This window comes from Aythya fuligula, chromosome 2 (assembly GCF_009819795.1).
Source record: "Aythya fuligula isolate bAytFul2 chromosome 2, bAytFul2.pri, whole genome shotgun sequence".
NCBI lineage: Eukaryota > Metazoa > Chordata > Aves > Anseriformes > Anatidae > Aythya > Aythya fuligula.
Genome location: NC_045560.1, coordinates 92,413,452 through 92,557,630, shown reverse-complemented (window position 1 = coordinate 92,557,630; position 144,179 = coordinate 92,413,452). Strand labels below are relative to the sequence as shown.

The following is a 144,179-nucleotide window of genomic DNA, read 5'->3' as shown; positions in this document are numbered from 1 at the left end:
CATTCCACAACCTGACTTATCGCTGCCATCCGTGCCTTGCACAGTGCCATGAAAGGTTTGGCGTGCACAGAGGTGGCTGAGGATTTTCAGAAATAACTTTCCTTAAGAACTGCATCAAGACTTTTGCTGGAAGGCAAAAGATCGGCTGATCGATTAACATCGGGATGGCAGCTGAGCAAGGGAAGCATCTTCCAAACTTCCAAATATTGCCTGTATACAGAACTACAACTCCTCTGCTCTCCGGTTAGGAGTTTCTGTCACCTGCTTAGGAAGCAGAAGCAGTAAAATGGGATTTAGAGGATCCAGCTGAAGCATCAGTGCCAGTCAGAGGAAACCATCAATTTACGGGCTTTGAAGAGAGTTTGACCGGTTTTCCAAGGAACACGTCCTAGTGCTGCATATGTATGTATCTAAATATCTCTACAGCTGGCTTGTATCAGAACTAGAGTGGCCATCAGGACTAGGGAAGCGGTTGTCCCTCTGTGCTTGGCTCTGGTGAGGCCGCACCTCGAGCACTGTGTTCAGCGAAGACCTCGAGGTGCTGGAGCGTGTGCGGAGAAGGGCTCTGAAGCTTGTTAAGGGTTTAGAGAACAAGTCTGGTGAGGAGCGGCTGAGGGAGCTGGGGTTGTTCAGCCTGGAGAAAAGGAGGCTCAGGGGAGACCTTCCTGTGCTCTACAGTAAGCTTAAAGAGAGGTGGGGATCGTTCTCTTCTCCCAAGCCCCAAGTGACAAGACAAGAGCAAAAAACCCTTAAGTTACACCAGGGGAGGTTTAGGTTGGTTATTACGAAAAATTTCTTCACCGAAAGAGTTGCTCTGGTGGCTTTACGTGGCAAGGTTTTGGTAGCAGGGGGCCATAGGGGTGGCCTCCGTGAGCAGAGCCCAGCAGCTGCCCCATGTTAGGTAAGGGCTCCACTGCTGGCCAGAGCCGAGCCAAGCAACTCTGTCGTTTGTTCCTCTGTGAGAGCGTAATTAAGAAAGGAGAAAAAAAGAACCAAAAAAAGCTGCTTCACAGGGAGAAAGAGAGGAGAAGCAGCCCTGCAGCCGCCCAAGGTGAGTGCAGCAGGAGGGCAGGAGGTGCTCCAGGCAGGCAGCAGCAGTTCCCCTGCGGCCTGTTGTTATGTATGGAGTGGTAATTTGTGTCGAGAAAATGGTTGATATTAATAAAGAAGGGGGAGATTTGGGAATGTGGCCATGGGGGTGGGTCGGAAAGCCCCGTGGTTGAGATAACATTCGACTCTTAACGCTGAGGCCATCAGGAATATAAAAGAGTTTAGAGGGAAGAAAGAAGGGTGATTCAGGAGACTCCATGCAGTCTCCGGTTGGTTTCTTGTTCTCCAGCCCTTAAGGCATGGACGTTTCTGGGTGTTTGCTGTTGTTGTTATATTCAAAGTTGTTTGACCAATGAAAAGTTGTTTTGAAAAGAACTGCTGTGGAGAGAAGGGTATAAGAGGGGAGCCTGCCCTCAAGACAAGAAAACAAAAGAAAGGCAAGACGATGTGTTGAAGTTATGTCATCAACAAAGAAGCAGAAAGAAGGAATGAAAAGGAACAGGCTAGCAGAACGGAGACCAGGACGAGAACAGGCACATTGATCGCCTCGTGACGATAGCTTCGGGCAGACTCAGCAAACCGCTCAGAAAAGCTCGTCCAGAAAGTCACTGGAAATGGGCGCACGGGAGCTGGAGAGAAGCTCGAGCTGAGAGAAGTGTAGCCGTGCACACAACTGCCCTTCGCTGCTAAGCAGCTGCGCATTATGGGGAATCATATAGAAGTCTAAATATTACAAAATTCAGATTGAGTTGAGACTTCATTTATAACCCTGTGGAGAGGCCCCTGGTGGAGCAGGCTGTCCCCCTGCAGCCCATGGGTGCCCCATGGAGCAGATGTCCACGCTGCAGCCCCCCCGTGGGTGGAGGAGCCCCCGGTGGAGCAGGTGGATGTGGCCTGGAGGAGGCTGCGGCCCGTGGAGAGGAGCTCCCGCAGGAGCAGAGGCTCTGGGGGGAGCTGCCGCCCAGCCACGGGGGACCCGTGCTGGAGCAGTTTGCTCTTGGGGGATGGATGGATGGATGGATGGACCCTGTGGGACGGAGCCGTGTGGGAGCAGTGCTTGAGGAGCTGCTGCCTGTGGGCAGCCCGTGTGGGATCAGCTGGGGAAGGACGGCATCCCGTGGGAGGGACCCCACGGGGAGCAGGGGCAGGGAGGGACCGTGAAGGAACGGCAGAGAGCAAGCATCAGTCAGGGACTGACCGCAGCCCCCATTCCCCCATTTCCCTGTGCTGCTAAGGGGGAGGAGGTGGAAGAGGGCAGATGGGGAGAAGGCGTTTTTGCTTTCTTTCCTTTGTTTCTCACTTGTCTAGTTTGTTGGTGGTAGGCAATAACTCTCCCTACGCTGAGTCTGCTTTGCCCGTCACGATAATTGTTGAGCGATCTCCCCGTCCTTATCTCAGCCCTTGAGCCCTTTGCACCGTATTTTCTCCCCCTTTCCCTTTGAGGAGGGGGAGTGAGAGAGCGGCCGTGGTGGAACTCGGCTGCCCACCCAATTCAGACCACCGCACTTGCAAAGGACTGGAAAAGTTTTCCGAAGAAACAAGATGTTTAACAAGGAAATGCATAGTTTCCTTCTTCAGGCTTCCTGGAGAATTGGGGTTCTTTCATATTGCCAGCTCGGAGGAAGAGAATTGTTGATGTCCCCTTCTTTTTTCTTACATGGAAATCAAAGGTGAACTGCTCTCCAAGTACGGGCAACGTATCGGAATCAAGCTCTTGTTGTCTGTAATCCTTTCTCAAGGAACAGATTTATCCCACACCTTCCACAGACGTAGGGGAGCAGAGAATAATTTGGGAACTACTCTAATTAAAGTCAGTGTGGGCATAGTGGTACTTCTCTAGCTGTTGCTGAGACATACGCATTAGCTACAGGGAGTGTTGTGCCGTCATTGCGAGGCGCCTGCGGTGACGACTTCAGAAACAGACCTGAATTTTGTCACCACAGCACTTTGGGAACAGCTGCCTCTGTGCACGTTTAGCTGGGAGGGACAGAGAAGGGTGCTGGATGTGACGAAAGCACGTGAGGATTTGTGGATCTCCCCTTGAGGTGCACAGAGAGGGCCCATGCCCTTCTGTAAGTGTTTTGATGCTTGGCTGAGGAAAAAAGTGTGTTTTTTGTTTTGTTAAGCATAAACAAGAGGCTTAGGAGTACCCCTGTCACGTTCAAATTCAGGACAGCAATGGACTTCATCACATGGGCTGGCCTGTCGAGTAGTGTCTCAGGATTTGGTGTATGAAGATGCACTCCATCTGCTTTCAGGCTAGCACTTGCAGTAGGCAAGCTGCCTGACCTTAACATTTTTCCTTTCATTTTTCACATGAGTTTTGCTTGTTCCCCACAATTCATCCCTTCTCCGTCTAGGAAAAAAATAAAAAAAAAAATAAAAAAAAATAAAAGGATTTCCTTTCCATTAATTCCATGTTCTTAACTTGACAACTTTGGTTCTTGACTTGGAAGGCAAATATCTGGGCAGACTGCAAGATGTATGCTCGCAGCGTGGGACAGCTCTTGTAAAGGTGATTCAGGGTAGTTTCTGGAAAACAAGACATCAGATCTCCAAAGCAGCTTTCTTTGTGCTAATGTAGGAAGGGCGAGTAAGAGTAAAGGTGAGAGCCCAGCTACCGTAAGAAGCAGCAAGTGTGAAGGAAACTTCCTTCTGGCTGATACAGCTCCATATCTAGTTGTCAAGTATGAAGAGAGCAGTTCTAAGTTTCTTGGGGAGAGGTAGAAAAGAAGAGACTGTGAGACTGGAAAAAGAAAAAGTGGGATTAGCTATTTCAGGAAATCATAGGAAGTGGAACTAGGGATTGGAAGAGTGCTTTAAGCCAAGACAGAAACGTATCAAACCTAAAACCTAGGAGTTGGATGAACCAAGAAACGAACACATTTTGATTATGGAGTTGTGTCCAGTGTTATCTTGGGAAACATGGTTTCCACCTAAAATGTATCTGGTGCTTGAAGTTTTCCTAAGGCCCTTCTCTGTGTATTCCCTACTGTTTGGTAAGCGCTGAGGTCACACTGCAGACAGCAGCACGTCCTCTCCCCACCACTTAGCTGTCTGTCTTCACAACATGTCTAGCAACAGAATGGCTTGGACACAACTGCGCCTATGACCGAGTTCATTCAAGCTGGTGGACAGCATAAGCTCGAAGTCCTGCTTCTGTTCGTAACAGGCTGGTACAGTAACATGTCACATTCGATGACTTTGCAGCATAGATGTCAGGAGTGCAGCTTGGGATCACCTCCTTCTACTTGGAGTTCAGTTTGAAGGGATGAGCAAGTAATTTGTCCTGGGTTGACGGAAATCTGTTTCAAGGCTCTTTTCTAACACTCTTACAGACACTTCTGTGTCCATCGGCCTGTCCTGCCAGCTCTGGTGTGAGTGTGAAGCTGTGGCAAGAGGGGTTTCCCATTCCTGTTTGACCTGGTGGACACCAGCTTTCCTAGGAAATTGCTGATGTTGCTGAGGAGGCAGCAGTACCAAAGGCCTTGTTGGTGAAGGTACAACAAGCTGGGGAGGCTTTGGCATTTCTGCACAACGCTGCTCCCTGACTGTCACTCCAGACTCAGATTCGGAAAGAAGCAAAGCAAGCTAGAGGAAAACTGGATGTCCAGGTAATTCTCGTTTATTTATTGTTTCGTTCTTCACTTGGAAGAAAATCTAAGTCTTTAAACCGTTTGTTTGAAAGCACAGCTTTATGGAAATGCTTCTGGGTGTGCTCCTTCACCTTGTTTGGAACCTGCTTCACCTCGCTTCAGCTAGAGGACACCTACGCTCAAATGTATGCTTCCCATGAGAAAGCGGTGTGCTTTCGGTATCCTTTTCGGTGATGGTTGCAGGTGAGGTTGACAAGAGTTGTCAGTACGATTCTTCGTTTCCTTTGCAGTATCCAAAAGTCCGTATCGCAGCGGATCTTCTCCTCTGATCCGAAAAGCTTCACAGGCCAAAAGAGAATTGAGATGAAGAAGGCAATAGAGAATGCAGACCAATACTTCCAATTGCCACCCGTAAGTTTTGTGAAGGAATCGGGTGCAGTTCTGTAGTGGTAGAAAGTTAATACAATCATGATCGTGCACTTGAAGGCAAGCAATGCTCTAAAAACGAAGAATGCAAGGCCCTGGTTAAGGACAATCTTCAGGCTGCTTCTCGATCAGCAAGAATCTTATTTGCTTCTTCCACACCCTCATCTCCACTTGCTTAGAAGTTGTGAAGGTCGGAAGCGCACTCCGTGTTTTTCATCCCCTCTGTGTATCTTTTCCCTGACAGCAACTTCTGTCTTGGCTCTTCACATCCAGCCAGAGCAGTTTCTTTGCCTGCGGAACCTGCAGGCTGTCCTCGCGTGTGTACCCGTGCTGGACTGAGGGTAATGCTTGTAACGCACACAGATGCTGTATTCACTGTGACTTTGAGAAAAGAGAGCAAGAAGCTAACCTGCGCAGCAGTTTCTTAGGTTTCTGTATATCTATCTATCTATCTCTCTGCGTATATATTTCATTACTTATTTACTTCTTTAAAGATCCTTTAAATAGAATAGATACTTTAAGAAAGCTTACTTGTTCTTCTCCTTTACTTGTTTGTAACGTTTACTTTTCTAACCAATCCTTAATGTTACAGCCTTGGATTTATTTAGTTCTCAGTTCTTAGAAGTTCTCCAAGCACATCAGTGATTTCTATATTTCTCAATCTTTCCATCTGCATTGAGACCTCTTATCTTACTTTAGGTATGAGGTGAAGAAGAACACTGCAACCAGCTGAAGCCGTGTCGGACACATGCTTCTGTTCTGCTAGGAAGTAATCCAGAGTGATTCCACGGTGTACTTTAGACAGATTTCCTCTGGTCCTCTGGACTCAGCATCCCTAAGGGATATTTCAAAGCTCTCTGAAGGCCCTGTCAGTATCTGTGACACCGCAGTCTCCATTAGGAAGGGGTAAATATTCCTTGCCCTTGTGGAAAGGAACTACTCAGTTAGCTGTTTCTAACCCCAATCTCTTTGTTGTCTTCTATTGACAGACAGCAGCCGGCTAGCCAAGCTAACCCATTGAAAATGGAAGTAGTGGGACTACTTCCAAACCCTGCTGCCGCTTCTAAGCAGGACTGCGCTGTAGGTGGGGACCCAGCAAGAGGACACGTCCAGGCCAGGCTGGAACTGAAAGGCACCTGTCTGAGCCACAGAACCAAGTCAGCGATTCCCACTTGGAGACTGTTGCTCGACCAGTGACACAGCAGCTGGAGCGCTTCTGGTTGCTGCCGCTGGGTTCCCGTGAATCAGCCAGGGATAGGAGCTATGAGAACGACTGAAGCGATCTGAAGTTACCTGAAAGAAAGAAAGAAGAGAGGAGAAAAGAAGACAAGAGGGGAGGGGAGGGAATAAAAGGAAAAGAGGGAAGGGGAGGGAAGGGGAGGGGAGGGGACGGGGATGGGATTGGAAGGGGTTTGGAGGGGATTGGAGGGGATGGGATTGGAGGGGTTTGGAGGGGATTGGAGGGGATGGGATTGGAGGGGATTGGAGGGGATTGGAGTGGGGGGGAGGGACAGGGAGGGACAGGGAGGGCAGGGGAGGGCAGGGGAGGGCAGGGGAAGATAGTGTAGGGGAGCGTAGGATAGGGTAGTGTAGCGTAGTGTAGCATAGTAGAGGGGAGTGTAGGAGAGTATAGGGTAGTGTAGGGGAGCAGAGTTTAGGGGAGCGTAGGGTAGGATAGGGGAGGGGAGTGTAGGAGAGTATAGGGTAGTGTAGGGGAGCAGAGTTTAGGGGAGCGTAGGGTAGGATAGGGGAGGGGAGGGGAGGTGATCGTAGGGGAGGGGAGCATAGGATAATGTAGGGTAGTGTAGCGAAGGGAATGTAGCGAAGGGGAGTGTAGGGGAGGGGAGTATAGGGGTGTGTAGGGTAGTATAGTGGAGGGGAGTGTAGCAGAGTGTAGGGACAGGGAGCATAGGGGAGGGGAGGGGAGGGCATAGAGGGGAGGGAAGGGAGGGGAGGGCATAGAGGGGCGGGGAGGGAGAAGAGGGGAGGGGAGGGGAGGGGAGGAAAAAGAGGGGATGGGAGGGGTGGGGAGTGCTACCATAAATAAAATTGCCAAATACATGACATTTTGGATCTGGAGCCAAATATTTGCGTTGCTGAAGGGATGCAAGACACGGACTCCTGATGGCTCTTGAACAGGAGGCGTTTATTGCCCTTTTTCACTCCTACATGTCCTCTCCCCGTAGCCCCACGTGCTGTCCACGCGCCCGAATCTATCCCACAGTTGGTCAGAGACCCTCAGGCACGCGCCTGGAGCCAGCCAGCAATTGCCCACTGCCCAAAGGTCCTCTTTAACACTGTAGCCAATTCTTGATCTCAGCCTTGCTCAAGTTTGTGTTTCTCCCGCTTGTTTCCTCATTCTCTCTAACTCAGGCACCTGCGAAACAGCGCCAAGCCACCTGCAAATTCCTTCCCCACACGTTGCCATTCATTCCACAACCTGACTTATCGCTGCCATCCGTGCCTTGCACAGTGCCATGAAAGGTTTGGCGTGCACAGAGGTGGCTGAGGATTTTCAGAAATAACTTTCCTTAAGAACTGCATCAAGACTTTTGCTGGAAGGCAAAAGATCGGCTGATTGATTAACATCGGGATGGCAGCTGAGCAAGGGAAGCATCTTCCAAACTTCCAAATATTGCCTGTATACAGAACTACAACTCCTCTGCTCTCCAGTTAGGAGTTTCTGTCACCTGCTTAGGAAGCAGAAGCAGTAAAATGGGATTTAGAGGATCCAGCTGAAGCATCAGTGCCAGTCAGAGGAAACCATCAATTTACGGGCTTTGAAGAGAGTTTGACCGGTTTTCCAAGGAACACGTCCTAGTGCTGCATATGTATGTATCTAAATATCTCTACAGCTGGCTTGTATCAGAACTAGAGTGGCCATCAGGACTAGGGAAGCGCTTGTCCCTCTGTGCTTGGCTCTGGTGAGGCCGCACCTCGAGCACTGTGTTCAGCGAAGACCTCGAGGTGCTGGAGCGTGTGCGGAGAAGGGCTCTGAAGCTTGTTAAGGGTTTAGAGAACAAGTCTGGTGAGGAGCGGCTGAGGGAGCTGGGGTTGTTCAGCCTGGAGAAAAGGAGGCTCAGGGGAGACCTTCCTGTGCTCTACAGTAAGCTTAAAGAGAGGTGGGGATCGTTCTCTTCTCCCAAGCCCCAAGTGACAAGACAAGAGCAAAAAACCCTTAAGTTACACCAGGGGAGGTTTAGGTTGGTTATTACGAAAAATTTCTTCACCGAAAGAGTTGCTCTGGTGGCTTTACGTGGCAAGGTTTTGGTAGCAGGGGGCCATAGGGGTGGCCTCCGTGAGCAGAGCCCAGCAGCTGCCCCATGTTAGGTAAGGGCTCCACTGCTGGCCAGAGCCGAGCCAAGCAACTCTGTCGTTTGTTCCTCTGTGAGAGCGTAATTAAGAAAGGAGAAAAAAAGAACCAAAAAAAGCTGCTTCACAGGGAGAAAGAGAGGAGAAGCAGCCCTGCAGCCGCCCAAGGTGAGTGCAGCAGGAGGGCAGGAGGTGCTCCAGGCAGGCAGCAGCAGTTCCCCTGCGGCCTGTTGTTATGTATGGAGTGGTAATTTGTGTCGAGAAAATGGTTGATATTAATAAAGAAGGGGGAGATTTGGGAATGTGGCCATGGGGGTGGGTCGGAAAGCCCCGTGGTTGAGATAACATTCGACTCTTAACGCTGAGGCCATCAGGAATATAAAAGAGTTTAGAGGGAAGAAAGAAGGGTGATTCAGGAGACTCCATGCAGTCTCCGGTTGGTTTCTTGTTCTCCAGCCCTTAAGGCATGGACGTTTCTGGGTGTTTGCTGTTGTTGTTATATTCAAAGTTGTTTGACCAATGAAAAGTTGTTTTGAAAAGAACTGCTGTGGAGAGAAGGGTATAAGAGGGGAGCCTGCCCTCAAGACAAGAAAACAAAAGAAAGGCAAGACGATGTGTTGAAGTTATGTCATCAACAAAGAAGCAGAAAGAAGGAATGAAAAGGAACAGGCTAGCAGAACGGAGACCAGGACGAGAACAGGCACATTGATCGCCTCGTGACGATAGCTTCGGGCAGACTCAGCAAACCGCTCAGAGAAGCTCGTCCAGAAAGTCACTGGAAATGGGCGCACGGGAGCTGGAGAGAAGCTCGAGCTGAGAGAAGTGTAGCCGTGCACACAACTGCCCTTCGCTGCTAAGCAGCTGCGCATTATGGGGAATCATATAGAAGTCTAAATATTACAAAATTCAGATTGAGTTGAGACTTCATTTATAACCCTGTGGAGAGGCCCCTGGTGGAGCAGGCTGTCCCCCTGCAGCCCATGGGTGCCCCATGGAGCAGATGTCCACGCTGCAGCCCCCCCGTGGGTGGAGAAGCCCCCGGTGGAGCAGGTGGATGTGGCCTGGAGGAGGCTGCGGCCCATGGAGAGGAGCTCCCGCAGGAGCAGAGGCTCTGGGGGGAGCTGCCACCCAGCCACGGGGGACCCGTGCTGGAGCAGTTTGCTCTTGGGGGATGGATGGATGGATGGATGGACCCTGTGGGACGGAGCCGTGTGGGAGCAGTGCTTGAGGAGCTGCTGCCTGTGGGCAGCCCGTGTGGGATCAGCTGGGGAAGGACGGCATCCCGTGGGAGGGACCCCACGGGGAGCAGGGGCAGGGAGGGACCGTGAAGGAGCGGCAGAGAGCAAGCATCAGTCAGGGACTGACCGCAGCCCCCATTCCCCCATTTCCCTGTGCTGCTAAGGGGGAGGAGGTGGAAGAGGGCAGATGGGGAGAAGGCGTTTTTGCTTTCTTTCCTTTGTTTCTCACTTGTCTAGTTTGTTGGTGGTAGGCAATAACTCTCCCTACGCTGAGTCTGCTTTGCCCGTCACGATAATTGTTGAGCGATCTCCCCGTCCTTATCTCAGCCCTTGAGCCCTTTGCACCGTATTTTCTCCCCCTTTCCCTTTGAGGAGGGGGAGTGAGAGAGCGGCCGTGGTGGAACTCGGCTGCCCACCCAATTCAGACCACCGCACTTGCAAAGGACTGGAAAAGTTTTCCGAAGAAACAAGATGTTTAACAAGGAAATGCATAGTTTCCTTCTTCAGGCTTCCTGGAGAATTGGGGTTCTTTCATATTGCCAGCTCGGAGGAAGAGAATTGTTGATGTCCCCTTCTTTTTTCTTACATGGAAATCAAAGGTGAACTGCTCTCCAAGTACGGGCAACGTATCGGAATCAAGCTCTTGTTGTCTGTAATCCTTTCTCAAGGAACAGATTTATCCCACACCTTCCACAGACGTAGGGGAGCAGAGAATAATTTGGGAACTACTCTAATTAAAGTCAGTGTGGGCATAGTGGTACTTCTCTAGCTGTTGCTGAGACATACGCATTAGCTACAGGGAGTGTTGTGCCGTCATTGCGAGGCGCCTGCGGTGACGACTTCAGAAACAGACCTGAATTTTGTCACCACAGCACTTTGGGAACAGCTGCCTCTGTGCACGTTTAGCTGGGAGGGACAGAGAAGGGTGCTGGATGTGACGAAAGCACGTGAGGATTTGTGGATCTCCCCTTGAGGTGCACAGAGAGGGCCCATGCCCTTCTGTAAGTGTTTTGATGCTTGGCTGAGGAAAAAAGTGTGTTTTTTGTTTTGTTAAGCATAAACAAGAGGCTTAGGAGTACCCCTGTCACGTTCAAATTCAGGACAGCAATGGACTTCATCACATGGGCTGGCCTGTCGAGTAGTGTCTCAGGATTTGGTGTATGAAGATGCACTCCATCTGCTTTCAGGCTAGCACTTGCAGTAGGCAAGCTGCCTGACCTTAACATTTTTCCTTTCATTTTTCACATGAGTTTTGCTTGTTCCCCACAATTCATCCCTTCTCCGTCTAGGAAAAAAATAAAAAAAAAAAAATAAAAACAAATAAAAGGATTTCCTTTCCATTAATTCCATGTTCTTAACTTGACAACTTTGGTTCTTGACTTGGAAGGCAAATATCTGGGCAGACTGCAAGATGTATGCTCGCAGCGTGGGACAGCTCTTGTAAAGGTGATTCAGGGTAGTTTCTGGAAAACAAGACATCAGATCTCCAAAGCAGCTTTCTTTGTGCTAATGTAGGAAGGGCGAGTAAGAGTAAAGGTGAGAGCCCAGCTACCGTAAGAAGCAGCAAGTGTGAAGGAAACTTCCTTCTGGCTGATACAGCTCCATATCTAGTTGTCAAGTATGAAGAGAGCAGTTCTAAGTTTCTTGGGGAGAGGTAGAAAAGAAGAGACTGTGAGACTGGAAAAAGAAAAAGTGGGATTAGCTATTTCAGGAAATCATAGGAAGTGGAACTAGGGATTGGAAGAGTGCTTTAAGCCAAGACAGAAACGTATCAAACCTAAAACCTAGGAGTTGGATGAACCAAGAAACGAACACATTTTGATTATGGAGTTGTGTCCAGTGTTATCTTGGGAAACATGGTTTCCACCTAAAATGTATCTGGTGCTTGAAGTTTTCCTAAGGCCCTTCTCTGTGTATTCCCTACTGTTTGGTAAGCGCTGAGGTCACACTGCAGACAGCAGCACGTCCTCTCCCCACCACTTAGCTGTCTGTCTTCACAACATGTCTAGCAACAGAATGGCTTGGACACAACTGCGCCTATGACCGAGTTCATTCAAGCTGGTGGACAGCATAAGCTCGAAGTCCTGCTTCTGTTCGTAACAGGCTGGTACAGTAACATGTCACATTCGATGACTTTGCAGCATAGATGTCAGGAGTGCAGCTTGGGATCACCTCCTTCTACTTGGAGTTCAGTTTGAAGGGATGAGCAAGTAATTTGTCCTGGGTTGACGGAAATCTGTTTCAAGGCTGTTTTCTAACACTCTTACAGACACTTCTGTGTCCATCGGCCTGTCCTGCCAGCTCTGGTGTGAGTGTGAAGCTGTGGCAAGAGGGGTTTCCCATTCCTGTTTGACCTGGTGGACACCAGCTTTCCTAGGAAATTGCTGATGTTGCTGAGGAGGCAGCAGTACCAAAGGCCTTGTTGGTGAAGGTACAACAAGCTGGGGAGGCTTTGGCATTTCTGCACAACGCTGCTCCCTGACTGTCACTCCAGACTCAGATTCGGAAAGAAGCAAAGCAAGCTAGAGGAAAACTGGATGTCCAGGTAATTCTCGTTTATTTATTGTTTCGTTCTTCACTTGGAAGAAAATCTAAGTCTTTAAACCGTTTGTTTGAAAGCACAGCTTTATGGAAATGCTTCTGGGTGTGCTCCTTCACCTTGTTTGGAACCTGCTTCACCTCGCTTCAGCTAGAGGACACCTACGCTCAAATGTATGCTTCCCATGAGAAAGCGGTGTGCTTTCGGTATCCTTTTCGGTGATGGTTGCAGGTGAGGTTGACAAGAGTTGTCAGTACGATTCTTCGTTTCCTTTGCAGTATCCAAAAGTCCGTATCGCAGCGGATCTTCTCCTCTGATCCGAAAAGCTTCACAGGCCAAAAGAGAATTGAGATGAAGAAGGCAATAGAGAATGCAGACCAATACTTCCAATTGCCACCCGTAAGTTTTGTGAAGGAATCGGGTGCAGTTCTGTAGTGGTAGAAAGTTAATACAATCATGATCGTGCACTTGAAGGCAAGCAATGCTCTAAAAACGAAGAATGCAAGGCCCTGGTTAAGGACAATCTTCAGGCTGCTTCTCGATCAGCAAGAATCTTATTTGCTTCTTCCACACCCTCATCTCCACTTGCTTAGAAGTTGTGAAGGTCGGAAGCGCACTCCGTGTTTTTCATCCCCTCTGTGTATCTTTTCCCTGACAGCAACTTCTGTCTTGGCTCTTCACATCCAGCCAGAGCAGTTTCTTTGCCTGCGGAACCTGCAGGCTGTCCTCGCGTGTGTACCCGTGCTGGACTGAGGGTAATGCTTGTAACGCACACAGATGCTGTATTCACTGTGACTTTGAGAAAAGAGAGCAAGAAGCTAACCTGCGCAGCAGTTTCTTAGGTTTCTGTATATCTATCTATCTATCTCTCTGCGTATATATTTCATTACTTATTTACTTCTTTAAAGATCCTTTAAATAGAATAGATACTTTAAGAAAGCTTACTTGTTCTTCTCCTTTACTTGTTTGTAACGTTTACTTTTCTAACCAATCCTTAATGTTACAGCCTTGGATTTATTTAGTTCTCAGTTCTTAGAAGTTCTCCAAGCACATCAGTGATTTCTATATTTCTCAATCTTTCCATCTGCATTGAGACCTCTTATCTTACTTTAGGTATGAGGTGAAGAAGAACACTGCAACCAGCTGAAGCCGTATCGGACACATGCTTCTGTTCTGCTAGGAAGTAATCCAGAGTGATTCCACGGTGTACTTTAGACAGATTTCCTCTGGTCCTCTGGACTCAGCATCCCTAAGGGATATTTCAAAGCTCTCTGAAGGCCCTGTCAGTATCTGTGACACCGCAGTCTCCATTAGGAAGGGGTAAATATTCCTTGCCCTTGTGGAAAGGAACTACTCAGTTAGCTGTTTCTAACCCCAATCTCTTTGTTGTCTTCTATTGACAGACAGCAGCCGGCTAGCCAAGCTAACCCATTGAAAATGGAAGTAGTGGGACTACTTCCAAACCCTGCTGCCGCTTCTAAGCAGGACTGCGCTGTAGGTGGGGACCCAGCAAGAGGACACGTCCAGGCCAGGCTGGAACTGAAAGGCACCTGTCTGAGCCACAGAACCAAGTCAGCGATTCCCACTTGGAGACTGTTGCTCGACCAGTGACACAGCAGCTGGAGCGCTTCTGGTTGCTGCCGCTGGGTTCCCGTGAATCAGCCAGGGATAGGAGCTATGAGAACGACTGAAGCGATCTGAAGTTACCTGAAAGAAAGAAAGAAGAGAGGAGAAAAGAAGACAAGAGGGGAGGGGAGGGAATAAAAGGAAAAGAGGGAAGGGGAGGGAAGGGGAGGGGAGGGGAGGGGATGGGATTGGAAGGGGTTTGGAGGGGATTGGAGGGGATGGGATTGGAGGGGTTTGGAGGGGATTGGAGGGGATGGGATTGGAGGGGATTGGAGGGGATTGGAGTGGGGGGGAGGGACAGGGAGGGACAGGGAGGGCAGGGGAGAGCAGGGGAGGGCAGGGGAAGATAGTGTAGGGGAGCGTAGGATAGGGTAGTGTAGCGTAGTGTAGCATAGTAGAGGGGAGTGTAGGAGAGTATAGGGTAGTGTAGGGGAGCAGAGTTTAGGGGAGCGTAGGGTAGGATAGGGGAGGGGAGTGTAGGAGAGTATAGGGTAGTGTAGGGGAGCAGAGTTTAGGGGAGCGTAGGGTAGGATAGGGGAGGGGAGGGGAGGTGATCGTAGGGGAGGGGAGCATAGGATAATGTAGGGTAGTGTAGCGAAGGGAATGTAGCGAAGGGGAGTGTAGGGGAGGGGAGTATAGGGGTGTGTAGGGTAGTATAGTGGAGGGGAGTGTAGCAGAGTGTAGGGACAGGGAGCATAGGGGAGGGGAGGGGAGGGAAAAGAGGGGAGGGAAAAGAGGGGAGGGGAGGGAAAAGAGGGGAGGGGAGGGGAGGAAAAAGAGGGGATGGGAGGGGTGGGGAGTGCTACCATAAATAAAATTGCCAAATACATGACATTTTGGATCTGGAGCCAAATATTTGCGTTGCTGAAGGGATGCAAGACACGGACTCCTGATGGCTCTTGAACAGGAGGCGTTTATTGCCCTTTTTCACTCCTACATGTCCTCTCCCCGTAGCCCCACGTGCTGTCCACGCGCCCGAATCTATCCCACAGTTGGTCAGAGACCCTCAGGCACGCGCCTGGAGCCAGCCAGCAATTGCCCACTGCCCAAAGGTCCTCTTTAACACTGTAGCCAATTCTTGATCTCAGCCTTGCTCAAGTTTGTGTTTCTCCCGCTTGTTTCCTCATTCTCTCTAACTCAGGCACCTGCGAAACAGCGCCAAGCCACCTGCAAATTCCTTCCCCACACGTTGCCATTCATTCCACAACCTGACTTATCGCTGCCATCCGTGCCTTGCACAGTGCCATGAAAGGTTTGGCGTGCACAGAGGTGGCTGAGGATTTTCAGAAATAACTTTCCTTAAGAACTGCATCAAGACTTTTGCTGGAAGGCAAAAGATCGGCTGATCGATTAACATCGGGATGGCAGCTGAGCAAGGGAAGCATCTTCCAAACTTCCAAATATTGCCTGTATACAGAACTACAACTCCTCTGCTCTCCGGTTAGGAGTTTCTGTCACCTGCTTAGGAAGCAGAAGCAGTAAAATGGGATTTAGAGGATCCAGCTGAAGCATCAGTGCCAGTCAGAGGAAACCATCAATTTACGGGCTTTGAAGAGAGTTTGACCGGTTTTCCAAGGAACACGTCCTAGTGCTGCATATGTATGTATCTAAATATCTCTACAGCTGGCTTGTATCAGAACTAGAGTGGCCATCAGGACTAGGGAAGCGGTTGTCCCTCTGTGCTCGGCTCTGGTGAGGCCGCACCTCGAGCACTGTGTTCAGCGAAGACCTCGAGGTGCTGGAGCGTGTGCGGAGAAGGGCTCTGAAGCTTGTTAAGGGTTTAGAGAACAGGTCTGGTGAGGAGCGGCTGAGGGAGCTGGGGTTGTTCAGCCTGGAGAAAAGGAGGCTCAGGGGAGACCTTCCTGTGCTCTACAGTAAGCTTAAAGAGAGGTGGGGATCGTTCTCTTCTCCCAAGCCCCAAGTGACAAGACAAGAGCAAAAAACCCTTAAGTTACACCAGGGGAGGTTTAGGTTGGTTATTACGAAAAATTTCTTCACCGAAAGAGTTGCTCTGGTGGCTTTACGTGGCAAGGTTTTGGTAGCAGGGGGCCATAGGGGTGGCCTCCGTGAGCAGAGCCCAGCAGCTGCCCCATGTTAGGTAAGGGCTCCACTGCTGGCCAGAGCCGAGCCAAGCAACTCTGTCGTTTGTTCCTCTGTGAGAGCGTAATTAAGAAAGGAGAAAAAAAGAACCAAAAAAAGCTGCTTCACAGGGAGAAAGAGAGGAGAAGCAGCCCTGCAGCCGCCCAAGGTGAGTGCAGCAGGAGGGCAGGAGGTGCTCCAGGCAGGCAGCAGCAGTTCCCCTGCGGCCTGTTGTTATGTATGGAGTGGTAATTTGTGTCGAGAAAATGGTTGATATTAATAAAGAAGGGGGAGATTTGGGAATGTGGCCATGGGGGTGGGTCGGAAAGCCCCGTGGTTGAGATAACATTCGACTCTTAACGCTGAGGCCATCAGGAATATAAAAGAGTTTAGAGGGAAGAAAGAAGGGTGATTCAGGAGACTCCATGCAGTCTCCGGTTGGTTTCTTGTTCTCCAGCCCTTAAGGCATGGACGTTTCTGGGTGTTTGCTGTTGTTGTTATATTCAAAGTTGTTTGACCAATGAAAAGTTGTTTTGAAAAGAACTGCTGTGGAGAGAAGGGTATAAGAGGGGAGCCTGCCCTCAAGACAAGAAAACAAAAGAAAGGCAAGACGATGTGTTGAAGTTATGTCATCAACAAAGAAGCAGAAAGAAGGAATGAAAAGGAACAGGCTAGCAGAACGGAGACCAGGACGAGAACAGGCACATTGATCGCCTCGTGACGATAGCTTCGGGCAGACTCAGCAAACCGCTCAGAGAAGCTCGTCCAGAAAGTCACTGGAAATGGGCGCACGGGAGCTGGAGAGAAGCTCGAGCTGAGAGAAGTGTAGCCGTGCACACAACTGCCCTTCGCTGCTAAGCAGCTGCGCATTATGGGGAATCATATAGAAGTCTAAATATTACAAAATTCAGATTGAGTTGAGACTTCATTTATAACCCTGTGGAGAGGCCCCTGGTGGAGCAGGCTGTCCCCCTGCAGCCCATGGGTGCCCCATGGAGCAGATGTCCACGCTGCAGCCCCCCCGTGGGTGGAGGAGCCCCCGGTGGAGCAGGTGGATGTGGCCTGGAGGAGGCTGCGGCCCGTGGAGAGGAGCTCCCGCAGGAGCAGAGGCTCTGGGGGGAGCTGCCACCCAGCCACGGGGGACCCGTGCTGGAGCAGTTTGCTCTTGGGGGATGGATGGATGGATGGATGGACCCTGTGGGATGGAGCCGTGTGGGAGCAGTGCTTGAGGAGCTGCTGCCTGTGGGCAGCCCGTGTGGGATCAGCTGGGGAAGGACGGCATCCCGTGGGAGGGACCCCACGGGGAGCAGGGGCAGGGAGGGACCGTGAAGGAGCGGCAGAGAGCAAGCATCAGTCAGGGACTGACCGCAGCCCCCATTCCCCCATTTCCCTGTGCTGCTAAGGGGGAGGAGGTGGAAGAGGGCAGATGGGGAGAAGGCGTTTTTGCTTTCTTTCCTTTGTTTCTCACTTGTCTAGTTTGTTGGTGGTAGGCAATAACTCTTCCTATCTCCCTACGCTGAGTCTGCTTTGCCCGTCACGATAACTGTAGAGCGATCTCCCCGTCCTTATCTCAGCCCTTGAGCCCTTTGCACCGTATTTTCTCCCCCTTTCCCTTTGAGGAGAGGGGACTGAGAGAACAGTTGTCGTAGAGTTTGGCTGCACAGCTGGGTAAAACCACCAAATACCATATCATGATTATCCCCATGGAAAATCTGAATTTTCTCACCCCCAAGCACCATGTGTCTATAAGCTTTTATCCCACAAAACCATACAACATAGAGGCAGTTAAACATACAGCCAAGGAATGCCCTCACAGAAAATTAATACACACACCTTTAGAGCAAAAACACCTCAGCATCATTTTCTTGGCCTTGTGGTCTGTTTACATGTGCGCCCTCCTGCTGCTAGCTCCAAAATTTCAGCTTACCACAGAAGCTGAGACCACTCGGCTCTGTGGTTATATGGCTATATATCAGTATATAAAGCTATAAGAGGAAGGGTTAACAGGGCAGCTTGCACAAAGTGCGGAGAGATACTCCAGTGAACCATGTCTCACAGAGGAAGGGATCCCAAGTCCAGCTGGGTGCAGAGAAGGAGTGTTAACACAATGCCTGAAGCTCGAAAAGATGGCAAGCCATGAAAACCAGAGGTTTTTACTGGGGTCAGCAGACAACTAAAATGTTCAAATGTTAAAAGTGTGCAAGTTACTATCTAAGTATTTTGGCTGAGACTTCTACTTGTGAGTGCTCCATAAGCTTAACAGAGACAGAATGATCAATGATCTAAAAGAGAAAATAAAAGGAGTGCTCACATCACACTCAGGTACAATTATCTTCCCTAAGTTTCCCGTTTAACACAGACATAAAGTTCTGCAGGTTGCTGGAGGTGAAGACTTCTCTTCATGTTTGATAGTACAGTTATCTCTTTGGAGCTAACATGTGAAACAGTCGTGCTTTCTGTATAATTTGTATTAACATATATATTAAGCTACATATTAACTGAGATCTCTTCTGGTTTTGTTCTCTGACTGTCTACAGTGGTCAGGTATCAACTTGCAGGAAAAATGGCTTGTGTCACTCATTAATAGCTTTGCCAGTTTTATTTCAGAATAAGTTGGAAGATTTTGACACCAGCAGGTTACAAGAGCAGCCTCAGCTACAATAGCTCCTGTTGAAAGCAGTGAAAAGGAAACCTCTCTCATCAGTTTCGGTAACAGCTGGGTATTTCTTTATACAAAACAGTGAAATTGTTTGTATGAATGAGAGCTGCCAAAGCCCTGAGGCATGAGCCCACTGCCTTTGCTCCTGCTGCACCCAGTGCAGTACACAGCTCTCAGCTCTCCTTCTACAGTAATCAGGTTTTGTCACCGTGAATGAGGGTGAGTACAGCTGGCAAAGCCACAGAAACGTCCTTAAAGAGGAACACATGTTCAGCTCTGCATTTGGATCCTGTGACTAAACCATTCATAGGAGCACTGACTGAAAAATAGGAAATGCCAAAACTTCTATTCCAAAGAACACACCATTGCTGAGATATCATTATTGCCACCATATTGTGGCTGCCACTTCCACTCCCACAGAGCGTTTCTGTGAATGCTTTGAGTGTCTTGAGTTTGGAAGTAGCCAGAGTGCATGTGACACACACTAGTCTTCTACATGTCCCCATGAAACCGGATACACCTGAAAAAAATATGGAAATAATCTCAAGATTGCTTCGAGGAGCAATAAAAGGCCACAGAAGTTCAAATTACTGTACTTTTTGTCACAATATAATTCCCTAGTAAAGAGCCTGCACCCTCATCTGATCTGTCAAGAAGTGAGAAGGAGACAGCCTCATGGTCACGTTGCCAACATCATCCCCTAACACATGGGCAGGTGCCCAACGCTTGCAGCCACTGCTCTGAAATGTTCTAAATTGAGTGCAGTGGCAAACTGAATGATGTAAAGGGCAAGGGAAGGTGACAATTTTGGCAATGTAAAGTAATGACCTTGGTGTACACATCATGTCTGTTGGTGCCAAGAGGCCTGTGGCCCTTTCTATGGGAGAGAAACACATGCCATATCTCTCAACACATCTGCTACTCCAGGAGGATGATGAAGCTTTTGAGAAAAAAACAACTGCTGCACTCAGAAATGGACAGAGGATGCAAAGGACTTCATTACACATAAGAAAAGAAAGAAAGAGAGAAAGAGAGAAAGAAAGGAAGAAAACACTATAATACATAATACATGTTTCCAAAAAGGAGGCCATACATAAGGCAAGCAATTACCAATGAGGGGATTTCCAGAATAGGGAAAATAGATAAAGCAGAAGCAGCCCAGACTTGGGCAATTCCCTAGATTGTAGCAGCCACAATATTTTACAGTTCCCTGTTTCTGCACAAGTGTTTGTGGGTGGCTGTGTCTAAGCTCTTGTAAGAGAAATTACTCAGATTGAAGAAACATATCTGTTAATGATTACAGTGATAAACTTTATTCTCCATTCTTCGGTTAAGCACTGGTTTAGAAATCACAACTTGAGAAGCTCTGACTATAAATGTGAATTGCTGTGTACTCACAGCTGTCAGTACTTCTCTTCTGTACAGTTGTCTCGTTTTTCCTTTTGATGCGAATGAATTTGACCTGGTCTTTGCTAAGATTTTCACATGACCTTTCCATTTTTTTAAACCAATAACTAGTTCAGGCTTGGTATAATGTGTGGTGGCCATCTTTGACTATACAAAGTCCTTAAAGAACCAGAAATACAATTGTTTGGCCTGCTTTAGCCTCTGCTTATGCTCACCTCTTGAGGTGGATTTGTTCCCTGTGAGCCATACATTCATGTGGATGTAAGATTTCTGAAAGAAAGCATTATTCAACACACTGTAGCCACTATCAGTCCTGAGCTGGTGTTTAAAGTTAAATAAATCAAGCTACAAACAGCTCTGCACACCCTGTTTTCTACTTCAGGCAGCCGCCTGCAGGGATTGTCGTTGGGTGCCATCCAGGCACAGGGGCAGAAATAATGTTTTGAGGTGATTTTCCTTGTGTCTAAAAATTAATTGGAGGAAAAATAGTGAACAGGTGTTTAACAAAAATAGATCAACCCATGAATCCTTTAAGAATGAACATTTAAAATCACTCATTGTGTCAGATCCATTCAGGGCCACCCACAGGCTGAAGGTCAGCTTTCTCAGATCCGTGGCTGTGACAATGAGCACAAAAGAATTGGACCCAACGCCATGCTGTGACGCAATTTTTTTCTAGAGTGCCTCCACATCCCAAATAAAATTGCTGGAAGTGTTCTTATGATGATATTTAACCCTCAATATCCCAAAATTATGACCACTTATATCTCTGAATATCATTGAATGGAGTACAAGTCAGTCACTAGAACTGAGCGATGGGCACACATGCTGGCAACACCTACAGCTCATTTCCTTTGCAAGCCAGGTTAGCACCCCTTTTTGGTGCAAACACTGAGCAGCATTCATCAAGTAAAATCGGAACCTAACTGCTGACTAATTCAAATAAAAATTGATTTTGAAACTTTTACTCGGGTAGAGCTAACACTTTTGTACAGTAGATGAGGCAGTGGACCTAAGGAAAAAAATGTGTAATTGTAAACTGTGTCATAAATTATTGCCTTAGGTTCTCAAATTCAACCTGCATTTAAATACAAATAAATAAATCTTCTACATTTAAACATTTAAATTTAAGCATTTCTTGACATACTTAAGGTGAATCATTCCCAGATTTTCCACTATACATTGTTTGCACCATCTGTAGCAGCCAGTTTGTGTTCAGGTGAGAGCCATGAGGCAAAAAGGGTGCCTTTCCATTGCCTCATAACATTTCCTTTACCTTTACTGAGATACAAACAGTTAAAAGTCACCATATCCTCCAGTCACATTTTTGCTGTTCTGGTAATTTTGGCATTATCAGGCAATGGTGGCTGAATACCAAACATTTCCAAGGGAGAATCTATGTCAGTGTGAGCATCATGGAGCGATCTTTATTTACAGTTACAGTTGTACCACTCCAGAAGAATTGGTAAATTTGACTCTCTCTCCACAAGTGGCTAGTTTTCAGGTGTTACCAATTTTCATCGTGCTGCGGGGGATGGTTTTTGAAATCCAAAGTCCTTTCGCAGTTCTAATGACTCCGAAGTTATCATTAACAAAATTCCAAGAGCAAATTTCAGAAAGTAAATGCTTAATATATAATATAACAACAACAACAAAAAATCTGCATTCTTACATATACTCAGTGCCAAAATACAAGACAATAATGTAAAATGAAAGATTTGACAGGCAGGGCCTTGCCAGGTTAAGAAAAGCTGAAAAGTATCCAATGTTTGCAAGCATCAGTTTGCTCAGCTGTCACAACTACCATCGTGTTTCACTGGACTGTTACGAACGTATTCCCATCAGAAGCACTACTTCAATAAACAAATAACAAAAAAATGCTCTTTATTGACATAAAAACCTGCCTGTAGAATTGGTGCTGAATTCTCAAAGCTGCACATAAAATCTGTGTGATGGGTTTATGGTGATATTTCACCCTGCTGGGTGAATGCAGTAGGATGACAACTCTTGGCAGTTAGGCTTGCACCAAGCTCCAAGCTTGCTTTTGAGTTAGTTTGCTTGCCAAAACTGGAACATCTTGCTTAAAATGTCCTTCATCACCACTGGCTGGCAAGACCTTCCTTCCCAGAAAACAGTGGGTGTCCTTGCCTGCAGGCTGTGGTGTGAGGTGACAAGAAATCAAGTTCAAGCACTGATATTTTCCACTGAAATTACATGATTATCCTCACTGACATTGTTTTTCCCTGAGTGGGCATCTGAGCATCTGAAACTCAGAAGACAGCACTGCCAGATTAGGTCTTTCTATTTTCAGTTTAAGAAACAGGCAGGCACTTGGCTTTTCTTTCTTCCCAGGTGCAAACCCCTTCCTTCACAGATTTTCATCTGCTAGCCCTACCCAGAGGCACAGATCCAGTGGTGGGACTGAAGCAGAGGGAGCCCTGACGTGGACCTGCTCCACATTTCAGTGGGGTCAGCCAATCCAAAGATATGCACTGCCTCTCTCCAGCTTTTAAAGCAGGATGGACTGGAACTCAGCCTAAAATATTGCTGCAAAGTAGCTTGTCAGGTAGAGAAAGTTTGCTAAGAAAATGACACAAATTGTTAAATGCAAGTCTTTAAGAAGTGCTCTGGTTCCTGGCATCCATGTAGGGCAGGTCAGTCCCTCAGGGCTATTGCTGGCTGCACCCTGCCCCTCTCTCCCCCTGCACAGGCTCAGTGCCCTGGGGCAGCAGCAGCGTCCCCTCCCTGCAGAGGATTCCTGTCCAACAGCACCTGCATACCAAACACAGCCTGCCCTGAACTGCCCCACACTGCAGCCTCCCAAGCCAAACCAGCAATGCTTTCCTCACCTCTCAGCAACATCTACCTTTAGTTGGCATTTTATAAACAAGATCCATCTTCTCTGCACCACAGATTCAATGTTTCCACCCTGCAACTTCCTCCTTCAGCAGCAGTGAATGGCCAAGGTGCAGGAGGAGGCCAAGGACCTGGCAGAGATGGCCAGCCTGCACAGGCTTTGCTCAGCTCCTGAATAAGCACATCTCCACGTGGCTACTCAGTGCCACGTACATTCTTCTCCAACCAGCTCAAAAAGTCACTGGGTTTTGAACCAAGCACTGCACCACAATGCTCTCTCACTCGAAGCCATGCACAGCACTAGGTTCTTTCATCTATCAGATCACTTATCTGTAGGTATCTCCTGCTCAGCTTCCAATTTCTTCCTTGGTGTAACATTTAGATAAGCTTTTCCACTCATCCCGATTGCTGTTAAAAGGTTACATCTTTAGCTCATATCAGCCCTGCTGACTGCTTGCCATCTGATTTAACATAGCCAGTGACATGAGGGCTTTAAATCCTCAGTGTGTCTGCAGCCTGTAACACAGCATTTAAGCTGACACAATAATAAGGTACTAGTGGTGAATTATCCCAGAGACAAATAAAACTCACAAACTATGTGTGACTAAGTGCAAATCCTCCTGAACAACTCCCCTGTCATATACTTTACAGGTCAGAAGTGCAAGAGAGCTGAAATGAAAGCTAAACAACAGCAAATTGGGCACTTCCAAACTTGTGCACACCAAGCCAAAACTCTTCTTATTATCATGTCGGCATGCAAATTTATCGATTTAACCTGACATCCTGCAATTTTTCTGGGGAAAAATCATCTAGGAAAGCTTGATTTTGTACCACTTCCTATCTCTGCCAAGTCTGTATGGAATTTGTTTGGACAAATGGCCAAATTTCATGATGTGAGCAGTGCAAAATTCCTCAGCATATATCTATACTTTATCTGCATGGTTTTGTAGCCTCACAAGGACAAAAGCAATGCTCTGCCATTTGGTCTATGCTGGCAGGCAGAGGTGTGTTTGTGTGCAGTGGCACCTGGCTGCCCATCTGGGCTGCCTGGGAAGGGAGTGCCTCACACTCCCTGGTCCTGATGAGCTAAAACCTGAGCCATGATGCAGCGAGTTGCTACATGGAAGTGTCCTTGCAAAGATTTGGGGTTGTCAGGTACAGGAGGCAGTGTGAGCTGGATGAATGGAAAGAAAGGTTCTTCTCCTGTAAGCGTGAATTAAGAGTAGACAAAGGAGAATATGTACCAGCACCAGGTTCCAATCTTGCACCAGAGGCATTGCACACTCCAAGCGTCCCCCTAAATCCTTCTGGATATGATGGCAGGAAAGGAAGGTCGATAAGGCATCCCATAAGACAGCTCCTCCTTTACATCCTTGTTTCGTCCTTTAGGGGCCAAGAGGACCAAAATATACCATGCTCCTCCAAGTCTTAGTAGGGAGCACTGACCCCAGTCCTGTGAGATTATGGAGCATGAACTGTTTCTTCCTGCACTTGACATCCATTCCACAGATGGCAGGTGGCAGAAATGTTGGAACATGTTTATGAGGGTGTATGGAGTCTGTCAAAGTGAGGTGCAAGTGATTAAAGTGAGGTGATGTGCTGGAGGACCATTCCCAAAACCTTCCTGCATCTGTGCTTTTGAATTGCCCAAAGAAGCTGTGGATGCCCCACCCCAGAGGTGCTCAAGGCCAGGCTGGATGGCTTGGCCAGGCTTGGCCAACCTGATCTAGTGGGTGGCATCCCTACCTATGGCAGGGGGGTTAGAGTTAGGTGATCTTTAAGGTCCCTTCCAACCCAAGTCATTCTGTGATTCTGTGATTTCTGTAGGGTGTGGTGACTTCAGTGAATTGTTCTTTCAAGAATGCCTGGGTGCCATCAGACGGCCCAACGTGGTTCACTACAGATGAGAATGCTACTGCTCTAGGATGTATACAGCACGAGCCATGAAGGAGGCAGAGCCGTGGAGCAAAACAAGAGGCAAAAGATGCCAATATAAGGAGCAGTTTTCTGCCTGGGGAACAGCAGCATGTCACCTCTCATAAGGCACAGTTAGTGGGATCACAGCTTTACTGACAAAACTGAGTTGTGGGTCAGTATCACAAAAAAAGACGTAACGAGTAAAACAGGTGACATTGGTAAAAAAACACCCTCGTCTATATGAACAGATTTCTGCTCTCTTGCTCACCCACAAGTGTACAGAGCCTGTTTTATTTGAAAACACGAGACAGTTTAAGAATAAGGCTCTACCTGACACACCTTGTCTTCTCTTTAAGGGTACAAAGGATCACGTGTAGCTTTCAAATAGAAGTCCTTCCTGGGATTGGGAAAGAGTGGATCACCAGTCACTCATGAAGCAGTTATTTCTTGGTCTGAATAATTAACCTTGCCAAAGTAAAATGGGTTTCATAAGAAAGAAAGAAAGAAAGAAAGAAAGAAAGAAAGAAAGAAAGAAAGAAAGAAAGAAAGAAAGAAAGAAAGAAAGAAAGAAAGAAAGAAAGAAAGAAAGAAAGAAAGAAAGAAAGAAAGAAAGAAAGAAAGAAGGAAGGAAGGAAGGAAGGAAGGAAGGAAGGAAGGAAGGAAGGAAGGAAGGAAGGAAGGAAGGAAGGAAAGAAAGAAAGAAAGAAAGAAAGAAAGAAAGAAAGAAAGAAAGAAAGAAAGAAAGAAAGAAAGAAAGAAAGAAAGAAAGAAAGAAAGAAAGAAAGAAAGAAAGAGAGAAAGAAAGGAAGGAAAGGAAGGAAGGAAGGAAGGAAGGAAGGAAGGAAGGAAGGAAGGAAGGAAGGAAGGAAGGAAGGAAGGAAGGAAGGAAGGAAGGAAGGAAAACATAGAGCAAAGAGGTGGTGTATACAGTGCTGTAAAAGGAGGCAGGGAATGCATGTATCTGAAAAGGATTTGGAAAGTGACCTAACAGAAATGTCATTGTCCTAGAAAAAGTGGACGTGATGCAAAATGTATTTGGGTAAATGTTGTTTCTTCTGTGAAACATCAATATTTTTAACAATAATACTATCAATAGGGAATATCATATTCACATCACTGTTTTAGATAATCATGTCATCGGGGTTTTTTGTTGTTTTTTTTTTGGAGGGTTTTGGTGTTTGTTTTTGTTGGTGGGTTTTGTCTACTGTTAAGTAGGAGAGGCTGAACTGGAAACTTATTCAGTGGCTGAAAGTCCATTAAGCTACACAGAAACCCCAAGCTGGAATTTTGTAATAAGTTTTTCCAAAAAGTTTGAAATAAAGGTCTTTGATAAGACTCTGGGCATATGTAGGAGTGCATTTTCAAACAGTTGTTTCCGGAAAGTTGGCTGGAGATCTGGGAGGCTCGGTTACAGACACATAACAGCTATTCATGTTGTTAATGCAGAGAATATTGTAGATTCATGAGGAAGCCCTGGAGCAAAACAGTTAATAATATCGTGTAAACATTTTCCATACAGAGGTCACATATGACTGACACACAGCACTACCGATTTGATAAAACACTTTTGTAGACTAAAACAACATAAGCCAGGCTGTCACTCATTTGAGCCTTACCCTCAAGGCTTATTTAAGATATAGAAATGAAAACGAAGTGTGTTTTAGCGATACTCTCTCCTGTTTCTCTTCTGCTGCTGCTGGAAGGACCGGTAGGAGTTCGGTACATGTTAGAGGAAATTGTGGTACCTATTGGTGAATGACACTGCTATTTGTACTCTGTGCCCTACATGACCCAATCAATTCTCTGTTGTAATAAACACCATTGCCTGACTAAAGAATTTAACCTGAGAAATACTGAACCTAAAACAAATGTCATTTGACCTAGATTGGATTTTTTGTTTGTTTGTTCATTAAAATTGTTCATAAGGTTCCATTTCCTGAGGCAAGCCCAGGGCAATAGAAAGCAAATATAAGAACCAAAACATAATCCTTGACAATTTTATATTGAAACATCTGTGCTCATTTACTGCCTTATATCTTAATTATCCTGCTGTACTCAAATATTAGAATTAACAATTCCAACTAGATATATTCAGAAATATCAAACCTTGTGGAGAAATAAAACCCAAACCACCTTGCCTTCTATGCATATCTCTCTTTTACTTATTTTATATTAATAGCTCTACCCCCACCCAGAATTTAGAAATGATGGATTTGCTCCTGAACTCAGAGGTTGGATTGTTGTGACAGCAAGCTATTCATGTCTCCTCACATCCTTTTTGTTAAAAAAGCTTTAAGACCTGTTACTAGAGGGAAATAACTAAGAAGTGTTATTGCAGGTAGTCTGGATTGAGAGTTTCCTCACTGTTTCTGTTGCTATCTGTTTCTTAGGATGTTTTTGCTCATTCAACCTTACACTTAAGGTGAGCACAAAATGTTACTGAGCTTGAGCTAGCCAAACACTAAAATTAATGTATTTGTTTCAGTCCTTTCTCCTGTAAATATCTAGAAAGGTTCAGGAATATTCCCCTTGATATCAGCTTGCAGAGCAGTTGTCTAACCTGCCTCAGTGATGGAAGCCACAGAGATGGCTGACCAATATGTGAGCAAAATAAATATCTTGCCACCTACTCCAGCAGCCTGAGGGACCATAAGACCCTAACCCAGACCTGAATACTTTCTAGGAGGCTAGAAGAATACCAACACCTTCCCATTGATAAGGAACTATATCATGAAAACTATCAGAAAGTTACGTTTGCAGCTGGGCAGTGCATGGAACCATACTTTTCTGGGCTTAATTTTGGAGTAACAACAGTTGTTCCAGGAACCCAAGAGGGATGGGAAAGCCCTTTCCACACTGACACCACTAAGAAGGGAGCAATGCTGCTGCCAGAAAAAGACTGGCTTTATAAGAATGTTACCAGTTGAATCAACTCCCTCTCCAGATGAACCTTCAGCAGCATATTTGTCATCCCCTGCCAGTGAAAAGTCCACTGTGGGATTGAAACAAATAGACCAAATCTATGATAATTACTGAAAATATTAGACTTCATTACAGCAGATGAGTTTGTCTTTGCATCACAACTGACATCCATAATGATTTTGCTGTTTTACTGAAAACATCTGGAGAAAGTGTCATTGCACCATCTATCAGGAGGCTCTTTATTCCAGAGACAGTGTTTTACTGTATGTTTTAATTTGTGCTGCCTTATATTCTGTTGCATTAAACCCTGATGGCTTTCATAATTTATTATTTAATGAAATAGAAGAGCAAAGAGCAAGAGGCATTCACTGTATGGCTCACTGGTTCTCAGAGAGGAACACACACACACACACACCAAAAAAAATATATATATGTGTTTCATACAACTTCTCTTTACAGATATACTCTTGTCTCTCACCACACATATTGGTATTCTGGTAGCCCTGATGGACTAATGACATACATGTAAGCAGGTCAAGATTTGTAATCACCCCTTACTAGACTGACTCATATTTGGGAAAAAAGAAAAAATGAGGATTTGGGGCACAGAGTCTCTTCTTGTGTACACAAAACCTTGCCTTCATTTTCCACCACATGATAATGCTGGAGATAGACATTATGAAAAACACAGCAATGAAGTTTCTACAATTTGAGCTCTTTGGAGTCAGTATTTGAAGAGTCTCAGGCAGAAAAGAACAAGGTCTTTACTGCCAACCTCATTGCTATTACAAGCACTGTGATTGACTCTGTATTGTTTGCTCGTTTTGATCTTGGGGTAAATCAAAATGAGTGGCATGAGTCCCCTTTCAGATAAAAACTTGACATCACTCTGAAGAGTTGTCACCAAAGTGGATTAGCCTTCACTTCAATCTTTGGCATGCATGATCAAATTATATTTGTTGTACACATAGCTGTGCAATTTTGACTAGGGATTTTTGTATAAAAAGGTAGAATCCCGTGGTCATGAATTTTCTGTCTTGGTGACTCACTCCCTCTAGGGTCAACAAAGCTGACTTTGGGGACTGATGACCTTATGACAAAGAAGATACTGAGATTTTCTTAGACTGTCATCACAACACATTAATTCCATCCAATTTCATTCTGCATTGAATATAGTTATATTTTTATTAGCATTAGTATTTCAGCATAGCTATAAAAACAAGCTTTGCTTCTGAAGATTTCTGTTTTGCAATGCACAGCATCTTAAATACAAGATTGCTACAGAAATCATTACGCACATAAGGTGGGTTGTAAAATGGCTAAATGATGGTTGCCCAAACAAACATAATTATTAATGAGGACTCGTTGATAAGAAGGGTTTTCCTAATAATGACTCTTGGGAATCAGCTGAAAACATTACTGTATATTTCCATGTCAACTCTGAAAGAAAATACAAGAGGCTTATGCCCATGCAGGGAAGCCAAAGAGTGTTTGGCAAAGAGTCAAGCAGTAGTGAAAAGGAGTGGCCTTTTATACAGAGGGCACCATTACTGAATCATGGGCAAGGAGGAAAGGTTTGTATACAAAGTGAAAATACTTTTGCTGTCTCTGAGGAAAAGTTAAAAAAAGATTGAGTGCAAGAGGAAAAGGAGAGAGTGTGAAAAGTGAAAGGATGCTTTCAGTCTTAAAGCCTTACTGCTTTTTCAGTCTTAAGGCCTGATACTTCTGAAAATCAGTAACATTTTCCTCACCAGTGGGCTCAAATCTCAAAGAAGAATATTTGGATGAAGAAGGTAGGGATTTTTTCTGTTTTGTAGTAAGAAATTAGGAAGTCTCATGAAGAGGGCGGAGCACTAACAGGATGGCAAAACAGCAAACTCAAGCACAGAGATCTTCTCTTCAAAATAATAATAAACATTTTTAATACTTAACTTATATACTTTACTTACTTGCATACTGTGCTTATAAAACAATGATTTTAAATGTTATCAATATATGTAATTATACTATACAAAGTTGTGTTAACTAAAATAGATTCTTTCTAAAAGTGAAAAAAATGAAGAACATAACTTGTAATTTTTTCAAGGTTGAGTCATGGGGTTTTTTTAGCCAACTTTCATAAGATTTTGAAAAAAAAAAAAAAAAAAAAGTTGGCTTTCACTCATACAAAGAATGAAGTCCTACTACAACAGTTCTCCAGAAAATAATAATAATAATAATAATAATAATAATAATCTTGTTAAACAAATAGAATTAACTGATAGTCTAAGGCAGTAATAAAAATAAATACAATGTCATTTTTTGCTTGTTGTTGTTCATCAGAGAATATCTCCAGTTCACACCAAGTCATTTGGAATCAGGGAACAGGACTCTGAGGAGCAATCAAAGTCTAGTATGCTTCACTAATAGAGTTTAGGAACCAGTAATTAATAGCATGCAAGTCATATTACACTGCTGCAGTGAAATAGGATTAAGCAGAATGAAGGAAGTCATCTCATTACTTTGAGAAAATTTCCCATTTCTTGTAATACTGATATAAATCTGCAGTAACTTTGATTGCTTGAATATAGCCACTCAAGTTGGACAATAGTAGAGAACAAAGATAGGCCATTGGCCTTTATCAAAATTCTCATCTCCTGGACATCAATCCCTATGCTTATTTTCAAAACTACTAACATCAAAAAAAGCAATCATTGCCTGTATATAATAGTGCTAAACCAAGAAGCTTATGTGTATGTGATTATTTCATATCCTTCTTTGTAATGTATAAATGAAAGCTACAATCCACAGAAAGACTTCTAGGCACCTATTTATAGTTATTACACTTCCTCCAATGTTAGACAACTATTTATTTCTGAGAAAATACAAGGTCCATATTCAGTAGAAATATGTTTGCTAACAGACCAGATGGAACAGAACAAACATTTAATTATGTCATTGTGCAACTCCAAGAGGATCAGCTAAACTGTAATTTGTCATGTTATTCTGGTTTTGAATAGTTCACGGTAAACTGTCTGATTATATAAATTGATGTTGGCTTTCACAATAAAAGCATTTTTGCTTTGTAGTAGTAAAGCACAAAAAAGGATTTTCTCTCTAGAATTTGGGCTGTGGGGGAGCAAGTTTTCTATGGAAACACTACTGCTTCCCAAAAAACATCAGTTTACGAAATACCCCAGATGACTACTCTGAGCTAGGGTTTTTTGCAAAAAGGCTAAGGTATTTCCATGTGCTTTCATATGTCCAAAAGACATTCAAGAGTTATCCTAGGAATTATTTTTTATAGGAGACTGAAACAGAAATGATAGATCTGTTTGCTAAGGAACATATAATCTATAATTGATTTTACTCCCCTAAATTTGAATAATTCTTTCCTTTATCTAAAATGCTTGAGCACATTCACATCTGTGGTCAATTTTGGCACAAAACTACACCACAGCTTCTCTCCAAAAAGAAGCTGCTTTCTGCCCACATTACTTACTGTCTTCTCATCATTCTTACAATATTAACTCAGTACCACAATTAATTTCCAACACTTAGGTTATAGGCTTTAGTATTTTTGATTGATTGTTAGGTCATCCTGCTCAAAAGTGCCACACAAAAATAAAATTGGATAGGTAAATAAATACAGGATAAATAAATGTGATGTATTTAAGCAAATATGCCGGTGGAAAATGTGTTCAGTTATCAAGATTCATTAGGCCTTTTGAAGTCTATAATCATGGATGATGTAAAAACAAAGTTTGCTTTAAAGAAGAGTGTAATTTAGATTAAATATACTAGTTTTCTGGAATTGTTGTAACACTGTTAAAATAACTACTGATCTAACAAAGCTGCCCATTCAGCACTTGTAAGCCTTGACTTCACTTTAATGCAGAACCAATTTTTATGAAAGGAAATCTCCTTGTTATTTTGTGTTCTCCCCTTGAGTCCTCAGCCTGGATCCTATCCAAAAAAAGAAGATGCGTGAAGGTCATTTGTGGGAAGAAGAATGATATTACAGTGTTTCCTGTACCCTTGCTCCTTTTTCCTGTGTTTGCAGATTCCAGTTATTCTGTATATGTCTATAGAAGGTGTTCTGGTGTTACACTATCAAAACAATGTCAAATTAAGATAAGTCAATCAAAAATCATCTCTGTCCTGAAGTTTTTATTAAAATATTTTATGTCTTGACCATATTACTCAGTGCAGAGCTCTGAACACAATGTTGATAAGACATAAAACCCATCTCCTCCATTTAAAAGCTGGTAAATCACAAAGCCACGCAGTTGCAAGGCACAAAACACTCGTGTTGAAGCTGTCCTTTGCTGTAACACCACGATTGGCATCAACCTATCTAGAGAATCAGGAGGAGAAACAGCTCCTGATTTCATCACCAGCCATGCCAGAGTCAAGTTTAAAACAGTGCTGTCAGAGAGCTGCACTGTAGTCGGGATCATGAAGAACTTGAACCCAACATCTCTGTAACTTAGAGTAAAACACAGAAAATTATCTTTCCTGTACAAGTATAAAAATGTGAAAGGTAATTAGAAGGTGTTGGAAAAGGATAACCAAAAAAAGACAAATGCTTATAGGTGTTAGGAGAACTCTCCAACAGCATAGTGTCTCCTGAGGAGTGGGTGCATGTTGCTGAGAGCCGAGGCGAGGCCTATGCCCACACTGTGTCTGTGGCCTGTCCCAGGGAGCAGACCCTGGTCCCCAGCCAGGTGACATGGACAGGCTCACCCGGGACAGTGCTCTGCCCCGGCACCCTGGGAACAGGCCACTCTCACACACTGCCCATCAGCTGGCCCAAAACCTGGTTCAGCACTTGCTCCAAAGCACACACAAGTAAGCAAGCAGGCAGGCAGGTCCACTCTCTTGTGACCATGGTACCATGAGCCCCATAAAAGCCCCACACCCCTAAATGTCCATGCAGAAAATGTATCTTCTCTTCCCATTTCATTTCCTTTGTCCTTCATTCCCAGGAAAGCACTATCAAAAACTGATCTCTGGTTCCAGTCACAATCATGACAACAGGCCTGCCTAGGAAGGCTTCAGTGTGTCTGTGAAGGAAAGATCCCCAGTCACATCTGCCCCCATAAGGTCTAAGTGTCCTCAGGTCAGCACTACATGTGGGAAGCAGCCAGCAAAAACTCCTGCACTCTCTGCTTGTGCCACAAAGAACAGTGTGGGGTGACTGCGTAAGCTCCATGACCTCTCTGGCCACAGATTTCGTGGTGTCCACACCTGTCTCCTGAGTGTAAACCACAGACAAAACTGGTGTGGGGGGAAAGGAATATTTTGCGAGCAGCTTGCTATAGGTTTAGCTACTAATATTTTTTTTTTCCTAACTTGTAAGAAGCACAAAGACTGTCAGAGAGCAGTGAGTGCAATATGGGTAGGAGGTGCAGGTACAGAGCACATGGTACTACAGGGCCTTACAGAAGAGGGAAGACTTGTTGGTGCTGACAAAAATCAGGTAGCTCCATTGTCTTGAAGAACAAATCTCACATTGTAGTGTGAACAGAAAACATTTCAGAAGAAGCTTATTCAACGAGCAGTAAAAGATATTAAAAAAATCACAAGATCTATCTTTCCTCTTTAATAAGAAATGCAATGAAATTATTACACTGCCATTTGCAGTGCATAATAAGGAGATAGTTCAAAGGTTCAACAACTTATTCAAAATCTGTAGAAAATGCCTCTGAGAAAGAAGTAGTGAGACTTAAAGACCTCAGCCTCTTTAACTTATCAAAGAAAAGACTGAGGAGAAAAGATTACAGAGTTCAATTATCTCCATGAGGGAAAAACACTAATACAGGGATTAAGCCATTTTAAAACTGGCAGCTAAAAGTGCAACAAGAACTAAAGGCTGAAAATCTAAAACGTGACATCTTCACGTTACTAAATAGGCAGAATATTTTAATGGGCAGGGTAGTTTACCTCTGAAACATGGCAATAGAAGAAGTAGCATATTATGCATCTTTCCTGGTCTTCAAATTAACTATCCTACACTAAAACATGAGGGAACTATGGTTTCTTAATGAAGCAATTATAGAGAAAATGTTAACAGATACAAAACAGACCTCTTCTTGTAATCTCAGTCTGGGAAATGAACAGACTACTTCAGGTGAAAATCAAATATGCATAAACACAGAGCCAGCTGGAAGCTGGCTCCTTAAAGGAGAAAATTTGTAAGGCTGTAGACAAATTAAAGGTGTTAACCTTAATTATAAGTAGTAGTATGAGGTCATTCTTTGCAAATAACCTTTGGGTTTTAGTGGTCTTTTGTACAGAAGCTGAGGCAGAAATGATTTCCACAGCCTAGAGTATTCATATTCAGCAAAACTACTGACAGCATCTAGTCATTGCTGAAGTGACCACTTTCAAATATGCGCAAAATGACTGCAGTTTCATATCAGTATTCATATATAATCCTAATGGTCTTGATTAAAATTTCAAAAGAAAAATAAGATTTTAGATTCAAAAAAAATATTCTTCATGAAAACAGTAACCTTTTCAAAATGTGATATAAGATAGTATAGAGTATTGTTTAAAATAGAAAAAATCTGAAATATTATGCAATTAAAGGGATTGAGCAGATTTCTTTTTTTTTTTTTTTTTTTTTTTTTTTTTTTTTATAGTGGAAATATATCAGGTTTTGAGAGCTTGCAAATTTTTGAAAACTTTTTTTTCTAATTTTTTCATCAGTGTAGTACCCAGCGTAAATCGCACCATAGCTTTAAACTATAAAAATCAGAGAAAAGTCTGTACCCAAGCCAGACATACCCACATGCATATAGTAATATGCACTCATACACATGGATCAGATGCAAGTAACAGAGTTTGACTTCATGTTTGCAAATTGTATTTTTTTCTTTTTTCTTTTTTTCTCTAAAATTCAAGTGTTGTAATGTAAGCCTTATTAGATTTTCTACTTATTATTAACCTGGAGGCCCTTCAGCCTCCTCCCTGCTCTCTTTCTTATTCGTTTTTATACTTCTAACCCGATGCAATCTGCCTGCAGGGGCAAATACAGTTATCTCCTTCTAAATTAAAATTGTAACTCATTTGGTACAGTTTACACAAGGCCTCAGCTTTGACACATGCAATTACTATGAACATAGAAGGAACATGATTGCTGAGAGCCACCAGAAATGGAGTTTAATCAGAAAACATGGACTTGTTCCAACAGATTTATAATTTCACCACTTGCTATTCTTTTATGTTCCTGAGCGTTCGGATAATTAGAAACACTGTTGTGTTTTTTTCTTCCCAAGAGGCCAGGGAAAGCAAAATTTCTCCTTTTACATTAACAAGATAAAATTATAATACAAACAATCCATAACTTTTTTGTTGAAATGACAAATTCATACAACATAAATTTTAGTACTTACAAAATGTTACAAATAATTTGGTCTGTAGTATTTGTATGTACCTCACAACATAGACTTGTGTGAATTAATTACCCATTCAAGCGGATGGCCTAGTCTGACAGCTTTTCCTCACATAAGAACCTCTAGGCAGCTCACCTAGCCAGTCTTAGAAGGCAGCTTTTTTAAGATAGTCTTTAAAAATGTGAGGTTCACTTATTTTACCACTGGTGTGGAATGATCTTCCTGGGCAAGGGATCAGATTGCAGGTCTGGGAAAAAATAAAAAAATAAAAATTGAGATGTTAAGGAGCCAGATCCATAGCCCTGCCTGATCTGTATGCCTCAAGCTCCTCTCTCAAAAGGCTATTTCAAATATGTTTGATGAATTTCAGCAAAAGATGGAGCTGAATGAACAAAGAGACACTACTCGCTGTAGTTAGGAAAGGAAGATTTAGACTTCAGCTATGTGACACCTTGCATCATCATGCATTCTTCTAAAGGTACCGGTGCTCATGACTTGATTACTGTTACAAATGAAACCATCTGAGCACTAAACATAACTTAATAGACACATGCAACATTGCAAGGTTTTACAGTCTCTTTACCGTGGTCTGAATGCATTCTTTTAACTTATATTTTAATATCAAGTTTTCCAGGCTGGTAGACAGGCCTCTGGGAGGTAAGAGTGAGGGTAAAGAAAATGCACAGTTTAGGATGTGCTCTGTAGTACAAACATGGGCCTGAAGCTCTGGCTGCCTTTTCAAGAGGCCACCTGCTTTCTATTTCTCCTTGTGTTAGCTATTAACTTTGCTGCCACAGGCACAATTCATACGTACAAGGTCGGGGGCTCGGACAGGAGCAGCTGCTTTTTCAAGTGGTTCGCCTCAGTTCCCAAGGCAGTCAACTCAGCTGCGATAGCATATGTGACCTGGATACACGAATTCACCAAAAGATGATTTTTCCTGTCCCTGACACAGTCTTTTCTGCTGTATACTTAACACTGGTGCAAATCTATAAACCTGGAAGGAAACAAATTGTAAGATAAAGTCATGGAAAGAAAAAAAAAAAAAAAGAAAAAAAAAAAAAAAAAAAAAAAAAAAGGATTACCTAAACCCTAAACATTGCTGCTGAAGTTGCATATCTCCAGCAAACTACTTGATCTAGAAGTTTCTCTGTGTTATTAAAAACATAACTTTGGTAATGGTAGAAGACATCAAATTTATAAAGAGATGGTAAAATGGACCAAACAAGCAAACTGGTACCATCATGTCTGTGTAAATCAGGAATGGCTGAGTCCAGATCCAAGACAGATTTATCTTATTTGGCCCCAGGAAGGAGATGAGCTTTGATGTTGGGCAAGTGCTCATCTGCTTTTTTCTTAATCCTGTTTGGTTTCCTCTCGGCCCATTCTACGAAACCTCAGCCCAGGGATCCCTGCACCACGTCTCTGGGACTGCAAATGCAGGACATGCAACACAAAGAAGCCTGCTGTTTGTTATTACAGGTGCTGCTTCCAAATTTATTACAATTGCTGCTTCCATTGCAATTGCTGTAGGCTGTTCCCTGTCTTTTTCAGCACAAGAAGCAAAAGCCATCAAACAAATTCAGTATAAATCAAGTTCAAAATAAACAAAAGGAAATAGCTCATCACATAGCAGTTCTAGGGCTACAAAACTCCTCACCCCAGAGGCTGCAGCTGCAAAATTCCAGTGGGGCTCAAGTGGAAGCTGTAAAAGTTCTTAAAACTTCCCCTGAATGTTATAAAAGGGATCACAGCAGGCTTGAGAAATACCCGCAGGTGGGGAAGTCCCCAAAGGGGACTATTTTATACATGTGCCTTTGTTGTTCCCAAGCCATTTGCTTTGGGATATTGTTGAAGGCAACATAGTGGATTTGATGACCTGTGCCACCCCTGCCACTCCTCTGTTTTTAAGACTGATAAATCCCACCAGTCTCCGGTCATCAGCACCTGGGACTTTTCCAAGCTCAGGGCTGCAGCTAAACTGCTGAGTAGAAGATCCAACATTAGAACTATCCCCCAAAGATATGCCTAATTCCTTTTTTAACCTGTTTCTGATCTCCACATCATCTTGTGAGAGTATAACAATGAATGTTACTTTAAACATACCACTTGGCACAGTCATTGGGAGCTCTCTACTTGCCATGTTATGAGAGAACAGTAACAAAAAGTGTAGGAGATATCATATTCTTTCCCATGCACTCATATAGTTCTTTTTCCAGCTTCAAGCAGTTCATTTACTTATTTATATTTATCTACAACTCAGTGCAAAATTGTTCTTACAAAATGTTAGAAAATACATATGTTAGGAAGAATCTTGGAGAGTTCAACATGAAATTCTTCTACAGATAATGTAAGCATAGGGATTTAAAGAATAAACATTTATTCCTATAGATGATTTGCAATTCCTATTATGGTCTTCTCTTGTGCTGAGTTTTCACTAAATATAGACTCTCAACATTTATATGAGACGCTTCTGCACCCCTCTGTCTTGGTTCAGGCACTCACAGGCACATAAATTTAACCTAAGGGAGTGGGTTAGGACACTGAGCACTGTGATATGAAGGTGAAAACACCAAACATCAAGTGTAGTTGTGGAGAATCCACAGCACTTAAAAAGAAAGAGTTATAAAAAGGGATAAGCTGTATTTTTACAATGGTCAGGAAAAATGATAGTAACGGTGGCTAGATAAAAATGAGGATGGACTAAAAACACTTTAAAATTCAATTCATTTCTATTGCTACACTTAAACTATTTTAATTCTCTTGTGTTTGCAAGCAGGGATAAGAGCAAGGGTTTAGAGTGCCGTAAAAATCTGCTGCCCTCTGAAAACATGAATTATTTGCTGGGCCAGCCTAGGCTGCCACTAGATGGTGCTGCCAGCCTTAGAAAGCCATAACTGGATTGATGTGTGCTGTCTAAGGGGAGGAAGGAGTTGTTCCACGAACTGGTGAACCAACACATGTGGTAGCTTCTTGCACATCTCAGCCACCTTCCCAGGTTCCCAGGCTGCAAGAATTTCGCTGTTTCCTCACGTCTCCTGAGAACTCACAAGTATAAAATTTTACAGTTTAATTCTCTTTTTGCAACATCTCTCCCCAGTAGCTCTCGCCCCCTGCCTGTGTCCCTAGCTATGAGCTGGCGCTGTGTCTTGGCCATGCTGTGTGTGTCCACCAGCCTCTGCTGACAGGCACAGGCCCTCTGAGCCCATGCTCCAGCCTTCCCATGGCAGGGTCTGGCCTTGCTGTCCCATCCTTTCATTCAGCTCCAGAATTTCAAAGAGCCTGTATGATGCTGCCAGGATGTCTTCTGCCGTGCCAAAGCAGCTTCATGAAGAGACACCTTCTCTCAGAAAGCCTCTTTATGGTTTATATACATGTATATTCCACAGTTCACTTATCTGATCTTGTTAATTCTTGCTGCTGTGCTTTTTACCACCTCCACTGATGCTTACCATCTTCATTTTCACTAGGTAAACAAAAACAAAACAAAACAAGCAAACAAAACACTTTTCCCAAGCAATCGTCTACACAGATGTTCACTTTTGAAATTCCATTGGCAGACACTGTAGTGAAGACTAAATCCAAAAGAAGGCATTAGTGTCTGACTTTTTGGCTAACACCTGCTGACAGCTTCCTATGCACTCCCTTCCACCTCAGTAGGGGAGCAGCATTTTCACCAGTCAGCCTGTTACCAGAAACTTACTTCAGACAGATGTTGAAACACTGAAGACATTTCAGAGGCGAGCTACAAAGGTGGTTGAAGATAGGAGAGAGTGTCTCCCTGTGAGACATTCAGAGTCCAACTCTGTCCAGTTAAAAACTGCTTAAGCACCATTGAGGCTCAAGTCTGGAAAAGAAAGGAAGAATTAACAGAAGACCAAAAGATGCAGACACAGCATGCCCAACATGCTATCTGTGTACAACTGAATGTGTTCACGTGCGTCTGGGGACACCTCATGCAGTTCCTGGGGACACTGCACTGGCTGGGCTGATGCAGAGCAAGTAGGCATTGTAAGCAAACCCGGCACACACCGAAAGCACCAGGCTTACAGTGGGTTACATACAGACCATGCACATGTGCCACAATCTGATGAGGTTTTTCAGATACACAGAAAGAAGCCTGGTCAGAGGTGCTCAACTCAGGTTGTACAGTTATCTGAAGGGCAGATGGAAAAGACCTGTGAGGTGGAAGAACCTAAAACTCAGCAGACATTTTTATATATCTATAATGGGGAGAGACTTTTTAATTAGGCAGATGATAGGACAAGGGGGAATGGTTTTACACTAGAAGAGGGGAGATTTAGATTAGATGTTAGGAGCACATTCTTCTCTCAGAGGGTGGTGAGGCTCTGGCACAGGTTGCCCAGAGAAGCTGTGGATCCCTGGAAGTGCTCAAGGCCAGGCTGGATGGGTCTTTGGGCAACATGATCTAGTGGGAGGTGTCCCTGCCCATGGCAGGGGGTTGGAACTGGGTGGTCCCTTCCAACCCAAAACATTCTGTGATTCTATGATACAGAGTCATGAAAGCAAGAAAGCAAGAAAGCAAGAAAGCAAGCAAGAAAGAAAGCAAGAAAGCAAGAAAACAAGAAAGCAAGAAAGCAAGAAAGCAAGAAAGCAAGGAAGCAAGAAAGCAAGCAAGAAAGAAAGAAAGAAAGAAAGAGGTTTTTTTGCAAGAACTGAAGAACTGTCTCTCTGGCTCCAGCTATCACTGGTTGGTGAAACAGAACAGAACAATACCTGACTGTACCACCAAATGTCTGCCTTAAGCCTGCAGCTACGGTTCACTAAAGCGAGATTTCTCTTCAGGGTGTAAGACTTTCCTCTGACATCCAAAAGGTGAGCATTTACAATTGCTGTAACCACCTCACTGTCAATAAACCAACTGTTACAGCAGTAGCATGCACTGCCATTGCACTGCCATGTTGCAATATGTCCAGAAATACCACATACCCATGTAGGATTCATGTACCCAACATACTGAGTTTATTCACAGAAAAAAAATACTTCTCTTGTTTGCCAGAGTCACAGTGAAGTCCGTAGTTACAGTAAGATTGGCTTATCACTCTTAATAGGGAAAGGCAGCTTGTTTTCTGCTTCTCTAGGTTGCAAATCCCTTTAATAATTACTTTGCTGGAAGAGAGGAATGGCTGAACTTGGCCCTAGGAATTTGCACTGACAGACAAATGAAGAAATCTGAGGCTGAGGCTGACAGATCCATTTAGCCTATTCTGAGCGGGCAAGATGTGTAGAAGAAAGGAACAGAGAGAGCTGCTAGAAGCTTGAACTGCAAAAGATGTCTCTTTATGAAATCCTGCAGCTGATGGGGTAGCCCACTTTGCCCTACCTGTTCAGGGTCTGACTCCATGCTACAGATTTCATGCCTGTGCACCTAGATAAACAGTGCCCTTAAAGGAAAGCATTATGGACACTGAATGCTCCGAATAACACCCCAGATTAATACAGCTTTACCACCTCACCTAGAGTTATGGTCTTCACTGACAAGTATTTCATCCCCCGTCCCATATCCCAGTGCTACCTCGTAGAGCACCCCAGGAAGGGACATGTGCTCAGAGTGGTCCTGATGGCCTCTCGAGTACAGTGTATGCATGTGTGTACATGAATATATATGAATTATAATTATATATTCTATTTATATATGTATGATGCAGTTGCAAAGATTCTGTTTAAGTGGGAGGCTATCAAGCTGTATTTCTTGTAACCTGGAGAACAAGACAATCACTAGGAATTCAGCATTCCTCCCAGGGGAGAGGGCTAAGCCAACAGCTCCATGCATGCTGTGGCTTCTGTCATGGCTCATTTTTGGAAAAGCAGTCTAGAAAATTCTCTTCATCATATCACATAGCAAGAGGCAGCAGATCAGTGGCAGTAAAGAGGAAAAGTTACAGGAATAAAGTTTTCCAGTGCTTGCTGAAGAATCCCAAGAAGCAGTTAAAAATGAGGGGGAAAAAATCTTTTCAATGATCTGAAGAATTGGATGTGCTCTGAGAAAGCTCCTTTTAAATCATTGTCATTTCCTGATTCACAAACACTTCATGTGACAACAGCAGGCTCACTGATAATACTGTTACAGAACCTGAGATTTTTAGGGCAGTTGAGCCCTTCCATACATTTCAGCTTGGCTAGTGTCATATTTTGCTTCTTTCTGATGCTGACTTTGACCATTCCCAGAGTCTCTGGCAGCTGGCAGACCTCCTCTGCAGTTCATTAGTTTAACTTCCTGGCCAAAGAGGTAAAGTCCACAACTTCCGCAGCATTCAAGCAAAAAAACACCTGATTGTCCAGGCTGATCTCTATAACTTGTGCTCCAAATCTCAGAAAGTAACTATTGCATTAATTTCTACTTCATTTTGAAGGACCTCTATCTTTTTAGTAAAATTCTAGTGAGAGGGATGTAAGCATCTGAAAGGAGGTCTTTGAATGTTTAATTATTTCACTTTCACTAGTCCTTCCTCAGATTACCTCTTCTCCAATTGAATTTGAAGCTGGATGTTTTTAGCTTCTTGTAGCTATTGAATCTTGTTACAGTATTGTCTTCTGCCAGGTTAGAGTTATCTGATACTAGAAATCTCCCCAGGTATATTTAACTACAGATCCTACAAAGTACATCAGGCTCCAAATTTCTCACCAGATGCATTTTACCAGACCATGGAATATTCTTTTGTGTTCTGTCTGAAACCTCACTTATAGGTCAGTGTCATTAATGAAGGGAGGATGTGGTACTCTGGCAGCAATCTCACTCCTGCAACAAGCAAAGGACTGCCAGGGCAGACAGGCACTCGAGCCGAACAGGAGAGCCATGTAATTGCATGATTACCACTTGAGTGGGAGCCTGAACATTGTGCTGGGAGGATGCTAGTGCTGGGCTGATGATCCCTTTGCCCTCTTAATAAATTCATCACCTCTGAATAACTGTTTCCCTTCTCTCTGCCTCGCTGTGATGCGAGCCAAAGAACTACGGCGCTTTAATTAAAGGGTACAGACAGGGCAAATTCATTGAGGGCAAATTCACTGCAACCGCCACGCAGGCATGCAACACCCACAGCTTCCTGAGCACAGCGTGTGAGTAGCTCTGTATTGACAGCTATGTGCAGGGACAATAATCTCTGCTGCTCCTATAGCCATGGAAAATCCTGCACTGGCTGGCCTGTGATTACTGATGGCTATAGGGTTGTGCAAAGTCACACAGCCGAGCTCAAACCTCGTGTAAAACACTGTGTTTAACGGGGGCTGCTCAGTTGACCAAGGAATCTGGATGATTATTCTTCTCTGACACTGAGTAGATTTTCTAGGACCTATCCATCCTGGCCAAAGCTTTGGGAAAACAGCCTGGTCTGGCCAGCAGCAGCACGCTATGAGGCTGGAGTCACTGGCAGGGAGCTCCTGCTAAGTAGTAACTGGGTACCTACTGCCATCTTTTCCCACCTTACATAACTGACGTTAAAAAAAAAAAATAATAATAATAATAATTAACATTTACCTTCTGGCAAAAGCCAATGAAAGCGTTAAAATCTGAGTACAAGAACAGTATAGAAAAAGACTCTGCAATTTATAACTGAACCATTCAAAATGATTATTGCTTCTTGACAGGTTTATAAGCTTTCACATTAAATTATTGTACTCAGTTTCACCATCCTCATTGTTTGTCGTCATGGTTTATTTCTGTAAAACATCTGAGTTTAAACATTACTAACAGAAAACGTTCTGTTGAAAGAATTGCCTTTTTATTGGTTGGGCGAATTTAAGCTAAGCTGTAGAAAAGTTGGGTTTGGCCATATTAATTAACCACTCCACTCTCCAGTGCCTAGAAATAATTCAGAGCATGAATAAGAACAGCTAAACGATACTCAGCTCAGCCAAGAGCCTATCTAAATTTAACTACTGTATCATGTTAATGAGAGATATAATGCCCTGCGTCCACAAACAGATGGTGTTAGCCCACATTAATAAACTCACTGGAGAACTTAATATGCTTAGATTTAGATGGGTTATTCCATGGGATGACGCAGCTGATGACGCATCCTGAAGCAACATCTTTGTATCTGGCAGTTCTTTATCGTCTTACTCTGTGCTACAGGCAACGCCGTCTGCTCTCCCTGTGCCCTGTCTCGCCTCTGGGTTATCCTGGCCGGCGGATACAGAGGTGCAGCCCTTTGTGGGTCTTATTTGTGGAGGCCAAGCACAAGTGGGATAAAACACTTGCTGTTGCACAACCATACTTTGTATTTGTGTTGCTTGATCCCTGGATTTCACTGACCCCAGGGAAGACTTGTGCATCCATCTGTATTTGGAGAACAGTCAGTGTATCCCTGTTCTCTCTATATACACATACATATATATATGTTCTCTTTATATATACATACACATATACACTACTCTCTCTATCCCTATTTTCCTCTCTCTCTGACTTACTTATTTGCTTTTCCTCCCTGTTCTCCCAGCAGCATGGGGCTGGGCACACAGGTAAGGGAGACGTGGCTGCACGTTCCTGCCTTGCCCTGTCTCATCTGAGGGCTGCAGCTGCCGTGGAGCTGGCGTGGTCAGGGGCATGAGCTGGGCAGAAAGCCACTGGCGCTGCTGTGAGTCCCATATGGTCTCTTTTTCACTACAGGCTGTGATTTTGCCTCTCCTAAAATCTGCCTCCCAAGGCAACAGATTGGGTCTGGACATTCTTGCCCAGGGATCTTTTGGCAGCTTATCCTGATTGCACTTCCAAAAGCATAAAATGTTTGTATGTTATGTTTTGCATATTTAACCACTGCTACTGGCTTACAGTAAATAAATATTTGCAACATATTAAATAACAGGCTTTACTACCTCAGAAAAAGTAACTGAAGCATTTCATATGATTGCAAAGTGGTATTGGATTTGATTGGATCGTGGCAATAATTTCACCAGGGCAGCTTCTAGTGATTTCATTTATATGAATTTGATGCACCTTACCAGCAATGCCCTTAATTATTTCTCTCGCTATTTTGTTATATGAATAATGCACAGAGCTTCCTAAATTAAATCTTTTGGATACTGCTTCACTCATCTCTTAAAAAATGTTAACTCAGTGCTCTGTAAGTAAAGGTTATTTGATACAAAAGTATGTATTTACCTTTGCAAATGCATACAGGAAATTAGAAATGAGAAATCGTAGGAAGCAGGTGGAAAAGAACATGTGCAAAGTAAAAGTTAGATGTGTTGGAACTCAGAAGGTATTTTCATAAGATATTGTAATATTTGCAGAAAGATACAAGTGTGAAGTCTGCAAAAAGCTTAAGATGTTCTTATCTAGTTTATATAATGTGATCAGGAAGATGGAAAATATTGACTCGGTGCTTAGTATTCCGACTTGCAGAAATTACCATGACAGTATTACAGAGCTTTAGCCGCTGTGTGGTTGGGCATGGGTTTTAAATACGGACAGAGAAAAATTGCTTCTTTCAAGCGTAAGTAAAGAATTTGATGAGCAGGCATACTCTGCTTGCTAATGACATACATACCAGAAAAGTCACAGAAAATAATTTCAGGATTTCATTTCCTACCTTGTAAGATTATCTTATGTTAGGGACAGAGCCTGTTTCATTCCCTCAGGATTGTTCTTTTCTGTTAGGACTAGAAACAAAGAGTCCTTTCAGCTGAGACATTCAGAGAAAGAAGAGGAAGGTGTATGAAGATGAGAAAGCAATGAACACAGAGGTAGAGGGCTATCAGCATAGCACAGCACTGAAAATATGCTGCTTTAATTTGTACCTAGTACACTTTATCTGTGCCCTACTTTCATCTTCATATACCTTGGTTGTGTGGCCATCTATAAGGATGTGGTTTCTGCAGTAAGAACTGAGCCTAGATCTGAACCATCTCTAAGAGCCAATGTGTTTAAAGGTCAGTGAGATACTGCCAGAGCCACTATGGTCTCTTCTTCCTCGGTTTTAGTTTGAGAGCAACAGGGGGGAATAAAATACACAAGACTTGAGATGCTCTTAAGTAATTCTGGCATTTCCTATTCAGGCCTTCACAATGCCTTCACCCCTGGGTGGCCTAATCACCCTGCAGCAGCAATATCATAGCACTTACACATCGTTCTCCTGTTCTTTTCACTCCCAAACAAAACTCCTGAAGTTTTATTGACTTAACCTTTTACTGAATACTGATGTTTCTGCCCTTCTGTATGAACAGTGTATTGAGGACCAGGCTAAAAACACGATGCAAAATGGCAATGCAAGACGATTGAGTATGAGGCAGATCTCAGATTCCAGAGCAATTTGCTTTAGTCTTGGACTGTCTTTTGAAAAAGTCAAGCAAGGCTCCAGTTGCCCCAAATTTCTTGCCATTAACTGGTGAAAGATAGAAGCAGCACACAGTGTTCCTTAGGCTCAGGTACCTTCCTAACACTGTGTGTCTCTTGTGGCATCCAGGGGGAGAATTTAGCACCTGGCACAGGCTCTGCAGCATCTAATGTGCCTGTTCTTGCTCTCAGAGACCATCATCAGTGTTGACAAGTTTGATCTCTGTTCATAGAATCACAGAATGTTTTGTGTTGGAAGGGACCCTAAAGATCATCCAGTTCCACCCCCTGACATGGGCAGGCACACCTCCCACCAGACCAGGCTGCCCAAAGCCCCATCCAGCCTGGCCTTGAACACGTCCAGGGATGGGGCATCCACAGCTTCTCTGGGCAGCCTGTGCCAGGGCCTCACCACCCTTTGAGAGAAGAATTTCTTCCTTATATCTAATCTACAACTTATATATATATACACTATATAGATATACAATATATATACGTGTATTATACATACACATATAAAATATCTAATCTAATTCTCCCCTCTTTTAGTTTAAAGCCATTACCCCTTGTCCTATCCCTACACTCCCTGACACAGAGTCCCTCCCTAGCTTTCCCACAGGCCCCCTTTAGGTACTGGAAGGCTGCTGCTGTAAGGTCTCCCCGGAGCCTTCTCTTCTCCAGGCTGAACAACCCCACCTCCCTCAGCCTGTCTTCATAGGAGAGGTCCTACAGCCTTCTAATCATCTTCATGGCCCTCCTCTGGATTCATTCTCATACGTCCCTGTCCTTCCTGTGCTGGGGGCCCCAGAGCTGGACACAGGGCTCCAGGTGGGGTCTCACAAGAGCAGAGCAGAGGGGGAGAATCACCTCCCTCGCCCTGATGGCCATGCTGCTTTTGATGCAGCCCAGGATATGGCTGGCTTTCTGGGCTGCAAATATTTTTGCAGTTGCTGAAGCCAAGGCCATGTGGGAATTATAACACTGGAAATCTTGAGATGGAGAGCACATATTTAAGCAAGTGAATAATTATTTCTTGAAAACGCTAAATTGCACTTACTAATAAATACTGAATGAGATCTCATCGTTGTTTTTTGTTTGTTTTTGTTTTGTTTTCTGTCACAAGTACCTCTAATTTCTTCAGGCTAACACATCCAAGATAACACAGCACCATCAAAACAAGAAACTGCTGTTCTTCCCACAAACCTGCCATTAGCTCCAGTCGTTCTTTTCCTGATTCAAGAAACTCAAATGGATTCTACTTTGCTATCTACACGTCAGAAGGAAAATATGAGCACATTTCATTAGAGTATCTGTATTACTGCTAGTAATTCAACATGAATATATTTGATATTTCTCTTCACAGAGTACATTTGTTTTCCAATTTTTTTTTTTAAGTCTGTCTTTTGGCTTGAACTCTGAATAGATTTGCAACAGGAATCATGAGGGAAAAATAAGAAAAATTAAAAGAAAAAACAAATAGAACTTTAAATCAACTGTTGATTTTTAAAAAAAAAAAAAAAAAAGAAAGAAAAAGAAAGAGAGAAAGAGAGAAAGAGAGAAAGAGAGGAAAGAAAGAAAGAAAGAAAGAAAGAAAGAAAGAAAGAAAGAAAGAAAGAAAGAAAGAAAGAAAGAAAGAAAGAAAGAAAGAAAGAAAGAAAGAAAGAAAGAAAGAAAGAAAGAAAGAAAGAAAGAAAGAAAGAAAGAAAGAAAGAAAGAAAGAAAGAAAGAAAAACACAGTTATTTCAAGGGCAGAGGCGTGTCTGAATTGTGCTGGAATAGGTATCAGCTGATTCTACCAAATGGCCATCAAGGTCAAGGACCATCTTAAAAATCAAAGCAAGGACTTTTTCTAGGCATGAAAGAATATTACTATTTTGAAGATTAGTGCTGTGGTCAACTTATTTGCTCTTTTATGAACATTTATTTGATTTGTTTTAGAGAAAGCCACTTCAGCTGTTAAATACTGAATATTCTTTTTCCTACTTCAGGGTTCACAGAAGCATATTTCATAATTGATATTTGTATGCTTTTTATATGAGTCATCTTATTTGTACAGCTCCCTATAAATCATCTGAATGAATGACAGAAAGGACCAATTAGAGCTTTTGTGTGCTGGGGTAGAATGGCACTTATATGTTTGTGCAGTCTCATTTCAATAGTTTCAGGTTCCACAGTTTCCCTGAGGAGATTATTTGAGAGCTTACCGCAACATATTCTCATGGTAGTCAGCTTCAACATTTCCTTTTCCAATTGTATCATAATACACTTACATGCAACATAATGTATTACACATTTTCTTCTCCTGTGAAGCAAGGTAGATTCCATAAATCCTGCAATAAATTCGTCAACCCTTCCTATGCCCTTGTAAGTGGTTATTAGATGAGCTATATAGCATATGTGAGCCTTGACAGCAACACCATAGTTTTGTGATTTGCACAAAAAGTAGCAATCTCACCCCAATACTACTGCCGTACTTCATTCAATCTCCTAATTAATTCACAAAAATTTGGACTATGGAATAACTAAATACTTAATCCCACTTCAGCAACCCAGTACATGCACTGATAAAATACTGCTCTTTCTAAATGCACGGTTGCACAGTCTTAACCCCCTTTTCTCAGGGTCATATAATAACAACCCAGGAGCAAGTTTCATCATGCGTCTCTGAAAGGATCCAGGTAAGCTTTCCAGCTTGCTGCACAGAAAGTAGTGTCATATAAGCGTGCTTTTTATTCTGTCCTGCCAGTCCCTTCACTGCCCCAGTTTACCATACGCCAAACTGCTTGCAGAGTCCTAGCCTGCCTTTCCCATTCAAGCTGTGCCACAAGATTTCCCCTACACCAGGATTCATTCTCGTTTTTACGGATACCATTGAAGGGGACTACAGAGATGGGAACACACATTCCCAGAAACTTGAGAAAGCGAGGCTGGACATTTTAAGTTATCTGTCTTAAGTTGTACTGATCACAGCAGAATTTTAAGAAAAACAAATGACATCCAAAATCCTGGTAACTCCATAACACCTCAGGTATGTTCATATTGTACCCAAAACCACCCAGAAGATGGCTTCCATTTTTGGAATCTGACTGTAAAAAACTAATACAACACACTTGGTAGAACTGGGGAAACCTGCTTGCATCTCATATCTCATTTTCCCTGTTTTCCTGCTCCAACACCCTCATTTCTTCCTGTCTTCCATGCCTGCTGGACTGGGAATGAGCGCATGTGCCAGAGTCCTCTGACAGGCTGTGCACTGTGCAGCCAGTGGCCACCACCTTCTGCCTGCTGGCCTCGCTTAACTCTTCAAGAACTCTGCTATCTGTCATGGAAACTAGCCCCTATGAACTAATCACCGGCTTAGTCATAGGAGAGAGAGCAAAGGAGAGGGCAGCCAAATTTTCCAGAACACAGCTAAAATACTTTAGAGAGCTGAGGGTTGGAAGGGATCATTGGATCATGTACTCTGGCCTTTATGTCATGGGCCATTAAGCCACATTGCCAGTCCCAAACCTAACTGCATAGCTTGCGTATGATTAAAACTGTTAAATTTGACTGAGATTTCCTCAGTTCCCAACCACTGATACTTCTTACATGTTTTTCTAGTACTTAAAAAGCTTTAGCTCGTGGTACTTGTTCCATGTGAAGGTATTTAAACACTGCAGTAACTCTTAAAAGATCTGTTTGATAAATTAAATTGATATAGCTTTCTAAATGTATTGTTGTAAGATATTTCTTCCAGCCCTCTAACATTTTTTTCAGGTCTTTTCTGCACCAGCTGATCTTTAATGTGAAAACTACACACCTTGCTCTAGCGTCAGTCTCACTGATACACAGAGTGGTTGACTTCCGATACACAAATCTTGTTGGTACACCCAACAACAGTACAGGCTCTCATTCCAGAAGCATCTTATATGGTTTGGAAATATATATGGAGTGGGCTGTAAAAGCCTGTTTGAAACTGTTAATTTTACCAGTCAGTCCACATGATTTTGCAGTTACTCTCAGCGTAGCTTACCAGGTTACCATTTAGCATGTCCACAGATTTTATTAACAGTGAGCTTATTTCGGATCTTTGGTAAAAATCTTGAGACTCTGGACCTGCAGAACCTAGGAAACTCCACTATCATGAAGATTAACCTTTGATGCCTTTTCTGATCTTTCAAAAGTCAAAAACTATTTGTGTACCACCTAGTTAATTGATACTGTAGCTGTAGCGTTAACTGTTAGAAGTATACATGGTATTAACCATTGGATTCAGGGACCATTTTGCAGTTCTAAGCCTAATGATTAGGAACTGTAGAGGCAATGCTTTATTGTAGTCGCTTTTATCAGCTTACCTTTAAATCTCACTGAACAAGGCCACCAGAATTGCCTTATAAGACCTGTGAGATGATCGATACTAGTATCTGCACGTACTTCTTTATCAAACGGCTTATGTACCTTTTGCACTGCTTGGCCTGTGGCTGGCGTCAATTTAAGCAGCCCAGGATTGTGCCGGCCACTCGGCTAGGCTTCCTGAGATCTGGCAGAACACCAGCGCTTATTTAATAATCAAGAACTTCCTTTATATCCAAAGATTTATTAGGACCCAACCTTAGCTACTTCCTTCCAACTCCTTCACGATCCCGGGCTGCAAATTAGCAAGACTCCTTGGTTTATAAAATAAATAAATAAAGAAGTCTAGGTTTGCTTGGAACAAAGGCCCCCCAAGAGATCTGAAAACACCTCCTCGCATTTTGCAGCGTGTGGGAGACATTCACCCAGCTCAGTGGTCTCGGGGGGAGGGGGTTCACTTTATCCTTTTTATTATTTTTAATTCTTTCTTCAGCTGCAGTGAGCTGGGTTTCTCCCGCAGCCTGCCTGTGACCAAAACCCATGGGCAATGAGGGGGGGGAGTCTCTCGTGGGAAGCCTTAACATCGCCCCCCACCCCCAACCGGGCGCCTGAACCACGAAGGGGCTCTCCCAGGACCCCCATGTGGGGTTGAACAGCCCCAGGGGGCGGGTGGTCTCGGGCGGAGCGTCGCCATGAGGCGAGCGCACCCCCCCCGCCCCTCCACCCGGCCCCCCCGCCATCCTCCCAACCGACGCGGAAACCGGCGCCGAGCCCAGCGGCCGGAGCCGGCGCGCAGGGCGCATGCGCACGGTCGGCGGGGAGGGCGGGGGCCGGCGCCTGCTGCTGGGGGAGCGAGCGGCCCCCGGCACCGCCACCACCACCGGCACCGGCACCGGCAGCGCCCGCTCCCCTCCGCTCCGTCCCCGCTCAGGGCCGTGGCCGCAGCCCGGCCCCGCCATGAAGCTGAGCAGCCGCGGCCGGGGATGCTGCGTGGCCGGCAGCCGGGAGCGCGGGCCGCCGCCGCGGAGCCCCTTCGTGCACCAGCTGCGCCTCGGCCCCCTGCAGAAAGCCAAGGTAGGGGCACGGCCGCCCCCGGGCCCTTCCCTCCATCATCATCATCATCATCATCCTCCCCCCCCAACCCTCCCTCCCTCCTCCATCTCGCCGCCCTCCCGCCTCCATCTCTCCCCCCCCCCTTCCCTCCTCACAGCTCCGTGAGGCGGCCGCGCCCCCGCCAACCGCCGCCGCCTGCCCGGGTTTATTTTACTCCGGGAATAAAGCCCCGGGTTTATTTTGCTCCGGTATTTCTGGTGTGAATTCGTCTTTACCTTGCCTCCTCGCCGCCTGGGTGTCGAGGAGGAGGCGCACATGGCCCGCGTTACCCCGCGTTGAAGCGTGCCTCATGTCGAGCACCTGACGAGCAGGGAATTCCTAGCGGGCTTCCCAAGGTTTTTTTCTTTTTTTTTTTTTTTTTTTTCTTTTTTTTTACCGATTTTTTTTAATCCTGTGAGGCAGATCAGGGCTGAATCCGGTGGCTGCTGCTAAATTGTTTCAATGGGAGGCGAGAGGAGAAGGCTGGTGTCATCCGCCTCCTTCAGTTTATACCCAGAGCCTCCTCGATAAATCGTGCAGTCGCAATGATGTCTTTGCCATGTAACTTGCTTCATTCCTCGTGTCACTAATTACACGGAAACAATGAGGCAAAAGTCTTGCAATGGGAAGAAAAGATAGCGTGTAGTCATACGCGTTCTGATCGTGTCTCAGTATAACAATAACAAGGTTTTATTTTGCATTCGTAACCTCTCTCTTCAATATTCCTTCTTTCTACCTGATTATTAACAAGGGGTTTTCAAAATACTGTCAGAAGGGCAGAACACCAGTTTCATAGTTTTTTGCAGGCTCACGTAAGCTACCAGTGTGGTTCGTCTTCATCCTCTCCACCAACTCAGTGGCTGGCCGTAGAGTGCACCCATCTTCCATGCGGGCTGCTCCGCGCATCTGTATCGGACGTGAGCTTTGCCGCTGGATCTCAAAGATTTGTTATTCCCAATGAGAACTGCAAGCTGCGTCGTGTTTTACAGTGTGAAGACCAGAGGAATAAGCTTATCAAAGCCTGGCTTAGTTTTGCTAACTGAACCATCTTTTGTGGCACAAAATTCTTTAGCCCATCCAGTCCTGTAATCGTCTTTCTGCAGTGTTTAAGGAGGGAAGGGAGCACGCAAGCTGACATAGAGAGCTATGATTGATTTTCTTCTTTGCCTTAATGATGTTCTCCTAACCTCGTTTTTAATTAAAAGAATAGTTGGATTAGAAACTCTTAAAGGAGAGCTGTGAAACTATTTGGCTTATGTGAAATGCCGCACTCCCAGAAAGGGAGGCTTCTGGGCTGGGGAGGCTCCTTTACAGTCGATTACAGCAGTGCTTTCTCTTCCATGCAGTCCTGGCCTGTCACTAAGAGCTCAGCATGAAGTATTACAGCTGAACTCACTTCCTGTTCAGCTGGAGGCACAGACTGTGTCACAGGTTTTTCTGTCAGCCCTGTGAGTTGAACAGGGGTGAGTTCTGGCTTTGCACGGCCTCACCAAGTTAGGAACTGGAGGTATGTGAAGTTGGCGAGCACAGGGGACTGGGAGATGAGGCTGCTTTGTCTGAAGGACTGTTGTTTGTTGCTGATGGTCTGTCAGATAGCTCCATTATCTTCACTGCCACCTCATGCCTCCCTCATCCTGCACTCTGCAATGGGTTAGATTAACTTTTTTTTTTTTTTTTTTTTTTTGCTTGTTACTGCAATTCAGAGTAAATGCATCTTAAAGGATTTTAGCCACAGACTGGAAGCAAAAAAGTAGAAAGTAAGTGGACAAAGCAACCACAAAGAGGAAGAAAAACAGAAAAGAAAAAAAAAATCCCTTTGAGACCCAATAAACCGTTCACGTCTTTTATTGACTTGATAAAGACTGGGAGGTACCAGGGCAAAAGCAGCAAGCTGTACAGAGAACTGAGTCTCGTGCTTCCTGTAGAAGTTGCGGCTATTTGGCGCTAATCTGAGGATAACAATGGGGATCATTCCCGAAACTACCTGTTTTATTTTTATACTCCAATAAAGAGATCCTTTCTGGAAGACAGGCAGACATGATTTCATTAACCACAAGTTTCGTTCATCATCATAACATGCTCTGGGCAGCTGTCAAGTAAGTCAAAACTTTTTCTTCCTGGTTACCTCTGCAGAGCAGGCAGAAGCTTTGCTGAAGCTGTCACAGAGCATTTGTAGCCTTGCCTCCTGCCACTTACAAACGCGATATGGTGCCGTATTTCTTGCTTCCAGTGTTTCTGGCCTGTGTATTGCACCGGTGCTGGTGTTCCTTTGGAGCTGATTTGGCTCATTAAACCAGCAGATTGTTGTGTTTTCCTCTGTTCTGATTGGTTTTTACTTTCCTTTGCTGGGATTGCTTTTCTTCAGCTTAATGAGCTGCACTGCTCGCTGCGAGCTCGGATAAGTGCTAGAAGGGACCCGAGGGGAGAGCGACCAGGACCACCCTCCTTAGCAGCAATGATCTGTTAGGTTGGCTGAGTCACCAATGAACGGTTCCGCTCCCGTAATTATCTCCAGGAAGGTGGCAATCGGGAAGCTTGCAGAGTGGGAAGGCAGGTGGTAAGGTGGATTGCTGCTGGAGGAAATTCTTGCTCCTTCAGAGCCACCTGTGGTATTGGCGACTGGGGGCCGTAGAGGTGAGAATAGCGAAGAGGTGGAAGTGCAGGGCAAGTCATGGTCTGTTCTGTTAAAAAGAAAAATTAGAACCTCCCTTTTCCTTGTTCAGTATTTGGCCATTACTTTGTTGTAAGTCATGGAAACTTTGTTGCAAATGAACTGCTTATAAGGCTGATTCTCCCTGTATGGGTAATTTCAAAGGTGCATTTTTCAGCTTCCCTGCATGAGAGGTATGTTGCTGACTTTCAGGACAAGAAACTGGCACACATAAGACGCAAAGTTGCTCTGTGATTCTTGTGGTCAGTGTTTAGATATGTAGGACCTGAAGCTTTGAAGAACTTAGAAAGGCCTTAAGTTCATATTTTATACCTTCATTGTAAGTTCATACTCAAATCAGGATGTGGCCTTTCTGGACAAGGAAACCGTGATAACCTCTTCAGTTTCAGTGCCTTGCCTTGCAGCAGATTGGAGCCTTCTGGCTGAAGGGTGGGATCCAGTTTCTCAGGCAGACTCGTTACAAGCTCTCAGACCATCCTCTTCCTTTCTGCTGCCTGTAGGTCTTGCACATCATACCTGTCAGCTTCTGAAAAGCTAAGTAGGATCTCGCAGAACACACATGTAATTGAGCTGCAGTCAAAGCCCTCTTGAGAAAATTGGTCATGAGCTCCAGCTCCCAAAGTACAGGTCCAGATGGACCTCCAGATGTCCATGTTGATTCCAAGCCTTCTTCAGGGGCCAAATGTAGTCATCCTCTTCTTTCTGCTATCAGACTGCTTTTATTGGCAGGTCCTGCACTCCCACCTGCTAAACAAGAGGCCGGTGTCACGGTGGCTGCTTGGAGCTGCTGCTTGCTGGTTCTTTCCTGCTATCTCTGGACACAGAAGCCCAAGGGGCCTTTTCTGCTCGTTCGTGCTATCTTTCAAAACCTTGTGGATGCAACAGCTGCTTCTCTTCTGCTACGTGGCTCTAAAGTGGTCACGATATAACAGATTGCTGCACAGATGCAAAGGGCTGCATAGCTCAGCACCAGCCAGCCTCCTGCCCTGGTGCAGGAGGAGGCTTTGAGGAGTTGGGGAGAGGGTGTGAATCCCAGAGGCTGTGTCCTCACCTGCATTCTCCATCCTTTTTTTCTCCACAGCTGGTCCCTTCCTTCTGGAGAGCCTAGAAAGCAGCTGCTCTCTCTTCTCCAGTTTGCAGATGAATATTCCCCTATTCTATGAGTTTTCGTGGGGCTGCTGCTTTCTCCCTCTCTGATCTTCTGAAACATTTGAACCCTTTATGCTGTCTCTCGCTTTTTGCTTGTCCGTGCTTCTAATCGATACTTGCACCTGTGCTCCTCATTCTCTTCTCCAGTCTCGTTTGCAAATGAAGATCGTGCGTATCGTTCTTCTCACACAGCTGCCAGAGCTCATGTCACCTTGTCCTGAACTATTCCTCCCCTCTTTTTCCACAGTGTGAGTGAAGCTGTATTACACAGCTGATGTGACTCAATTGCTGCTTGCTGCCAGAAGCAGCAGTCTGTGGATGCAAAGTTGCGTGAGTTAGTGTGACTTCAGGGCTTATCTGACCATTGCCACTTTAGGAAGTTGAACCGGTTCATCTGGGAAACGATCATATCAAAGAGGGAAGAAAAAAGTTTTCTTCTGCTGTGGCAAACAGAAGCTGTGTGCCCCGGGACTGGAGTCCTGTTCTGGGGAGTAGGACCGTAGTCCTTGAGAGATGATGGTGCTGGTCTGAACTGTTACTGTAAAACCTGGCGTTGCAGTGGGCTGTCTGAGGAACTGGTAGCTCTGGGTTTCTTCCTGCTCTGTTTCCTACCTCAACCCCAGATGTAAAGGTTTGTGCTGCCGGAGTGAGGTGGTTTAGTGAGCTCTTTGGGGAAGCGAGAGGAAGCGGGAGCTGGTCAATGGAAAACTGAGCTGCATGATGACACGGGCTGCATCAGGGAAGAGAAGCAGGATATGAATGATGCTTTCCACAGCACCCTGGGATGCATGAGATGAAGCACGGTGTGAGACAGCACCATATGCCTCATTTCTCATCCTTGTCTGGCCATGATGATGTTGAGAAGTACTTTTCTGCTTCATCTGGTGCACCTGTGGATGCACAGCATATTTCCTTTTGAATTCTTTCTTCACAGATCCCTTTTATCATTTCATAGCATCTTGTCCGTCTTCTGCCAGCTTCCCCTGAGCAACTAGAGCAGTGCTGGTGCAACCCCGGCCAGCATCAGACAGTTTTCGGTCCTCACTCTTTCCCCTAGCCAGCCTTCTGGAGCCTTACCCCATCCACTTAAAGAAGTAAGTGCACATCACTGGCTGCGTGTGCTGTGACGGACTCGCTCCTCGACAGGGCAGTAAGATTTACAACACACCCATGCTAAATATTTACTTAATGTGAGGCTGCAGAAAGGAAAGAGAAGATGCGGATGTATTCTCAGACAAACTCTGGATCTGAAGAAGTGCAGAAAGTTGACTGTGTTAGCTTTTAAGAGCGTCGCTGTGTTTCAGCTGTAATTCAGATCTGTGAGTACAAAATTGTGACACATACACTACGATTGTGTGCTTGGGATTGAAACATACACGTTTGTGTTTAACATGAGGTATTTTAAATTTAAATATGCAGTTTCTAGCAATTACTCTTTCAGTCTAAAATTGTGTTAGAATAACTCACTTGTTTTGGGTTTTGCAGATTGCCTTCATGACCTTGACTCTGTTTCCCATCCGGCTCTTTTTTGCTGCTTTTATGATGTTGTTGGCCTGGCCTTTTGCGTTCATTGCTTCAATGGGATCTGACGAGCAAGAGCTTGAAAAGCCCCTCTCCTGGTGGCGAAAGTGAGTGCCTGATGTAGTATGGTACTGAGAGAACCTGTGTTTAGTTCAGCAGTTGGAAATAGAGAAGACTGGAAATATCTCATGATAAGTCTGTCCCATGGACCTGCTTTCCTATTCAAAAGAAAAATATAAGAAAAATATTATTTACACATTCTCCTCAGTTGGGAAAATAAAAATACCTAACAAAACACCTTAACAATGTTTGATTTACCAAACGACCCAAGAATTACAGGGAGAAAAACAGAAAAACATTGCTAGCATCATATCTTTACTGAGGACTCACTGAGGATGTCGTATTAAAGCTTCATTGTGCCATCCTTCAGTTTTAATTATTCCCATACAGTTATGAAGATTGACGCTTTGGAACGCGTCCAGATTTCATATTCTAAATTGTTTCCAATTTTTTCACCCCATTGTTTCCTACCCGGTGATGAATTGACAAGACTGCTGTTGATTCTCCGAGGGCTTGCCCCGTGCTTTGGCGCTCGTTAATAAATCTGTGCTTGCTCTCGTATTGGAATGCTAATTAAGGTAGAATGTAAGGTGGTGCTCACCCATCCGTGAAAACTGCCGCTCGAGAAGCGAGGAAGGGGTGTAGTGTATTGCCTGTTCTGCAGAGAACATTAAAAGTATGAGCTGGCAGTAGCGTGAGGGAAGCTGATTGCATTTTGTATCGCAGGAGGGAAGGAGGCTGGGAACTGCGGAGGCATGTCGCTTTACATTTAATTTGGAGTGATACTGGTATAATGACTGAAGGAATAATGGACCGCCTTCAATTCTGCATACAGTAAATTTCAAGCCTTTCAGCAGGCCCTCTCCTATTTCGTCTTCTTTTGTGTCACCCAGCTCTCCAGCCTCCGATCCCCGTGAGGATAACAACTTGTGGTGGTTAGGCTTTGCACCCTGTTGGTTCAAAACAAATGTTTCTCTTTTCATTGCTGCCAAGCTATAACAGCAGAGGGAAGAAAGTGAAATATTTCCAGAGCTCCCAGATACGTTCTGTTTGCAACCCCCTGATTGAGAATCTCTGCACTAAGTTACTGCAGAGGTTTGTTTGGGTAAACTTTAACCCAGGAATCAGGGTTGTTGCATTCTAACAACATCCTAATAGTGTTGTTTATTTTTGTTTTTTGTTTTTTTAGGGCTCAGTTTTAGAGCTTTTTGGGTATTAATAGAAAGCATTATTAGGCATTGTATATGCAAAGCTCAACAGTCATAGTGTGAATCAGAATTAATGTTAAAATAAAAGCCAATGTTACTATGATTTACAAGTATTAATATTTGGGAATGAGATGAAATTGAATGGTGTCTCACCTTAAGTGGCATTAAACCTGCTCAGAAAAAGAAAGCAGGAGGTCTGTGCAGTGTTCCTGTTTCAGCAGTGCATCCTGCCTATGTTTTTGTCTTGCTAATAGTTTTTATGTAATGTTTTTCTTTTTGTTATTTGAAGGTACCCCTGTGGCAGTGTAACTGTTGTCTTAACTCTTTTCAGGATAGTGGATGTTTTGCTGAAAGCAATCATGAGAATGATGTGGCTTGCTGGTGGATTCCACTGGATAAACGTGAAAGGCAGGCGGGCGTTGCCAGCAGAAGCAGCGATCTTAACAGTGGCTCCCCATTCTTCCTACTTCGATGCCATTCCAGTAACTATGACCTTCGCCTCCATTGTGATGAAAGCAGAAAGCAAAGATATTCCTGTTTGGGGAAGTAAGTTTTTGTTTTGTTTTGTTTTAAATTAAAAACCATTATTTAGGAACTTCACTGGTTGTGGATGAGAAGGTCTGAAGCACAAAGAAAAAAATGCTATAACACGTGGCGAGATTATTTTTCTTGGTCTAGCTTGAATATTAACAGGAAAAGGGAGGGTGGAAGGGGAGCTGTCCTTTCTCCAAAGATGAATTATTGTACTGAGTCAAAACAATTCCAGAGAGCTCATGGTTCTATTTCTGCTGAAATTGCAACGTCTTAGGACCCGGTAACTAGAAAAGCAAATTAGGATGAGGCTATAGAAGCAAAGCATGAGGCTATGGAGTCTACCAGAGCTTCCCTTTCTTAGCATGGGTAGGGGTGCAGTCCCAGAAGTGTTTCGTGGAGCATTGTCGGCTTTGAATGGTAACCTGCATCAAGGGTGTGTTGCTAACTCCTCATGCATCAGTGGGTTTGCTTGTGAGGGAGAAGCAAAAGCAGATGGTTGCAGATACCCAAGTCAGTAGTGTTTAAACAACCAACGTAGATTTTCATCAGATTAGTGATTTTGATTTATTTGGTGCAGTTGTGCTGAAGAGCTCCATGTGGAGCTCTTCTTTGCATTTAGCGGGACTCCTTGCAGGACCCCAACTAGATGAGGGAACTCCAGGCCATGTTGTGCTACTGAAATGTGATGGGTGGTAGGATGGCATTTGACAGAACACTGTAATTGCCACTTAAATATTCCATGTTGGATTCAGTGAGGATTAGTGGAAAAACCTGAGTAGAATCTGTAGGGATACCGAGATTGCTACCTTCAGTGCAATGACACAAATAATGTATATTAAAAAGTTCCAGCTGCTTCCTATATACTTAATTTACTTTAAGGTGATTTCAGAAACTTTCAATTGAAAGCCTAGACTTACTGCAATCAATTTTTAAAAAGTTTCACTTAATGTTTTGTTTTTTTTTTTTTTCCATCTGTGAGCAAAAACACTTACAAAAGTAAAAATCAGAAAACTTCATGTAGGGATTGGGTGGACTATTACTGGAATATTATAGTATGGTCTAAGTGTTTTTTCCTATATAGATGCATTCATTTTATATCGTGTAGCCACGAAATTGATGCAGTCCATTATGAAGTGTTCAGAAAAATGACACGGAATTAAGTATGGTAAAGGTCATAACTGAGATTCAGAATTCAAAAAAAAAAAAAAAAACACTTTTTTTTTTTTTTTTTTAAATAATACTTTTATATGAGCAACATCATTTACAGTAGCTTGTGGTGCTAAAGTAAATGGACCTTAAAAGAGAGGTAAGGAATCACTGTAATGAGTGGTCAAACGTTTAGTGAAAACTTCCTGGTAGAGAGAAATTGTGTTTTTTGTATATTGTGTGTATATATATATATATATTTTTTTTTTTTATTTTATTTTTATATATATAAATATTGCTTGAAAGAGGTTTTCTGTGGAGCAGATGCAACTGCCAATCTTCTCCTCCTTTTGAATCTGCTATTTTAATTGTAATGTTATTTATAATTTTTTTTTTTTTTTTTTTTTTGGTAGAGATATATTTTGTAGTACTAGACTACTGGTATTTCTTTAATGCTACCTGTGAAAAGGTGGTCATGTTTTTCTTGAATTGCTTGGTGAATTGTCAACACTCCAGATACTCATCTAGAATTTCTCAGAGCAGTCAGAATTGGTTTTTATGTTCTTCAGCTTTGCAAGTCTTGCAAACCTCTTGTACTGGCTGCAGTGGAGTTTTGCAGTCAGCTGCTGATAATCCTAAGCTTCCTATCTCTTAATTGAGGCTCGTTAACAGTCATTCAGAATCTTCTGATAAGTTTTGAATAAAGTACATCCATTTAACTCTGAGCTGACTTTTCAACACATGACGAATGAAGCATTGGATGAAATTTAAGGTAATTTTAATTGGTGAGGACTTTGGGTGAAGAGATGATCTTTGTCTAGCCATGTATGGATGTCTTCCAAATATATATAGTAAATAATGTAATGACAGTGTTGATCAGGGTATTATAATTGTTTAACAGAAGGATCAGGTCATTTAGTAAGCACGAGAAGATCTGAATGCTAATGGCGTACCAGGATTGGTTCTGGAATTATTTTAATAGGTTTCTGGAGAAGCTGCCTGTATTATTGTACCCTTAGTTTGCCAGTCATGGAATATTAAGCTTTTGATTCATTGGCAGTTTTATTCCTGATGATTAAAAGCTTGCTCTTCATGGCACTGGAAGTATTCCACACGTGTGTCTGTATATACATGTTTTATTGCTTTCTAATTTGAAGGCAGTTCTCCTGGACCACAAAATCCAGTTTCAGAATCAGACGTAACTCGTGACTCCTTCGGACAACTTCCTTATTTTTAGGCAAACAAAGAATAAAACAAACAAAAACCCTTTTTGGGCTCTAAGAAGAGTTATGACCTCTTCAGTCACTCATTAGTAGTGAGGAAAATCACCTACTTAACACTGGCTTAAACTTCAGGGAGGAACTGCTCACCCAAAGACCCCACCTGGCCCCATCCAGCTTTGGGGTCTCAGGTGGAAGAAAGATATGGACCTGTTAGAGCAGGTCCAGAGGAGGGCCATGAAAACGATCAGAGGGCTGGAACAGCAGTCCTGTGAAGAAAAGCTGAGGGCTGGAGTTGTTCAGCCTGAAGAAGAAAAGGCTGTGGGGAGACCTTGTTGCGGTCTGCAACATGCATAAGGAAGACTTATAAGAGAGATGGATAAAGGCTTTTTACCAGGGCTTTTAATTACAGGACAAGGGGTAATGGTTTTAAACTGAAAGAGGATAGATTTGAATTGGATATAAGGGAAAAAAAATCTTTCATGATGATGAGGCACTGGCACAGGCTGCCCAGAGAAGCTGTGGATGCCCCACCCCTGGAGGTGTTCAAGGCCAGGTTGGAAGGGGCTTTGAGCAACCTGATCAAGTCAAAGATTTCCCTTCTTGTCCCTGCAGGGGTGTTGGACTAGATGACCTTCAAAGTTCCCTTCCAACCCAAACCATTCTATGATTCAGTGAAATACACATGAGATTTCAGTGATCATACCAAAAAATAAAATAAAAATAAACAAGCAGCATCTGGTAAGTAGAGAGTGCCAGAACAGGCTGAGCACATCACCATGATACTGAAGTAGGAAATGTCTTTCAGCACGATGGCTTTCCAGAGCCTTGGTAGGTCAGGGCCCAAGGAGGGTGGCATCTGTGAATCCGTAGCATCATCTTAGGTGGGCTGAGGAAGCTGGATCTGTTCACCTGTCAGCATAGGTCCTTACGTTTTCACATTAAGTCTACTGGATCCAACCTCAAGTTCAGCTCTCTTATTTTTGACTGGTAAAACAGCTGGGATAAAAGCTATATTTCAGCTAGTTTTCATAGCTGATGAAGTCAGTGCTAGTGCAGAAATAGTTCAGTAAGAAGGAAAGGCAATTTGTCGTCGGCAAAATCTGATTTGGTGCTCTTAGGCAACTTTTGAGATTCAAAACTCTCTTGCGGTCTGAACATTATGAAACTGAATTTGAGTTGATAAGCCAATTTAAGCAACTGCTCCACGTCTGTAACTTCACCCTCTGAAGAGAAGAGAGGAAGTTGGTACCTTTTGAAATGAATAGGGAAATATGATAGTCAGTTGAAGTCTGTGAAGGAGAGGAGGTAATTTGTACTTTGCAGAATACAGAGAAGCTGTAGGAGAAGGGAGGATCATACTGTGCTATAAAAACTATCAATTTTTGATGTCAATTGATCCCCCCATCTAGTAAACGTATGAGTTTCCATTCAGGTTTATCCCTTGAAGGTGCTTGATAGGCTTTTCTTGCACATCATGAGTAAGAAATATTTATATAGAGGGAAAAAAATATGCCCAGGTAGCTGGACATGTTTTCATCTTAGAACTGAAAAGATACCAAATTACTTCCCCATCAAGTTCTGCAACTTAATCATCCAGTTCTCTATCCCAACACAAGACAGAGCACCATTGTATAGCCATGGCCCTTCAGAGAGAATCTCACATTTAGATACTGCTGAAATTCATTGAAAGAGTCCTTAAACACTTTTTCACCTTACAGCAGTTTGTTTTGTTTTGTTTTTTTTTCAAAAATGTTGCAGATTTCTTCTCTCTATGTTGTAAATCAGCAGCCTACAACACCATTAAGGTCAGCAGCTTGAGTGCCAACAGCCCACTTTTTGTTGGCGTTGTAGCCTGCCTGGAGAGCACGAATGAACTCCCGGGTTCTTCAGAGTATTCTGAATTTATTGTTGAGCTTATCTATTTCAAAGACGTCTGCCTATATTTTGGTATCTTTCTCATAGTAAAGTAAAACCTGCTTGCTTAATTTCTTCTGTTTTAAAGAAGTCCTGTAACAAGAAGTCAATTTGTATAAGAGCCTTGGAGCTCTGAAATTTTCCTGTTCATTCCACGGTCTGAATTCCATCACCTGGGCTTAACGCAAAAGAAGTTTTTGGGGAAAAGCTGAGGATGCTTGAGGTTTTTCTGTTATAATTGGTGTGTGTTTGGTTTTTTTCAATAGTAAGAGAAACTCATGCCTACCATCAATACGAAAGAGTTGTGAAATTCTGTATGGTTTTCTTTGCTTTTTTTCTTGGCTTGTTCTGTTTTTTTCTTCTTTTTTGGGGGGTGTTTTGTTTTGTTTTTTATTTTTGTTTTTAACCTTCCCACAACAGTAGCCCCAGCTGGCCCACGATGGCCTTCGATGCTCCCCTAGTCAGCACCGTTCTGTGGATATTGGTCAAGAGCAGGCATGTAGGAAAAAGTGCAAACGTGTTTTCCGGTAACTTGTATCTAATAAACTGTCTCCTAAGCTTCTGCAACTTGTGGGATAAAAGCAATTTCATAGGCAGGTCAGATGTCTGGGAATTTGCTGCAAGGTGCGATGGGTTAGTTTAACACAACCATAGGACGATTTTGGTGAGTGCTGGCTAAACTGCCAGTGGGACACTAACTGAACCAGCAGCTTTTGCTGAGTACAGGACTGTTCTTTATGCTGTGTTTTGTTTGTTGTTGTTGTTTGGTGGTGGTGTTTTTTTTCTTCACACTTTAAGTACTGGCTGATCCATTAATGCAGCAAGTATATCCTTGACAAAAGAAGATTATACACCTAGTGTCAGGGAACTCATCTTACAGTAGTTGCAAATATGAAAACTGTGTTTTTTTTGTGTGTTTTAGGCAACTAGAATAGCTAATGATTTAGTGACTTAAACCTCTAAGTAAGACTACAAGATATGGAGGTGATAAGTTATTTAAGGACAGCCTGCTGAGGTTAAAACATAGTGGTATATTTGCAGATGCTTCTCTTGTAATGCTCTTCGACACTGCAGATTTGTATATACATGGGGTTTTTGTTTGTTTTAAAAAGAGGGCTTCAGTATCCTTGATAGGCATGCATGGGTAGGGTATTGTGGATTGCTTTCTGACTCCTGCTAATTCAGATTTTGTGTCTTCCTGTGTATAAAAAGTTTTCCCACTGAGCCAGGAAAAGAATGCCTGAGATCTGAATCATCTAGTATGAGAAACAGGCAAACAGGTGACAGCTTAGAAAATAAGCATGCGTTTTCTTTTGATTGTGCTGATTGCCCCAGAAAAGATAACGTAAAGCACGTATGTAATATCTTTGATAGAGTACCATCAGTGAAGCTGAGCTGTCGTAGGAAATAAAGACAATGGCAGTTCAAGCCATAGGGTATGTTTTTGCTTGCCTAGGGAGGCTCCTGCTGCTTTTAGGGGTGGGATGGGGGGAGTACTGTAGGTTTTGTAGGAGGAGGAAACTGGCTGTAGTCAGCCACAGCAGCTTTGTTACAGAAAACTATGCATAATATGCACAATCGTGTTTTAAATTGTGATTTATGTATAATGGTCTATTAAAGATTGAACAAGTGCCAGAATTGTGAAACTGGTTTCCCTCGCAGGAATTCATGAAAGTATTTGAATAAAACTCCAGTAATTCAGCTGAGAATTTAATGTTGTAGTAAATATAATAAAGTAGTTATATACATTTATCAGTATTTCTCCAGAGGACTGCAGGGGTAGAAGTGGATCTCTTTCAAACAAAGTAGAAAAAAATGCAGTTTTGCTTGTTTGTTTTCCTTCCTCTTTAGCTCTTATCAAATACATCCGACCAGTATTTGTGTCTCGGTCAGACCAGGATTCTCGCAGGAAAACTGTTGAAGAGATAAAGAGACGCGCTCAATCTGATGGTAAATGGCCACAGGTACTGTATGCTCCTACTGGGTGTCAGATGGTATTTGGCATTTCGAGGCTTCAGATAGGCAGTTTCCTTCATTTCCTTGCAGGATGCTTTAGGTGGTTTTTGGGGGGTGAGGTTCTCCCTTCTTTTTGGAAGATCAAACATAAGATCCTAATCTATACCCAAAAAAAAAGTAACCTAGCTTTTCATTGCAGTGTGTTTTCAAGGGGAGACTGCATAAGTTCCTGGGAAGAGAGGTTTTAAGTGATATTGAGTGGACAAAACCGTGTCAGGTTTAGGAAGACCTCTAAGAAAATCATTAGGTGCTCAGTAGAATACCTGGGGAGTATTGTGCATTCCTGCCCTTCTCAGTATTCTGGCATACTGTCACTGCTGGAGATAATCCAAGCAATTCAAATGTTCTAGTAACTGGAGTATGTCTCTGTTGGGCCACATCGTGAAAACAGTTCTGTAATCGTGTTTCAGGGTTTTTTTCTTCACTTAAAATGCGACTGCTTATAAAGCGTGTTGGAAGAGAGTAATGAGAAGGGAGGGACGAATGCCTAAGGTCTATGTTTTATAAAAGCATGTAATTTCTCTCAAAATTTGAAGCACTTTTCTTGTGATTTTTTTTTTTTTTAGAGTAAGATAAAAAGTATTACTTTTTTTTAATGGCATTGTTACTACTACAGTTGTTATGTCCACATGTTGGACTACTGAAACATTCTGAACAGTGTCAGAAAGGCGATCCAGAGCTTTCACATCATGACTTTTATCAATAGATTTCAAAGCACATAAAAACAAATAAATATTCATATTTACAGATGATGAAATTGAATTACAGAGCTGAAATGATTTCTAGAATATCTAACAAACTTGTACAAAAGTAGGCAATAAAACCAGTAATGATCATTCTAGTTCATTGCTGTCTTATTTACTTTCTTTTTTTTACTTCCTTTAAACGCCTAGTTCTGTAACGCAGCAAAGTTTCAGCAGTTCATGGCTTTTTGCCAAGATTTTTTGTGCATTTTTTTCAGTCTAATCTCTTCCTCTGAATTTGGTTCAACTTGAGCATTTTTCTCCTTGTTAGAATTCTGTTTAGATATTTTCAGCCTCCGTCATTCTCATATCTGTGTGCAAGCCCAGTAATAAATGCAGAAAGAAGATATCAATCTTTCTTTTCTTAGCCTGTAAGCAGGTAGACTGGGAGCAGGAATTTAGTTTTGGTGCAGAACTGAGTACAATATTTTTACAGGCACCAAAGACTTTTATGAGAATTCTTTCAAACTCGTGAGGTTTTCCTAGTCCCTGTTAATGTTCTGATAGAATCATGTTGTTATCAGAGGTCAAGAAAGAAGCAAATTAACAGTTTAAAAAAAAAAACAAAACTCCTCAATGAAGAGGTCAAGCAGAGTTCTGTCTTAATAGTCAAAAATGTTTTTCTTTTATCAGGGAAAAGTAGTTCTGCTTTTTTTTAATGTAATTGGTTAACATTATATTTTAAAAGATTTTATAAATACACATTCAAATATTTCTTAACTCTTTTTTTTTTTTTTTTTTTTTACTTGAAGATAATGATATTCCCAGAGGGCACTTGCACAAACCGATCCTGTCTAATTACATTCAAGCCTGGTAGGTATGATGCTTACTTCTCTGTTCTCTACAGGCTGTTCTTGTTTCTTCAATTTCTGAAATACCACTCGCATTGTAATTTGTTTGCTGTTGCAGAAATAGAATTAAATCTTGCAGTAGGGTGGGATTGAAATAGAAATTTCTTGAACTGCAATTGTTTTGTAGAATTGTAGTTCCACTGTTATGTAAAACGTTGATTTGAATAATTAGATTTATTTTCTTGACTTCTGAAATTCATGAGAGCTGAAGGAGGTTTCTTACTGGGTATTTGTTTGTGGTTGTCCTTTTTTCTTTTTTTTTTTTGATGCCTCCTCCATTTCCTCTTTTGGGTCTGTCTTGTAGTATTTCAATATGCTATAAAGGTATCAGCTTGTATCCATTTCAGACTGGTGCTGCATTTGCTGCTGTGTAGTGTTTGGTTGATTCCTGACTTCTTGAACTTTCCTGTTGAGTTGCATTCTGGTGAAGATAGCACAAGAATCTTGCCAGTATAACACTGTTACAGGGGCTCTTTTTTTTTTTTTTTTTGTCTCAAGCTTTATTATCAAATGTCTGCATTCTAGGCTGTTTTCTGTTAGTAGCACCCTGTTAGCTTATCAAATTAGTAGAGCACATAACACTGAACATTGTTGCAGATGTGAATCGTGGTTATAATGGGATTGTCAACACTGTGGTGAACGAGCAATGGTTAATAAAAACTTGTCTTCCTGGTGTAGGTACAAAGATGAGAATGAGCAGGCTGTGGTGAACAAGGCCTTTGTGATATATGTTTGTTTTTTGTTTTTTTTTGACTCTTCATAGGCTTCTGCCTAGCTCACCGTGTTCTGTTCTTACTGAGTGTCTCATTTTATGTTGCTCGCAACTTACATATCCCTACTGGAATATCATGCAGTGAGTCAGCATTGTGGTTCCTTGCACTAATTCATTTGGCTGAAGGAAATACTGAGCAAACATTCAAAAAGCTCTTTCTTCACCCTTCTTAACACTTACCTTGTAGATGAATGAGTGGTGGTTAGAACATCTGCTTCTTTCGCGCTCTATTCCTTCCCTCTCCTCCTTCCCCAAATCCTGGCCACGCTTTGAAAACCCATCCAAATTCTTCTTTAAAACACTGTTTTCCTTCTCTCCCTCTGTTCCATAGGCATTCCAGCCACCAGATGCCATATACTTTCTGCCTCCAATTCCCACTATCTTCCTCTCCTCTGGTCTAGTACATGCTGCTGTCTGCCTCTTGACTATCTCACTTTTCCTGCTGCAACTTCATTCTGTATCCGTCCAGCCTCCCAGAATTCCTTTGCCTCAAGATACCTCACTTTGATATCAAGTAACTTTAGGTCTCTGAGTAACTGCTTTCAGGATGCCTTTCCCAGTTCTGCTTTTATGGCCTACATTCCTTGTTCTTATTATGCAGTTTTTTGTTTGTGGTCATGCAAGCTAATCACATGGGCAAACTATCTAGCTTTGTTTAAATAGTAACGTTGTCATCTACCACTCAGATTTTGTCATCTTTGAAAGTTGCTTAGGCTGCTGTTCTTGGAGACATAATAGAAAGTACTACTGGGCCAAGAACCACATCTCTGCAAGGCCCCGTTCAAACAACCTTCATTAAAGATGTTTATACACCACTAGCAGTTTTTCTTTTTACGTCTATGTAATTATTCATTCTGTAAAATAAGCATAATGCTAAGCATACAGTATACTTTCATCATTTGGTTCTTAATTTTAATTGGAATATTCAGCAGTATTTAGCAAATTACCATACAAAACTTAGTTTAAGTAAAGTTTTCTTTTCAAACCAAATGTTTTCACAAAAAAAAAAGATGTTTAGAAGAATGTTGAATAAGATAATTATAAAAAAACGATTAGCAAATGACACGTAGATTTTGTGCCACTTATTAGAACCATAATTTTCACATGAAATGAAGTGACACTTCCGTGCAATACTTCTAGTTCAGTATACTCCATCGTATTTTACATAACTGACTAAAAACAAGCCCTTCTGAGGGGAATTAAGGGGGAGAAAAAAAAAAGAAAATAATTCTGTTACTTCAGAGATGATACATTTCCTCTAAACTAGTGTTGCTTAGCTAAATGTAGAGAGCTTCTTTTGCATAAGAAAGCTTAGATTCTTCATGGAAAAAATACTGTTGACCATGAGGAATCTTTTGACTTAACTATCTTGCATGTTCTCTTAATTTTTGTAATAATTTATCAAGTTGAATTTGGTACTGGGCTCTGAGATGTGTGCATGACAGTTTATGTAAAGTATAATTTAGAAAATACAAGTAAACATTCATAATCTTACCTTCTGAAAAGGTGGACATACACTGTCACTCTTTTTTTTTTTTAATTACTTTTGAGGCTACTTCTGGGTCTTTTTTCTCTATCAACTAATCCTTATACATTATCAGACCATTAATCATAAAATCTTTTGCTGCAATAAATTCTGTACCAAAATGTGCTATAAGGTAATGGGGTGTCTTGTGCCTTCTAGGAGCATTTATTCCTGGAGTTCCTGTACAGCCAGTGGTTTTACGTTACCCAAACAAACTGGTAAGTTCAGCTTGCAATGTAATTGGAAACATGGGGCATTTTCCTCTAAATTCATTGGTACTTCTGTAACCTTGTAGGTTAGATAATTAGGCTTAGAAATTTGGAAAGTACTAATAAACGCTTATTTGCTGAGTATGCGTTCCTTAAGCTTCTAGCAGGATAAATAGACTTAATAAAAGCAGAAGCATTTAAATTTCGAGTTAAGTTACTCCATTAAACAGTGCTCTGAAAGTTATTCAGGTTGTTGTGAGAACTGCTGTGCATGTGACAAGACATAAAGGTCCTAGACAGAAACTGACACTTGTTCTGAGGCACTGCCCGTTATTGCACTGTGTGCTGGGGAGGTTTCTTCATTTATTGCTGGAAGGTACATCTGCGCCTGCTGAGTGTGAGGATGCTAGTCACGCATTAACACAGCTAGCTAAATGATAATAGAAAAACGTGTTGGGGATCTTGGCACCTTCATAAGGTGTCTCATTGTCCATGTTTCACATTCACTTTGCACTTGGGTCGCTAGCTAGTTTGAAATAGTCCTTCAGTAGACATCAGATTAAGGTAAAACACAGTGTTTCTTTACAATATCTAAAGTCAACAGTTGTCACAAATGGTTGCAAAGATCTAGGTAAACGAAGATGAAACTCACCTGATCTACCTCAAGATCGTGAAGGATTGTGTTTTACTTCAGCTTTCTTACTGTGGATACTTTCTTGTCCTGTTGCAGCAAGAATCCTGTCTTTCTGCATTCCTCAGTTAATTAGATGCTTCCCAGTCAACCATGCTAGCTTTTATAATTGAACTTCTTTTTTTTTTGAGCCCTCTGGGGCTATTTTCAGGTCCAGTGTGTCCCCTTATTAAAATGGACATTATGTAGGGGAAGGTGGGAGGAGAGTCAGAAGTAAAATAAGGACTACCATGCCTCTTTGATGTGCGTCACATCAGGTCTCATTGACTCTCCTTGACTAGCCCATTAACAACCCCTTGAACTAAGGATGGATTTCATTTCCTGAGTGCTTATGTTTTAAAGTTGTTTTTTGTTTTGTTTTTTTTTTTCATCCATTGAACTTTCCATCAATTTATAGGCTGATATCAAACATGCTTGATTTAAAAAATAAATAAGTAACTTTTCTTAGTTCCTTTATTTAACTTGCATAGACCAGCACTTGCCGTTGACTGAGATCAGGCATGATAGCAGTAACTCAGTTATCTTCAGGGATGCTGTGACAAGTGTAGTAGTTGCTATGCTCATGTAGAATTAAGAGCATTGTAATGCGTTGCCCCTGACTTCTGATTACATAACTATTTCCAAGAAAAGGTTGAGTAGCTTCTAAAACCTTTATTGCACTGCCAGTTTTTTTATAATGCAAATATGCATATTTATAAAACTACAATATGAAAATATCAAACCATATATTTTTATATTTTATATAAATTTTTAATAAGGCTACCGAACTTTAATCTACAAGTATCTTAAAACATGTAGTACATAATATGCAGTGTTTGCAAGCTAATATAAATGTTCCTAATGCTGTATGAAGAGACTGAGGCTCACATTGATTTATCTTCAATATACGAAATTTTTGAGCTTTTAATTTATTTTTTTTTTTATTATTACAACGTGTTTTAAACCTGTAAATATCTATGTAGATATTCAACAGGCCTGAATCTGTGTATGTTACTTTACTTGTTCCTACTACTTTTAATTACTGTAAAATACTGCTAGGTTTCAGTGCCTTGCTGAGTAATTTAACCTCCAAACTTTCATTAAACGTTGAGTGGGGGAGGAGAATAACTGCTATTGCTGCTTAAGTTTATATTAGTTTGGGATCAGAGAAGAGTTGTATCGAAGTTGGAATGAGGAGGGGAAGGAGGAATACAATACGGTGGTATATGAAGGTGAGATTTTGATTAGGCTGCAGTTAAGAGTTAAGTAGCAAGAAAGAATGGAGTAGGGAGATAATGGTTTTCATAGGGTAGGACTACATTTCTGGAAAACTTTAATTGTTTCTGGCTTCTTCTCTGTCTACTTGTTTGACCACTGCATATTATAATTTGGGGTTTACAGAAGAATTTAAGTTCTTTCCGTAGCCAGCAAAGTCGAGTCAGGCATTGTGTTCGGTCACTCCACTGCTTTTAGCTTGAGCTCAGCCATCGTGCTCTGCATGTAGGATGTTAGACAGCTACTGACTATATTCCATTTAAAGGAAATGCTCGGATGCCCAATCCACAGGTCCTACAGCAATTGTTTTACAATTCATTTTTATGCTAATTCCCTTCATTGTTCATATAGCTCTTCCTTTATTTGAATTTTCTAGCAGAGTGCTGGTAACTATGGAAGGCTATATACCTCTCTAAATATTACAGATCTATTTTAACCGTATTTCGATGTCCACGTGTCTCCCGAAATTAGCCGTGCTATTTGTTGTGAGGTTTGGCAGCATCTCTTCTTCAGTGTTACTGTGTCAGAGCTGAGTGGTTGTATTTTTATATGCTTGCTCTCCTTCTGCTACAATGTTTGCTCTTATGTTTATAGCTCGGTATGGTTCTCCAGCATCTCCCTATATCAAATAAAATTATGTGAAGGATGGACTTCTACACCATCCAAAGGATCCATTAATAGATGTAAGAGTTTCAAACTGTTCTTGCAGTGTTAGCAGAGTGTGTGCTGTCTGTGAGCATACGCTGGTAGCTGTGAAGTATCTTAACCCAGGTATGGAAAACACTACTTACTGTCTTCTGCTTGCTCTTTTCATCCTAAAAATATACGTTAGCAAGAGCTTACTAATAAATAGTTCTCTCTTCTGAAGGACGCAATCCTCTTCTGCACTCCCTGGCATTTACTCCTTATCCCTGTTGCATCCAAATGTTCTCGATGAGAAAAAAGCCCACATGTCTACTGTGACATTCGTATTGGGAATTTCTCACCAGACTGTTGATAGATATGTTACGTATTTGAGTTTATCGAGGGCTGAATTCTGAAAATATCTACTCTTCTTTAGTGATCCTTTGCCTAGCCAAAGGCAGGGGGATTGGCTTTTTCTTTGTCTCCTGCACTGTTGTAATTTAGGGAGATGAGTGAGATACATGTAGTGCTTTGGTGCTCTATTATGGCAAATCTATTCCCTGGTAAGAGAGAACATCAACCATCTACTCTTCAATGGCCAGGGCTTATAAATGAAAGCTCTTTATGGGAAAAACAAAGCCCCTCATGAGTTTATTTGCAGTATTACCAGAGACATCAAAATTGCCATAAGAATTTTATTTCATGGCAGAACTAGAGACCAAGTTCTATAAGATTACTAGGTGGAGAAGTCTACACTCGTGCACCCATGTCAATTGCTGGAAATGGAATGCTTTTTAATGATATTTTGTTTGGTTTTAAGATAACTGTTGAAAGTCAAAATTTAAATTCTTAGCAGTCCTTCATGGTGTATTGACCTTATTCCAGGCTGTCGATCTATCACAATAATCATATTTTTCACTTTTCATGCCTGTGCTGCCTTCTTTCAGTTTTCCTTGAGTCACATTTTTAAGTTGTAATTAAAAGGAGTTTAACTTGATTTTTTTCAAGATCACAGCATGTGATCGATCACCTAAACTCTTTAAAAAGATTTTCTGTGGTAGCATAGAACGAACCTAGAATTTTTTCAGTAGGCTAACAGAAATCTTTCCAATGTTTTAGAAACATGAATTTCTTGAGTCCTGTTGGCTTTCTGCATGATTTTTCCAGTTAATCAAAAAACAAACAAACAAACCTGGAACTCATTTTCAGGTTTTTGCATTCTTGCTCCTACATGTAAATTAAGTCTCCAAGTATTGCAATTTTTTCCTACACTGTTTCTTAATCTTATGGTTTAAAAATCTTGTGACCTTTGTCATCTTCCTTCTTGTGATCTGTTATATACTCCATTCAAGGTCTCTGTTCTCTTTTGGCTAGTTGCATCTTGTTTACTTCTTTAACTGCTATTTCCCCTCTGTTAATGTTTTACACACGATTCCTTTTTTTTTTTTTTTTGACGGTTCATAAAGGCATCATCTCCATCTCTTTCAAGACCCTTTTATTGCAATAAAAAATTGGTTAGAATTCAGGGATGATTGACAGTAATTTCTGAGTAGTAGAAAGGAGGTTAAAACTCCTGCTAGGCATCACCCCCTACTTTCTGAGCAGGATTATAACTGTGGATTCCAAGAAATGTTCCCATGTGGCTTTGGGATTTGGAGTTGTAAACTTTTTCATGTCAGCCATCTAAAAGTGTTGCTCGTCTTCCCTGAGAGCAGCTCGGTGGGTTTAGATGTCTTGTACCATTTGATTTTTGGATCAGGCAGATGGATGGATGCCATGCGTGAGGGGAAAAAAAGCAAGTGGAAAAATCCTCTTTGAGGTAAAACATGTGGTCTTCCTGGTCCTACTAATTCTTTTCAGTTGAGAGGATTCCCATTAAGTCATCTCTACAGGTCTCAGACACTCGAGAATTGTTGCAGAGCTCATATCTGTAGCTTGGAGGTCCAGCTACAGTGTAGGGACACTTCCTGGACACTCTGTCCAGCAGGGTGGGTCAGGAAAACGCACATGGACTGAGAATCTCAAGGAACATCAGCTTGTGGTTTAAAATATTATATATTTTTTTTTTTTTCCAAGATTAACAGCTTTTTAAGAATTCCCTGAAAATCTTTACATGTCTTATAACATGTCTTCTAAAAACAGATATAGATATTCCACATTTATGAGCTGAATTGGTGGGTGTTTCCTAGCTTCATAAGAGTTTGATTCCTGCTATCTTTGGTTTACTCATGTTGGGACTAAGAACTTGTGGAAATTGAATTTTGCATGAAAACCTATTAGCCATATGTCATCAGTTATGCCATCTATAATTTAACAGAAGTTTAAAGTGCAATAATTAAAACTGTTATGCTTCCTTTCTGAAGGATACAATCACATGGACATGGCAAGGCCCAGGAGCGTAAGTGGTTTATATTTTATTGCTTGCATCATAATTGCTTTCCTTAATTAGCTTCTATTTACATGATTTGTAGAAGTATGTAGTCAAGCAGTAATTGCTGGCTATTGCATTGTGCTGTGGGTTTTAGTCTTTTATGCATTATTCCCTAACTATGATAATGTTCAGTTAGAGGAATCCAGTTATAAACAGTGTATTTCTGATACTATGGTTTTGATGGCTTGCTGGATGAATTTTATTTCTTTTCTTCTTCCTCTGAGCCTGAAGTAAAACGAGATGCTTCTGCTCTACATATTTTATTGCCTGCAAGTTGATTTGGAGTGTCTGTATGAAGTCTGTATGGCTACTGTTTGAAATTGGTCTAGTCCCATGGAGACAGTCATCCCACCTAGGAAATCTGAAAATATCGTTTCCATTGTCTTGCCTGATTGTAACTTTGACTCATTTTAAAACACTATGTTATTCTAGAGGTTCCTTAGCAAATTAATGTCATGTAAAATTCAAAATGGAGGAGTTTGGGTTCATTTAATTTTTTTTCCTATGCTGTTTCAACATTGGAGTCAGTTTAGAAGTTCTAAAACGTTTAAATGAAGATCAAAACCAGAAATTTTCAATCCTAAATGAAGGGTAGTTGGATTCCATGGTTAATGGTTTGCCTCTTCCTTGGTAACTGCTGTTTTGAATGTCCCACCTGAGATCCTGTATTTTAGTAGGAATGAAGAAACCATTGTGATAAGCCAGGATTCAAGTAATTTAGCATTTTTTTCACCTTTAGTTGGACTAAGAGCCAGATCTAATTAAAGACACAAATTTGGAGACTTGAGAAAATCACTGATCACATTTTAAACTTTTAATTGAAACTTGCAGCTTTAAAAACTTCCAGCTCCTGTCAGAGGAGTCAGGAACATATAGGAGTTGGGGAGGAACTTGTAGATGGGTTACCTCAAAGCACTTAAATGTGTATAACACAATACTCTCATTCAGAACTGTTGACCCCTGCGAACAAACTTAAGTCAAATGAAAGCTGAATCAAATTCTGAAGTAGCATGTAATGTTATGCAAATTCACTTGGGGCATTTAAATTACTGTTTTACTTAATTAGGTTTAATTCTCCTGAGTGGCCTAACAGGTATTTCTGATGTCTTAGCAGAAAATACTGTTAAGGCTGCTACATTCACTTTCTCAAACATCTGTTGTCTTGTGTCATTTTATTTTGGTGTCAGCCAGAACATAATTTGAAAACGTTGCTGTATCCAGGCGTATTCTGTTTACAGAAGATTGGCAGGGTATTCAAAGTTGATGCAGCCCATAAAATAGATTGAAAACGTGTTTCATGGAAACTGAACACTTTCAGAAAGCAATGTTTTTACTAGTTTGCTATTCAGCTCAGATTAACTTGACTGCACCTTAAAGCCTTGGACAACAGCATACAACTTAAATTTTCTCTACCTTAGACTTGGAGTTAAATATGGCTTCTATCAACTATTTATTAATGTTTTTAATTTAAGGTTAGTGTGTAAAAAGTTGGAGCAGATTTTTTTAGGTATCTTTGAGGATTATAGAGTTGGAAGTGAGAAAGTTGTGCTTATAAATTATTAGCTGTTTTTAATGTTCTTGGAGTAGGATGTAGAGAATCAGATCTTCACATTTACTGTTAATGGTGTAAATGTGAAGTCATAAGTTCTATTGTGGTGGTTGTACCTTTTCTTTGTTTTAATGTATTGGAAGTTAAATTGGAAAGGAGACAAACGTGCTGCATCCCTGAATGAGTGTGTCACAAATTAGTACTGCTTCTAGTAAGTGCACTTTATCTGCCTAAGAGGATTTTTATCTGCACTTCTAACATAATAATTGGCTGCTGTATGTACCCAAATACAGTATAAAGTGTGCCTACTAATGCTGCTCCCTAACTTAGGTTTACTAATTCCTATCCTCAGTTTGAACACTACTGGAGTCCACTCAACCTTAGAAAGAAGTATCTTGTGTCTTAGACTACTGAAACACATGTACTGCATTTCATTAACAGATTTCTGAAGTATAATTTGATTCTAAACAAAGGTAAAGATATAATCATAGTGGTTTTAATTAATCTTGTCAACTTTGTTGAATACAGCATTTTCCTGAAACAGACTTGCAGTTTCTTTATGTTCTCTGCATACATGTACATCAGTCATGTTGTTGTATGTATGAGTAACTGTGTATGTTACTGTTTGTCTTTAATTCTGGGTGTCTTTTAAGATGCTGTATATATTATACATATATATATTCAGTATAAAATGCTCCTGTCCCCCCTTACAGAACGTAATGTGTAGAAGTACTCTCAAAGACCTTTTCTGTTAAATTTGTATTTGAATATGATTGTACCTATATACCTGCAAGTAGGAAAGCTACCTGAAGACTTCAGAGCATAATGTACTACTGTTTCACTATGTTTAATTTTTTTTCTTCATCCTTTTCCTTTTTTTCTCCCTTTTAGGTTAGAAATTCTGTGGCTTACATTGTGTCAGTTTCACAATTCCGTGGAAATTGAGGTCAGTAAAATAAAGTGTATTCAGAGCAACATCATATACAGCAGTATACATCATATTGTTCATAATTCTGCAGTAAAAGTTTGCAATCAAACTCTGCTTACACTGTTTTTTTTTAAAAAAAAAAAGTTTAAATACCACTTATTTTGGACAAGTATATCTGTATCTGAAAACGTAACCTAAAACTAAAAAAAAAAAAAATACAGTTTCCCACTTGGCTTATGACTTTCTTATTTAAATTGAGTAGATATATTTCCAACTATAGAGTTAGCATTGTGAATAAAGCTCTTATCTTGTAATGCTATGATTTGCTATTCTAGCAATCACAGTGAACTTAGTGAATGCTGATGTACAAAATAAGAACTATCTTTTAAAGAATAAGAAACCGCTTACAGTGACTTTTACAATTTCTGCAATGTTCTGAATGTGGAATCAGAAAACACAAAATTGGAGTTCATGTATATTCTTAACATTGTTTTGAGGAAAACATTGTGGTCTTAAGGCCGAAGGCTATTGAAGTGGAAATGTGAAAATGTATTCATGTTTGACTGATGGATCTGATGGCAGGGTAAATTAGCAGGAAGAACTATTGCTATTGTTATATACGACATATCCTAATCACAGTAATCGTTGCAATGTTCTGTGTTTTGTTTCTTCAATAAATATTTGGAAAACAATGAATGCACAGAATACTGGCCACTAAACAATTGTATGTCTTGCAGAAACTTGTGTTTGGTGTTATCACTTCAGTTGAAAGTTTTCAGCTATTAATGGCTTAAAAAAAATCTTATTTACAAAATAGTGGTCTGATCGTGGTGTCAAAAAGAAGAAAAGTAGATGTACTTTAACAACAAAAAAAAGTTGCATAAAAGATAATAGGAACTGCCAGCTTACAAAAGGGATGATAAAGTTATCTGAAAATGTTTTTACAGTAAACTACTCCCCGTTATGTTTTGGTAACCCACAGCAGATAAGATCTTTTTCACAGGGGAGATATGTTTTACTTTAAAAGTATTCTACCAGGCTCCTGCTGTCCTGCTTATATAGTGTGTAACAACTGGATTCTTTCACTTTATATCTGTTTATAATACTTTGTTTTTCCCATGTTTGTCTTGTAACTTTTTTTCAAGTACTCTTAATGCTTGAGAAATTCCATTGCAAAGATGAGTCAGTATTCTCTACTTGTGTGAAAGACTTATATTCAGATGAATATCTCAAAACTCATATTTTGCCTTCTAGTAAGGTATATATGAGCTAGAAGGGCTGGGGAGTTACTGCCTCTTGCAAGTATAAAATAAACCAGCTGATGAGCAAGCAGGATTTTTACTCTCTTGGAAACATGATTTTCTGCCCTAGGCAAGTAAAATGAGTCTTTTCACACAAGTGAACACTGCTGAGCTTTCTTGATTTTTGAGGCAGCAGCTGCTAGCAGTTGCTGAGTTTTGTAGCTCACAGACATCTTGCACAAGGACAAGTTATGGTCTTTGGTCGTCTTTAAGTAAATGAAATACCCTGTCCTAGAGCACGAGCTGGCAGAGCGTAGAGGAGCAGAGATTTTTGCCAGGCTGTTTGCAAGGCTGAGGCAGCGTGCTTGAGAGCTACATATTGAATCTGGTCTTGTAAAGGAAGTGCTGCAGATTGAGGAATGTAGTGGAAGAAAGGGTGGTTCTGTGTTCACAGTCGTGGTTTTTCCCTGCTCTACAAAGTTAGTTGGCTTTTACTCCTGCCTTGTTCCATCAACACAGGGATACTGGTAAATAAATACCAACGTTGATAACAGAGTAAGAGCTGAAGATCCAGTTATTCAGGGAGGTGTACAGCCAGACAGTACAGTATTAGTATGGTTTTGATTAGATAATAGCTGGTAAGGTCTAACTGCCAAGCAATCAGAATCAGAGGTTTTCTGGTCTGGTTTTCTATGTATAAAATGAATGTCGTGGTGTACCATACATGTCATCCAGCATGTATATTGAAAAGCAAACATCAGCGTAGGTTTTATGATAGGTTGCTATAAAGATTGGGCTGTCCATCTTTTGCATACCAGAATGATTCCAAGTGTACAATCAAGCTCTTAAAGAAAAAAAGGGTGTGTGATCATCAGCACGTGCAGCTTGCTTTGGCTCGTGCCAGTTTGTTTTGCTGGCCTGTCAGCATCAGTGTTCAAACATCCATCACCTCACAGTAGCTGAGAGTTCTGTTGGTTTTGCTCGTGATGCCAGAATGACGGTGCTGTTTCCATCTCGTTAGGCACAGGTACATAGAACACCTCTGAAATTGCCTCATATTCAAACTTGTCCTGCATTTGGATGAATTACTTGATAGCAATTTGCAACTCAAGTAAAAGAAATATAATTGGGCTTGCAATTTGAAGGAACAATCTTTCTGTCTCTGTTAGCTTCATGTTCTTTGTCCTTTTATATGTTATATCTTGCTGGACCAACATAATTACTTGTGCACCTAGAAGAGAAGAATAGTGTGTTTTCAGTTACAGTGCTGAGTATAGGGAAACTAGGAAAACTCAAAGTAAATTTTTTTTTTCAATCTTTGAACACTTCTAAGAAACAAACTTCTAATGATTTTAGATGACCCAGAATTTTGGGTTCTGCTGACCATACCATTATGTGATACTGAAAATGCTGCTAACTTCAGTTATTAAGAATTCTTTGCTTAAATGATAAAAACAGATGTTTATTTTCCAATTCTTACTTTCTTTTTAAAGACCAGTATGAAATTCCTGGATCATAATTCCAGTTTTGTACTACCCATAGGTAACTATGTTAAATATAACTAAGCTTATGACAGTTGTTTTCTTCTTCCGAAGCTTTCCACAGAACTATAAACATTTTGATCAGTTAGTGTATAAATTTTCTCATGTCATTACACTACCAAAGGAATTGTCTGTCTTGTACTGACATGGGGTGGGGAGGAGTCAGTGATTCCTTCTTACTCGTTATATCTGAAGAGTGAGTTAGTGGAAATGAGATGTTCTGAGGGTTTTTGTAGGTGAAACTGGGAATGATCTTGGTGCCTACATCATAGTTTAATAAATACTTAGTCATAGGTAAAAGCTCAAACATCTTTGAACGTAGGCCATCTCATTCTGAAAGCTGCCTCTTCTATCACAGGTCTCCAGCAGCTCTGGTTTAATTGTGTGGTCACTTCTGCATGCATTTAGAGGTTTTCTGTTAATTGAGTACTAATACCCGGTGCCCAATTTGAAGGAGAAATTTTTGAAAAATTTCCGACAACAGAAGGATGAAAATGCTTGACTGCTTAATGTGCAAATTGAATGATTACAAAATACGAGGTGGGAACAGTAAATATCTAATGTTCTGAGAACTTTAATTCTCAATATTTAAGCTAATTTTCAACAAAGCTCATGTAGCAGATGGTTTTCTTGGTTATCTCTGAAGAGCTGAACAAAAAAGAAGTATAATTTCAATGTCAGGGGCTCATGGAAGAAAATGCTAATACTTCCAAATGATTTAAAACTTCCTGTTCCCACTTAATGAAAAGAAGATAAAAATCTTTGGGTTCCATGAGGTAAGAAATGAATTTCTGGAAGTGTGATGAATTTTAAGCATTTGAGTTGTGCTTTTTTTAAAGATGCACTGTATAAATCTTTCACCACGGTACTGCAATACAAGTTGCTTAAAACGTTAAATGTTCTTGGTATAATTCAGTTTTCTGTATGCAGTTTCTACCTGTGTATATTCCGTCAGAAGAAGAAAGAAGGAATCCAGTGTTATACGCCAATAACGTCAGACGTGTAATGGCAGAGTAAGTATGTTGTAATATGCAATAAAAACAGATGGATGATTTAATTTTACTATCAAAGAAATGTGTTAAATCAAGTCAGTGTTTTTGCCTACTGGCAAAGCAGTTTGTCATCTTCCGTAGTGCATACAAAACTATATAGCACTCGCCTTCCTCGGTGAGGAAGGCAGGGAGGCAGGAACTGTAGGGGTTGCTTTTTTTTTTTTTTTTTTTTTTTTTTTTTTTTTTTTTAAACATCTTTATATAACAATCCAATACTTTCGCTGCTGTGGGTGTGAAAGTCCTCTGGGGAGGAAGGTATGGTTGAATCATATGAAAGCTAATGTAGCTGAATTGTGTGCTATTGAGGTTGCATTTTCAGCAATGACTTTTTAATGGAGTTAAGAATAGTTCCATGTATTCGTTGTTTACCTGTGGTTATTTCAAATAGTAAAGCATAGGAAAGCTGCTGCTGTTTTAGAAATAGAACACTGATGAAACACAAACAACCACTGATACACACTTCAATTCATCCCCTGCAACAGACTGGGTTTGCAAGAAGACTTTTGTATTTTTGTTTTGCTTGAACTGACTTGCTGGCTTTGGAATTCCATGTTGGGTGGTGATATGAAAGGTAAATGCCCAGCATTTCAAGGAAGGCAAGGGTGAAAAAAGTCTTAAGGTATGTCAAGTAGACATGCATATCTGGCCACATAAAATTAGCTGAACATTGAAGAGAGCAAGCTCAGGTTAACGAACTGGGGAAGTAGAGGTAGTATGAAGAAAAGAGGGGGGAAGAAAAATGCTTCCAGGTGAAGGCATGGGAAAAGCTGCTACATTCCTAGTTTATAAAAAACATGGTGCACTTGCAATCTGCATCTCAAATTGAAATAACCTTTCTTTTCCTAGAAGTTGAATTGAAGTAGAGAGAGCTTGATGGAGACAAGTTGAAATAGTTCTGTAGAAAATCCTGTGAGTTAAAGTTGCATCAAGGTTTTTACATTGAATGCTAGTATGCCTGTCTTTATTCTAAGAAACTGGAAAAATTGCAAGTTGTAGCAGAAGTAATGAACTCTGGATATTCCCCAGCTTCAGCTTTTTCAGTGTTCTGAGCTGAAATCAAGGTCTTCTCGTATTAAAGTGTTAGCCCTATATGGCTTGTGATTTATCTTCTGAACTCAGGAGCCCCTTGAACTCTTAATTTTATCTGGCCTTGGCTGATCGTACAACTGAACTTAACTCTGAACAAAAGTTGCTTCTTCATCTTCCTTGCTTCTGATTTTTTGTAATTCTAAAAGTCTGGATGTATATATAAACATACGATTTTGTTTCGTTTTGCTTTTTCTGGAGGTACGAAGGCTGGAAAACTGCCAACAGATGAGCAAGAGAAGGTGCTTTGTCCTTCTCAAGCCTGTTTGTGTCTGTGTTGACGATGCAGGTGTTAGCTGCAGTAGCAATTTTCCTGTACCGATTGCACTGAGTCTGGTTGAAATGCTGCCCCTTATGTAAGGGGGGTACACAGCTATTTATTAAAAGAGCAGGTCATAGTTGGTTTGTTTTTTTTTTTTTTTTTTATAATTTGTTCTATCATAAGATTTTTGTTCCTCTTTCAAAAGGCTTCGTCTAGGGACCATTATGTAGGGGTTGGTATTTAAATCTGGCATTGCTCTTGGGATGCCAGTATGGCAGGCCTTTACCTAGCATGGAGTTTGAATAGCCTGATCTTTCTTAGTCATCTTCCTTTTGAGGTATTTGAAAAGCTTCCAACATTTATTTATTTTTACAATTTATTGTTTCTTGCTTTGGCTTGCCAGCTTATGATTATGTTTTAACTTGTCTGTCATCTTCTGTTTTCCTTGAAATTTTCTTAAGAAAAAAAAAATCCTTCCAGTTGCCACCTTTAATCTGTTGCTTAGTCATATTGGACTTTTTTTGTGCTAACAACTTTTTTTTATATTTTTTTTTATCCTGATTCCCTAATATGATGTCTCATTCTGTACCACAAATGAACGTTTACCCTTTCAATTTCTTCTTTTAGCTTATTTTTAACTAGCTTCTCTTTTTCTGTGTCTTTTCCCCACACTTCTTCTATAAGTTCCCATATTTCTGTTGCGTGCTACACCTACTGTTGCCTTTAAGATCTAATTAAATTTTGTGTAATGTGCCTGACTGGACGTGACCTTAGTGATTACCACATTCCTTTAGGTAAGCCGCTCTGGGTAGTACTCCTTGTGGGTTATATTGTATTCTTTCAGCCCTGGAATTCATCTGTTTCCCTGCCTGATCTTTGACAGGGAAGTTTTTAACAAGATGATCTAGAGCACACACAGTACGAAAGTAGGGAATAGGAAGTAATCTAAACTGGCACGATAAGCACTCCTTCTTTCTTCTTCCAAAGAAAATTAATTTCATGTTGTGTAATACTAGTGCCTCTTCTATACACCTTTTTATACATCTATACATATTTTTGATTTAGTTGGCTGCTTCTTTTTGTTCCCTTCCTATTTGTTGTTTGTTTTTGTTTTTTTTTTGTGCAAGAGTGAGGCCATTCATCCAGAAACACGACAGTGTACGTCCTGTTTATTCATAAGTAGCTTATAAGTAATATCTAACACATTTAGTACTTTTGAGCTTGAATATCAGTGATATTTTTTCATGAGTATTTACTTTCTTATCCTTAGAAGAGAGAAACCCCGATCAGTAGCTTTATTATTAAGTGCATATCTCACTACTGTATTAGAATTGCTGAAGTTAATCAGTGGATAAAAGATCTGGCTCGTGGACCTCACGCTGGCATTCAAAGGCCTTTTAAGAGGTTCTTAGGAAGAAGCTACTTAACAGAAACTAATTGGTTATTATATGAAACTACAATTACAGATCAAAATGGCTACAATAAGTGCAGCATTGGATGCAGAATCTTCATCACAGCCAAAATGACTGTGATATGTCTCAGGATTTTTTAAGTCTTGCTATTGATGTAAGTTAATTTAATAGACAAAAAAGGTGATTACTAATGAGGTAGAAAAACCTCCAGATGAAAGGAATGAAAGTTAGGAAATCCTGTGAGGACTTTATCAAACTAGAAAAGGCTGCACAGTAGAAATGATGTTCTATATTACTACAAGTAAAATCGAGTATAATGGAAAATATGGCAGATGAGTAACTTGTATGAAGCTGTTTGCTTTCTAAATTGCTTTTTACATTTGTACACTGAATTCTTCAAGGCTTCTTAAAAAACAGTCTTTCTCTAAACTTCAGTGCAGCAAATATAATGTAACTGCTTTATCAAGATTTCCTTGTGAGCTATCTTTGTTGCAGTTTGTACCACACAGCATCAAGTTTGAAAAAAAAAAAAAAAGAATACTTAATTGTTTGGTGCACGAACACTTGGGAGTATTTTTTTTTTCTTCCATCTATTGCATATATTTAAATATGTCATGTTTGCTTAGAGTTTACTTGTTCTTTTAAGTTCTATCCATTCTTTATGGAGTACTCTTAAAAATATTGCCTGTTGTATAATTTTAATATCTGAAGGTAACAGTTCTGTTCAGGTGATGATTGATTTATTAATGTTAATGTAATAACAGTATAAAAACTTCACATTAAAACTTGAAAAATACATAATTATGGATGAATAACTTGGAAATTATTTTTGTTACTTCTCTGAAAGTATTAAAGACTTTTGCCTTGTTCTTTTACATTTTCATGTACTTATGAAGTAAGGATATATGTTCTGTAGTGGGTTCATAGTGTACAATATTTCATTCTTTGTATGTGAACTTTCTCCTATGGGATTCCCTTATTTCTTCAGAGAGGAGAAGAGTTGTTGCAGGGTTTCTTGCAGTACAAAACAAAATAATGAACATTCTGCTCAGTTTTCATAGGTTAATTTGCTTCCTGTGTTTCTCTGGTTTATTCAAGGGCATTGGGAGTTTCAGTGACAGACTATACATTTGAAGACTGTCAGCTAGCCTTGGCTGAAGGACAACTTCGTCTGCCTTCAGACACGTGTCTTTTAGAATTTGCAAAGCTTGTGAGAAGCCTTGGGTGAGCATATACAATATTTATACATAAGGTGCATCTTTATTATATATCTATGTATGGTTTTTCTTCATATAACAATATTACATTTATGAGTACATATGGAATGTAGTCATACTGTAGTCAGGGAAACTAATATAAAGGTTAAACCAATACTGTATTAGAATCAAATGTCTCAAAGCCAACTTCAGATGTCAAGACAATTACTTAAACCATCAGGGAAAAAAGAGCAGCCCTAGATGCCTTTAAAATTATTTCTTCTTTTTTTTTTTTGTTGTTTTGTTTTGTTTTCTCTTCATGCATTGGGGAATCAAGCCTTCTCTTTTGCAGAAAAGGGTGGATAACCTTTTTCTGGTCATCTGAACAGGAAAACTATATAATTATTGTTTACTGCATACTTGCAAGGGCTTTAAGCCTTTCCCCCTGACTGGGGAAGCTGTTTTATGCATAAACAAGGGCTCGCATTCTTTTCTGCCCTTAAGATGAGAGTGGAAACACATTTTGAAAGGCGTTTGCCTGTGCACCAAGAAATACAGGATTTTTTCTACTTGCAAGCAATACCCCTAGACCCAAATGTGTGGAATAAGTTGTAAAATTTATATAATTTTTTTTTCAGTCTAACAAGTGAGCAGTGTATAGAGTTCATTCCTGTACAGAAGTGGAAGACCCCTCCCAGGGAGGGTCAGGAATACTGTGGGGCTTGTAACATTTGATACAGCTAAGGGTCAATTACCCTTTCCCCATGCCATCTATGAAGGAGAACAGTGCTGGCATAGCACAGTCTTGTGACTGGGTAGTGTTGTAATAGAGAGGGCAGAGAGGTCACTGTTTCCCAGGAAGCACAAAGTGGTTGGTCTTTTGAGTGGGTTACTGCTAGATGTACTTTCTAATGAAACTGTAGCTTCTTTTAAGCAGTATGTCTCATCTCTTCTCTCCTCTTATGACATCAGTTCCCTCTGGCTCTACCTCCCCAAAAAGCTTCAGGAAACAGTGGGGGGGGGGGGGGGGGGGGAAACACATAAACCACATAGAACTTACTGCTGTTTTTAGCTTTTCTTCTGTGTTTCTCTTCTCATCCTATTAAACAACCACAAACTAAACTTACATTCTCAGCCTATTAACTACTTTAATATGTAAACACCCTTTTCCTTTTGTGTCTCCTTACCTGAAAGTATGGAGCATAGTTTTAATGTTTCAATTCCATACTTTATTTTATTTCACTTTTTTTCCTTCATCTTCCAGCTTCTGTACATAACTGGAAATAAAAAGGAGGCAAGGATGCATTAGAGAAAAAGGAATGTAGAACAGCATTTCCAGTAGGATGATAGAGACTTCTAGAGGTAGATGAACCAGATAGATTCTTGCTTCATTTTTCCAAAACCTCTGAATGTACAACACATGCACACAAAACACACAACACTCCTCCAACATATTAAAAAAAAAAAAAAAAAAAAAAAAAAAAAAGCCTCGTTCTTATGATGCAGTTGATAATCCCAGGATTCAGTTTAATCTCCTTGTAACATTCACTGGCTTCTGTCTGCTGAATTTAAAGCTGTGTTTTTAAATTACAGTTCTTGATATCTTTGCTTTCGCCTCTAAAATGATTTATGTATATTTGTAAGTGAGGTTCCCCACAACCCGAAAGTTTTGTCTGGTTTGAGCAATTGCACATTGGTGAACTATCATCCTGTCTTGATTTGTGTACATGCCAGCAAAGAAGGCTATTACCATGGTATTTTTCTGGCACAATTGGATGAAGCTTGTAATGTGATTTCACCTCTAATGCATGATTGATGGAAATGCAGTCATTTGCTGCTTATTGAAAGGCTTTGAGGCCAGCATGGCATTAAGATCATCTAGTCATATCCCTGAATAACTCAAACAGTGAATTTTATCAAATGGATTTTGCTTCCAGTTTTTAATACTTGCTTTTGAGCAAGAACATACCTTCTAGGTAACACCCACTTTTAAATGCAAGACTTCTAGAAGGCAAATCCAGACTTGCTTTTCCTCTGTTTTCTTTGAAGTCAAGTTATATCTCGGTTTGCTACACTGCAGAACTGTTTCTGTTCCTATGATGTATCTACAGGATTCATTACCGTTTACATGTCTGTAAAATTTGCTCAGCCTGTACTCCAGTTGGGGCATCCAATTGCAATCCAGAAGCCATGTAGCCACAGCAGCTAGGAAAGAGTTTGTTTTCAACTAGCTTTAAGGAGGGTAAGACATTTCACTCACTAAGAACAGTGGTAATTCTGCTGAAAGTATCCTACCACCAGGGATCTGGTTTTCCCGTCAAGTCTGCTGTGAAGGATTAAATGTTCAGAGCTGTTCATCCTGAAAAATAGCCTTTCCATCTTTAGGGATTGGTTTACAAAATCAAGCAAAACGCCACAGTAGCAAACAGTGTTATATCCCATATAGCCTTGATGCTGCACTGAAGCCATTAGGCAAACAAACGTGATTTCATGGGCAGAGGCAGCCACTACTGGCCTTCTAGCTTTTATAGCCTCCACTGGGATAAAAGTAACAATTGTAAAGGAATTGAGACATTCAAACCTTTTCATATTGGTTTTGAACTGCAGCCTGTTGTGGGATTTGGAATGCTTGGCTTCAAAAGACCTCAGCATTGTATGTCTTGGTCATCCACACACCAGTTACTTTCTGATTCTGATGGGGCTAGAGGGAAGTGAACCCCCCTTGGATTCCAGCTAAGTACAGTGCATTCAGACTCAAGCTGAAGCAAAATGGTCAACTCACTGATCCACATACTGGTTTTGAGATAGTCTTGCATCTTTTTCTATACTTATAATCCAAAACCACAAGATGTCTGTAAGATTTGTGTTAACTTATGTCTGTTTTCAATACAAGGTTTTGCCTGTCAAACTTTTAGCTTTTCAGACTGTTTAGCTAGATGTTTGGTGAAGACTTGACCCCATCAAGCTTCAAATACTACTCACCAAACAAGTGCTTACTCAGTTCTGGAAAGTGAATTTTGAGTCACTGTATTCCAAATCAAATCTCTCTGGTTTAGAGACAGATGCTAGACTGCATATTCTGTGTCAGTGCTGGCTTATCTCAAGGGAGCATTCAGATGCCAGCTGGCCTCATCCTACAGTTAAAATCCATTTCAGCTCCTACAGGGAGGATCTATCATCCGTGGACTGGTTTTACATGTAATGCTGCATGTTAGAAGCTGAGTGCTGTGTGCATCTCAAGCCTTCCATGGATTCCTTTGTGCCTGCTCCTTTTTTTTTACTACATCATGGAAAACAAATGTTGCAGGGGAGTGTTTCACTGCTCTTTTTATACTTCCTAGGACTGAAACTTATGGCAGGTGCTTTCCTGCCAGGAGGGCGAACATATGAATGTTCTGTAGGGTATGCGGTCTCTGAAAGAACTTGAACATACTTGGGTCTTATACTTCAGAAATACAGTGCTTGGAGTTGTTTAGTCCTTTTTTGGCAGGTTAAGCTAGCTAATGGCAGAGAGCATTGTAATTGTGTTTTTATTTAAGAGCAACTTTTGGGAAGGGTTGTTCAGTCATTTCAGCTAGCAATCGAGGTCTGGAGCTTAAGTATAGGATAATCTTCCTACCAGGAATGCTTTCTTTTTTTTTTTTTTTTTTAAACTTTTGAGTATGTTGTTATTAATTAAATATTTGATTAAAGTCTCCTCACTGAGAGAAAGCTGCTGAGGAGGTCCAGCTGCAGTCTGGAGGCAATTCTGTTGTGAGCTTGTGGGTTTTGTAAATAACTGCTTGCCCTTGTCTGCACCAGCAAATGGCAAAACAGATAACTGCAGAAGAATACTGTAGAAGATGTTACTGGCTCCTTTTGTCTTCAGACTGAAAAATTTGGGTGCCTACCATTACCCTAAACCAGTTCAGAATAAATCTATTGGTCAAGATTTGATTTGTTTTACTAGGGACAGTGTTCACTTTACCCCACATACCTGCAGCACCACTTATATTCATAGCAAAATTTATCTTTACAAAACAAAAACAGGAAGCTTGACTTAGCAGAAAAAAAACACCATGCAGCAGATACCTGCATTAGTATAAACCCGTTCCATCATCCTTCTGGTTTTGCAATCAGAAGGAACGAGGTAATTTTTGTAGCTGTATTAACAGCTGTAGCCTTGTTTGATGGGTAGCCTTATCATGGTGTCTAACTACAGACCGAATGTGAAAAATAAGAACTGACAAGCAGGATTAGCAGTATAATCGCTATTATGTAATCCCTGATTTCTTTTAGATGAGATGCATCAGGTCTTTCCTGTTCAGTGATATTAGTAAATTTGGAATCGTAATTGGTTTATGTTACTGTCCTGCAACACAGCTGTGTTCAGGTGACCTAAATCCTGCCTAGCTCTCCATGCCTGGTATTTCTTACTGGCTAGTTCTAGGTTCATGTTTCTTGTACATGTTGGACTGCTTATACATCTGTCTTATAACCGAGATAGAGGACACAAGTTTATGACCAGGGTTCCTGAAGCTTACCAGTAATTTCTAACATATTTCAGGAACTAAAGGGAGCCTTAAAATGGTAGGAATCCTGTACTTATTTTTGTAATAAAGCAGTTTCATAACACTGATTCTGTATTTTGTTGTATTTTACAGTATTATTACTCATCGCTTCATTCACTGTATTGATACTTGTCTTTTAAAACTAGGTTTATTTTTAAAATGTGCAAAAATAATGTGCTTTCTAGGCTGAAACCAGAAACACTTGAAGATGATCTTGATAAATATGCTACAAGTGCCATGAAAATGAAAGAACAGAAGGTTGCTCTTAGGGAATTTTCAGCATATTTGGAATTTCCAGTTTCCCACACGTTAGAAAGTATGTTTGCCCTTTTTGACGAGGTAAGAAACAATATCATGTTTACAAATTGTACTACTTGTGATAAGCTCTGCTCTAGCCTGATTTGCCTCCTGTTGAATTCGTGGAGGTCTGATTTGGGCCAGTGTTAAGTGCTTTTGAGCTCTTCACTGCAGTATTTGCCTGCTATACCACAGTATTTGCCTACTGCATTCCCCTTTCTACATGTAAGGACATCCATCATCAACTAAATGAAGCAGTCATTCAGGTAGAAGGTAAAAAGCTTATCAGTTTCAGAAAACTCATTTTGTTTCTAGATGCAAAATATAAAGAGGTAGGAAGGTAGGCTCAGGCCAAACTATTACTACTGCTTGTCGCAACTGAATGTGGTGTACATTAGCTACAAACTTAACACTTGGCTTGTAAATAAATTATTCTTCTAGGATACCCGAAGCAAACCTTGAAGGACCTAGGAACATAGTAAATGCGCCAGTTTTTCTATCCTCTGGCAATCAGACAGGATGGGGAAATGACCATTAACTTCGTCTTGATGAGATGGTATTTGAACCTTGAACCAGGAGGTGCATATGTTCACAGTGTTCTCTCCTAGACCAGAGAGGAGATTAAAATGTCATGTGTTCAGGGCTTAAATCAGAGTAGTTTGACCTCTGGTTCTCTAATTTTAATTTCAGCCTATTAAGTCAGATGATTTAATGTAAAAATCTTACATATGCAACTAAAGGCTCACAATAGCAGCACTGTCTTTGAAGAATCTTTGAATTAGGAATTCTGGCTGGGACTCTGAAAAGGGCCTACAGAGCTTTTGCAACCCTAGTTCTCTCACTGATGTAATTCCATTTCAGTGAGACTTCTTTTTGCATATGCAGTGATCTTTCTGAATATTCTGCATCTTAGTTGTTAGCTGTTAGTTATTTTAAATGTTCTGAGGCAAACTGCAGTATTCAGAGGTGAGGTTTTCCTTCACAGAATGAAGATGGCGTCATTGACGTTCGGGAATTTGTCATTGCTCTGTCAGTTGTCTGTAAGCCATCCAAAACTCTGGAAACAATTCAGCTGGCATTTCAGGTAAGTAGAGTTTTCTTCCTTTATATCATTTATTTAAATTTTGTGGGTGTTTTTAGAGATAATTAATATTGTCAATTAGATTTAACAGAAGCTTGTTTCACATGCCTTTTTGATACTTAATTACATTAAGATAACATCAGTGAAATGTTAGATTAGGAGATCATGTTCAGAGAGGAAAAAATGCATCATTTTGCATGACAAACTTGGAATATTGCAAAGTGAAATTGTTCTGTGGAGTTCTTATAAAATCTTTCCATGCATGAAGTCTGTTCCTTTGTATTGATTACTGTGGACGGAAGGAGAATGAGTTGTGCTTGCTGCTTGTAAAATATTTCACCAAAATCTTTTTTGTCAAATTAAAAAAAAAAATAAGTCAAAATTTTCATTTCTGCATGTTAACACAGATGACTTTTTCCTCCTTTATTTTGTTGAAAATATTTATTCTTCCCTCTTAGTCTTGCAGTGTCTTTTTTTTTAGTCCTGCAGTCTCTGCCCAGATTTTATACTTCCCATAGGTGCTCCTGATCTTGTTCTAGACTCGGTGGTTTGTTGCAGTATCAACATAGGTAGTTATTACACACCTTTTGGAAAACTGACAGCAGCAATGCTTGAAGTTAGCCTTTCCAGTAGGTTTGTCTGACACCTTAATCTGGTACTTGTAGCTTATTTCATTTCATATTACTGCTGTGCTGCAGCTTACATCATCATTTCCTATTGCCTTGAACTCATAGAGTCTTGTGTCTTTAGTGCTACGGAAAACTGAGAATGTTAACACTTCACGGTGTCATCGCAGATGAATGCATGGACTTGAGAACTTTGAGTTGTATGGTGCTACATGGGAGCGTAGCTGTTCTCAGGTTCTTCAGCAAATTTGTACGACTCTCAACTATATTTGGTAAAGAAATGAGGCTCCTGTGAATGCTTAGTGTTCAGATCTATCATTCTCGCCCTTTGGCCACTGTCAAACAAATCTGACAGAGGAGGAAGAAACAAAAATATTTAGTCCCTACAATTTCTGTGGAAAATCAGCTGCTGTTGGAGGGGTTAATTTGCATGTGAGGGAAAAGCCAGAGAGATTTCTGCACTTGTTTATTCCATTTGATCAAAGTAATGCAACAAATGATAACATGGTGTTTATCTCTGTCTTCATCTGAAAATTAACAGTCCTAAAGTAGACTTGAATGTGGTTTTGGGGCAGTATTTCAGTGAAATTTCACTTTCATGATGCAAAATGTGCAACATACTTCCTCAGTTTGAGGAAGAAAAGACCACAGACTAGGTGATTTCTTTTTGGAAGCACATAACTTCAAGTCAATTGAACCGTTTCTTCAAAAAAATAAGTTCTTCTCTATCTGCTGTAGTCTTGGAAGCTCATAACCAGGGAACTTTGTATTTTGCAATTAATACATAATTTTAATTTAACTGCAGAATTTCTACACATTTATTAAGAAAAGGAAGCATTCAGCAAGGAGAAGCAGGTATAGCTCACTTTATCCTTCTAGTGATGATCAGAAGGTTAAAAAAAAAGAAGTCTTCAGCTGAGGAAAAATTGCTGACCACTATTCTAGGGAGAAAAAAACAACCGTGAAGTGATTTTTTTTCTAATAATTTCTGCCTGGTTTCCTGGGATCATGTATATTAAGATATTCACACAGCTTACTGTTAGTCATCAAAAGATCTAGCTAGCTCATGAATGCATGACTTTGAATAGTTGCTGTCCTCTGCCGCGTGCTGCTACTTGCAAACCACCATGTCATTTGTTTTTAGGGATAATGTGCAGTATTTCACGTAGCTGAACAAGTTTTTGAAGTGGGAGTGTTTAGTTATGGCTGAAGAACTTGAAAAATAGGCTTACTGAGCCACCAGAGATCTAAAGTGGTGGGTAATTAGAAGCAGAAGTGGGGATTATGTCAACCGGTTCCAGAAGCAGCACTCCAGTGTATGTGCTAGGCGGCCTCCTTTTCTAATCACTAAGGAAGTGAAAGGCTGTGGCAAATCTTGCCAACGTGATGCTTGTGAGCGTTACCACCAAGTATCACCTTCTGAGTATTTGATCTGTGAGAATATAGCAGGTTTTAATAAAGAAGTGTCTCGTCCTTGCCCCTACTTAAGAAACAGCATGCAAGTTGGGTGCTAGGGAACAAAATTCAGGAGTCCTGAATTGAGCATAAATTGAATTCTTTCCATAGAATTTTAGTTTTGCATTCCACTGACTTTTTTTATTCCATCGAGGTGTGTTGTCTGTGACAGTAACTTCTGCTTCTGTGAAAATCACTTCCTTATGTGTCTGTTTTGTTCATCCTCAGCAGTTCCCACCTTAATGCTGTAGAGAAACTAAAAGAAAGTTTCCAAAGTAGCTTGTTTTTAAAAATATGAAAATATTTGTAGCCATGTCATGCATTAGAATTAGACGATGATATTTCAAAAACTCTTTTGTTTCAGTTTCTATTGAACTGGAAAAATTAGTTATTTTAGAAAATGTAATGAAGTTTGTTACAGATGTTATGGAATACTCAAGTTCTTTTGCCAGGGGAAAGCATTGCACATATACAAAGATAGAATGAGTATATGAACGATTATTTTTAGTTATCTATTATCTATCAGTAAAGCTAAGTTTTTGTCTATGAGCAAATTCTTTTCTTCAGGACTTGAAAAGAAGCAAATTACAGTTTTCTAGAAAATTGAGGAAGTATTTGTAGAAAACTATAGGTTCATCACTGTTTAGAGTGGGATTCTTCGGATTAATACATCTTCTATCTAATAATTTAGATGCAGGAATCTATAAGCAAGCTGGCTGTCCAATCAGATGGACATTGGTCTAGCCAATCTTGAGTTTTATATCTGACCAAGTGGGAAATTGTTTCTGCTTAGGCCAACCTAAATGTATGTCCTGATTCCACAGGCTCTCTGGGAGTTTGGACATCTAGCTAAATAGACTAATACTTATTCGTAGTTACATATCTGCAAAACATCTTGTTTCAGAGATAAGACAGTTTAACAGCATCACTGAAATTCTAGTGTTCAGGCATGTAAACGCACGGAGTCTTTCTGGATATAGCAAGCTTTACTGTGTAAGTGTACACAGGTGAACTAATAATCTTCTATCTTCTACCCAGACTACTCAGTAATCCTTAGTAGACCATCATCAGTCTGAGAGTGACTAGATTTTCTCAAGCCAAACTTTAATTTTGTATAACTTATTAATGTGGGGCTGTTCATAGGAGTTAGTATTCAGCTTCGGAATGATTTGTCTTGCTGTCATGTTTTACAGCTATACCAGTCAAAAAATGGAACTATAACAGAAGAAGACTTAGCTCATATTCTGAAGACTGCCATGGGTGTGTCACAGATTAATGTTACACATCTTTTTAGAGCTGTAGATGAAGAAGAGAAAGGAAAGATTACATACGGTAAGTATTTTAAGTGGATCTGAACTATCACAATATCAAAGTAGTCTAAACTCCTGTTGATATACAAGCCAGTTATATTTTTCTTAGACTTGTCTTTTTAGTGGGCTTGGTTTTATAATGAAAAAAACATTGCAGACAAAGTAAACTTAGATTAAAAAATAATAATAAAGTTTCACCTTTTAATATCAAATGTCATGTGTGTTTCCAGTGTTTCCTTTCTGCATTGTCAGATGATACCTAGACTGACTCTTCCAGTATATTCTGTTCTCTGGCTTGCATGCATGTGAATGTATATTTTTAAGAAAGCAGCCTTATCTCTGTCCTCTGGATTCGTCTCTTGTATCTGTTTCTCACTATATCTGTCCTCCCAGAATACGGGATAATATAAGATTTTCTACCTCAATAATTTCTCAGCCTGTTTGAAAGTTAGTCATGGGGGGGGGAGGGTATTGGAAAGGCTGCTTGATATATAGTCTGTAATGCAGGTGATATGGAGGCGAGAAAATTGCATTAGAAAAACTGAGGTATCTGGGTGATTAGATTATGCTGGGAATCAAAGTACTTGTGCGTTACTTCAGATTCTTCATCTTTTATGCAGTAAAGTTCTAAATTTAGTTGTATTATTTAAGTATGAACTGAGTTGTTGCTAGCCAATGTAGCACATACCCCAAATTGAAGTGCTTCTGACATGCTCCTGTTCTTGTGGTTTTCCATCAGGATAATTCATAGGCATTTAAGTATTAAAAAATGTTAATTTAAAACATCAATGTTAGTAAATCACGATTTCTACACGAGTATTTCCTGATCAAACAGTATTTATGTAATGCCTCAGCTACAGCACAAGTTTAGACTCATTGAAACGAGTATTATTGCACCATCCTCCTGTTTTACCCTCTTATCGTTTGCCTCCTTGATTCCTGCTCTACTGCCCATTTCCTTTCTGTACTTCTCATCTGCCATATTCTATTTTGATCCCTTTTGCTCCTATCTGGCACTCCTTGTTGTCTCCCAGCTCATTCGAGTGGTGACTCAACTCTTTTTTTTTTTTTTCCCCCTTATCACCAGCTTCAAAAATACCAGCAGAGAATCTAAGCTGATCTCTAATTTTGGCACATCTCATTGTTTGAGGGAAAACTAAATTTAAAATAGTATGCTAGTGAACTGAAACCAGCTCATGTGAGTTACCCAAGAATTCCTACTTAGTATTTATCTTTAATAGCACCAAGTTGCACTTATATCTGCAATGTCCCCTGTCTGGTATTAGTATGTTCGCACCACAATGAAACCTGGACAGCTGAGCCACAATGTTTAGCTCTTGCTTTCTCTGTTTTTACTCTTTTTTTTTTCATTCAAAAGTAGTCTGTTGTGTGACTACATGAAGTAGGATGGTGGTTACATCACTTCCTTGAAATTCTGCTTCTGGATTCTGGATCTTTTTCTGAGGAAAAGTGCTAAGAAACAGTGCACAGAGATTTTAATGTATCTGAAAGCATAATCATTAGTAAGAATAAATGTCCAATTTGTTGTGGTAAAGAACTGAAAGATGAAGGTAAACTTCTAGTATTGCACTTCTGTCTTGAAAGTTGTTTGCAATAAATATTTGATGTCTTGCATTGCCTTTGAATGTGAGTAACTTTCCGCATGCTCAATTTGTTGCAACAGAATAGTGAAGAAGAAGAGGCAGGAAACTTGCAAATTTTACCTTTTCTGAAGTCATTATCCAGACAAGTTCTGAGAAAGAAAACATTTTTATCCTGTGGAAGAGCATGAGGGGTAGGTGGGGGGGAGTGGAACTATAGAGGTCGAACATACAGCTTCCATCAGGAGCATCAAGTAGTGGGAGGGTATTGTAAAGGCAGGAGAAAAGCCTTTTGATTTGAAGTTCCTGTAGTTCATATGTAGATTTAATTCTTGTTATAAAGTTAGCAGTATCAATGAACTCTGCTCTGGGTTCTTTTCCCCCCTTCTTTGTTTCTTTCCTCTTATAGTGAGAATAGAAAGCAAAATGACATTTTCCCCAAGCAAATGACTGAAGTTAACATCTTCCAGTCCTCTTCATGGTTGCTTTAAGCTTGAACTCCAAAATGAGACCTGTAATTAGAAATAATGCTGGAGTGGGTCATTATTTCTACATCACCTTGTCTCTTGTTTCTGGTGTGTGAGGCAAATAGGATCCCAAAAGCTCTTTTTTGGCTTCTGCTGTGAAAAAGTTTGTAAATATTCTTAAATATCTTCAGGACTTCTTCCAGCAAGACCCAGAACATTTACACACTCAAGTCTATCAGAAACGTTATCTTGTTCAATTCAGTCTTCCCTGGAATATGAGTTTTTTCATTTTGATCCAGAACTGACAGAACATTGAGGGATAAATCATGACAGAATTGTCAGGATTCTGGTTTGAGTATAGACTTATGTCAACAAATGTTTCCATCACTTTCTGCATTAATTTTCTCAGAAGATGCAGTAGCTTTTTGAAAATTGCTTAGAATGGCTTTAAAGTAAATACTCGAGTCTTACCCAAGCAAAAAGTGTTATGCTTCATATGATTGTAAGACCATTTCTGGTACTGTTGGTTGAATCTTTATACTTGTCTTACTTGAGCAGGGCTAACTGTCTGAATTACCTTTTCCTCGAAAAGGCTATTTTTTCATGGTCATTAATATGATGCACGTGTTGTTACAAATATGTGTATGTCCCTGGCATAGGCTTAAGGCTTCTATTTGAAAAAAGGGAATGCTTTTGTGTTCCTGCTGCAGGCCAGGCCCAGTTAAGGCTGGTGGCTTTCTCTTAGCTGGAGAAAAATAATGTACTCAGTTGGATTAACTAAATGTGCTGAAATGCTTTGAATCTGATGAATTGGTTTGCATGCAAGTGTTTCTGATGTTAAATTTTCTAAATGTAAAAATGGTTCTGTTTTCTTCTTGGAAAATGTCAGATATATCAGATTCTTTGATTTTAAAAAAAAGTAGCCAAGTTGAACTTGTTTTGAAAATGTTATCAAAGGAAAAAAATCTGCTTTGTGCATTTTCAAGCATTTAAGATTTTTTTCTTCCCAAAGACTTTGATGTCGTTTGTGATATAACAGCCTGTGCTGTAAATATAGGTCTTTTGACATAAATGATAGTGTTGGTTTTGTTGCTCTGAATATCATCAGCTTTTGTTGAAGTAACAGGATCGAAAACGCTTTATCCATATAAATTGTGGATAAAAGCTATAACTTCACCCTTCTGCAAACAAAAGTATGCTTTCTGCATTCTCCCCACCTACCCCTTTGCAACAGGTCAGAGGCAGTGTTGACCTACAACTCCAGTGCCCCTTTGGGCCAAGTGGCATTCCTCTGCTCTTTCTAATGTTGAAAGAGTGTGCCCTCTCAAACAGAGAAGGGTGATGGAGAGGGAAAGCTGTGGTGGTTTTTCTTCCACGCCAGCCCCTTTGTACCAGGAGGAACTGGGCTTTGCTCCTCCGGAAGGTCACTTCAGCTGTCATCTGCACTGCACACCACGGAGCTCACACACAGTGTTGACTGGTCACGAGTTCTTCCAGGATAACACAGTGAGCTGGAGTGGGCAGTGTGCCACGTACTGTAGGTGACAGGAAGAGTTAGTGACAACGTTCACATCTGGCTTCTTCCAATGTCAGTCTGCATTGCAAAGCAGCTTCTGACGACTTGGCTCCTGTACGGTACCTTGTGTATAAATCGGGTCCGAATAAACAGTTATAGGGGCAGCATTGTGACAGGGCTTCATTGCTGGGTATTTAATACAGAAATTTCCTGAATTTAAGAAATCCACTCTCCTCCAAGAACAAGGGAATCTTGCCCTTTCTGTTGCTTTGTAGGTAAACAACATTAAAATCATTTTTTTTTTTTCAGAATGCTACAAAATCACAGATGTTTAATTAAGTGAGCAAATAAGTTACCTTCTCACACTATCATTCTCTGAAATATCAGGAGTTTGGAATGCTGAAATCTTGAAAGTGGAAGGCAGCAGTGACAAAGAGCTGCTTTTAGGTTGAAGAGAATTATCAGCAGAAAGCACTGGAGAGCATATTTGCCAAAAGACTGCAGATTTTATGAAGTGACTGCTCTTGCTGTTCATTGTTCCTCATCTAGAGGGCTTCTGCCTTTCCCCAGCGAATGGCAAGCTGTGATGTCTGGGCGCGTGGTACTCCCCATGCATTTTAATTCAAGTCTGAGCCTGTTTACCCCTACGCCATGCAAGCTAAGGTCTGCTCTGAAACGTTTTAAGAGGGCTTCGATAACCCTTTGTGGCATCTCAGTTCTGGGGATGTGGTAAACTTCAGAGAAGCTAAAATAAGCTACGGGGCTAGCGCTATGTTAACTGCTGCTATTTTCTCCAAAGTCATCATGTGATTATACCCTGCATGTATTCAAATTTAGCATCCTTCTATTTCAAAGAGCTGATTCTGTGTAACAGCATTTTTTATTTTTTTTTTCAGATGACTTCTACAGATTTGCTGAATTGCACCCCCACTTTGCAGAAGACTATCTCTATCCTGATCAGATGGTAGCTGAGCATGGTTTGGAGACTTCATCTCTTTCTGCTCCTAATGGTATCTGTACTGACTTCAGCCCTGAAAATGCTGAAGATAAAAACAAGCCCCTGCAGAAGAAACTGAATTAACACTACAACTGTAAACTTCCTCTCCTGGTGAGAGGATTCTCTTTTCTTGGGATTTTCATAAGTCACTCCAATTACACAGCAAATACCAGTTTTGTGTGTGAAAGTTCTTCTACTTCAATACCATTCTTTGATTCGTACGTGCTATATTTAACAATATGTTCCAGGTTACTTTGGGGGGAGGTGTGTTTATTTTATTTTTTTTCCAAAAGGTCTTTGAAAGGCAAAAAATGTGAATGTGCTTCATTATTAATGTTCATATTTAAAAGGAAGCGGCACACTTATTTATATTCCACTGGCTAGTTTCATGTACCAAGTGTCGCACACATTGCGCATGTATAAAGAAACTGTAGCTACTATGGTGTTAAGTGCACTTTGGTGATTAGTGTTTTCCCTAGTTATGGGGATGTTTATATGGGGCCAAATTTTGCTGCTCATATTTGCGTAGTCAGTTTTGTTGATTTCAGTGGGATTATTCCCTTGAGCAAGGCAAGCACATTTTGGCCCTTTTGTTTTGGTTTCAGTGAACAGTTTGGAAACAGTCATGCAAAAACTTGCTAAGGATTATTTTTTATTGTTGAATGACAAAATTGTTTCTCTTTCAGTCTATTCCATGGTAGAATGAAAAGGAAAGACTCCTTGTCCCTTACCCCAACACTTTTATATTTTCATCTTCCAAATGCGACTAAATGTGATTTTTTTTTTTTCAAACTGACATGCCACATACTGTTTGCAAACACGTGACAAAACTGCTTTTCTGTTACAATCAGTTCAAGTCATGTCCACCTGCCATTTATATGGAGATGTTTACAAAATTGTTTCATCAGGAATCACGGTTTCTCTTGTAGCAAGCCTGTATACACAGATAACTTAGCATGGAACACACTATAAAAACTTGGTTGTATCAATGCAAATTTGAAAAGGCTGCAGTTACTCCAGAAGCCAAGCCAGCAAGAAGTTGCAGAACATCCTGAAGGAATGCTAGTTAAATCTCTATATCAACATTACATATACTGCGTATAACATACGAAGCTTAAAATAGCTTAGAACTATTTTAAAAATTTGAAGACATTTCTATTCGGTAACATTTCTTACCTTTCCTTTTGTAAAGCCAGATGCCTTAAATTACCATTGAGGGTCTCAGAGAAAAATTGAAGTTACTCTAAACCCACAGACCTCTACTGATTAGGAAATGAGCCAAAGGCCTCATGGAATAGGAAGGAGAAGTGTGTTGCAAAACAACTGTGCTCAAATCAACTATGTTCAAATCATTTATGTGACTAAATCTGCAAGGCTGCAGCAGAATTACGAGGGTTTCCTAACTGGAGAACTGTCATTGAGATTTGAATCTTCTACTTGTTAATGTAAAACTAGATTTGGAAGGATGACATTTCAGCAGAAGGAAATGTGTTTATACCAAATGCTTTTGTTATTATTTTTAAATAGCAGGAGGTTTTTTTAAGCTTATTAGGGTATTGGAACGTGTCCTTAGAAATCCTTAACTGTATATGGCAAGTCTCCAAACTGAAACTGGATTTAATATAGAGTGGGTATGGGGAAACAAAATGTGAAAAATAACGCTTTCCGTGGGGTAGCAGGCATACATCCTTATTTGGAGGTAGTAATTAAGTTTTTTATTTACCTAGATTTACCTAGCATGCCATGCTGGCAGGGCTGCAGCACATCGGCAAACAAGATTTAAACTGATCATGAAAAATGGAAGACCTTATTTGAAAATAATGCATGTGAGAAACTACTCCTAGGTAGGAATAGTCAGCTGCACAAACAGAGGGAGTGGGTGTAACTGCACAAAAGATCTTGAGGCAGAGATAGTATCAAGTATTGCTGCAGAAAATATGTTCGTTATAGTGGGATGCATAAACACTTGTTGCCTGTGAGAAATGAGACGGTATTTCTGTGCTACTAAGGATTGATAAGGCTTTACCTAAAGCAGTTGTCTGTGTTGGGGCACTTGAGAAAGATGGGGAGTAGCTGGACAGAGTCTGGAGAAAAGAAAATATTTGGTAAAGCGTTTGAAAGAATCGTTTCCTCCAAAGAAGGAGACTGAAGGAAGTTATGAAACCGGTCTTCAAGTGTGGGAACTGTCACTAGAGGGAAGATGGGAACTGTCTTTTCTCCATGCTGATGGTAGGGTGTCCCTTACAGACAGACGATGAAGACACTGATTTTATTGATCATAACCCACAGGATTGTAGGGATAGATCTCCTGAGGTCTTTTCTCTGTGGTTAGGCAGGATGTATTTTAGTATGTAAGGGTAAGGTACGGTAACTGTTGTCTGAGCATATCACACCTCCTCTGCAAGACCTTTAACAACACTTGGCCCAAGCTGGCTGACGATGAGATAGTTATCTTTTGCCTTGTATGTGAGCTTGGGAATTTGAGAATTTCAAAGTGCAAGGCATGAGGTAGGATTCCCTGAGACGTGTGTCTGAAGGGAAGAAAAGCTTAGTATCCCATAGACAGACAGCCTTGGTGTGGGAGAAGCTCCAGAGGAAGAAATTACTCGTTCCACATCTGTGGAAGAGCAAAGAAAGCTGATTGAAGTTGGCTAAATATAAGCGTTCCTCCTTTCCATGTATGGCGCCTATAGCCTGAGGGTCTGTCACTTAAAAGGCAAAGAGTTCATTTGGTTTCTTACTTGTTTCTGGTGAGTATTCTAAGCAGGGTGAATGTAATAACTGCTCTTAGTGTGACTAAGCTGTTCAGTGTTGAGAAAGCCTGGTGAGCAGCATCTCGCCTGCCTGGTGAGCAAGCACTTTTGGTGGAAGCAACTCGTTTAAAAAGCATCCGGCTTCTGTAGTGACTTGCAGCATGCACTCTTTTGTGAGATTGTTGATCTGGGTAGAGAAATAGCAAAGTTCTGAGCAACCTGCATGGAAACATTGTTGGATGGCAGATAATGGCACGAACAGATTAATTAAGACAGTCCAGGGGATTTCAATATTGTTAGTATATAAGGTTATCATATGAGACTGCCCTGTAGTGTCAGGTGGTAAACTCAGACTTTGTTGGGGGCTAAGACCTGTAGCACGCGGCATTGCTGCACGAACATTCATTACAATTTGTCTGTTAAACTCACTGATGAAATGTTTTACTAGTTCCATGCAAAAGGCATCCAACTGTGGAGCAGCTGGGTTGTGACACTCAGCGGCTTGCTGTACTGCAAGGACAAAAGTGAAAGCTTCCTTTCCCATTCACTAAACAATAACATAAAAGTGCTTTCAGTTACAATATTACCAGCTTTACAAACCTTAAATTTACAGGGAAGACATAAATAAATGTCTTCAGTTCTTTACGACAATTTAATACATGATCCTTACACACAAAATGCAGAGGTGTGAAGACATTTGACACTTGTCTGATGATCATTTTCCTGCTTTTGTGAAATGCTGCCATCCCTTGACAGCAGAGCATTCACATCAGACTGGATTTCTATATATTGTGTGAGAGAGATTCAGCCAAAGCTTTGTTATTCCGATGTGGTTGAACAAGTAGCTGTGTGTTTTGAATGTATTTAACACAAAACAATGAAATCTGAGATAACTAAAGTGTCTTTTTTTGCTTCACCTGTTTTTCTTCGATTATAATAAAACCACATTAAAAAGAAACAGAAACAAAAGTTTAGGAGGTACAAAGCTCATCCAAACCACTGGTTCTACCACAGTAAGGCAAGTTCTGTTACAGATTTCTCAGGAGTCCAGTGCTATAAGCAGACACATTTAAAAGATATTATAGGGAATTTGTGATCCTTTTGGAGAAATAAGGTTGTGCACTTAATGTTATACCAATAAATTACGCTATATATTTCAATGCATTTATTGCTTCTAGAATCCTCTTGCTATGACAAAAAGGCAACCAGACCCTTGTGTGTGTTTGCTAATCCTGCTTTAAAGGTTTAAAACCTCAGGTCACAAGGCTTACTTGAAAAGGAGATGTGTGCATTAAGGAAGTGATGCAATCTCTTTAGAGGCAAAGCCGCAGGAAGTAAATAGTGGTTTTGTACATGTAATATTTTTAAGCACACTGAATAGGGTTGTTAGCTAGTTTAAGCATTGGGCTACTTGGAAAATGTTTTCATTCATAATATGCAGTAAATATTTTTCTGGAAAAGGAATTGTTACACTTTGGTATAATTTGGTAATTTTTTGAAGAGGTATTTTTATTAATTTGAGTTCCTTTATAAGTCCATATCTGGTATTGTCATTAAATGAATTTTTCTACGTCATTGCATGGTAAGTACAGCTATTCATGTCAAGTTTTAGTCACGTTCTGCTCCCTGCTCCTTCAAAAACAAATAAAGGATTTACAGAAGGTAAGCTGCAGAACTCAAGTGGCACCTGCTGTAGATCTTATGATCTCAAAAACTAACCACAGCTTTGCGTGTGTTATGGGACTTGAACTAGGAAAGAAATTATTCTGATTTAACAAAAAAAAAAAAAAATGTGATCAAGTTAAATTAATTTTCCTTTATGTTGAGCTGTTGCATTCTACTTGATGGGAGGCCTCTGCTTTTTTTCTAGCAGCACTTTCAGTGTTCTGTAATTAAGCCCAGGTGTTACAACTATGTTGGCTAAGAGTTTTTGCATCAGCAAAACTTAAGTTTGTCTCCTAAGCTCATTGAAACAGAAATTCCCTGTGAACGAAGTACTGCAGATGATTTGTTATTTTTTAGGTATCTGAACTTCAATTAATGTGGCTAGCTTCTGTACAAGACAAAAAGGAATACTAGGTCCAACGGTTTGAAAATGCAGGTAAGAATTCATAATAAGCACCATCATTCAATCAGTCAGCCAAGTGAAACCTCGAGATCTGTCTCTCAGATGAGCAGGAAGACTGAGATAGCCATCCAGGTAATTTTGCTTTCCGGGACATGGCATTGCAGGTAGCAATTAAGCCAGCCGTTCATCCGTCAGAGGACAATTTCCTGAAGGTAACGTCTAAGTAGGCATTTGTCATCTAAGTGATGTCTAAGTCACTAGCGGCACAGCCAGTGCTGTTTTATCGGTTCTCCCTCTTTTTTCCTATGAAGACCAGAAAAAAGTACTCTGTGATGGGAACCTTTAAAGACATCCTTAGAGGTAAAATCCTACAGCATGTCCTCAAAGGAATAAACACAGTGGTTCTATGCTATAGCTAAGGCAGTGAAGTGAGTATACAAGTTAGTCACCAACACACTGTGATCAAAAAGTGCATTTTAACTGAATACTGAGGTATAACTACAGAGAATACAGTAGCAAGGAGAACTAGGCGTGCCTGGATTTGGATATATAGTTCCTGCATCTCATATTGGTCAAGACAAGACAGGTTTTTTTCTCTAGGAAGCCTCTCAGGTTTATTTCAAGATATTAGTTATTCTCTTATGAGTGAAGGAGTCATTTGTTTTGTAGAAAATGGCTTCTTTTCCCCCAGATGTTATGATGTGTAACGATGGCACTCTTACATTGGAATATGTAACTGGTAAAAAAAGGATGTATGATTCTGAAAGGATCAGTCTTTTAACAGTAGAGATGGAAACAGTAGAATCACCTCAGCACAGATTGTACGTATTTTTTTCTTTTAATTTGTGGGGATTTTTTGACAACATACTTGTCATGTCTCTTGATTCTGAGCTACTGTTTGTACACAGCCATATGAACAGCCCAGCTCATTTGAGTCTAGCATCAAGATCTCAAAAAGATGTACATTTATCTATGGATGTAATGTTAAGTCTTGGTTCTTTCACTTTGACCAAAAAAGGCTGGAAGCAAGATAAAAGGGCTAATGACTTTTTGTAATATTCTATTTTGATATTATGAGTGGTGTTACTTGAGAGTGCCAATCCAGAGCCAAAGAATCTGTTGGAGAAAAATCAAGCTGAACTAGAAAGTAGTAAATTCATTAAGGCTAGCATAGCAGCAAAGCTTTCACTGTACAACTGATCTTTTTGCACAGTAAAGAAGGATATTTTCCATCTCTTGGGCTGGTGAATTTTGTTTTTGGCATCCCTTGCTCTTGATTGTGCTGTCTTGTTCCTTTTAGGCTGGGTGCAGCCTGAGGGAGACCTCTTAAGATCAAGTGACATTCACAGGCCACTTCTCCTGACCAGTAAGGGGCAGGCAAACATTAAATTTGCATTCTGGTAATGCCACCCAAAACTAAGAGCCCATGTACTGCTTTAGCTCGAGTCTGCCTTTAGATAAAGGATCACATTTTCTTTTCTCCTGCTCTAACCACTGCAAAGTTGTCCAGGTGTTAGCAAGTTTGTAAGTACTTTGGAGACTCCAAATGTTTTTAAGAACAGTAAGACATTAAATTTAGAAATGCAGTGTGATGAAATCTTAATTTGCATTGACCTCTGACTTTGTCATTCTTAGTGTGTGTCTGTTTACTTCCAAGTTCAGTATGCAGTATGTGTAAATGTGTTAGTAAACAAATTCTCCTCGTGGATACTGAAGAAGGCTGAAGCTCAGGCACTTTTCATCCTACCATGGTACTGGAAATGAAATTATCCGATGATAGATTACTTCTAAGTTTATGAATGTGTATGGGGAAAACTGAAATACATGTCTTCTATTCACTACCCCTCATCAAGACAGTTTTATTTTAAATACTGAAGAAATAAACTTGTGCTGACCTGGTATGTCCTAAGTATACATTTTTGTCCCATGTTTTCTTTTATAATAAAGTTTGAACAAAATATTTCTTATATCTCAGAAGGGAAACTTAAGTTAGCCCCTACCATATTTTCCAGACTACGGAAGTTTTTTGGTTTTTTTTTAAGTAGACACCTAAAGGTGAAACTGTATTTTTAAGTATGTGGACTACAATCCCTTAAATTAAACATCTCTCCTTAGCAATTGTATATACTTAGACAAAAAGCGCATCGGTTGCGGCTGCTTGTCTATCTAGTTGTTTGTGTTGGTGATTTGTTATATTGCTTTCTGTAATTGCTCTAAGGTATTAAGAGCTCCATGTAAATCAGTAATGTTAGAAATAGAAGTCAGAAGTAAATCTCTAGAAGTGATAGATTTTTTTTTTGTATCCTGGAGGAGGACCAAGACTAAGCACCTGCTAACCTTTAATTATGTACTATATAACTTCAGTGTTCAGCATTGTGTTGAAAGTATCAGGCATCTGTTCAATGGGACCACTTTCTAAACCTTTTTGTAATTCCCAGCATCTACCCGGGTGTGCAAGACGTTTCTAATTTGATCGCAGGTACTAGTTCATCTTTTCTGAAAGAATAAAATGCAATATCAACAAGCTGAGAAATAATTCATAAAAAATTTTTGATCTCTTGAATTACTGTTAAACTTGCATTGAGGACATAATTTATACATTTTTTAAAAAGTATTGCTATGTTTTTGAACACACTTGAGAATTTAAATGCAAAAGCAAAAAAAAATTAGCCTTTTAATGATCACAGTTTGGGATTTTCTCTTTCCGCTACTGAACCCAAGTTAGGCACTGCCATGAAGAGGATGCTTTTAGCTGAAAACCTGTGCTGATAGAGCAGGAAGTACAGCTTTGTAGGAACTCGCTCGCAAGGTATGGTGTGCTTGTTCCATCAGTGGTACAACTCCTGTTGACTTGAAGGCTGCTCAAGCAGTTGGTTTAAAGATGCATATTGGCTGCAAGCTTTCTGTTATAGCCCTTGGATATGCAGTGTAAACCTGTAACAATATATAGTGCTACTGGATGATAATAATGACCTGAATGCATTTTTTCTGCTGTATATTTCCCTCCTATGGCTCCTAAGGTATGTGTATATAGACTGTCTTTGCACTGAACTGGCTATACTTTGTAACTGAAAGGCAGGTAGCGTACTAAAGATGACTGTAGCTTGTGGTTCCGATTGTGGAAATACTTTCACAGAACGCAAAGTATAGCTTCAGTGCTACAAATTTGATTTTTATATTTTTTATTAACATGCATGGAAGACTACGGATAATATTTTTAAAAGATGAACTTGGTTTTGTACATTTTTCAATGTTTAAAACTATATGATTTAACATTACCTCTGAATACCAGTGATCAGTAAATTCTTAAAGGAAATACCTCAATTTGAGTATTCTTTTCTTGCTAGTTTTGCTTGATAGGTTGAAATGGACTACAGTGTGTGATGAACTAACTGAGCCAAATAGCAATGACGTAAAAGCTTCAACTCTGCTGTAAGCTGTGTGATTTACTGAAAGGGAACTAAATGATACACTACAAGTGTTGATGTTGCAGTATACAATCACGGCTCGTTCTGCCCAACTGGACATTTTCTTTATGACTGGCTTGTAAATTGAATTTTCAGCGTGAAGCCAAATTAAAAATGAGAGAAAAAATGTTCTGTTTCCTTTGGATTTTGTTCTTAGACATTATCTTGATAAACAAAATATTTGGATATTTCCAAGGTAAAGGATACAATCATAATTGTGAATAAAACCAAGTCCTATACGTGTTTAGATGTGCTTTATTGATGTATGTCCTCTGTTGGCCACATGTATGCAGGAGACCAGCATTTACCTAACAAGTGGGAGTATGAAATACAGAAATGCAGGCTTTTATGGTTGTTTTTGTTTGTTTGTTTGGGGGAAAGGTTGTGGGGAGGGGTCTCTTTTTAACCTTTGGATGATGGGTATATGGAATCCAATTCTATCTATCATCTGTGCCTAAAGAAGAGTGTTGGAAGATCAAAAGAGATTCAAAAAAGGGGTTCTGGAGGCCTGGAGAACAAGACTATCTAAACTATACTGCAGTAGTTCAGGCTACTTCGTTATCCAGGAAACAGGCAAGAGGTGAGGTGACTGCAGTTACTACACACATGAGAAATGCATAACAGAAGGTGGGAAAAATGTATATTTAGGTCCAGTGGATATAAGCTGAAATAAACCTATGAAAGTTTTTTTGAGAATGAGTGTAAGGTGGTGAAGTTTACCAATGACACATTCTTAATGACGTGAAGAGTTCAAGTGAAGACCTGTTAATGCTTTTCTTAAAATTAGTCACTAATTTGAATTTATGGTGCACATGCAGGTTTTGAGTAATGTTGTCTGGCTTAGTCATGCCGTGGTTTGCATGAAGAAACAGACAGTGTGGAGGACAGTAAACGCATACGTTGTCAACCTGTTTAAGGAGAAAACACTGATAATCATTTTTCAAAAGCAAAATTTAATTTCTTCTTTCAGTGATGTCCAATAGACATGCACATTTCATTATGAAGAACTGCTTTAAAACTCAAACCATTTTTGCTTCAATGTATTTTTTTTTTTGTTTGTTTTCCTTGCTTCAATGTATTTTTTCATTTTCCTTCACTCTCTTTTTGCTTCAATATATTTTTCCTTCTGCTCCAATATGCAAATAACATGCTCGTTTTGTTCTTGTGTGAGTACATTACATTAATAGTGCTTTGATTTTATACTTGAGGGTGTAGATTATATTAATAACGCTTTGGTTTTATACTTGTGGGTGTAGGTTATATTAGCAGTGCTTTCATTTTATACTTGTGGGTGTAGATTATATTAATAGTGCTTTGGTTTTACACTGGTAGGAGTAGATTATATTAACAGACCTTTGGTTTTTATACTTGATTATAGATCATATATAGAGATTATACTATAAAAGGTTAAGGAAAAGAGGGCAGGCAGGGCAGCCCTGCTCCAGCTACCCCCTGGGATATCGCCACTGTTTCCTTTAAGATTTCCGTATGTTGTCGGCTGAACCTTAGAGAAGAAATAAGGAAACCCTGAAGGAAACAGGGAGGCGGGGGGTTGGCGTTGTTTTATTTTTACAACAATCCCCAAGTACGGGGGGGAGGACGGGACATAGAAGGCCGCAGCGCCGCGCCGGTTGCTAGGCAACGCCGCGCCGCCACTTCCGCCTTCCTCCCCTTCCCGGAAGTGACGAGCGGGGGCAACGGCTTCCTTCCCCGGCGACGGGGAGGGGGGATGCGGCGGCGGGGCGGTTGCCGTTACCGTTACCGTTGCCGTTGCCGTTACCGTTGGCGGGGGGGGGGCGGCGGCGGCGGCGGGCGGGCGCCATGCTGAGCCGCAGCTCGCTGAGCGGGCTGGCGGTGGGGCTGTTCGCCCTCTACGTGGCGCACACGGGCTGGGTGATGTACGGCATCGTCTACACGCGGCCCTGCCCGGCCGCGGGGGCCGCCGCCGCGCACCCCGCCTGCGTCTGGCCCTACCTGGCGCGGCGGCCCAAGCTGCAGGTGGGCGAGCCTGGGGGGGCGGGCCGGGAACGGTCCGTAACGGTAACGGGGCTGTGGGGGGGTGAGGAGGAGGCACCGGGGCGTTTTCGCCGTTTGTTGAGCCCCCCGGTGCCCTGCCCAGCCTGTGGGGCTGCGTCACGAAGCCCTGAGCTCTCCTCGCTGTGTGTGCCCCTGCCCTCAGTGCCCTCTCCTCTCCTCCTCCTTTCCAGCTGAGCGTCTACACGACCACGCGGTCCAACATCGGCGCCGAGAGCAACGTGGATCTGGTGTTGAACGTGGAGGATTTTGATGTCGAGTCCAAGTTCGAAAGGTAAGTGGCAACGTTAGTTTTTTATTTCCGTTCACATCAAGTGCGTAAGCTGATAGTCACATGGGCAGAAATATGCATAAAGTGGGTAGATCTACTCTTGGTGACAGTATCGTTGAAGCAGCCGGGTTGTTGTCCTTGCATCCTTTGGTTCAGGGTTGAAGCTATTCCTGCACGCTCCGTGGGCCATGCAGCTCACACGTGTTTTCCATATTCTCAGTGCCAAGGCAGGAAAGCTGTCAGGTGGACTTCAGCCTTATAGCCAAGGACAAAGTGCTACTGTAGATAAAAACCAGTTGTTTGTTTGTTTTCTTAATGGAAGGTTCCTAGAATATTTCACGTATCACAGATCAGTGAAGCGTCTGCCTTGACAGAAACAGTGTACTACATTTGTGGGGTGCCAAAGAGCAGGCTCTTTGACAAACCCTTACACAAGCTTCTCTTACACTGAGTGATCAACTCTCGGTTGCAAGAAAGAAATCCGTGCCCAACAAAGTCATGCCAATAAATACAGAAACGTTTGTTTCTCTCACGTAGATCTTACAGGCCTTGAATGATGTCGTCTGTTGTCTAACTTTCAGATCCCACTCTAAACACTTGTATCACAAGCTGTGCTAGATCACTTCAGCGTTGGTTGGTTTCAATCAACATATTGTTTTAAGTCACATAAATATTTTACAGAAGCGTGCTTTGCTTGTGATAGTAAAAGTGGCTTTTCCTTGTGAAAATGTAAGTCAATGTGTCCGGAATATCCTTAAGACCTTTCTCTAATAATGTGTAGACAGAATAGCTGTGGCTTCAGACCCTGAAAAGAACCTAGAAGTCGTAGATACTGTGTTCTTTCTTCTTGTGTTGTAACAACATGCTTTGGTATAACTGTTTCAGTGCTGACAATCATAAAAGTAAACCTTTTCTGGTGGTTTACTGTTCCAAGATCTTCTGAAGGGATGGTGGTGCTAACATCATGCCCTTAGATGAATTTCTGAATATAACGCTGTGCTCTTTAATTATAAAGAGACACGTGCATGTATAACAGTTAGAACAACTTTTGTATTAGCTGCTTCATTTTTTTTTTTTTTTTGTTTAAAGTTGTTATCTCGTATCTGAGGTCAGAGGCTTACCCTGGTTCTTTCACATTCTGCGTGTTTCATAATTTAAGAACGTGAACTTCCGCTGTGTAGGTCATGGTGAACTTGATCTCTGGCAGACGTGAAAATAGAACTGTTTTACTGACGGCCTGCTGGGCCAGTGAGAGTATCCAGACAAAAAACAATCTTTTGAGCAAATGAACAGGGCGCTTCCCAGGCAGGTATAAGAGGAGTGACTTTGTGGCTGGAGGCTCTGTAGAGTTGTGTGCTCAGCATACTGTATCTGAGAAGATCCGTCCTTAACTCAAAGTGCTTGGCATAACTGAATTTCCTTCTGATCTTTGTCATGTATACACTCTGTCATCATACTCAGTGTGTGGAAAGTTATTTTCTATGAGTTCTGTGATAATTTGGCAGTGTGACCTGTTGGCTGGGTTACAAAACCGATAACTCAGTCTTGTGTTATTTAGGAGAATAAAGGATGAATTGGACAAAGATGAAAGTGTCTTAAGATAGCAGTAAAACTTTGGAAATGCAAATACTAAGTTACAAACCAAGGTACATAAATTGAGGCACCCGGTCATGGTCATTAGAGAACATTAGCCCCAGCATGTTCTTGCTTGCTTTCAGAACATCTTAACATGTTCAGTGATCCTCATCTGTAACAGCTTGATATTCCAACATATGTCACCTCATAACGTACTTATTTTGTGTTTTAGGACAGTGAATGTCTCTGTACCAAAGAAGACTCGAAATAACGGCACGTTATATGCATATATATTTCTTCATCATGCCGGCGTTTTGCCTTGGCACGATGGTAAGCAGGTGCATATAGTAAGCCCTCTGACCACCTACATGGTCCCTAAACCAGAAGAGATTAATTTGCTCACAGGAGAATCAACCACGCAGGTAGGTGGGTTTTCCATCTATAGAAAAATTGGGGGAAAAAAGTATGGGGAGGAAGGGAAAAAACAAAATGCCTTTCTGCTTGATTATCAGCTGGTACACTAATAGTAGATCTCTCAGCACAGCAAATGGGGAGCCCTCTGTAATAGTGGCTCCTATTAAAACACTTCCCTAGTTAATGTGAATTACTTCTTCAAGGTTTCATTGCTCGTGGTAGAAATACTGTATTGTTTTGTAACAAAACGATGCTGCTTTCTGAGTTAGATTCGTGTGAAATAATGCTTTGCTTTTGTAAAACAGATACTAACTCACATTGATGAGTGACCAAAGCGTAGATTGCTTCTTTTCTGTAGGACATTCCTACTTTCCAGCTCAATTCAAGAGAACACGATAGTAGCATCCTTTGACAAATTCTGTAATAACTCACTAGAGGAAAAAATGTGGTGTTATTTAATGAAACGCTTGCAATGGCTCTTGTATCTCACTGTCAAGGGGAGGTAGAGAATTTCACCTTGCTCTTCTTCGGAATCTGAAATACACTTGTAGCTAGCAGTGCTGTTTCTAAATCCTGTTGGAATAAAGTTGAAAATGAGCTGAAGATAGAGTCCAGCTTTAAAAGGTCAGAGCAGGTGGTGGTCAGCCAAGGAGAAGTGAGCAGAATGCCCGGGGGCTGAGCATCTACTGAAAGCTGCGGTCTTAACTCTGTTTCAGCACTGCTTTGCACAGCATTTAGAGGCTCAGAAATTCAAAACAAATGGTCAGATCTTTTTTACTCCCCCAGATTAAGTATGGTCAATCATCCTTTTGACTGTGTTGAAGTAATATCTGAATGCTCTACCGTTCTTGTGTTCAAGTGACTGTTTTCAGAGTATGCAGATGCATAAAGAATTAAAATAAATAAGCTGAATATTAATTCTTGGTGAACAGGGTTTTGAATGGGCACTGAAGTTTTTCAGTATCAAATTATGGTTGGCATTTCTATCTGTTCTGCTGTATTTGAGCAAAATACTTGGTCTAGTGTAAATTAAGGTAAGGTATTTCTTAATGAATGTCTATTTTGTGATACAGTTAATGACTCAGTAGTTTCTGTGAGTTAGAGTTTTATCCTGTTCAAAAGTCTGTATTGTTTAGCTGTGTGTGTGTTGTATTTTTAAAGCAAATTGAAGCAGAAAAGCAGACCAGCGCTTTAGATGAACCCGTCTCTCACTGGAGGTCAAGGTTGACCTTAAATGTCATGGTAGAAGATTTTGTGTTTGATGGATCATCCCTCCCTGCTGATGTTCACCGTTACATGAAGATGTAAGTTGATGACTTAATTTTGCTAGATTATAAGCTTAATTGGCTTTTCTACAAAAATCTTTCCTATCCCCCCTTAGTATTTTATTTTTGTATCAGAGCTTAGGAGACAAAAATAGGCACTCTTTAATGCCTGCGTTTCAGTAGTGACGGTTAGTAAGGTATTATGTACTAGAACGCCTCGTTGGAAATACCTTGCTACTGGGCAGTTCAGTTTAAAATACCTTTTCGTATGGGGGTTACCAGGGTAACACACAGCAGAACTGCAAAGACACAAGCAAAATGCTACAGCAGGCTTCACACCTTGTTCTCAAATCATACTTCTGGCCTTTAAAGCAATTATTGTCCCTGGACTTTTGCAGTTAACCTTCACGTCCAGTTGTGTCTAAACAGCAAGTGCTTAAGTGGCACGGCTGATCTCCTATCCCATCTTTCCCCTCCCTCTTTGACAATGTGTTGTCCTACATAATTTCATTTTCTCAACAAAAACATAAAAAGCGCGATTTTTAGGCAGGCAGTAGCTTCTGTTCACAGCTTGCTTAAATTTCTTCCAGTGTTAACCATATAAATAGCGCTGTGTTGGCTGGTGCTGCCGTATGTTGATGCCTTTCTCTACAAGTATCCTGTTAAATCCAGAAGCAGTTGCTTAGTCAGCAGACTCTGGGGTTCTGGGATAGCTTCCCAAACAGAATAGATAAACTTAGCAACTCCTAAGACACTCAAAACAGGAAGGGGTTGATGGATCTTTTCTGGTCATGTCTAGATGCTCTTCAGTGCTGTTTTATCACATCATGCAGAAAGTAGTTTGGATGTGAAATAGCCTGCTGCAATTCCACTAGCGGTAGCTTTAATTGTAGTTGTTATATAGAAATTGAACTCTCTTCAGCTGAAGAATCAAACTATTTCTGATCTTCAAGTTAGTACTTTTCTATATTACTGTTGCCCCTTGAGTACTTATTATGTAGTTTTTCTTAACATGTATAGAGACTTCTTTGTTTTGTGAACTGCTAAAATCCAATTTTCAGACTTTAATAAGCTCAGTTGTGCTAGTTCCATAGCCTCTTACTAAGTATATCATAGTGTAGATAACTGCCTCTCTAGTGAAGAGCTTTAAGAATTTGTCTCTTTGAGGGCCCTAGGCTAAATACTTGTCCAAAATCCCAACAAAACAATTGTCCAGCGGTCAATTCTGTTGAGGCCTCAAAGATTAAGTTGTTAATTGGTTTTGTGCAGGCTGGTGAAGTGATAGAGCAATCCAAATGAGTGAGTTCAGGAGAAGGCAGAGATGACTGATGCTCCTTGTGCACTCTCATCAGTAGTACGTAGACTTTTAGTGTGCATAGCAGCCAATGTTTACATGGTCCTGTGCTAGGTAGAGCAAGTGCCTTTGCTGAGCAGCTAGGTGTCACTGGGGCTGGAGAGGAGTGGGGGAGATGGTGGAGAGTTGTAACTGCAGTAGGAGAGGGATACTTGAGACAAAGGATACAGATATATGGTGGTAAACCTCATTGTGTTTCTCTTTGGCTAACTTTTAAATTTCCTCTGCCCTTGTTCGTGCAACAGCTTCAGCATCATCACGGCTAATTTCATTTGTCTTTCATTCTTTTTTGCTTATTTTTTTCTACTGAAAAATAAAAACAAACTGAAAAGAGAAATACACACTTTTTATACAGACATCTCTCAGTGAGAGATTCCAGGCTAGCAGTTGCTTCTTTCATGCTGTGTGGTAAAGAATAATGTGCCTGAAAAGATGGTGGGAAATTTCTACATGGGTAGATCTGAAAGTGCTGATTGAGTGCTAACTTGAATAAAAGCAGTTTTCTTTTTAGATCACAACAGTTATAAAATCCGTGTTTAAACATCCTAGGGTTCAGTTGGGGAAGACAGTGCATTACCTTCCAATATTATTTATTGATCAGCTAAGCAACAGAGTGAAAGATTTGATGGTGAGTAATAGAAAACCTTTAATTACATTTAATAGTTTTAACAGTAATCTTCAGTGTTGTTATAATCAAGATTTTCTTCGTAGGTTGTTTAATGAAAAACTATAAAGTCACAAAAGGATTTTATCAATGACTGTTGTTTAACTTAACATGGTCAACTGTGGCAACTGCAGAGTCTCAATCTGCATTTTGAAATATCTGCCAAATGCTCCCTTCTGTTCTGTCAAAGGATATTTGGATTCCATCGCTCCTGCCTTTTGGGCAGATACGGAGGAAATCATCAGCAGCAGCTGTGGTGGGAGCAAACACATGAGCAGTTTGACTCTTTAAACCATTTGATGAAGTCGTGTTAGCATTCCAGAGCTACTCCTAGTATCTTCTAGGGAAATAAGCGTACTGAACACAGATGGTACTGCAGTAACATAGAGATAAGAGAATGGCCACTTACACATTTCCAAAAAATTCACTTATGTTTAAATTTTCCAGTGGTGCCCTCTATCACGTTAGAGTAACTTCTGCATCTGAGAGTTTGGTGTTTTAGTACCTGCTGCCAATACACTAACAGTACATCTAATGAGTTTGTGCACTCAGATCAGGACTTGAAAACATTGGTGACAGAATCACAGAAGGATGAGGTTGTGAGGGATCTCTGGAGGTCACTAGTCAACACACCTGCTCAGACCTGGGGCACCAAGAGCAGGTTGCGCAAGACTTTGTCCATTTGGTGTTTGGATACATACAAGGGTGAATTCTCCGTAATGTCTCTGGGCAACCTGTTCTTGTGTTCATTCACCCGTGCAGTAAAAACAGGTGTTTTTTCATACTCTTAAATTGAATTATTTGGGGGAAATCATGCAGTTTTGTTACTGCAACTCATACATCGCAGCCCCCTGCATTTAAGTCATGTTCATCTAGCACCTTTCAGTTAAGCCCTGCATTTTTTTTTTCAGTTTGGAAATGAGGAATGAGTTACTGAAAACAAAAACCTTGAATGCTTAAGGATGTCTCAGAATTGTTAAATGAGCATGTCTGGATTCAGCGTCTTCTAGGTGGGAGCTATGGTAGATAAAAACTTTCCATAGACCTTCTAAATTGTCTTTCCAATCCAAAAGAATTTCATTACTGAATGCTTGGAAGAATATCCTTTAAGAGCATTTCTACCTCATCCCAAGCTTGTCTGGAAAAATAAATTCCTCTGCATTTCAGTTACAAATCTTCAAACAATCTCAAATACCAGATTGTTCTGTCCAGTATTTCATTAGATACTCTTGTAATGTCTTTACAAGCAGTCACTGTCCTTTGTTTTGAGTTTCTTACCACAGCTTATTGTTAAGTTCAGTACATTCATGTGAGTTTCAAACTGGTCATGTGCCCTGTTTACAAATAAACTCAGCGTTCTCATGTGGCTAGAGCATTCCCACAGCTGTCATGCATGTCATGGTCAATGCTATTGCAACTCACAGTGATAAAGATCTTGAGAACGTGCTGCAAAGACTAATCTATCAAAACTAGCAAAATATCCCTTCAGCACTGGCTTATGTAACTTCTCAACAGCGAGGCAAACTGCTCTACAGAGCCCTACAGAAAGTCTGGTCTAACAGTACGTGTCCAATGAGCTAATGAAGGGTATATAAAGAACAGCTTGTGTGTGGAGCAAGGTCAGCATTTTGCTGTAAATAGGGAATATGTGTTATCTGCTGTTCTGCTAAGTTGTATAGGTTTTGAACTGACTATGATTTTTCACCCAGCTGTAGGTCTTAGAAGTACTAGAATTTAGTACAGTACAATGACTGTGTTTCTCATGTTGACAACTACATAATGCAACGGATGAACAGTGAGCTGATGGGTCGGGCTCAGGCGGCTTTACTAAATGGGGTTACACACAGCTTCAGTGTTTTTATAAACAACCTGGATGCAGGACTCAAATGCACACTAAGGAAGATTGCAGGTGATACTAAATTAGGAGGAGCTGTTGGTTCCTTTGAAGGTAGGGAGGCCTTGCAGACAAGTCTTAACAAACTAGAGGGCTGGGCAATCACCAGCAGCATGAAATTCAACAGGAGCAAGTGCCAGTTTCTGCACCTGGGTTGGCACAACCTTGGCTGTACGTACAGACTGGGGGATGAGACACTGGAGAGCTGCCCTGCGGAGAGGGACCTGGGGTTCTGGTCAATGGCAAGTTGAACATGAGCCAGCAGTGTGCCCCGGCAGCCCAAAGGGCCAGGTTTAGTCCTGGGGTGCCTCAGGCACAGCACTGCCAGCTGGTCAGGGGAAGGGATTGTCCCGCTCTGCTCTGCGCTGGTGTGGCCTAACCTCAAGTACTGTGGGCAGTTTTGGGTGCCACAGTATATGAAGGACATAAAACTATTAGTGTCCAAAAGAGGGCTACAAAGATGGTGAAGGGTCAAGAGGGGAGATGTGTGAGAAACAGCTGAGGTCCCTGGGTTTTCTCAGCCCCGAGCAGAGCAGGCTGAGGGGAGGCCTTGTGGCAGCCTGCAGCTCCCTCACGAGGGGAGCGGAGGGGCAGGCGCTGAGCTCTGCTCTCTGGGGACAGCGACAGGACCCGAGGGGACGGCATGGAGCTGGGACAGGGGAGGTGTGGGATCTGTAATCAGATGAGGTAGGTTTAAATAACTGTGCACATAGATGAAGGACTCATGACCACATGAGAGTCAGAGAAGGGAATTCTGGAAGATGAGAGATGTGGAGTATGAGAGTCACCATGGAGCCTGAGGCATAGATAAATAACAAGAGGAGATAAGAGCAAAGACTGCTAGGAGGCCCAGGGGAAAAGAAAAACAACAGAGCAGGACCAGAACCAGGCACAGGATCAGGGGCTTGTGATAAGGTACATACCAGCCCAAGAGATACATCAATACAAAGATCAACAGATGACAAGACAAAGGGACCAAAGGACTGTAAAGGGGGGTTGGAGGGTTTTTAATGGAAAACATCTGGAAGGAAACTATATAAAAGGAACATTTCTGGGTTGTAATAAAGACTCATACTTGATCACACTAAGAGTCCATGCAGTCTCTGCAGGGAGAGTCAGACTCGGTGTTAGGAAAAGGTTTTTCACCTAGAGGGTGGCCGGGCACTGGGACAGGCTCCCCATGGACGTGGTCCTGGCACTGAGCCTGCTGGAGTTCTAGAAACGTTTGGACAGTGCCCTTGATACGTGGCTTACATCATGGGTAGTCCTGTGCAGAGCCAGCAGCTAGTGATCCTTGTGGGTCCCTTCCTACTTGGGATATTCTGTGATGCTGCGTTCTTACGCGTTCTCCCCAGTACTGGGGGCTTGGGGATTGCACAGGATTCTGAAGTAGTGAAGGGAACGCATCAAAATTCATATTGCAGAACTCATTTGCTCTGTTTACACACTGCTTTGTAGCACTGATAGTGCTAGAAGTAAAAGGTGATGTTCTGAGGCCTTACTCCAACAACAGGTTGTATTGCAGAGGATCGAAAACCTCCTAGTGTTGAAAGGCTTAGCAAGCATCACGCACCTCAACTAGGTTGAGGCAACACTTGTAGACATTTAATTGTTCCTTAAGAAAGAGTTCATTCTTCTGATCTTTACAAATTTAATTTGCTTTTGGTGTTCAAGAATTTTTGTCTCTGTCTTGCTTGGCAATGTAGTTTTCTCCCTGCACAACTCCTATCTCCTTAGCAGTGCACTGTGTGCATAGAATGTTACTTGCCTATGTATTTGCAAAATTTTTGTGTTCTGTCTGTCCCGAATAGGTAAAATTTCTTTCCATTTTCTGCCAGACATGTTGATGTTAACTTTGATAGGCTGAGAAATTGGAATGAGAATGGAGGGATTACAGGCATCCTGTATAAAGGAGAAGCCTGGAAGACCTGCACATTGCTTTTGGTAAAGACCATTAGAATCTTGCTAGCATCCTCAGCCTTCAGCTCTAACCCAGTTGTTTTCATTCTGTTTTTCTTCAGACTGTTTGGAGGTGCCTGACAGTTTTCTTTCTGCTGGATTTATAAAACTCTCACAACTTCAATTTCTTCCCCTCACATAAATTTGTGTTCTGCCCCCTCCCCCACATTCATAGGGTCATGAAATTAAGAATCATTTACACACACTGGAGGAAAAAGGGAATGGAATGGGAGAGTGAACAAAATCCCCAATTTACATCTGACTCTGATATATGTGGAGGCTTAAAGCATTTTCTTTAACATTAGGATCAGAAGAAGCCCATTCATCTCTGATAATCGTCAGCTAACTGATTACTGTAGAAACATACACAGTGTGGAGTAACAATTCTGAGATGGGAATTGTGATTGAGTAGTAATTAGCATCTTGAACTGTTACCATTCAGAGTGCCTGCCTGTCTGTAGTCTTAAACTATCCTTGAAAGTTTAATGCATACTGCGTGAACTTGTGCCTGAGGAGCTGTGGAGAATTCTAACATCTCTAAGGACAATTTTTTTCTTTTGTTTTAAAACTATTTTAGAGATGGTCAACTGTGATACAGAAGGAGCTGTGGCAATTTAGGACTTTTTTTTTTCAACTTAAGGAGTCCCCAGATAGTTCTCATTGTAATTAAGAGGTAGATGAGACAGGAGGATTAGGTTAAACTTAATTGTGACACCCACTGTGTAATATTTTACAACTGCTTAGCTTTAGCTGTGTTGTTTTCATTATTCTGAGCAGGCAGCAACATCTTGCTTCACCATCTTTTGTGTCTGTATGAATTGTTATAATCTTTGCTTCTTTCAAATACAGATTCAAATAAGTAAATTTAGTGAAGCTGTGACTAGGGCCTTCAGAATATGTTCCGTTTGTCTTGTCTTCTAGCTTAACATAATCTTACTGTATACATTCAGAGAAGAACTATCAGAATGGAGAATTACTTTAAGCACACTTTTCCCACTTCAGCAGAGACCAGCAGAGGGAACTTAGTGTAAGCTTCTCAAGGGCTTTTGTACACAGTAACAGTGAAGTTGCTATAAGATTTTGAACAGAACAAACCGTTAATTTAGTGCCTCTTGGAAAAAACAAAAGCAAAGATTTCAAGCCTTAAAGAAGTCAACCTCTTAAATTGTGTGAAAGAATGAATTGAAATAATTGTTGCAGTGTTCTGCTATTAAACATAAACTATTTCTTTTGGAAATTCAGGTTATAAATCGTTCCACGACAGAACTACCTCTTACAGTGTCATACGACAAAATATCTCTTGGAAAACTCCGATTTTGGATCCACATGCAGGATGCTGTGTACTCCCTCCAACAGTTTGGTATGTTTTCATCTTTAATGACATTAGGTATTAAAAAAAAAAAAAGCACCTTTTCTTGTAAATATACAGGTGACATTTAATTGTGCCTGTTTTTTGGTTAGCTGGTGAAAATATTTAGTGCTACAACTTAAATTGCTTTACCTTAATAAGGTAAGATTGGAAATAAAGTGTTAACATGGTAGGAAATGAGTGCAGAAGTTAATTAACTTTTTTTTTTTTTTTAAGTATTAACTTTCAATTTTATTTGGATAGTGCTACCGTGAAAGCATAACAGGTCGAAATAGAGAATATTTTGCCCACAGGTTTTCCCTATCATCCATGGAACAGAAAAGTTGGATCAGAGCTATATCAGCTTTTATATTAGCTATATATAGCCAGTCACTCTGGACCTGTGGTGAAATGCAGCCAGGCATAGCAAAGACTTTGGGCTCAAGTTGTGCATAAGGAAAGAGTGTTGGTTCCGATCATACTACTTCAGACACTTCAGAACTGGCTTCCCTCTCACTTTGGCTCAGGTCAAGTACCTCAGTTACAAATGTATAGGATAATTCAGATAAATTGGAGGCTAAACTGTTAAATTCTGTGTTTGGCTTAAATGGAATGGCTTGGACTTGGACAGCGTTGGTGATTTTTTTTTTTAGTATTTTTAACAAGTGAATTGGTTGGACAGTTTTTACTGCATTTTGATTTTATTTGGTTAGCTCAACTTTGATCATAACGGGCATCTGTGCTGAATTAAAATAAATAAATAAAAAAAAAAACTCCTAAAAAGGGATGAAGGAAAAACCTAGAGAGAGAGAGACGGTTTCAGCTTCCATTTACTGTAGTAAGTGTACACCTTCACTGTGCAGTTCTTGTACTCTTCTGTTGGTGATATAGCCAAGCTTTTACTGCCTTTAAATATCTGTTCCACCGATGCAGACCTTTAGGAGTCTAATCATCCTCCTTAAAAATCTACGTATTATTTTAAAGGGCATTTTCACTGATTTAGTTTTCTCTCACTAGTCTCTAGTTGGCTTCTTTAGGCTAGGATAAAGAATTGAACGGTGTCATAACTCAAGCAAACTATTCAAATGTCAAAAAAGCATTACATTACAGTCTGAAGAAGAAGCACGTGTTGGACAAACACAGCAACTGACTGGAGGGTATAATTGGAATAGAAGACCCTCATGGGATCAGTCATGGGATCAAAATGGATTTCAGGAACTTGACAATCTGATGCTGGCTGCAAGAGCTGTTTTGTGATCTATCTTAATGCTGACTGAAAGAGATCAAAAGCGTACCGTGTCATTTGGAAAACGCAGTCCTTCATACTGGCACCCCTATTTATCACAGACTGCTCTAACTCTTTGAATTAGTCCAATAAGTAACAAGATGGCAACATTCCTCCTTTTTTCATTTGATAAGATGTTAAAGAATATGTACTCAGCTTACAGGTTGTGATTTCTGGAGGATGCTTTTCCTTTTTCCTTTATCAAGGAGAAGCTTCCAAGTTAATCTGGCAAGGGCCAGCAAAAGAGCTGATGTCTAATCTATTCTCTGGGGTTTGTAATGCTGGCCAAAAATATGGCCAAGTTTCTCACTGGCCTTGTTGTCTTCCACAGTGTACTCCTTTTATCATTTTTCAGTCTTTATTGTGAAGCTCACTTTTCTTGCGTATTTTACAAGAGTTCATAGCGAAAGTTGAGTAATCCTTATTCTTCCCACTTGGGCTAGAATGACTTGCCATTTGTGTCTCTGTTCAGTTTAGGCTGTATTTGTACAACATGTTAAGAGAACATCAGTATGCTTGTAAGTGATGGGTTTTCTCTAAGGCTACCCAAATAACTAGCCAAAATATACGTAGATTGGGTTCTACCAGTAAAGCTGCCATCTTGTTCTGGATTTATGTTTTCTTACCAAACGCAGATTGAAGTAAGAAGACTCATACTGGACCTAACAGCAATTAACTGTCTACTACTTCTTGTATAATTACTTGTTCTTTCTTGTAGGATTTTCTGAAAAGGATGCAGATGAAGTAAAAGGAATTTTTGTCGATACTAACCTCTACTTTCTGGCTTTGACATTTTTCGTAGCAGCATTCCATGTAAGTGAAAAACGTGGAGTTTTAGATATTATAGCATATTAGGAAAAAAAGAGGGTGTTTGTACTTTGGCTCTTTCATTTATTGAGAACTGTTCTTAAAATAGTAATTAAAATAGTAGAGAAATAGAAGTGGTGTCTGGTGCAAGTCAGTTGTTATTTCCAGTAATATGAAAAAATCTCATAGGAGATAGAAATATGAGATAACTAGGTATAAACTAAGTCTCGACTGAAATATAAAACATTTAAATCTATTATCACTTCTTTTAGTCAGAGTTCAACCGACCTAAGAATTAATCACCTGTTAACAGTGGTTCAAGCTTTCTGTAGAGTTCTCACAAGGTGTACCACTGCAGTTGCATAGATGTAGAACCCATAGTAGGGTTTGAGTCTCTGACTTCTAACCCCACCAGAAATTTAGATCAGTCAAGCTAAATTGCTTCACAAATTTACTGCTGTAAATCATGGAGCTTGTGGTTCTAGGCATGGTTATTTCTTCTTGCTCTGTCCCTTGCCATTGTCATTGTGGGTGTGGTGGTTTAATGTGACTCTTCATTTCAGTGAACAATTTTTTAAGACCTCATTGTTTTACTTTAAACATTTTTGTTGTCTACAGTTATGCGGAATACAATTCTAATCTTCAGTGATAGATAAAAACTTGCCAGGCATATTATTTTTCTTTACAGTCCCATTACATAAAATTAATTTGGTTGGAAAGTCATATATTTTCCAGTCATATGCTTTTTTTTTTTTTCCTCTGTTTATCAGATTGTAACATATCTGTAGTTTGGGACTATTTTTTTCTGATTTTTTATATTTTGTGTACCATTTTTTTAAAAAAAGGCTTTTTCATTGAAGCTCACTGACCCGAGAATTCCTTGAATCTGTGATGCCTTTTTTTTTTTTTTTTTTTTAAGTCATTGAATAGATTTGTGCAAAGTATTTGACACTGTCCCCATGGTATCCTTCTCTATAAATTGGATAGACATAGATTTGATGGATGAAATACTTGGTGGTGGGTAAGAAATTGTCTGGATAGGAACACTCAAAGAGTTGTGGTCAATGGCTCAGTGCCCAGGTGGAGGGAGGTGGTTCTTCCCCTCTGTGCTGCTCCTGTGATACCCTGCCTGGAGCACCGCATTCAGCTTTGGGTTCCACAGCTCGAGAAGGACATGGATGTATTAGAATGAATCCAGAGGAGGGCCATGAAGGTGATTAGAAGGCTGGAGCACCTTTCCTATGAAGACAGGCTGAGGGAGGTGGTGTTATTCAGCCTGGAGATGATAGGGCTCTGGGGAGACCTTACAGCAGCCTTCCAGTACCTAAAGGGGGCCTACAGGAAAGCTGGTGGGGCTTTGGGCAGCCTGGTCTAGTGGGAGGTGTCCCTGCCAAAGCACTTTTAATCTAATTTAGTCTGGATTTCCCTCGTCTGTCAAGGAGCTGAACAATTCCTTCAGGTCTTCAGTCCTTCATCCTCCGCCATGTGTTATCCTGCATTGGGTTGTTAACTTTCCTTAGAGGGTGCAGCATTGTAGCAGTAGCAGTACCTGCACTTCCTTCTGTCATTTTACAGTGCTTTTGGAGCTTTGAGCTTTTAAGGCAAGTTTTCTTTTTTAGCTTTTATTTGTAGTATTTAATTATTTCTTTTGTGGGGCTATCTTAAATTTTAAGATAAACCTTTTTTAACAGTTCAGCTGACAGTCTATTGCTGCCTGTTTTAAGCAAACAAGAATTTTTCTTGCAATTTGCAGCTTCTCTTTGATTTCCTTGCGTTCAAAAATGACATCAGTTATTGGAAGAAGAAGAGGAGCATGATTGGGATGTCAACAAAGGCAGGTATGGCCCAGCATGCGAAGTGTTGTGTGTGTGCTGTATAATATACACTATGTGTTTTTATTCTAACTTGTTTTATGTATGAAAAGACAATGGCTAGCAGACTGGTTCCAACTTTGTTAGCGTGATGCTCAAGTATTACTTCTGTCACTTGCAAGGTTAGACCGTCTTGCAATAGAGAGTAAGTTTAAAATTAAGTCAGTTACCATATTTCCCTTGCTGAAGGAACAGAAAAATGCTTTAAAAAAAAAAAGAATGAGGACAAGGGAAATATCCTGTGGGTGGAGAAAATGTGCTGTCACACATAATTTTGTCCTACAAGTCCCGTGTCTTCCTTGTAGTAACTACCAGAGAGTTTCAGATTTAAGTTTTAAATGCCAGTTAAATAAGTGAGTAAAGTCAAATCGGAAAGACTGAATGGCAAGGGGTTTTCTAATCTTATTATCAAAGTGTGAGTCTTCAGTAATTGGTGGCTCCATTCTCTCATTAGCAAACTTTAGTCACCTTTCTGTATGTCTTTCTTGCCCTGAGTGAAAACTATGACAGGCAATTGCTCTGAAATAGTGCAGAATAATTGTTGATGTTTGAATGTATTGTAGCCTTTCCTCTTCCCAGTCCCTATTTAATACAAGAATTACTTGGTGGAAATTTAGAAGCAGTCAGGATTTTGCAAAATCTGAAAAATAACCGTAAGATACTGTTCTTAAAATTTGCAAGCATCAAATTAGTTGTGTGAGGTTCAAAGACTGCCGTTATCTCACAGCCTTTCAGCTTTCATAAGCTTAGTTCGTAGTAGTACAAATACACTGTTGAATTGACAATTTTCCTTCCATCTTTTGGGATAAAGATTTTTTTTATTTTTTTTTTCAGAATTTGTCCTTTTTTATCTGTCTAGATATATAGATCACTGCCTGTTTCTAGGACTGCTTGATATATCAGGATGTGTATCCACAGAAGTTCGTGCTTAAACTGCTTAGGACAGAATTACAGTAAATAGGCCAACAGTCATCTGTCATCTCAACTCTTAATTTAAATATTAATATCTTTTTTTTTTTTCTCTCAATCTAGTGCTTTGGCGATGCTTTAGTACTGTAGTAATATTTCTTTTCCTTCTGGATGAACAAACAAGTTTATTGGTACTGATCCCAGCCGGCATTGGTGCTGTGATTGAGGTGAGTTGTTACAACTCCAGAGCCAAGTAGCAATATTCTCAGTAACATCCACCACCTGTGTCTGGAGTCTTCCAGTATTGTTTAGCAGAGTATGTCACAGCTTGTTGTGGAAAAGAAATGCTCAAGTAGTTGGTATTAAAACACTGCAGTAGTATGGTGTCTTAGTAGCATTGTTCAGGTGGCTTTCAGTGGTAGAGGAGTCAGTGTCCCTTTATCAAACGACTAAGCTGGAAGCATCATTTTTTTTCTGGGAAGGACCAGCTGGTACGGTGGAAACCAAGCACAGAGCTGTGCTGAGGTTCCTTCCTGTCACATCAGCTGATATGCAGCACTTGTGACTAGGCATGTTTACACATGTGAAAGGTTGTGTCGGCAGGCCATGTGCCATCAGACAGTGCCTCAGGTCTGCAGTTTTTTCCCTGGCAATGCCTCAGGTGCTTGGGGAAAAAGGAAGAGGGAGGGCCTGATGGCTGTGTGTTATTCCAGCAGGCCGTGTCCAGTCAGTGGGCTAGAGATACTGCTTAGGAGCCTGCCTATGTGCAGTGAGGTACAAAGTCAGCACTAAGGGTAATAGAAGACCTCTACCTACACTGCTCGAAGATCTAATTATTTCTCAGTATTTAAAAACAATTTCGGGGCTCTCTGGTGGACTTTTTTGACTATGCATCTGTTGTAGTTGCAGATAGCCCCTGTGAACACCAAACAGTTCTGAATTTTTAAATAGCAATTAAATTGTTGAATACAAAGCCACAAGGTGACCCTTAAAACTTGTGTATAAGACAAAATAAGCTTTTGCAAAACTATAAACAGTGGTGCTATGTAAAAAAAAAAAAAAAAAAAATTACTTGGCAGGTGGTTACTGGAGGGTTCTCCAGTCACCTTCCCTAAGGTGCATGCTGAGAGCAGCTGACTCCCACCAAGGCACCGCAGTCCAGATGCCATGGAAGGACTCTGTTATTTCACTTGCAGTACCTCAGCTGATGTGGGGACTTAATAGTGCAGTGCCACAATATTGTACTCGTCTGGTGACGCAGCGTGTGGTTGGTATTGACATGCAGACTGAGCTGCAGTCGGGCTGTTGCTGCTTTATACACACAGGGTGCTTACAGTGGATATTCTAGGGTCTTGGTTCTGATTTTATGAATCTTGCATAAGAATTTCCTTTGGGCAATTCTTTACGTATACATTTTGTTTTTGTTAATCACAGCTCTGGAAAGTGAAGAAGGCTTTGAAAATGACAGTCAAGTGGCAAGGCATATGGCCCAAAATTCAGGTACTTTGTTGGTTTAACAGTTACCACTGTTGAGATTTCTGCCTCTTAGAGTAGGTACTGTAGAGTACTGTACTGTGCGGCTTGGCTTTCAGTGATGTGAAGATTTAAAAAACTGCTTAAGCTTCCAGTGTAAATCTTATCTTTATGGATGGCTTAATACAAAAACTGGGTGAATAGTTACAAACTTAGGAATTTCTACGATCGATTCTGTAGAAGCAGCAGCAATTTGTATGTATTTGTGATCTGAGAAATCTCAGAATTCCTCTGTCAGTCCTGCTAGATCTTGACATATAGACCCGTGCTACTACCACTGCATTGGAAAGGCACTCGTTAACTAATACTGTGATTTGAACTAAGGAACTGAGTTTTCCATGAAGCTGTAGGCATAACTTCTCCATTGTGGAACTAATGAATGTTGTCACGTGTTCAGGGGACATGGCAGCCTTCTCCAAATCCTCTGGGTAACAGGTTAAGTCTAAAGACTGTCTGCAGGACATGCTGTGGCAGCAGGGATTGGAATTAATGCAGATTATAGTTTCTTGGGGGTTTTTTGTTTGGTTGGTTGTTTTTAATGTAAACAAAAAACAATTGTACAACCTTCAGTGTTTACTTTGGAAGAAGAACAGACTTCTGTATTGTTTGATGTCTGTACATCTTAAGCAGCTGATTGCTCTGTTTGCTCCTTGTTCCTGTTCAAGGAAATGTGTTTTTTTTTATATAAGACTTTGACATGTTTATAAGACTACAGGAACGCTGTTGAATTGCCTGTCTAGGTCATTAAGAACAATATTATTTCAGTCTGGAAACAGAAATTGGTTAGCACTTATACTAACACTTAAAAGCATCTGCGTGCTCAAAACACAATAACGTGCTGTAAAATAAAATCCAATTCAGGATTGGGAGTCAAACAGCAAATGTTTTTTTCCCCTAGCTCTGACTAATTATACATTTTATGTATTTTGCAGTTTGGTACATACAATGACTCTGAAAAGAAAACCGAAGAATATGATGCCCAGGTAAGAGGGAATCCTAGGACTTCTGATCTATAAAGACCAAAGATCTGGATATATCTGGTCTTCTGATTGACTTATTTTGCTCTTTAATCATCAGATCTCCTTGGCTTGAAAAAAAAAAAAAGAACAAAACAAAACAAAAAAAATCACAATGACTTATCTTTATTATTTTTAGATTAATATTTAGTCATGTCATAAATATGTCATATATGAATAACTATGTCTTGAAGACGGATGTGAAGAATATATTTAGTTTTTCTGGGATTGCCTACATTTTTGAGTTCTGTTTGACATCATCTATTAATTTTACAAGTGGAGATGGAGGGGAGGCAGGCATTGGAAATTTGCTCTTCAGTCCTTTTGGCCTCCTGAGCGTTGTTTTTAAGTTGGCTGGACTTCTTGCAAGCTTCGTGATAGTCAGACATTTTGATCCCCCAAAATTGTCTTCATGTTCCTCTCAATAATTATGCTTAGCCATTTTGCCTAGGGATGTCTAAAGTCTTCTATTATTCAGAAAGTAGGCTTCTTGTTTAAAAAAAAGAATTGCACAGGAGTTACATAATAACAGTTTGCACATGGACCTACCTTGAGATTGGGGAAGTCATGTTTTGACCAGTCATATCAAGTGTATGTATAATATTTTCATTTTTTATCTTGATGGAACAGACAACATGGTCAATTGATACCACCACCCTCATTGGAAAGAGCTTCTTTGTAGTGTCTTATCTAAACCGATCCTCTCTTAGTTTGAACCCATTATCCTTTGTCCTATCACTCTGCTCCCTGACACAGAGTCCCTCTCCAGCTTTACTGTAGGCCCCCTTTAGGTAGTAGAAGGCCACAATGAAGTCTCCCCGGAGCCACCTTTTCTCCAGGCTGAACAACCCCAACTCCCTCAGCCTCCCTTTGTAAGAGAGGTGCTCCAGCCCCCTGATCATTTCTGTGGCCCTCCTGGACTCATTCTAATACTTCCATGCCCTTCTTGTGTTAGGGGCCCCAGAGCTGAACCCAATGCTCCAGGTGGGGTCAGTGTAGCTCAGGATACGTTGGCTTTCTGGACTACAAGAGCCCATTGCTTGCTCATGTCGAGCTTCTTAAGCTTCACATCAACCAACACCCTTAGGCTCTTCTCCTCAGGACTGCTCTCAATCCATTCTCCACCCAGCCTGTATTTCTGATGTAGGGCCTTGCACTTGGCCTTGTTGAACCTCATGAAGTTCGCACAGGCCCACCTCTCAAGCCTGTTCGAGTCCCACTGGATGGCATCCCTTCCCTCCAGCATCTCAAAACTACACAGATTTAAGGAACTCCATCTGTTTTTGTACTGGAAAGACTTAGAAGTTATGACATTAGTTTGATCTATGGTTCAGATATAGGTTATTGTTGCATTCATAACAGGGACCAGAAATTTTGAATAACTTTTGTGGTTGAGGCTAGAATCTGATTGAAACATTTCTCTGAGAAATAGAATTGGAAGTGCCTTGTCTGAAGAGAAGTGTCTTAAAGGGTTACAATTTTTGTATTTTCATTACAGATTTGAAAATCAGTATTTGTACTTATGCTGGTGGAATGAGTTGAACGTAGGGTAGCAATACTGGTGTTAAGCTACTCTTACATTGATCTTCGTACTGCCTCCTGCAGCTTATGCTTCAAGGTCCTTGGTGGTATGAGCTGAGCATTGGAATTTTTGCCATCTCTTGAACTAGAAGCAGATTGAAAATAATAGTAAACGTTTAAAAATGCAAAAAGATTTACAGGAAAAAAAATACATGTCTGTCTTCCAGTTAATGCCATGAGAAATTTCCTGAATATAAAATGTAAACTAATGAGTTATTTTCTTTGTCTATTAGGCTATGAAGTACTTGTCATATTTGCTCTATCCACTGTGTATCGGAGGTGCAGGTTACTCCTTGCTGAATGTCAAATACAAAAGGTACTGTAAATCTGTAAAGGGTCTTATACAAGATTGAAACACTTCCCATTTTTCTGAATTAATTGGAGATGATGGGATGCAGAAATTAGTTACTTCTGTTTGTGGAATTTCTAAGCTAGGAATTGAAAAATTCTATAGGATCTAAAGCTTTAAAATCCAGCTGTCTTTTAACATCCTGTAAGCTACAAACTGTTTCAAACTATGAAACAGGCTGTGCTTTTTCAGAACTAATCTGATATTACTGTAGTATTCAGTAAATTGCATAGGCAATTGCAATTGCAATTTGCTAATTGCATAGGCTGTCAATCAGGAGAGGAAGAAGAAGGCTGCTAGTAATGTTCAAAGAATGGATAGTGACAGGAGAGAGAAGTACAGTGGTTGAACCTTTCCGGTAATGGAGAGAACCAAAAACCGTCCCAAAATTATGTGCTCTCACCAAGGGATTCTTCTGTTCCTAAGTATGATGAGAAGAATCCAAACAAGCAAAAGTGTTTTTAAAAAAGGAACCTGTGCTCCCTTAGAACCATGAGCTTACTGTGGTACAATACTAAAGATTCCACATTTCAGGAAAAGGTGAAACTCCTGTCCACTTTCACTCAAAATAATGTATCTAGTTCATTTTGTATTGGAGAGATATAGACAAGTAAATAGCCATGAAACTTTGTGTTTTTTTAAAAAAAAAAATCTGCAAACACAAGCATGGTGATGGCTGTGTAGGCATATTTTTCAGAGTCTTTAGGCCCAGAAGCGATGAGAGGGAGAGGGAGCAGTACCTTAAAATAACAAGAATGAACTGTTGCTGTCTACATGGGCTGTAGCACTTGTACTAGAAACTGGGGCAATTTCCAGGCTATTAGAAAAATAGTTTTTTCAAAAGGTTCTTGTCTCAGAAGTTGACAAATATAACAGCACTGAAAAATTCTGGTTCTCCTGCAAAATTCTTAATTTCATTCAGTACTGCAAAATGCTATATGCCAGGTGTTCTGGGAGCTGTAGCCTGAAGTGAAGACAAGTCATAGGATGTTTATCGCTGTTAAATCTCTTTGTACGGGAATGTGATGGATTCTTAACAGTGGATTATCCTTTAATCTTGCAGGCATTTTGTGATGTATTTTGTAGATGCTTGTGAATTAGTGGAATGCTGCTGCGGCTGTAAGGTTGCTATTAAGTCAGTAGTGCAGCAGTGCAAGTTTTAGTTAAATAATATAATCTGGGCATCACGATTATTAGCTGTTCTTACTATTGCAAGCAGAAGTAGGGAATTTGGACCATCTGTAAACTACTAACGATGGAGCTAAGGTTGTCCTTGTTGAACATCTGGGGAGGGGTTGTTAGATTTAAGGAGAGAAAAATGCAGATTTCTTGCATTTACCTTTTTATTATTATTACTAAAGTGCTCACTATAGTGGTTTGCACTGAACAATATTTGTTGTCAGAAATTTAATTCCTTACAGTGTTATGTCTTTATTTACATATGTCTTTATTTAGAATACAGCGCTAAATATAGACAATGTTCAGTGCACAACATTACCTGATGACAGTGTGCAGAAGTCTTACAATATTCTGAAAAAGTATAAAAAGCAGTTGATAAAGCTCTCCAGAACTGTTGGATGCACTGATAAACATAGCAGCTTCACTGGAACCCTTCCTAACAAAGGGAGAAGTGAGGTATTTAGTTCATGCATAAAGCAATCTACAACGTATCCATTTATTGGAGTTGTCAGCATACTGCCATGTAGAGGATGTATGACAGGTATGTATTTTTGACTGAGGTGAAAAACTAACTGGGCTGCCTTTCTTGTTTGTAGCTGGTATTCCTGGTTGATTAACAGCTTTGTCAACGGTGAGTCCTTTCTTACTTTTTTTTTTTTTTTGTACTATTCATATTTCTTCAAATGGAGGCCAAGCCTCAAAGATAAAAAGTCACCGATATCAGCTAGATCAGTGTAATATAATACAACAATAACTTGACTGTAGGTTCCAAAACTATCACAGTGATTGAGAAAGGAAGAAGAGCCAAGAAAAATCGAAACAGAAGGATTAGATGCATCTTCTTTTTAGGATTATGTGTAAATCTCTAACTGTGAAAGTATAGTTGCATGGTGTACTTCTGTTATGTGTATGTCTATAAATTTTTCCATATTCTATCTTTAGGAGTGTATGCTTTTGGATTCCTCTTTATGCTGCCCCAGCTGTTTGTAAATTACAAGGTGAGATTGAAAAGCAATAAAAGACAACTTCTCTAGTCTCTCTGTCCAGACTTTATTACTAACTGATATTTTTCTAATCCTAGATGAAATCTGTTGCACACTTACCATGGAAGGCTTTCACATACAAAGTAAGTAAAGCTCTAGTTTGAAGGCCATTGCTGTCACTATGGAAATGATTTTTTGTGTGGATCAGCTTAGTAATACACAGCTTAAGGCCATGACTGCTTTTCTTCATGTATTAAGAACTAAACTGCCTGTAAAAACAATGTTTTTTTGCAACTGTCCTTAAAAAAAAATACAACAATTTCAGTTTTACATAATGACCTCCATATAATGGGAATCTCATCCAATCTAGGATGTAGGTAATGCTGTTTTCTCTGCTCTCACCTGTCTCAATTTAATACATCATTACATCAAAAGAGGGGTTATATCAACAAAGCTTAATTCTCAACAAACAGATAGGACCACTAAGAAACCTTATTTTGGCAGGCTCCAGGAACCACCAGAGACTGGAGTAATGTACACATTTGTGCCAATGTATTACAATTCTCCAGAACATAAGAACTTTAAAAGAAAGTGTTAAGAGCTGCTCTGGACACTGTCCAGTTCTGAACAGATAATCTGAGGCAAAAGAAATAAAATAAAGTACCTTTCATAGCTTTTCCATTTCTGTGAGCCTACAGCAATAGACAGAATTTCTGATGCCTTAGTATTTTTAAGGAATAATGAGGCATCTAAGAAAAAACAGAATGAAATGTAGCTGATGGCAAAATAGCAACTAAATGGTATTTAATATGGAAATAAACATCTAGTTTTTTAGGCAGATTCTAGGCAAATTAGCATGCCTTTCAATAAAGGGAATTAAAAGGTATATTAGTGAAGTAATTTCACAGTACCGAATTGGCAACAAAATACAGTAACTGAGCGGAGACATCAGCAGCTAAATAGGTAACAAAAGGACAGTGTTCAAGCAATGGGCAACAACCTTCAAAGCAGAATGTTCTTGCTGAACAGCCTTTTCTTACAGAGTGTTTATGGTTCCAGTTAAAAGATGCCAGGAGCTATCTACAACAAAAGCTTTTGTGTGTGTAAAAAAAAAAAAAAAAAAAAAAAAAAGCATATTCTTGGGCTTTGGAGAGAGTAATTGGCTTTTTCCTAGTAGAAATTTAAAGTTCTTTCCTCTCTTCTGCACTTTCCTTTAGAAAGAATAGTCTGAGGTCTTTTCTGGGACTTTTGGTGGTGTTTTGTTTTTGTTCTATTTGTGTTTTTGTTTTGTTTTCAAAATAAGAGGATTTTTTCCTTAATTCAGACTTTTTTGTTATAAGACTTTGGCAAAAACGAAAATCCTTCTAACTTTTCGTCTTCTGTAGTCTTTACGTTTATGCCCTGTATACTTCAATGACATGTACCTTTAAATGAAGTAATCCCAAAAGAAAACTAGCTAGATTAACTACTGTTAGATGAGCTGCTTGATGTATTCAGTTTCATTGGCTTTTGAGGACTGCCTAATGCCTGAAGGAGGATGGCTTTAGCCTTTTCTTCCTTTCATCGTGGTAGGATCACTAACATGGAAAGGCCTACTTTTCCAACTTGCAAAGCTTTTTTTATTTTTTTCCACAATAAATCTTTGCACAGGCTTGAGAAGTGCCATCCGTATTCTTTGATCACTTTAGATTGATGAATTTGTTTTGACTTGTCAGAGGCAACTTGCCTGTTGAAACTAATCACAACTTTTTCCTGTCAAACACCCTAGCGTTCTGCTGATGCTGTGTTTCATTATACAGACACGAGTTTATTTTCAGGAGCAAGTCCTTTTCTGGTTAGAGAATACATGATTTTCTTCCCTTCTTGTGGCATGGATTCGTGTACAGTGAAGCCCGAGTAACAGCTTGCTAACAGTGAAAGGAGAAGCCCTGTGATTGACTGATGATTATTCACTGTTGGGTTAGCAAACATTTTTTGCTGAACTTTAATGTTTTTAATGAGTTGAATCACGTTATTGCACCATCTGATGAGTACTGGAACTGGTACACTGTAAGAACTGACTTTTAGCCTTCCTTGTAGACTAGAAACCAATCCAGAGGAGTTGCCCTGCTCTTTGTTTCACTTACCTTCTTTGTCAAAATATTGGCATCTTTGCATGCTCAGAGCTTCTGTGCTGCTTTCCCAGAAAATGGCTGTGAATTTAAACTTTCTCACTCAGGAAAAAGCAGTGAGAAAATGTTTCATAATTGCTTCAGAAATAGAGCCTACAGTATGCCTAGTTGAGGGGAAATGGTGTAGAAAATTGCATCTCAGATAAGGCGTGGATGATTGCTTCCAGGAGAGCGCTGGAAATGTTTTAAGATCTCAAGGCTGCCAAGTTAATGTGCTTAAGAACAGTTTTTACACAAATTTCAATTTCCCCACAGAAAATGAAGGTGACCTATAACATTTTGTAAGTCTTAAATAATTTGCATAAAGACTTTTTGTCAGTTTCTTTTAAAGATTTCACTGGAGTTAAATCCATGTTTTTCCTTTAGCATAGTAGTACTCTCATTTACCTGAAGCAGACTTAATTCCTTTTCACTTGTAGCTGTAGTGGTGTGCTCTGGATTTGACAGTATGGCCTTCATTAAAGGAAAGCGTTTTAAAGTTTGCAATAGTTTTCCAGCAAAACCCTCAAATATTATTATAAACATGAAATAGTCTGCGTACCTACTGAAAAATGCTAGGAAGCCTGTTTCCTGTAGCTTTGTATGACAGATGATTTCATTTCTTCACAGCCTATTAAAATGTTATTTGTTTTATTTGTAGGCATTCAACACCTTTATTGATGATATATTTGCTTTTATCATCACAATGCCAACGTCTCATAGGCTGGCGTGCTTTAGAGATGATGTCGTGTTCCTGGTCTATCTTTACCAAAGATGGTATGCCTTTCTTTAATATTTATAAGAGATTCTTCAACACCGTAGGTGGTTACAGTCTTAATGATTTAAGAACTAAAAAAATAGTTTGGGATAGAATTTCTAGTATAGAGTATGGTCTGGATAATGGTAGTTGAGCAAATGGAAGTGTAGAGCAAGGAGCCTGAAAAGAATACTCAATAAAATTATAGGAGCAAAAACATCTTCCCATAACTGTTGGTATTCCTGAACCCTTTCTAGCATGCTAAGAATGTAGTCAAGTAAGAAATTCCTCTTCTCACAGAACTTACAAATTATTTTCTGTTACCCCTTCCCCCCATACTCGCCAAAACTGCAATCCTCCTTTGCAGTAGATAGTTTGCCAATTTGGAGGGAAAAAAAGGGGAGAAAAAATAAATAAATCAATAACCTGTGAAATGAAGACCTGAAATAAGACAGAGGAAGGCAATTCTTAAAATTGCATTCACAAACTTGCTTCAGAGCTCTGGGCTTCTAATCCTCACCGAGGGGCTACTTGTCCACTTCTGCATCTGAAGCATACTTCCCAAGTTGCAAGACGCTAATGAAGGATGTTTTTTGGTGAGGGATTGCACTGCTTTATATAGGTTTGAAACACAAGTTTTCAGGTTCTCTTGTGACTTGAATATCTGGCAAGTTTCTGATTCTTTAAGTAAATTCAGATGGGGATGAAGGCTATATGCAGTAGTCATTAAAATATTATTCATAAGTTAATCTACAGACAGTGTATTTTTGTTCCCTAGAACAAATATTTCTCTGTGTTAACAAGAATTCTAAGCTAAGTTCACATTATACCAGAATGCTAAATGTGAACTTCACTTTTAGGTTTATGTGATTGCACATAAAAGAATAGGTCTCCTTCCAAGGTATTTTTTTCTGGAAAAAAAAATAAAAGTACAACAACTTCTGATAAGGACTATAACCTGGATTCGAGTTGGAGAAGTGACTTGGATTGCTTAACACTCCAGCCAAGCTTTAGGGAAGCCTTTTTATGAGACAACTGGATAAGTCTTAGTATGAAGAAGCTTGTGTGTCTGTATCTAATTTTTAAGACTCTTGTGTTTTTAGGACACAAATTGAAATAGAGAATACAATAAGAAAGGAATTCCTTTTTAAAATTAAGCAGCACAGAATTGCTTAAATATCCTTCTGGTAGCAGATAGTATTATGTGTAACTAATCTTTTTTTTTTTTTTTTTTTTTCTGCCAGGCTTTATCCTGTGGATAAGAGCAGAGTGAATGAGTATGGAGAATCTTATGAAGAAAAGCCAAAAAAAAAAGCTCATAGAGAATAATTAAGAATTGAAGAATATTCTGACCCCTGGACTCCTACTGGTTACGTGTATTATCTGGTCTAAGGAAGGAAAAACTTATTTAATAAGAGTATTTTTAAAGCTTATGACAGAACTACATGGACTATACATCTTCTATATTGCCAAAATATAGTTTTGATATCCTCCTATTTCAAGATCCCGTTTTGTCCTCACAAGGTCCACGGTCTGCCAGATGTCATTAGATAATCTTCCTGCATTTAAGCTTCTCTTCAGTGAAAACCTTAAGTGTCTAGACCATTGTAATTAATATCCAAATCCGTGTTTTTAAGACAATTTGGTAAGTGGAAGTGTGGCGCCATGCCACTATGAAAAGTGAAAAAACAAGCCATTGTGTTGCAGCAGAGTCGAGCATTACTGCCAGACTGGAAGCTGTCAAAAATAAAGTGTATAATTACTGGGCTGTACACTAATAACAACTCTTTCTAGTTGGAGAATGGAAATCCTTGAGATTATTGTGAAAGTTGTAAGCGGACATTTGATTGAAGTTCATAGCTTAAAGTTAATTTTGTTGGAAATAAGGATAAGACAGATGGGATTCTGTCTCAACAATTGTTAAAATTCAAATTGTGGTTATATTCTTAGCCCACAACATGGCAGAGGGCATCAGTTGTCTTAGGATGTGAAGAATGAAGATGTGAAAAAACTATAACATAATTTCTTTCAATATGTATCCAAGTTTACATAAGTCCTTCTGCATTGTTGGCAAACCTTATGATTTCTTGGCATAGCAGGTATTCATGTAACGCAAATCATTGTTATGTGCTAGGAAAGTCTCTTAACACAAATTATTCATGATGTGGTATCTCAGTGACCTAATAGGCCACTTCTTTCAGGCTTCAAATGGAATAATTCCTTGGTCCTTCTCTTCTCTCTCTCTGTTCTATTTATACAATGAAACACATCATTCAAGTGCAACGGCTTTTCTCAAATACAATACAAGTTCAACAAACTAACTGGAAGCAGAAGAAAAGAGCCTGGTAAAGAACAGATACCTTCCTTTCAAACGATTAAAATTCCATGCTCCATGAGAACAGGTCGTTAAGGGAGGTATTTTCATCTATTTTTATCGTATTAGTCCAAATAATCAGTTTGAAGTTGAATTGTTAAACTAAACTTCACAGATATATCTAGAAACTATGGCTCTGTTTCTAAAAAGCACTTTTCTTAATGACAGCAAGTGGAAATAAATAATACATTCCTTTCAACACTAAATAAAATGTGATTCAAAAAAAAATCCAAAAGGCAGAATTCTAGTTCATAATTCTAGTTTTGGTTTGGTCGATAAGTTTGCAGATTAATCCTAATGATTTTTAAGCTTCTTCATTGAATTGCACCCTATTTGTGCAAGACTATTTAACTTCAATTTGCCATTGACTGAAAAAATTAACTTCAAAGAACACAGATGTACTCCTGTAGTCTCTAACTACTTTATGAAGTAGATTTTATCCAGTTCTGATGCTGAAGAAGTCTCAACATAAATATACTTGAGTCCCAGAAGGATACGGAAATGCACCTAACTTCAAGAAGTCCCAGACTATAGTCCATCTTATCCTGAAGTCCTTCTTACATGCTTCTGGCAATGGAAGGGAGTCTTGAAGTGAATATTTAACTTATATTTAACTTATGTTTATCTTAAAGTCTCTTTACATCATTAATTGTAAATAAGGAGGACTGTAGATCCATTGATGGTAACATTAAACACACATAAGTCTTTGCAAAGCTGGGGTTGTATTTGCTACATCTTGTACCTTTTTTGGATTTGGTTGGAAGAAGGTATTTGCTGTTAAGCAAATTACTCTGGGACTCCTATTTCATAATAGTAATTAAACGTGTAAAAAACTTTCTGGATACAAATGATGCTTAGAGCACATTCCCTTATTTGTGCCATTTCAAAACAATTAAGTCATCGGTTCTTCTAGTGTGGCTTTTAAAAGTCCAGAATACCATATTTAGGTATTTCTGATGTTTCAGCATTTATTTTTGTATGTAGCTGTTGAAAAATCACTCTTGCAACTTTACAGTGAGTTTATTGATCGTCTGCCTTGCATTTCCGATGACAGTAACCCCATCATATTCCATACAGTAGTCATAAAGAATATATAATTTTAAATATTTAAATTGAATGAGACTTTCCTTTTTCATTGTTTTATGCATTCCATTTCCAAATAAAAGATTTGGCATATGGAAGAGAGAATTATCTGTTGTTGCTGGAAAATTGGTGAAAACTGTGTAAGTAGTGTGACTTTGGAGATATTAAACAAAATGTTTTAACTCTAGTTGTAGGAATTGTTAGCTTAAAACAAAAATAGGGTTCCATATGTGGTCAAGGCAGAAGAAAAACTTCTTATGTAAAATTTCATTGAATGTATTGCAGCTCATGCTGAATTATCAATCTTATCTATTGAAGACTTCAAGAGTAACTTAAACACTTCCTTACTTACAGGATTCACTGTGGTAAGCAGTTAGGTGACCATCTCGCGTTCTTATCTTCATTAGGCATGTAAAAAGCTTGGAAATTGAAGGATTAGTGGTTCATTTTTTTGTTTGTTTGTTTTGTTTAAGAGTTTATTGGGAAAATCATGTGCTTCTGGAAGATAGCCTTGCACAGTACTTCATAGCATACAATAATGTAGCAAGCATGATTCTCTAAGGAGCTGTCAGCTCCAGCATCTATACCTCAGTGCCAGAAGTATTGACAGATAACTCTGTAGAGTTTGTTTACTTTAAAGCATAACATTTTCCGTTTTTTTTCCCATCAGATGATAAATCTCATGATTTTGATTGTGAAATGTATCTACTAATAATGCTGGTTCTCCTTATATTACAGCTTCCTGCTTCTCTGTATCATGGGAGTAGGCTAATTCAGGTGGGAAGGGACCACAAGAGGATACATTACGAGCACAGCATCTTTTCTTCCCTTACAGACTCGTCAGGTTTTCCTGATGATCCTGTGTAAAGTCATCTGAGTGAACTGATCTAGGTCTAGGAGCTGAGAAATAAAACCAGAGAGAGCCCAGCTTTCCCAGATGCGCAATGGCAATCTCTGACTAGTTCACCTCTTAGTTCACCTCTTAGACCAGGGAGAAGTTTGGTCCCACATGTGAGGATCAAGGCCAGTTTCCAGTGGTTATGGTCTGTGCTCATAGTACGGACAGGGGTACTGTGATCACTCCCACCCTTCATTCATCTGTGTTAAATACCACTGCTGCTGCTTGAGGATATTCTGGAGCTAATCAGTTTGCTCCAGTTACTCTTCATGCAATTTTCATACTTCTTAGTGTTGCTTTTAATATTGGGTACCCCAATGCCGTGTATTGTCTTCTTTTTTAACTAACCCCTAAACCTTGATGAGTTTACCTCTTTCAAAGGGAATAGAATACTTTAGATTTAAAAGACAGACACTGATAGAGGGGAATTTTGGCATATGTTGTCTGCCTGTTAATAAACTTCTGAATACGACAGCTTCTCCCCTTCTCTCCACAGCTTTCTTTTTAGGAGATCCCTGTCCTTTTAGGCCTTGCCGTATGGTACCCATAAAAAATTGAAGCTCTTTGGGTATGGTGTGTTCCAGCTTCTCAGTTTCTGGCCCCTAATGTCCTCCATAGTTATCCACACCTCCATAATCCTTACCAACTTCAGAGAGCTGTCTGAGGGTTGTCTTTATGGTGTTGTGTTGTCCTATTCTTGGCCTAATGAAGTCTTGCAAGCCTACAAAGACTTGTGGGCTATTTTGGAGTTGAAAAAGTTCACTGTGTGTGTTTTTATTAGACTATTTGCAGCTAGCAGTCTCAGGTTAGTCTGTTGAGCAACCTAAAGCTCAATAGATGTTTCATTGCTGTGGTTCATTTGCATGCCCTGGCCCTGCTAACCACCCGGCTGTTGAAGCAAGAGCTTGTACCTGGATTTTGTGTTTCAAGCCTACTCTGATTTAAACTTTGGGATCTCAGAGCATCAGTGCAAGAGAACCATGCAATCTGAAAAAAAATCCTGATCACAGAACTTAACTCCATTATTCTTGGCATGCAATAAGCATCACTCGGCAGCCTTGTGTAAGCTACTTATAACCCTCTTAAGCTACCCAAAGGTGCAAGGATCAGCAACCCGTTATGGATGTGTTTGCTTACTAGCAAACACCACCACTGAACAGCAGCCTGAAAAGCAGACATGAAGATACAAGACTCTGCAAGTGTCCTTCACTACAGCCTTCTTCAACTTGTTGCTTCAGAGATTTCAAGAAGCAGCTGTTGCTTGTAATAGGGGAACAGAAAAGCATGATCCCTTTGGGGCATGGAAGAGGGGAAAGGAAGAAAATGTTCTTTGGTTGTGCTGTATTTTTAAATGAGTTGTTATAAATACCTCTAGTAGGAGTGCCAGAGAAATCCCTCACTCAGGATCTGGGCGTCAATCTCAGGAATTTGAAAAGGATTCGGGTCTTCTGTTAATCAGTTACAGCCACTCTCAGGCTGCAACAACAGTTTTTAAAAGCTGCTCTCTTCTGCTGATCTCTGCATTTCTAAAGAAAGCATGGTCTTTGGAAGTCTCCCAGTGCCAAAGGCTAACTGAGTTCATACACAAAACAACAGGTATTTGATTCAGGTATTTTCATTCAAGGAACAGTTCTTACATCCAACTACCAGCAGAATTGTGTCTTTTGCTTCTTTCAGATTACTCTTCCCTGACACTTTTTTCCTAGGTTAATGTAGTTAGATATCTTTCTTGGGTCTGTGGCCTGGCATTGCTGTATTAGGCGCTGAGCTGTGAAAGGTTCAGCTGAGAAGTGAAAAGCTCCTGCCTTTTCTAACGAAGTTTCCAGTTAGCAGCTCTTTTTTAGGGTCAAACTGAAAAATTTCAGTCAGAATGACTCTAAAATGAAACAAAGAATACATTTGAAAGTCATCCTGTATGTGGTGAAAATGCAGATTACAAGGTGTAAAAGATGGTTAAAGAGTTTTTTTGGTTTTTTTTACAAGAACAACAAAAAAAAAAAGGCTTCAATTCATGTCTTGGTACTGCAGATTCTGCTATCACAAAGTAAAAAAAAAAAAAAAAAAAATTAAAAAAAAATACCCCAGTGAGGTGTGAAGTATTGAGTAAATCAAAATTTTAGAGAGTTAACTGTGCAAATGTTTTCAGCTCCACCTTTTCCACGTTACAGTCACAGATTCTGCACTTGGGCAGAGCAAGTTTGGATGCAAATGGTGGATGATGCAGGCATCTTCTGCACTCAGGTAAGTCTGGAAGCAGCAGGACAGACCACGCCAGGGCTCCAAAGAGATTTTTGCCGGAGGGAATGATTTTGTGTGAAGGTCTCAGCACTTAGGAATCTCATCTGCATGAACAGAGGCATGTCGACACACTGTGAGCTTTCAGAAAGCAGTCACTGAGGTGGGACTGAACCACAGAAAATGATTTCTTCTCGACTTCTCTGTGGTGGTTTCACACTGATGGCTAGCTAAGTTCCTCTACACTGCTCTCTCACTCCCCCTCCCCAAAAGAACGTAGAGAAAAAGAAAATACAATTAAAAAATAATAATATTTAAAAAAAAAAAAAAGCTCATTAGTTGAGATAAGAATAGGGAGATGACTTGTCCATTACTGTTAAGGGCAAGAGAGACTTAGTGTAAGAGACATTAACATAATTTCTAATTTATTAGTAATGGAATTGTTATAAATGAAGTCTCAACTCAATCTGAATTTAGTAATATTTATAAAAGAAATATTTATAAAAGGCAAGTAAACAGGGCTGGGTGTGCAGGGAGTCTACGCTCCACCAACACGCACACACAAACATCCTAAATATACAGAACATAGCTTTTACATACTAAACCCGAGTCCACCTATACAACATATGTACAATCAGAAAAGGTAACAAACAGTCCAAGCAATCCTTTAAGTTCCATGACTTAACAGTCTCCATTTCGCATTCTTTTTGAGTGATATGTCTTGCTTTAAGTTGTCAAGCAACTCGGCTTTCAGGCCTTACATATCCCGTTCCTCCTGGATCGAAGAAAAGCATGCCCATCTCCTTTACAAGGCCAATAGGTCTGGGTCAAAAGGCACATCCAGGTCAGCAGGGGTCGTAACAGCAAAACCCTTCGATGGCTGTAGCAGCAGAGGGGCCCATGGCATAGCAGTGCCGCAGCTCCCTCACTGTCTGGCAAGCCACACGTTTCTGGCTGCGGTCCCGCACGGCTTGTTAAGGCCACAGAGACTGTTTCCCAGGGGCCGAGCAATCCCACTGCAACCTTGTCATTTTTAGTTACAGAGTCCAACACCCTGACCTCAGTTTGGTCCCATATTTCAGGCTCATAATCTGTCCAACTGTTAATAAGGAGAATGAGCTGTAAGGTTACCAGGACAGTCTTTGTTCCTAAGGACGTATGATTCACCATAATGTGCAGATGTTTAGCAGCGAGAGGCAGTTGTGTGCACGGCTACACTTCTCTCAGCTCGAGCTTCTTCCCAGTTCAGGGGCGCCCATTTCCAGTGACTTTCTGGACGAGCTTCTCTGAGCGGTTTGCTGAGTCTGCCCGAAGCTATCGTCACGAGGCGATCAATGTGCCTGTTCTCGTCCTGGTTCTTTTCAAAACAAGTTTCGATTGGTAAAACAACTTTAAATATAACAACAGCAAACACCCAGAAACGTCCATGCCTTAAGGGCTGGAGAACAAGAAAACCGAGACTGCATGGAGTCTCCTGCATCACCCTTCTTTGTTCTCTTTAAACTCTTTATATTTCTGATGGCCTCATCTATAAGAGTCTAATGTTATTTACCACGGGGCTTTCCAACCCCCATGGCCACATTCCCACATCTCTCCCTTCTTTAATAATATCAACCATTTTCTTGATATGAATTACCACTCCATATATAACAACGCAGTTCTTAAGGAAAGCTATTTCTGAAAATCCTCAGCCACCTCTGTGCACGCCAAACCTTTCATGGCACTGTGCAAGGCACGGATGGCAGCGATAAGTCAGGTTGTGGAATGAATGGCAACGTGTGGGGAAGGAATTTGCAGGTGGCTTGGCGCTGTTTCGCAGGTGCCTGAGTTAGAGAGAATGAGGAAACAAGCGGGAGAAACACAAACTTGAGCAAGGCTGAGATCAAGAATTGGCTACAGTGTTAAAGAGGACCTTTGGGCAGTGGGCAATTGCTGGCTGGCTCCAGGCGCGTGCCTGAGGGTCTCTGACCAACTGTGGGATAGATTCGGGCGCGTGGACAGCACGTGGGGCTACGGGGAGAGGACATGTAGGAGTGAAAAAGGGCAATAAACGCCTCCTGTTCAAGAGCCATCAGGAGTCCGTGTCTTGCATCCCTTCAGCAACGCAAATATTTGGCTCCAGATCCAAAATGTCATGTATTTGGCAATTTTATTTATGGTAGCACTCCCCACCCCTCCCATCCCCTCTTTTTCCTCCCCTCCCCTCTTTCCCCTCCCCTCCCCTCTTTTCCCTCCCCTCTTTTCCCTCCCCTCCCCTCCCCTCCCCTCCCCTCCCCTCCCCTCCCCTCCCCTCCCCTATGCTCCCTGTCCCTACACTCTGCTACACTCCCCTCCACTATACTACCCTACACACCCCTATACTCCCCTCCCCTACACTCCCCTTCGCTACATTCCCTTCGCTACACTACCCTACATTATCCTATGCTCCCCTCCCCTACGATCACCTACACTCCCCTCCCCCATCCTACCCTACACTCCCCTAAACTCTGCTCCCCTACACTACCCTATACTCTCCTACACTCCCCTCCCCTCTACTATGCTACACTACGCTACACTACCCTATCCTACGCTCCCCTACACTATCTTCCCCTGCCCTCCCCTGCCCTCCCTGTCCCTCCCTGTCCCTCCCCCCCACTCCAATCCCCTCCAATCCCCTCCAATCCCATCCCCTCCAGTCCCCTCCAAACCCCTCCAATCCCATCCCCTCCAATCCCCTCCAAACCCCTTCCAATCCCATCCCGTCCCCTCCCCTCCCCTCCCCTTCCCTCCCCTTCCCTCTTTTCCTTTTATTCCCTCCCCTCCCCTCCCCTCCCCTCTTGTCTTCTTTTCTCCTCTCTTCTTTCTTTCTTTCAGGTAACTTCAGATCGCTTCAGTCGTTCTCATAGCTCCTATCCCTGGCTGATTCACGGGAACCCAGCAGCAGCAACCAGAAGCGCTCCAGCTGCTGTGTCACTGGTCGAGCAACAGTCTCCAAGTGGGAATCGCTGACTTGGTTCTGTGGCTCAGACAGGTGCCTTTCAGTTCCAGCCTGGCCTGGACGTGTCCTCTTGCTGGGTCCCCACCTACAGCGCAGTCCTGCTTAGAAGCGGCAGCAGGGTTTGGAAGTAGTCCCACTACTTCCATTTTCAATGGGTTAGCTTGGCTAGCCGGCTGCTGTCTGTCAATAGAAGACAACAAAGAGATTGGGGTTAGAAACAGCTAACTGAGTAGTTCCTTTCCACAAGGGCAAGGAATATTTACCCCTTCCTAATGGAGACTGCGGTGTCAGAGATACTGACAGGGCCTTCAGAGAGCTTTGAAATACCCCTTAGGGATGCTGAGTCCAGAGGACCAGAGGAAATCTGTCTAAAGTACACCGTGGAATCACTCTGGATTACTTCCTAGCAGAACAGAAGCATGTGTCCGATACGGCTTCAGCTGGTTGCAGTGTTCTTCTTCACCTCATACCTAAAGTAAGATAAGAGGTCTCAATGCAGATGGAAAGATTGAGAAATATAGAAATCACTGATGTGCTTGGAGAACTTCTAAGAACTGAGAACTAAATAAATCCAAGGCTGTAACATTAAGGATTGGTTAGAAAAGTAAACGTTACAAACAAGTAAAGGAGAAGAACAAGTAAGCTTTCTTAAAGTATCTATTCTATTTAAAGGATCTTTAAAGAAGTAAATAAGTAATGAAATATATACGCAGAGAGATAGATAGATAGATATACAGAAACCTAAGAAACTGCTGCGCAGGTTAGCTTCTTGCTCTCTTTTCTCAAAGTCACAGTGAATACAGCATCTGTGTGCGTTACAAGCATTACCCTCAGTCCAGCACGGGTACACACGCGAGGACAGCCTGCAGGTTCCGCAGGCAAAGAAACTGCTCTGGCTGGATGTGAAGAGCCAAGACAGAAGTTGCTGTCAGGGAAAAGATACACAGAGGGGATGAAAAACACGGAGTGCGCTTCCGACCTTCACAACTTCTAAGCAAGTGGAGATGAGGGTGTGGAAGAAGCAAATAAGATTCTTGCTGATCGAGAAGCAGCCTGAAGATTGTCCTTAACCAGGGCCTTGCATTCTTCGTTTTTAGAGCATTGCTTGCCTTCAAGTGCACGATCATGATTGTATTAACTTTCTACCACTACAGAACTGCACCCGATTCCTTCACAAAACTTACGGGTGGCAATTGGAAGTATTGGTCTGCATTCTCTATTGCCTTCTTCATCTCAATTCTCTTTTGGCCTGTGAAGCTTTTCGGATCAGAGGAGAAGATCCGCTGCGATACGGACTTTTGGATACTGCAAAGGAAACGAAGAATCGTACTGACAACTCTTGTCAACCTCACCTGCAACCATCACCGAAAAGGATACCGAAAGCACACCGCTTTCTCATGGGAAGCATACATTTGAGCGTAGGTGTCCTCTAGCTGAAGCGAGGTGAAGCAGGTTCCAAACAAGGTGAAGGAGCACACCCAGAAGCATTTCCATAAAGCTGTGCTTTCAAACAAACGGTTTAAAGACTTAGATTTTCTTCCAAGTGAAGAACGAAACAATAAATAAACGAGAATTACCTGGACATCCAGTTTTCCTCTAGCTTGCTTTGCTTCTTTCCGAATCTGAGTCTGGAGTGACAGTCAGGGAGCAGCGTTGTGCAGAAATGCCAAAGCCTCCCCAGCTTGTTGTA

The 144,179-nt window shown here is 40.9% G+C and overlaps 2 protein-coding genes across 3 annotated transcripts; both read left to right on the top strand.

Annotated features, from left to right (window-relative positions):
- The first annotated feature begins 50,544 nt into the window (after nt 1-50,544).
- On the top strand, nt 50,545-105,953 carry LPCAT1 (lysophosphatidylcholine acyltransferase 1). Of its 2 annotated transcripts, XM_032180911.1 has the most exons (15): nt 50,545-50,709; nt 56,033-56,175; nt 57,668-57,882; nt 64,005-64,117; nt 65,665-65,725; nt 66,867-67,049; nt 68,220-68,278; nt 73,202-73,236; nt 75,710-75,764; nt 79,459-79,541; nt 83,439-83,564; nt 88,272-88,425; nt 89,369-89,467; nt 92,739-92,877; nt 97,336-105,953. In XM_032180911.1, the coding sequence occupies exons 1-15, from the start codon at nt 50,593-50,595 to the stop codon at nt 97,518-97,520; spliced, it is 1,767 nt and encodes a 588-aa protein (XP_032036802.1). In that variant the 5' UTR covers nt 50,545-50,592; the 3' UTR covers nt 97,521-105,953. The 2 variants fall into 2 exon arrangements, with proteins under 2 accessions (XP_032036802.1, XP_032036803.1); XM_032180912.1 differs by lacking the exon at nt 66,867-67,049 and having other exon boundaries at nt 50,547-50,709.
- A 1,494-nt stretch (nt 105,954-107,447) lies between these two features.
- CLPTM1L (CLPTM1 like) lies at nt 107,448-136,484 on the top strand. The gene is made up of 17 exons (XM_032181793.1): nt 107,448-107,722; nt 107,932-108,032; nt 109,837-110,026; nt 111,180-111,322; nt 113,187-113,265; nt 118,397-118,514; nt 120,506-120,600; nt 122,348-122,432; nt 123,498-123,601; nt 124,809-124,874; nt 125,840-125,890; nt 127,738-127,820; nt 129,629-129,663; nt 129,975-130,030; nt 130,114-130,158; nt 132,827-132,942; nt 134,167-136,484. The coding sequence occupies exons 1-17, from the start codon at nt 107,546-107,548 to the stop codon at nt 134,249-134,251; spliced, it is 1,629 nt and encodes a 542-aa protein (XP_032037684.1). The 5' UTR covers nt 107,448-107,545; the 3' UTR covers nt 134,252-136,484.
- Nucleotides 136,485-144,179: the final 7,695 nt, after the last annotated feature.

Excerpts from the sequence above, each read along its gene's own strand:
- CLPTM1L (XM_032181793.1), top strand. The coding sequence starts at position 107,546 with ATGCTGAGCCGCAGCTCGCTGAGCGGGCTGGCGGTGGGGCTGTTCGCC. Across the intron at positions 111,323-113,186 it reads GTTCACCGTTACATGAAGAT|GGTTCAGTTGGGGAAGACAG; the intron begins GTAAGTTGATGA and ends TAAACATCCTAG. Across the intron at positions 113,266-118,396 it reads ACAGAGTGAAAGATTTGATG|GTTATAAATCGTTCCACGAC; the intron begins GTGAGTAATAGA and ends TTGGAAATTCAG.
- LPCAT1 (XM_032180911.1), top strand. The coding sequence starts at position 50,593 with ATGAAGCTGAGCAGCCGCGGCCGGGGATGCTGCGTGGCCGGCAGCCGG. Across the intron at positions 50,710-56,032 it reads GCCCCCTGCAGAAAGCCAAG|ATTGCCTTCATGACCTTGAC; the intron begins GTAGGGGCACGG and ends TGGGTTTTGCAG. Across the intron at positions 75,765-79,458 it reads ACAATTCCGTGGAAATTGAG|TTTCTACCTGTGTATATTCC; the intron begins GTCAGTAAAATA and ends TTCTGTATGCAG.